The 144,179-nt window shown below is 48.6% G+C and overlaps 1 long non-coding RNA gene across 1 annotated transcript; it reads right to left on the reverse strand.

The window, feature by feature from the left end:
- Nucleotides 1–12,596: 12,596 nt before the first annotated feature.
- Nucleotides 12,597–82,718, reverse strand: LOC140425274 (uncharacterized). Its single transcript, XR_011947806.1, has 4 exons — nucleotides 82,599–82,718; nucleotides 80,966–81,132; nucleotides 27,303–27,395; nucleotides 12,597–12,824 (listed from the first exon to the last, which is right to left on the reverse strand). It is a non-coding gene; the product is annotated as an uncharacterized lncRNA (long non-coding RNA).
- Nucleotides 82,719–144,179: the final 61,461 nt, after the last annotated feature.

Consider the following 144,179-nt stretch of genomic DNA (forward strand, 5'->3'; position numbering starts at 1 on the left):
TGGACTATAACGGTAATGCCATCACGGCACTGGGCTCCTGCCATCTACTCGTCTCCAACCGGAGTACCCATGCACGGCTAAGGTTTGAAATTGTCAAGCCGGACAGGACATCCCTACTGGGCGCGCATGCCTGCAAAAAGCTAAACCTGGTGCAGTAGATTTATTCAACGACATCCTCCAACGTGGATCTTCAAGCTGGCATTGACAACATCCTCACTCAGTATCCAGATGTGTTTGACGGGATGGGCACTTTGCCATATCAGTACAAGATCCTACTGCGACCTGATGCCAAGCTAGTGGTCCATGCACCACGCTGGGTCCCGGCTCTGCTGAAGGAGCGCCTGAAGGAACAGCTCAAGGAGCTGCAGCAGCAGGGGATCATTTCCAGGGTAACCGAACCGACTGACTGGGTCAGCTCGATGGTGGTGGTTAAAAACCCCCCGGAAACCTGTGCATCTGCATTGATCCCAAGGATCTCAACCAGAATATAATACGTGAACACTACCCCATCCCGAAGCGGCTGGAACTCACCCGTGAGATCGCACATGCACGGTTTTTCACAAAGTTAGATGCGTCACATGGATTCTGACAAATCCAGCTGGATGAGTCCAGCAGAAGGCTCTGCACCTTCAACACACAGTTTGGCAGGTATTGCTATAACTGTATGCCGTTCGGCATCGTCTCGGCATCGGAGATATTTCATCGCATCATGGAGCAGATGATGGAGGGCATCGAAGGGGTTCGTGTGTACGTGGACGATGTCATCATATGGTCCACGACCCCTGAGGAGCATGTTTCCCATCTCCAGCAGGTATTCCGCCGTGTCCACGCCAATGGCCTGAAGCTGAACAGGGCCAAATGTTGCTTTGGCATGTCGACACTCAAGTTCCTAGGAGACCAGATCTCTCAGCAGGGCGGGTGCCCCGACACAGACAAGGTCAAGGCCATCGCAGCCATGAAGGTCCCTGAAGACAAGAAGGCGGTATTGAGCTTCCTGGGCATGGTCAATTTTCTGGGCACGTTCATCCCAAACATGGCCTCACACACCACGGTCCAAAGAAACCGAGTGAAGAAGTCCACTGCCTTCGAGTGGAAGGCAGCCCATCAGGCAGAGTGGTTGGAGCTGAAAGCCAAGCTCACCACTGCACCCGTATTGGCATTTTTCGACCCAGACAGGAAAATGAAAATCTCGACAGATGTGAGCTAGGATGGCATCGGTGCGGTCCTGCTACAAAGCGATGACACTTCATACTGGGCACCGGTTGCCATACGCATCAAGGGCAATGATGCCCACCGAACAAACGTATGCACAAATCGAGAAGGACTGCCTGGGCCTTCTCACTGGCATTCTCAAGTTTCACGACTATGTCTACGGCCTGCCGATATTCACAGTCGAGACGAATCACAGGCCCCTGGTCCACCTTATCCACAAGGACCTTAATGACGACGCCTCGGTTGCAACGTATCCTCCTCAAACTCAGAAGGTACGATTTTGACCTGGTCTACACGCCTGGCAAGGAGCTCATCATTGCTGATACACTGTCCCGCTCCATCTCCATCACCGTGCCTAGTGAACCACTGAACGTCATCCGGCAAATTGAGTCACAGGTTGAATCACAGGTGCAGCTGTGTGCTAGCACCCTCCCGGCATCTGATGAGAAGGTGATTCGTATCTGTGAGGAGACAGCCAAAGACCCCCTCTTGCAGCGTGTTATGCAACACCTAGCCAATGGCTGGCAAAAAGGGCAGTGCCCTCAATTTTTCAATGTAAAGACGACCTGACGGTGGTTGATGGTACCCTCCTCAAACTGGGCCGGATTGTAATTCCACACAGTCTCCAGAGCTTGGTGCTCCGTCAAATCCATGAGGGACACCTGGGTGTGGAAAAGTGCAGACGCAGAGCCAGGCAGGCTGTCTACTGGCCCGGGATCAGCCAGGACATCGCGAACATGGTCCTCAACTGTGCGACCTGTCAACGCTTCCAGCAAGCGCAGAGTAAGGAGACACTTCAGCAGCATGAAATCGAAATCTCTCCGTGGTCCAAGTTTGGCATCGACCTCTTTCGTGCAAATGGTTGTGATTACGTGTTAATCATTGATTACTTTTCCAATTACCCTTAAGTCGTGAAGCTCTCAGACCTCACATCTCGGACCATCATCAAGGCCTGTAAGGAGACGTTCTCCAGGCATGGTATCCCACTCACTGTCATGAGTGACAATGGCCCGTGCTTCAGCAGCCATGAATGGTCTCCGTTTGCCCAGTCGAATCAGTTCAAACACGTCACTTCCAGCCCACACTATCCGCAGTCAAACGGAAAAGTTGAGAAAGGGATGCACATAGTGAAGCAGCTCATCTGCAAGGCCGCGGATTCTGCGTCTGACATTCACCTCGCGCTGCTCGCGTACAGGGCGACCCCACTGTCCACTGGCATGTCGCCGGCTCAACTCCTGATGAACAGGGACCTACGAACGACACTTCCAGCCATACACGTGCCCAACTTGGATCACCTCCCGGCGCTGCAGAAGGTGCAGCAACCCCGCGACCAGCAAAAACAGGGCTATGGTGCTCATGCCACCAATTTGCCCATGTTATCCCCGTCAGACACTGTTCGGGTCAAGATCCCTGATGGAGGCTTGTCAGCTCCAGCTGTCATTGTTTGACAGGCTGCCCCCCGCTCGTATGTTGGATGTCTGGCTGATGGTTCTGTTGTGCGACGAAACAGACGGGCAGTGTGCAAAGTTGCCTGCCCGCAACCACATTCTTCTCCGTTTCCTTCTGTTGTTTTGCCATCTCCTGATACCTCGACTCACGAGGCCACCAGTCAGGCTTCAATCCCGCCCATCAAGGCGCTGTCGTCCCCACTACCACCTCTCCGGCGGTCGACCAGGATCAGACGCAATCCAAAGAGACTGGACTTCTGAACATTTGTTCTGTTTGCTATGTTCTGTATTCTCGCATTAGACAGCTGTTTTCAGATGTACATATGTTCACATCCACTGCATGTATATATGTTAATATTGACCTATTCTTGTAAATACGTTCACATATGTCATCCAAACATAAAAAAGGGGGAGATGTCATGATATGCAGACACACACATAATGATATACAGACAAGCAGCTCATGGACACAGAGAACAGGACATGACCAATAAGCAGGCAGGATACTCATGGGTGGGATCTGACTGTAAAAGACACAAGGCACTCACACTCCGCCTCTTTCCACTGATGAACATCTAGAGAGTCAGTCAAGGGTGTTGTTACAATCTCACACCTCCACCACGTGGCTAAGAGCTAGTCTGGTTCAGTCAGACAGTGTAACCACACTTAAGTTAGCAGAGAGTTGAACTCACAGAGAACTGTGCTATTAGTTCAATAAACCTGATTGAACTAACTTCAAGGTCTGGAGTATCTTTCTGATCTAAGCTGCATCCAGTTGCAGCCAATGTTAGACCAGTGTATCTAACACGATACTCCTGCTTCTATTTTCTGTGTATGTTTCTATGTAAAATGTGGAGGAGTTTGCACAGATGGGGCCCGTACGATGTTAGGCCAACACTGGGGTTATTAAGTGTGTAAGAGAAGTGGCTCCGCCTGCCACATCCATTCACTGCAGCATCCATAGGGCGACGTTAACTGCAATGAGAATGTCTGCTGATCTCATGGCCGTTTTGGAGGAAGCGGTTAAAGCAGTTAATTTTAACAAGACCATCCACTGAATTCGCAAAATTTGCAGCTCCCAGCGACGAGATGGGCAGTGATCACCATCAACTACGTCTGCACACCGAGGTCTGCTGGCTCTCCTGAGGAAAGGTGCTCACACGTCTTTGAGTTGCATGATGAAGTGAGAATGTTTTTGCTTCACTCAAAGTTTGAACTCTCACGCTTAAGTGATTTTCAGTGGCTTGCCAAATGGGCATATCTGGCAGATATTTTTAGTCGCTTAAATGAGCTCAATCTGAATCTTCGGGGAAAATCAGTAACAATTTTTCATGTACAGGACAAAACAGGAGTGATGATCAAGAAAATAGAGTTGTGGGCCAAACGACTTGAGGAGTCAAATTATGACTTGTTTGCGAATCTGTCAGATGCTTTGACCATAGCTGAATTTCTCTCAGAACTGTGGCAATATGGATATTGCATGGGAGATGAAGGGTTAACAAGTTCATGTGAATACATCTAACCACCAGATGGTGATCAAGAGCAGTCACGTAGATCATGTGACACCCTTGATTCTGGGAGTAGGTGGTTCGGCGGTATGGATGGTAGTCATGTGTTCTAGAGATCTGTAGATAGAATTGAGCAACCTTTGTACTTTAGTAAGACGTTCAAATCCAGCTAATTAGTAGTGTTAATAAATTAGCTTTGTTAATGAAATAGCTTGGTGTTCTTTGTTGAACACTACACATCAAAGGCAGAGAACATCACAAGGACTACCGACTGACCTTTGGCTTAAAGTTTCCTCGGAATACCCAGAATTGTCTCATAAGAACTAGGAGCAGGAGTAGGCCATCTGGCCCCTCGAGCCTGCTCCGACATTCAATGAGATCATGGCTGATCTTCTGTGGACTCAGCTCCACTTTCTGGCTCGAACACCATAACCCTTAATCCCTTTATTCTTCAAAAAACTATCTATCTTTATCTTAAAAACATTTAATGAAGGAGCCTCTACTGCTTCACTGGGCAAGGAATTCCATAGATTCACAATCCTTCAGCTCTGGGATTAACCTAGTGAATCTCCTCTGCACACCCTCCAGCGCCAGTATGTCCTTTCTCAGGTAAGGAGACCAAAACTGAACACAATATTCCAGGTGTGGCCTCACTAAAGCCTTATACAATTGCAGCATAACCTCCCTAGTCTTAAACTCTATCCCTCTAGCAATGAAGGACAAAACTCCATTTGCCTTCTCCATTTGCACCTGTCAACCAACTTTTAGCGACTCATGCACCAGCACACTCAGGCCTCTCTGCACAGCAGCATGTTTTAATATTTTATCATTTAAATAATAATCCCTTTTGCTGTTATTCCTACCAAAATGGATAACCTCACATTTGTCAACATTGTATTCCATCTGCCAGACCCTAGCCCATTCACTTAACCTATCCAAATCCCTCTGCAGACTTCCGGTATCCTCTGCACTTTTTGCTTTACCGCTCATCTTAGTGTCGTCTGCAAACTTGGACACATTGCACTTGGTCCCCAACTCCAAATCATCTACGTAAATTGTGAACAATTGTGGGCCCAACACTGATCCCTGAGGGACACCACTAGCTACTGATTGCCAAGCAGAGAAACACCCATTAATGCCCACCCTTTGCTTTCTATTAATTAACCAATCCTCTATCCATGCTACTACTTTCCCCTTAATGCCATGAATCTTTATCTTATACAGCAACCTTTTGTGTGGCACCTTGTCAAAAGCTTTCTGGAAATCCAGATATACCACATCCATTGGCTCCCCGTTATCTACCGCATTGGTAATGTCCTCAAAAAATTCCACTAAATTAGTTAGGCACAACCTGCCCTTTATGAACCCATGCTGCATCTGCACAATGGGACAATTTGCATCCAGATGCCTCGCTATTTTTTCCTTGATGATAGATTCCAGCATCTTCCCTACGACCGAAGTTAAGCTAACTGGCCTATAATTACCCGCTTTCTGCCTGCCTCCTTTTTTAAACAGTGGTGTCACGTTTGCTAATTTCCAATCCACCGGGATCACCCCAGAGTCTAGTGAATTTTGGTAAATTATCACTAGTGCATTTGCAATTTCCCTAGCCATCTCTTTTGGCACTCTGGGATGCATTCCATCGGGGCCAGGAGACTTGTCTACCTTTAGCCCCATTAGCTTGCCCATCACTACCTCCTTAGTGATAACAATCATCTCAAGGTCCTCACCTGTCATAGCCTCATTTCCATCAGTCACTGGCATGTTATTTGTGTCTTCCACTGTGAAGACCGACGCAAAAAACCTGTTCAGTTCCTCAACCATTTCCTCATCTCCCATTATTAAATCTCCCTTCTCATCCTCTAAAGGACCAATATTTACCTTAGCCACTGTTTTTTGTTTTATATATTTATAGAAACATATCAGAAGGCAGTAAAGTTTCTGATCCCTTTTCCTACATCCTGCCTTTGTGAAACCGGATTTTAAGGGCTTGTCGCATTGAAAACAATTTGGACAATTTCACAGAAGATAATTTGGACATTCTGAATTCTCCCTCTATACCCGAACAGGCGCCGGAATGTGGTGACTTGGGGCTTTTCACAGTAACTTCATTGCAATGTTAATGTAAGCCTACTTGTGATAATAAAAGATTGTATTAAAAAATATATATTGGAACAAACATACCTTTGAACCAGATCTCCAATTGAGACTGTCATCCCTGGAACCTGAAATTCAGCGTTTGAAGTGTGCAAAACAACATCAGTCTTCTCATTAAGGGGTAAACGCTATCTTTGTCTGCTGGTAGGTCTTTTTCAGGTAAATGTGCTGTTGCGAGTACAATGTATTTGTGAGTGTGCATCATAAACTAGCTGCGTTGTTAATACACCTCTTGATATATTATATAAGTTTGACTCCGTCAACCATACGCTACATAAAAATAATGTTTAAAACAGCTTGCATACGTGGTGGTCCCCACAAGCTTTTGATGACAATCAGTGGTCCCCATAAAGGAAAAGGTTGGGTACCACTGTCATGTCATCAATCGATGCAGAGAAAAGGGTGCTTACTGTGATTTCTCAGAAGCAGAGCTGACAGAGAGAATTGCTGAGATGGTGATTGCATCCACTCTAATGGAAGCATTTTGGTAAGATCTGCTGGACAGAACGAAAAGCTGCAGCATTGATGAATCATAAAATTTACAGTGCAGAAGGAGGCCATTCGGCCTATCAAGTCTGCACCGGCCCTTACAAAGAGCCCCCTATTCAAGCCCACGTATTTAACCTATCACCGTAACCCAGTAACCCCCATTTAACCTTTTTGGACACTAAGGGCAATTTAGCATGGCCAATCCACCTAACCCGCACATCTTTAGACATAGTCTTACCCACTCACAACTCTTAGAAACTAGAGAGAAGCTATTAAAAAATGGGAGGATGGCCAATGTGCACAACAGGAATGCAGGCTCAGAGTTGCGAAGCTTACAGCTGAGACAACAAAAGTTCAGATCCAAGATCTACAGATGGCACCAGCCGAAGTGACAAGGGTCTCTTTGGAACCAAGGTCCTATGAAGCAATCACACACAAAAGTGAGGCATAGCTGAGGGCAAATCAGAAAATACCAAACTCAAGCATTGTGCATTCCTATTGCCTCCAGAACAAGGTCTGGAGCACAACTAGGAACAACACCCAAGACTAACATTCCTTCAAACCTCTGTGAGAAAATAAGCAATCCTCCATACAATGTTACAATCACTCAGTCAGGGTGTACAAGAAGACCACCTTTACCCATCAGAAACTTAGAAGTATATGAAATTTTCAGATCACAAATCTGTAATGTGTAAATAAGCACACCCGTCCCGTGCATTGTAAATAGTTAGTTATTTGGAAGGGGGACAATTCTTGAAAAAAAACAAGGGCAGTGTGTGATATACATTTAAAGATATGAATATGCATCTGAATACAACACCAAAAGGGAATCTGTTTTAGCTATTCTTTCACAGGATGTAGGCATTGATGTCTAGGTCAACATTTGTAGCCCATTCTAATTGCCCTTGAGAAAGTGGTGATGAGCTGCCTTCCTGAACCTCTGTAGTTCATGTGCACGCACAACCCTGTTAGGAAGGATGTTGCAAGACTTTGAACCAGCAATGGTGCGATGTATATTGTGATTCAGTTTAGTCCCAATGACTGTGTGCAGTGCGCGGAGCAAGCTCAGCAGTGTTTCCAAGCTCTGCAACGGTGTAAGACTGCTATCACTGATCTCACCCTTAATAACGTGTTAATCAATCCTTTATGCATGGTTGGTGCCTTGATGTTTATAAAGCAAATCAGCTCAAGGACTTATTTTATAAGAACACCACACAGACCAGCTGGGTTGCACTTGGATACAGCCTGGACCAACGTCCTTGCGAGATGTGTTGTTAGTGCTAGCGCACAGGGTCACTGACTGTGTGGAGTCTGCACATTCTTCCCGTGTCTGCGTGGGTTACCTCCGCGTGCTCCGGTTTCCTTCCCACAAGTCCCGAAAGAGGTGCTTGTTAGGTGAATTAGACATTCTGAATTCTCCCTCAGTATAGGTTGGAATGAGTGCTGAATTTGAGTACATTTGAGTGCTACAGTGAGAGTTTGGTGACTGAGGGATATTAAGGGTTCATTTTTATCTAAAGTCGAGTCTTTCTTTTATTTAGCTAATTAACTTAAAAGTTGCTGTTTGGTTTCGAAGAAGGTGAATTTTCAATCAGCTTTAAACAAAGGTTCTACTTGTAGCTACATGCAGCTGGAGCTTGTTAATTTGTTAATTGGATTAAGCCAGTTTTCAGAGGCTAGAGTCACAGTATGAAGGTGAGCCAGCTACAGTGCAGACTTTGTTTGCACTGAGTGCTGAATTTGGGTGCATTTGAGTGCTATAGTGAGAGTTTGGTGACTGAGGGATATTAAGGGTTCATTTTTATCTAAAGTCGAGTCTTACTTTTGTTTAGTTAATTAACTTAGAAGTTTCTGTTTGGTTCCAAAGACGGTGAATTTTCAATCAGTTTTAAATAAAGGTTCTACTTGTAGCTACCTGCAGCTGGAGCTTGTTAATTAGTTAATTGGATTAGGCCAGTTTTCAGAGGCTAGAGTCACAGTATAAAGGTGAGCCAGCTACAGTGCAGACTTTGTTTGCACTGAGTGCTGAATTTGGGTGCATTTGAGTGCTATAGTGAGAGTTTGGTGACTGAGGGATAGTAAGGGTTCATTTTTATCTAAAGTCTAGTCTTACTTTTATTTAGTTAGTTAACTTAAAAGTTGCTGTTTGGTTTCAAAGAAGGTGAATTTTCAATCAGTTTTAAACAAAGGTTCTACTTGTAGCTACTTGCAGCTGGAACTTGTTAATTAGTTAATTGGATTAGGCCAGTTTTCAGAGGCTAGAGTCACAGTAAAAAGATGAGCCAGCTACAGTGCAGACTTTGTGTGCACTGAGTGCTGAATTTGGGTGCATTTGAGTGCTATAGTGAGAGTTTGGTAACTGAGGGAGTTAGGTGAGGAGGCAGAAAGGTGCTCCTCTCCTTTCATTTCATTTCCTACATTTCCTCAAAGAGCGTGAAGGGAGCCAGGAGTTTACAGAGAGTGCAGCTGACTGGGAGCAGAGTCTGAGGCCGGAGTTCCAGTTGGTCCACTATAGGCCAGCTATATTCTGTAAGGTAAGAGGGGATGTAGGCTAGGGAAGTTTCATGCTCCTCCTGTAGGATGTGGGTGGTGAGGGATACCACCGGGGTTCCCGCTGACTATACCTGCGGGAAGTGCTCCCAACTCCAGCTCATTAGAGACCGTGTTAGAGAACTGGAGCTGGAGCTGGATGAACTCCGGATCATCCGGGAGGCAGAGGGGGTAATAGACAAGAGTTACAAGGAGGTAGACACACCCAAGGTACAGGACAAGAGTAGCTGGGTTACAGTCAGGGGAAGGAAAACAAACAGGCAGACAGTGCAGGGATCCCTCGTGCCTGTTCCCCTTCAAAACAAGTATACTGTTTTGGATGCTGTTGGGGGGGATGACCTACCGTGGGAAGGCCCTAGCAGTCACGTCTTTGGCACTGAGTCTGGCTCTGTGGCTCTGAAGGGAAGGGGGAGAATAGAAAAGCAATAGTGATAGGAGACTCAATGGTTAGGGGAATAGATAGGAGATTCTGTGGTCGCGAACGAGACTCCCGGAAGGTATGTTGCCTCCCGGGTGCCAGGGCCAGGGATGTCTCGGATCGAGTCTACAGGATTCTTAAGGGGAAGGGGGAGCAACCAGAAGTTGTGGTGCACATAGGCACCAACGACATAGCTAAGAAAAGGGATGAGGATCTAAAAACTGATTTTAAGGAGTGAGGTTGGAAGCTAAAGAGCAGGACAAGCATAGTAGTGATCTCAGGATTGCTACCGGTGCCACGTGCAAGTGAGGCAAGGAACAGAGAGCGAGTACAGCTGAACACGTGGCTACAGGGCTAGTGCAGGAGGGAAGGCTTCAGATATGTGGATCATTGGGATATTTTCTGGGGAAGTTGGGACCTGTACATGAAGGCCGGATTGCACCTAAACTGGAGGGGCACCAATATCCTGGGTGGGAGGTTTGCTAGAGCTCTTCGGGAGGATTTAAACTAGTTTGGCAGGGGGATGGGAACCAGAGCTATGGATCTGAGGATAGAGTAGCTGTTGAACAGGCAAAAATAGTATGCAGCAAGTCTGTGAGGAAGGATAGACTATTGATAGGGCAAAGTTGCACTCAGTGGAATGGGTTAAAGTGTGTCTGTTTCAATGCAAGGAGTGTCAGGAATAAGGGAGATGAACTTAGAGAATGGATCAGTACTTGGAACTACGATGTTGTGGCCATTATGGAGACATGGATTTCACAGGGGCAGGAATGGTTGTTAGATGTTCCGGGGTTTAGATGTTTTCAGAAGAATACAGAGGGAGGTAAAAGAGGAGGGGGAGTGGCACTGTTAATTAGGGAGTGCACCGCAGCTGCAGAAAAAGAGGTAGTTGAGGAGGGTTTGTCTACTGAGTCACTATGGGTGGAAGTCAGAAACAAGAAAGGAGCATTCACTTTATTGGGAGTTTCCTATACACCCCCCAATAGCAGCAGAGAGATAGAGGAACAGATTGGGCGGCAGATCTTGGAAAAGTGCAGAAGTAACAGAGTTGTTGTCATGGGTGACTTCAACTTCCCTAATATTGACTGGAACCTCCTTAGTGCAAATGGTTTCGATGGAGCAGATTTTGTCAGGTGTGTACAGGAAGGATTCCTGACTCAATATGTAGATAGGCCGACTAGGGGGGAGGCCATATTGGACTTGGTGATCAGCAACGAACCAGACCAGGTGTCGGGATGCCTCGGTGGGAGAGCATTTTGGTGACAATGACCACAACTCCTTGACCTTTACCATAGTCATGGAGAGGGATAGGAACACACAGTATGGGAAAGTATTTAATTGGGGGAGGGGAAATTATACTGTTATTAGACAGGAGCTGAGGAGCATCGTTGCTAACTTTTGGTTGGTTCAATTGGCTCTGTTTTATAACCTTTGCTCTAGAGTCGCCAGGTAGCTTTATGATACTGCCACGAGATTCAAGTTCAAGTAATCATCAATAACTCAGTACACCAATTAGTAAGATTCAAATCAAAGCACATTTATTTACACACAGTCAAATCTACTCATGCATAAACTCTACTTTCTAAGCTATTTCTATAACTAACTATACTTAGCTTCGGACTGCCCCACCAGGTCAGGGGAACAAATGTCCTTTCGTTCGGGTTCTGAGTCTGCAGGATTCAAAGCTGGTATGGACTGGTAGCTAGGAGCGCCTATCTCGTAGCGAGCATTGACTTGAGACTTACGTTCTTTGGCGGCAGCTGGACAGGTCACTGTCAAGGCTTGGTTCGAGTTGCTGAGTGACCCTGTCAAGAAGGACAATTTGAACTTGGGGGCTTTACTTTATACTCCCCAGGGGCTTCCCGCCTTTCGGGCGGACCCCATACCTGGTTTCAAGTGATTGGACTTCGTTCCAATCGCTTGGTTCGATTTCTCCAATACTGGAGCGGTTTCCTGATCGATGGGCGGTCTTTAGGTGTCCGTTAACCTCTTTCGTGTTGGCTCCTGCTGGCGCCGAGGAGTCTGGCTTGGCCTTGTTTCCCTTAAATGTTTCGATTGTTCCCGGGGATTGCTCATTAGTAAGTAGATGGCTGCTACATTACTGTGCAGATGGTTGCTGGTATCGATGCTGTCTGGGCTTTTGCAGAGTTTAATACACAGTAAACTTGCACCTGCTAGTTTCTGCCTGCGTTGGCTGAATTTCCCTTCAGCCTTTGCTGTTCTCCATTTTACATCGGGAATTGGCCAACCCAGGTGGCTACACTCCCTCCTTGTGATCCTAACGCGAAGCGTGAAGGATCACATAACTGCGTTGTTCTTCATTCCCTGACCCGGCGTGCACTCTTCTATGGCCTCTACACTGACCATAACTATACAAGAAATTTTTAACTTACAATTCTGAGTGGCGCTATGTCAAACAGGGACATGCATTACAAAATAAGAAAAACGGTACCTCCAACTGTCCTTAATAATCTACACTCACTCAAACATTCAATCATACTAACTTCCTAAACAATACGCACAAAATCATAGCAGCATTATACACATTTTTCCTGGCTTGGCAGTCAAGCTCAGGATTGTACAATCACTCATGAAACATTTCTTTATTCACAAAAAGAAACGCAACAAATGTTCTTTATTATAGATCACGGGGGTCGGGGGTCTGGTCATAACCAAAAATAGGGGATCTTATCCTATATACCGGGGTGCGAGCATGGTAGGCTCTCCTTCGCCATTTCCTCAGACGCATAGTCTGCACGATACAGCAGAGTATCGCCAATACTAGTAGGGATTCTATCAAGTAGGACAGGGAGTAGCAGGTTATAAACCTGTCACACCAAGATGGTGTGGTGTCGTTTGTGACTGGGCTCTGGGTACTGTGGAGAAGTGAATCATTAACGGCTGGGGGGGGGTTGAGGTCAGGGGGTTCGCGTTTGCGCGCAACCAAATGTCCATTATGGTGATGAGCAACGCGGAGGATGTCCTCATAGTTCTTCTTCTTTCTCTTCAATTCTCTTCTCTTGTCCTGGAGCTTCTGGAGTTCTGTGGGATCAAGCATAGTGTCTGTTACTATCTTGGTTTAATATTTTGTATGATAGCCTGTCTGTCCTTTAGTGCCAATTACTCCCTTTATAATTGGTCACTATGTGTGACTCCCTCATTTTTTTTCCCCAAAAACCTAATTTCAGGACAAGACACACTTACAAATACTGAACCAGTGCGAGCCGTCTCGCAGACTGTGCGGTTTACCATCCAAATGTTTGAGGATGTAAATAGCACAGGGTTGGCAACCAAAGGGTCGCCTGAAACAAAACAAACTTTTTGAACGAAAATTGCCGAAATGAGGTGTGTATGGGCCCCGACGGGTAAGAATTGGATGGAATCCCCGCGTAGGACGGCGACTAATGCCGTGTGTGCTCTACCTGAGCGTAGCTGACCAGAGGGGGGTTCCCAGGCAGGGCGGGTCCCAGTGCCGTTTCTCCACTGCCTGAGCAACCGACAAGGACGAGCAAGAAATGTAGTCATCGTGGGGGGTTGCCATATTGGTTCTTCCTTCGAACCAGAAGGGCAGTTACAAACGGGGGTCTAGCAAGCTCTCAGAGGTTTCTGCTGATGCGCGTGCTGACAAGTTCTCAGAGGTTTCGGCCGAAAAATAAGGCGTGGGGTTGTGGGAAAAAATATTATTCCGGTCTTACATACAACATTTAACAATACACTATAAACAACATAAAACATGCTGCAGGTTCCACCAGAAAGGACACCATTTTCTCCCAAGCGGTTCCTTTTTAAAACATCATCTGGACACCTCAGTTATCGGTTGCGAACAGGGTCACAAAGGGGTTCTCGTTTTGCGAGTCAGACTCAAAGTCGTCATCTTCTCCCGGATGCCAAATTCTCGAGTGTATCAGGGCGGATAGGGCTGCATGGTGTGATTTGGGATCCCTCTCGTCATTCCGGACGAGTCTGTACGAATTGTCTCTGTGCCAATAGGTGGTGTCTAGTTCTGTGGGGACGGAGTCGGGGTCGTCATTGTAGGTCGGTGGTTGGTGGTGGGGTTTGTTTAGGAAAGTGATCATGAAGGGATCACCCGAATCGTGGTCAGATTCGCTGGGTGTGGGTCCTGTTGCATGGGGATAGTAGGGAGGCGTGCTGTGGCTATTGTCCGAGTCACAGTCGCTGTCTCTGCTGCTGCAGTCTGTGAGTGTTCCGGGGCGGAGTCTACAGTTCGGGGGTGGAGTCGGGGTTGAGTCCGTGGCTGGTTGGACGTGTTGGGGGAGGGTAGGGTTACATTGGCTGTGGGCGGGGCGTGGTCTGCTGCGTCGAGCATGACGTGATGTGTGTGGTTCGACTGTGTTCCATATGCCTTAAGCTGATTGATATGGAACCACGCAGCCTTTCCGTTGGGATACTTTATTTTGTAGACGGAAGGGCTGACTTTGTCCGCAATGGAGTAAGGACCCAAATACTTCAGTGACAGGAATGTGCTGGGGTTGTATACGGAGAGCATGACTTGCTGTCCTACACTGAACTCAGTCGCATGCACTGTCTTATCGAAACAGGCCTTGCTCTGTTTCTTTCTTGTGCCCAATTTCACTGCGGCTGCTAGCTGAGCCGTTTTTACATGTTCCACTAATTGTTTGACTGCGTTCTCGTGTGTGAGGGCCGCCACTTCGGGGCTGCTCAAATCTAATCCCAATAAAAATTCTATGCCTTTCATGGGGCGTCCGGTCATGAGGGTGTGTGGGGTGTAACCTGTGGAAGTTGAAACTGTATTTCTCAAAAACATCAGCGCAAAAGGGAGGACTGAATCCCAAGTGGTGTTGTTTTGCTGGACCATTTTTCTGAGGGTGGATTTTAGGGTCCGATTCATGCGCTCCACGATACCACTTGACTGGGGGTGGTATGCAATGTGGAATTTTTGGGTAATGCCAAATATCGTGAGGACTTTCTTCATGACACGTTCCATAAAATGGGAACCTTGGTCGGATTCAATGCTGCGGGGGAGTCCCCATCTCATAAAGATGTGGTGGGTTAAAATCTTGGCTGTGGTCTTTGCCGTGTTCGTTCTGGATGGGAATGCTTCCACCCATTTGGTAAACGTCTCTATCACCACGAGTACATATTTATAACCATTCCGGTAAGGGGGCAATGGTCCTATAAAATCAATCTGGAGGTTAGTCCAGGGGCCATTAACGGGTCGGGTGTGACTGAGTTGAGCTTTCTTGACATATCTGTCCGGATTGTTCTGGGCACAGATAAGGCAATTCTCAACGTAGTGGGTTACATCTTCTTTTAAACTCGGCCACCAACAGAGCTGCCTGAGGTGGGCTGTAGTGGGATCAATTCCCTGATGTCCATGACTGTCATGGAATAAACAAATCAGTTGATTCCTGTCCTGTTCAGGAACCACATAAAGGGTGTCTTTTAACACCACACCGTCATGTGTGGTCAGTGCATTTTAAAATCTCTCGTAAGGTGCCGTAAATTTTCCTTTCAAAATCTCCCTGAGATTGCTATCCTGCTTCTGGGCCTGCACTAAATCCTCGATATTAGTCTGCGAGATCTGAACTGCATTCACTGGTGCGCTTTCGGGCGGAGTCCAAAAATATCTGTGCCTGGAACCTACTTTTGCCAGTGCGTCGGCTTTTACATTTCCAGTGGAGGAGGAACGGTGGTGACTTCGAACTTTAACTATTCCAAAAGTCCTGTTCTGTGCTCTCTCTAAAATGTGATGGAGCAATGGGGCTGAAGGGAAGGGTTTTCCGTCTGCGGAAACAAATCGTCTTGCTTTCCACAGGGGTAGGAATTCCGTAAGGCTGTTGCAGACATAGAGGCTGTCTGAATATATGTCTGCTGGGCTGGCAAAGGAATCTGGGTGTTCCTCTAGGAATGCCATGGCCGCAAGTTCTGCTACCTGCGCGCCTAAGTGTCCTGGAAGTTTTATTGCTATTTCTTCTATTTCTCCCTGCGCGTCATCGACGTAAATTCCGCTCCCTGTTATGCGCTTCCCTTCTAATACTGTGGGAGATCCTTCCACATATATCCTAATGGGTTCGCACGTGTCTGTGTGCTGGGGGCTCTGGGTTGAACTGCCTATCTTTCTGGAGGGTGTTTTAACAATAAAGGGGCCTGTGTTGTGGTGTGGAGAGATAATTTCACATTCATGGGGGTTCCTGGGTACTGTAGGTTATCGGCTAAACAAGTGTGGGTCTTTGTCCTTTTAACAGTGATGTCCCGTCCCTGCAAAAGAAGGGTCCATCTGGCTGTTCTTATGTGACTAACTGTACCGTCCTTGAGTCGTCTGCCCAGTAAAAATTGGATGGGGGGTGTGTTCTGCGAGGATTGTGATGGGGTTTAGTCCGGTTATGTGAGAAAAATACTGAACTGCCCAAAAAACTGCGAGCAGGTGCTTCTCACAGGCTGAACATCCCTGCTCCACAGCATCTAAAACTCTGGAGGCGTAAGCCACGGGCCTTAACTGTTAGTGCCGTTCCTGGAGGAGCACAGCCGAAAGGGTGCGGTCTGTGCTTGCTACCTCTAAAGCGTGAGGGGAAAGCAGGTCTGGAACTTGCAGTGCGGGAGCTGCTATGAGTACTCTTTTCAATGAGTCCACAGCATCCGTATGCTGCGGAAGCCATTCCCAGGGGGCTCCTTTCTTTAGGAGGTCTGAGAGGGGTGCTGCCTTGCTGGCGAAACCGTCCATGTGGATTCGGCAATAGACAACCAGTCTAAAAATGACCGGAGAGCTGAAACGTTCTAGGGAAGGGGCAATTTAGCAATCGAGTCAATCCTTTTATGCTCGATCTTGCATTTACCATGTGTGATAATTGTACCCAAATATATCACCTTGTTTTCCAAAATCTGGGCTTTTTGGGGGTTGACTTTACAACCAATTGCTTGTAGGAGTTCCAGGAGTTCAGACAGAAGCTCGATGTGCTCTTCCTTGGTGTCTGTCTGCAGTAGTAGGTCGTCTACGTACTGGACCAGCCATTCGGGGCGAGAAAATTTGGCTAAACAATTTGCCAGCTGTCGGTGGAAAATGGAGGGGGAGTTGTGGAATCCTTGTGGAAGGAATGTCCACGTGTACTGTTGATTTTTAAACGTGAAGGCAAATTTGTACTGGCACGCCTTTGCCAATGGAATGGACCAGAATCCATTACTGGTATCCAAAACCGTCAAGTATCAGGAATTGAGTCTCTGCTTGAGCATGGTCTCGGGACTTGTGGCTACCGTGGAGGCTGCTGCGGGAGTGACTTTATTGAGTTCCCGGTAATCGATGGTCAGTCGCCATGATCCATCTGGCTTTCTCACTGGCCAAATCGGGGCATTATAAGTAGAGGCTACTGATCTAAGTACGCTATAAGCCGATCACTTTTGCGATTTCTCCCTCTGCCTCTTGGGGAAATCCGTATTGCTTTTGGGGTCTCGGGTCAGGTCCTGTGATTTGTACTGAATCAGTCATCCGGCCACAGTCGTGTTTGTGGGTCGCGAATGCTGTCCTCTTCTTTTTTAAAACTGCCCAAACTTGCTTGTCCGTGCTAATTGTGGTCGGGTCAAGCCAAAATTTGCCTACTGCGCTAATCTTGTTGGCGTATTCTCCTATGGTGAGCGTTGCAGGGGCTCTTGCGGATTTTGCCATTTTCCAGACGCATTGGTTGACTGGATCAAAGGATAGGTTGTGGGAATTCATAAAATCAGTTCCTAAAATGTGTTCTGCTGTGTGGGCAGGTCGACTAAAACTATGGGGTGCGTGGTGGTGATGTTGCCGATTTGAATGGGTACAGGGGCTGTGATGTGTCCCTGCTGTGAGTGGCCTGTAAAGCCGCTGAGGGTGATGGTGGCTGTAGTGGGCCACGTGTCTTTCTGGAACATGGTGGAGGAATTGATTGTGGTGCGGGACCCTCCTATGTCCCAGAGAAACTCGATGGGCTGTCCCCGTATCTTTGCTGCAACTACTGGTCGGCCGGGCCTATCCCAAAGGGTGTCGCAGACCCAACTGGGGGAGCCCGAACACCGTCAGTCCGTTCCGGTCAGGTCCATCTGATCTGAACGGGTGCTCACACTCTGTATGGGCTCTGTCCTATTCTTATTCAGAGTGCCCGTCTGCTGGGCTCTCTGTGGCTTTCGTGGGGCATTGCATTCTCTTGCAAAGTGTCCAACTGTCCACAGTTGTAACACTCCTGTGACTTTTGTGGGGGGCTGTTCTTGCCTTCATTTACCCATGCGGGGTTCTGGTGTGCCTTAACTGCGTGTATGTCTGCTTCTGCCTGCTGTTCGTCGGGATTTTTAATCGTGGGTTTGTTTTGAACAGATTGCTCCCAGGTGCGGGACAATCTTTTTACATTTCTCATTTTGAGCCTCCTCTGAGGGATCATAATTGGCACAAGCTTTTTGTTCTGTTTCTGTGGCATGGGAGATAAGGGCAAAAAACCATGTTGTCTGGGGACAAATGGGCGCGATCTAAGTCTCCGAAAACTGCTGCGAAATGGATCCACATGCGTCCAGCAAACGCTGTGGGGTGTTCGGTTTTCTTTTGTCTGCATTTATTGAGGCCATCCACGGGGTTACCCCAGTTATACCCGATCGCGTCTAGGACCGCGGTATGCATTTCTGCAAGGGTGCCTCCTCCTACATTCTGTGGGTCGGGAAGGGCTGCTACAACCGAAGGGTCGACACTCAAAACTGTGAGCTTTACATGCTCTTGCTCATCCAGGCCGTACATGGTAGTCTGATGTTTTACTCTGGCAAAGAAGTGGTGGGGGTCTGAGGTGGGGAGGAACGGTTTGATTTTATCGCATGCGTCCCGTAATTGAGTCACTGTTAAGGGGGTGGTGTACAGAAATTCCGTGTCGTCCGATGTGGCTGTGCGGTGGGTGGTGACTGGGTTCATTGGAGCCTGAACTATCTGCTCTCTGGGGGGTTGGGGTGCTTTTCTCTTCTGGGTCTTTCCCTGCGCTCATGTTCCCTGAACATACCTCTGCGCTGTCTCACTCAATTCTTCCCAATCAGGGCCGTCTTCCCCATCTAGCTGTGATCCAAAGGTTTCCTGGAATCCTATTTGAACTGAAAGCAGAGATTGCAGCTCTGCAATCTGCTTCCGGCACTTTGCGTGGTCTAATGAGCTTTGTCTTTGCTCCGTGGTGGCAGCATGGAGTGCTCTTAACGCTGCCTTCAGGTCACTACACTGCCTCTGCAATACCTCTACCTGCTTCTCGGTTTCCCCTCGTACCAGGACTGCACGTTGCGTGTCCTGATAGGCCTTTTCGTACTGGGATTGGAAGCTGCTTAAGTGCGCCAGAAAAGACTGGTGTTCCCACTTGGCATCATCCACCCCTCCGTCTTTTACTGCCAACTTCCTCCTTAACTCTACGTTCTCTCTTTCTACCTCGCTGACATCGACCTTGCTCATTCGATGTATGCCTTCTATCTCTTTCCGGAGCGTCCTAACGACCTCCTCTGTGCCTCGCAATTGTGCCAAACAGGACATGATTGCCATCGGCTTGCGAGCTTTTCCTAAGCTCTTCTTGTGAATCTCGCTTAGGTTCTCCCACCAAGTATGTCTTCTACTCCTGGACCTGTTTCCTCATTGTTACAGAATTCACTCCAAAGGGGCCATCCTTTCCCTTTGAGGTACTTTCTGATTTCCTCTTCCCAAACGGGACACTGTCCTACTCTACTGCTGCTGGTCGCTGAGACCACAAATTCTTCGGGGTTCATGAGGCGTTGCATTGCCTGCATTGCCATCTTTCCTATTTGAATGCTTTCTTAAATTTGGAACGAGGGGGACTAAGGCGCTGCTGTAATTACGGGTACGGCTTTCGCTATTTTCCGAAATACAAATTCCCGACAGTTTTGTCGCAACAAAAAAAATCTATCAGTGTTATCTTATCGCCCTGTTAGTTACGCATGCATTAACACACTTCCGAATTATGAGGATTGATCAGAACTACTTGAACACTTGTGGTTTTCTGTTCCCAATTGGATCTCTAATTCAAATGTTGGGTTCTCCTGGAGTGGTTAAGCCACTTCTAGATCGGGTGCCTTTAGGAAGTCGCCAGTAATATGTTGCTAACTTTTGGTTGGTTCAATTGGCTCTGTTTTGTAACTTTTGCTCTAGAGTCGCCAGGTATCTTTATGATACCGCCACGAGGTTCAAGTTCAAGTAATGATCAATAACTCAGTACACCAATTAGTAAGATTCAAATCAAAGCACATTTATTATACACAGTCAAATTTACTCATGCATAAAATCTACTTTCTATGCTATTTCTATAACTAACAGGCCTATACTTAGCTTCGGACTGCCCCACCAGGTCAGGGGAACAAATGGCCTATCGTTCGGGTTCTGAGTCTGCAGGATTCAAAGCTGGTATGGACTGGTAGCTAGGAGCGCCTATCTCGTAGCGAGCGTTGACTTGAGACTTACGTTCTTTGGCGGCAGCTGGACAGGTCACTGTCAAGGGTTGGTTCGCGTTGCTGAGTGACCCGGTCAAGAAGGACGATTTGAATTTGGGGGCTTTACATTATACTCCCCAGGGGCTTCCCGCCTTTCGGGGCGGACCCCGTACCTGGTTTCAAGTGATTGGACTTCGTTCCAATCGCTTGGTTCGATTTCTCCAATACTGGAGCGGTTTCCTGATCGATGGGCGGTCTTTAGGTGTCCGTTAACCTCTTTCGTGTTGGCTCCTGCTGGCGCCGAGGAGTCTGGCTTGGCCTTGTTTACCTTAAATGTTTTGATTGTTCCCGGGGATCACTCATTAGTAAGTAGATGGCTGCTACATTATTGTGCAGATGGTTGCTGGTATCGATGCTGTCTGGGCTTTTGCAGAGTTTAATACACAGTAAACTTGCACCTGCTAGTTTCTGCCTGCGTTGGCTGAATTTCCCTTCAGCCTTTGCTGTTCTCCATTTTACATCGGGAATTGGCCAACCCAGGTGGCTATAGCATAAAGTGGGAACAATTGTTCTTGGGGAAATCCACAGCAGTAATGTGGGGATTGTTTAAGGAGCACTTGCCGCGAGTGCTGAATAGTTTTGTCCCACAGAGACAAGGAAGGAATGGTAAGGTGAAGGAGCCTTGGATGACAAGAGAAGTGGAGCTTCTAGTCAAGAGGAAGGAGGAAGCTTATGTAAGGTTGAGGCAGCAAGGATCTGACTCGGCTCTAGAGGGTTACAAGGTAGCCAGGAAAGAACTCAAAAATGGACTGAGGAGAGCTAGAAGGGGGCATGAAAAAGCCCTGATGGGAAGGAATAGGGAAAACCACAAGGCGTTCTACATTTATGTGAGAAATAAGAGGATGATCAGAGTGAGAGTAGGGCCGATCAGGGATAGTGGAGGGAACTTGTGCCTAGAGTCTGAAGAGATGGGGGAGGCCCTAAATGAATACTTTGCTTCAGTATTCACTAGAGAGAGGGACCTTGTTGCCCATGAGAACAGTGTGAACCAGGTTAATAGACTCAAACAGGTTGATATTAAGAAGGAGGATGTGCTGGAAACTTTGAAAAGCATCAGGATAGATAAGTCCCCTGGGCCTGACAGGATGTACCCAAGGTTACTGCAGTAAGTGAGGGAGAAGATTGCTGCGCCGTTGGCGATGATCTTTGCGTCCTCACTCTCCACTGGAGTAGTACCGGATGATTGGAGGGAGGCAAATGTTGTTCCCCTATTCAAGAAAGGGAATAGGGAAATCCCTGGGAATTACAGATCCATCAGTCTTACGTCTGTGGTGCGCAAAATATTGGAAAGGATTCTGAGAGATAGGATTTCTGATTATTTAGAAAAACATAGTTTGATTGGGGTAGTCAACATGGCATTGTGAGGGGCAGATCATGCCTCACAAGCCTCATTTAATTCTTTGAGGATGTGATGAGACACATTGATGAAGGTTGGGCAGTGGATGTGGTGTATATGAATTTCAGTAAGGCATTTGATAAGGTTCCCCGTGATAGGCTCATTCAGAAAGTTAGGGGCATGGGATACAGGGAAATCTGGCTGTCTGGATACCGAATTGGCTGGCCGAAAGAAGACAGCGAGTGGTAGTGAATGGAAAGTATTCCGCCTGGAGATCGGTGACCAGTGGTGTCCCGCAAGGATCTGTTCTGGGACCTCTGCTCTTTGTGGTTTTTATAAATGACTTGGATGAGGAAGTGGAAGGTGGGTTAGTACGTTTGCCGATGACACAAGGGTTGGTGGAGTTGTAGATAGTGTTGAGGGTTGTTGCAGGTTACAACAGGACATTGACAGGATGCAGAGCTGGGCTGAGAAGTGGCAGATGGAGTTCAACCTTGATAAATGTGAAGTGATTCATTTTGGAAGGTTGAATTTGAATGCTGAATACAGGGTTAAAGGCAGGATTCTTGGAAGTGAGGAGGAACAGAGGGATCTTGGGGTCCACGTACATAGATCCCTCAAAGTTGACACCCAGGTTGATAGGGTTGTTAAGAAGGCGTATGGTGTGTTGGCTTTCATTAACAGGGGGATTGAGTTTAAGAGCCGCAAGGTTTGTTGCAGCTTTATAAAACTCCAGTTAGACCACACTTGGAGTATTGTGTCCAGTTCTGGTCGCCTCATTATAGGAAGTATGTGGCTGCTTTGGAGATTTAACAGGATGCTGCCTGGACTGGAGGGCATGTCTTATGATGAAAGGTTAAGGGAGCTAGGGATTTTCTCACTGGAACGAAGAAGGCAGAGAGGAGACTTGATAGAGGTGTACAAGGTGATGAGAGGCATGGATAGAGTGGATAGCCAGAGACTTTTCCCCAGGGTGGAAATGGCTGCCACGAGGGGAAATAATTTTAAGGTGATTGGCGGAAGGTATAGGGGAGATGTCAGAGGTAGATTCTTTACACAGAGAGTGGTGGGTGTGTAGAATGCACTGCCAGCAGAGGTGGTGGAGTCAGAGTCATTAGGGACATTTAAGCGACTCTTAGAAAGCACATGGACAACAGTAAATTGAAGGGGTGTAGGTTAGGTTGATCTTAGATTAAGATAAATGGTCGGCACAACATCGTGGGCTGAAGGGCCTATACTGGGCTGTACTGTTCTATGTTCTATACCCGGACAGGTGATGGACTGTGGCGACTAGGGGATTTTCACAGTAACTTCATTGCAGTGGTAATGTAAGCCTACTTGTGACAATAAAGATTATTATTGGAGAAGGTTTAAACTGACTTGCCAAATATGGGAACCAGGATGTGGTATTTGAGAGGAAAGTCAAGGTGCATAGATAATTGAGAGAGGCAAATAGTACTAGATAGGAAATAGGTAATGCATCAGGTGGGGTTAGAGTAAATGGGAATGTTATTAACTCTAAATTAGGATTACTATGCAGGTACGTGAATACGTGGAGTGTGAGGAAGAGGTTTGGTGAGGGTGTTGATGCGGATAGCCACATGGAAAAATAATTGTTTGGGAAATAATGGATACCTGGCTCAAAGAAGAGCAGGATTGGGTATTAAATATTCTTGGATACACGATGATCAGTAAAATAGGGTAGGAAAGAAAGGTGGTGGAGTAGCAGTATTGATTACGGAGGACAGTACAGTGCTGAAGATACAAAATATCCCAGAGGGGTTAAGAACAGAATCTATTTGGCTAGAACTAGGAAACAGTTGAGGTACAGTACTGGATGTATTTTATCTTCTTTTTAGGCAGCCTCGTGGGATCAAGGATGACTTGCTTCTGCTTCAGTTCGATGGTTTCTAAGATGGCTGATCTCCAAGGTCTGTGGCAGATGTGGGGCAGATAATAGTTGAAGGGTTGGGTAGCTGGGTTTTTTGAGGGCTTGCTCGCACCCTCCAATGCCTCGACCTTGCCTCTGCATATTTCCAGCGAAGTCTCTCGATGTATTTGCTGCCTTCCTGAGTTAGTTGCCTCCATTTTTGTTGGTCGCAAGCCAGGATCTCCCCAAGAGTCGCCGGGTGTGTTCGGTGATGCTTTGAGGGTATCCACCTGGGAGTCTCCTGCCACAGCTGAATTCTAAGAAGAGCAGTTGCTTTGGGAATCAGGGATGAAATTCTTTGTTTGACTATATTCTGCCACGGGAGCTGAATTGCACCTGATTTGTTCTCTTCTGGGGGGCTTTCTGACAGGGTCAATTTTCTGGGGGGTTTGTGGGGGGGTCTCTTTATTTAGAGGGGTCTCTGGGGGGGGGTCCCTTTATTTAGGAGGTCTTTGTGGTGGAGGGTGGTGGGGGTGGGGGGGGGGTTGCTGGAGGGGATAGGCAGGCAGGCATCATGGGTGGGAGGATGGCATTTGGATGGACCTTGGGGGGCAACTCCCTTATAGAGTTACCCCATTTTCCCACTTTGAGGTCCACCACACCAGGACCATGCTTGGCAATAGCAGTAGTAATTCTCACCCAAATGATTTCCAGCCCAGAGGACCGGAGAATCAAGCGGGCCCGGAGAATAGGGTGCCCGGCCCGCTAAATGGATGTGAATGGTTCTTAATGATCCATTTGCATCCTTCCTCTGGTACAGGGCGTGAACCTCAAACCGGAAGACAGTGGGGAGGGGGTGCCAGTCCCGTTTTCTTCACCACCATGGGATTCTCCCCTCACCGGGAATTCTGCTACCGGCGGCATGAGGCTGAGAATTTCACCCCAGGTGTCAGGCAATAAGAACTACACAAGCTGCCAGTGGAGCTGGTTTGAGTGAATGGTGTCTTAATACTGGGCATGTTGATTTGGGAGAGGTCGCTGCTGTTAGACAACCTTTCTTGCTATTACATTTGGAGGATCTAGAGAAGGCACCGCTGTTGGCACTTCTCCAATGCTTTGAGGTGCCTGTTATGGGTTGTCCAAGTCTTCAAAGTATATAGAAATGTGTGGATCATTGCTGCCTGGTAAACCATGACATTGGTCTCGAGTTTGAGATCCTGGCCCTCAAAATACTCTTTTCCTCAGTCATCCAAAGACTGAAGTGGCAGACTGGAGGCAATGATGGATCTTGTTATTTTTTTTCTGCCTTCATTGAGAGAAGGCTCTCGAAATATGGAAAATGGTCCACATTTTCCAGGAGCTGCCCATTGATCTTGATCAATGGAGATGTTTTGTTGTGGGAGGTGTTTGGAAGGGAACCTTATTCTGCAGGGTGCTAATTTTCCCATATGCTTCAGAGAAAAAGTTGGCAGTGACCTGGGGCCCAGTTTCTTTTTTCAGGACCTATTCCTTTTTCAGGACTTGTTCCAGCACCTATTTGCAGCCAATAGAGCAAGGGGGGTGGGCACACTGGAGCCAACAAAGCAATAGGGAACAAGTAGAGAGGGCAGGGGAGTGGGGGGGGGGGGCAGGGAGAGAAGAGGGGGGAGTTTGGAAACGGCCAGAACAGGGCCGAGAGCAAGGCCACAAAGAACAAAATCCCAAGGAGACATCGAAAACAGATGGGTGGGGGTGGGGGAGTGGGGGGGGGGGGGGGGGGGGTGCAGGAGAGAAGTGCGGAGCAAATCAATAGGGGGGGGAAAGGGGAGCAGAAAGCCGCACATATGTAAATTGATGACAATCACCTTGTGTAAAATGTGCGATCCAATGAAGTATCTTAAAATAACAAAAAAGGGGGTGAAAGGGGGCAGGGGCTATGGATGGGGGAGGGGGGCGGTTTGAGGGGCCGATCCTAATGGAGAACTCTTGTAAATTGTATCCGATCCACACACCTTTGTTTATTATACAGTGTATTAAATGAAAATCTTCAATAAAAACATTTTCAAAAAATAAAGTTGGTCTGACTCCACCACTGGACCAGTGCTGTAAGTGCGACGGGAACATTGTTATTGTATTTTCACAGCTCGTTATTACTTCTAGAAATGTCCCAGAGCACGTCACATCTATTGAATTGACAAAGTGCCACTCCCACATTTGCCTCGTGCTTCGTCTTCAGTAGGGAATCTGTGACATTCCAGCATAGCACAACATGCTGTGTGATGCTCCACCAGCTGCAATGCGACACTTATGCCAGCACTACTGATAAATCCGGTAATTGCTGCTCTCCAAGAACTGATACTCATACGTTTTATGAAGGAACCAATTACCTTTTCTTCTTAAAGATGCAGATTACAAATTTGGACTCATTTCAGATTCAACCCCAGAGCTGGAGTATCATCTCATTCTGTGCAGTGAGTTTTTGCTGACTGAGGAGACTGATGCTTGCTCAAAAGGAGCATCTGCAGAATGAGCAGTGAATAGTGAATTACAGATATATCCCCTTGATTTTTCACGTAAGTACTTATTACATAGCCTGACATTTTAGTTACAGCATTGATATAGGCATTTGGCCCCAAAGGTCCCTGCTGCGCTGTATGCTCCACACGTGCCTTGTCCAACCTCTCTTCATCTAACCCCCATCAACATATCCTTCTATTCCTTTCTCCATCATGTTTTTATCTCATTTCTGCTTAAACACATCTACTTTCTTTCACCACAATTGCTCCTAATGGTAATGAGTTCCCATCATAGATTCCCCTGAGTAAGAAAGTTTCTCCTGAATTCCCTGTTTGAATTATTAATGACTATCTTATACTTATATGAAAATAGAAACATTTTATCTGTGTCTACTCTATCAAATTCTTCCATAGCCTTAACGACATTGTTCAGGTCACGCCTCCGTCTTCTCTTTTCTCCTGAAAAAGGCCCCAGCTTGTTCAATCTTTCCTGATAAGTAAGCTTCTCAGTTCTGGTATAAAAGATGTGCTGTTAGGTGAATTGGATATTCTAAATTCTCCCTCTGTGTACCAGAACAGGTGCAGGACTGTGGCGAATTGGGGCTTTTCACAGTAACTTCATTGCAGTGCTAATGTGAGCCTACTTGTGACAATAAAGATTATTATTATAATTCACCTGTGTCTCGATATTTGTTTTATAATACAGAGAACAGGCTGGATTTTCCTTCTTGAGACGCCGGAACACGAATCGTGATTGGGTGGAGAATTGGGCGTCATGTGCAAAGTGAGGTTTGCACCTGACGCTGATTCCGGACTCATGCTCCGGTCCTTTCCTGGCGGTGACAATGAGGTTTGTGCGTCATGCCAGTGGGGCATGCAAAACTGGCATTTGCATGTATTTAAATGTGATTAATAGGTTGGACACAGTATGCTTTAATATTCCACAATGCACCGCCCCTCTTGTGATGATATGCATAAGCTATCATGTATGTAATGATGTACATGTCCTCCGACCAGCAGCTTTCATTATAAATCTACCATGTGACTCTGTACCTCGAGGGATTGGGAGTAGTCGAGTTAGTGGGCAGTCATACTTGCAGTAGCTCTAGGATAATATGTTAGTATTAGTAGTTTGTAATATATTTCTTGTAGTTAACTTTACCACTCATTTGTTTTGTAATAAATTACTTTAACTAGCCAAGAACTAGATGTTCTATTATGCATCATTCCTACCGGCCATAGCACAAGAACATGACATGGTACCAGGACTGAAAATCTGCTAAGAAAACATTCTTTGAAGATCCGAACAATTAAACATAACTCCGAAGAAAAAAGTACAAAAAGAAAGAAATCTTTCCACTAACCTCGTGAACTATTGGCAACTAGTACTCAATGCACTGTAAGACTTCGAAGTTCAGGATGGAAGGTCTGAAGGCACCTCACCAGCTTCGAGTCACCTGTAACAAAGATGAGAATTGGCGTGTGTTCAAACAGTAATTCAAACTCTATGTTGCAGCCTGTCGAGACGCATATCGCGTTGCTGCTCACTGTAGCAAGTCCCCAAGCAATAGAAATATTTAACATGTTTATTGGCATCGCTCTCCAAAAAAAAAAGAGACGTTTGAGCGCTACGTATTTTGCACGTGCACCCAGAAAGCTGGCAAATTGTTTGATAGTTTTCTAACCGATTTGCGATTGAAGGCGCAGTGTAATTTTGCTACCTACAGTTGTCAATGATCAGCGATCAGATTGCGTTTGGGATTTCTAATGACAAGGTACACGAGAGGTTGTTAAGAGAAAATGAGCTGCAGCTTGATGATGCTATCAAAATTTGTCATGCTAGTGAGCTAGCTACATAGCAGATTAGCACTTTCAATCTCAAACATTTTGGCGCGAAGATAGAAGAGGCAGCCAACACATTTGTGTAGTGATGCACTCGAGTAAAAAACGTGGTCCCAGCACAGGGAGCCATTTTAAGCGGATCCTCCATTTCATGCCAGCAATGCGGCAATCGACATTTGCCACAACAATGTCCAGCGTTTGGAAAGAAATGCTCCAAATGTCAAAGCAAAAATTACTTTGCTAAGTGATGCTTTTCCAGTAAAAAAGCGCAACAAATAAAATCAATCAACATGGTTGATGAAGTATGCCTCGGAGACACGTTCTACATCGACATGATTTCTAGTGAGGACAAGGATAGTCAAGTTATACAGAAAAACAATACTTTCATGACAATTTGCAGCAATAGTGAAGTAAATGCAAATATTCAAAAAGACAAATGGACGGTTCTGTTAATGATTAATGACACACTAATTAACTTCAAATCCGACACGGGAGCGATGGCCAACCTTAGCAGTTTGTCAGATTTAAAAGAGCTGAGAATTAAACCGCAAGTATTAAATAAAGCAGTACTACTGAAAGACATGGGCCGGGATTCGCCGACCCTGTGTTGGCCCGGCCCTTCAGCACCAGCTGGAACAGCGGGGACGACTCCGGCGGCAGCCTAGCCCCCTAGGAAAGTGAAAGTTTCTCACTTTGGGGGGCCGTTGATGCCGGAGTCATTGGCCCCGGTTTTCCTGCTGGAGTGAGGACATCGCCCCATTTTCAGAGAATCCCGCCCAAGATGTGGAGGTGCTGCCATTGGACTGGGGTGGGCACAGTAAGAAGTCTTACAACGCCAGGTCAAAGTCCAACAGGTTTGTTTGGAATCACTAGCTTTCAGAGTACTGCTCCTTCATTAGGTATGTCGCCTCTCACCTGATGAAGGAGCGACGCTCCAAAAGCTAGTGATTCCAAACAAACCTGTTGGACTTTAACCTGGTGTTGTAAGACTTCACACTACTGAAAGATTAGGGAAATGAAATTACGCCACTAGGAGGATGTGAGCCCTATGTAAATGTGAAAAACAGAGTTCACACAGTAACATTTTCCATTGTAGAGGCGGAATGCAAATCTCTCCTAGGAGTGGAAGCGTGTGAGGCACTTGAGCTAGTGAAGCGGGTTTATATTGCAGACAGCACTGCAACCAGACAACATTCATTAGTAGATTCAGGAATTTCCTGAGATATCTTGAGGCTTTCGTACTTTACCTTACACGTATAAAATCGAGTTAAAGAAGAACGCGACGCCAGTAATACACGCACCAAGACATGTACCAACTCCATTGAAAGGCAAATTGAAGGCTGAGTGGAGCTAGAAAGGATGACTGCTTTAGGCATAATTATGCATAGAAGAACCTACAGACTGGGTAAACTCTCTGGATTGTGTCAAAATAAAGGAAGAAACGACCAAAGACAGTCTTGCAAAAGGTGATAACATATCTCCACGAGGGATGGCCTAAAGGTTCCTGCTCCAGCTATTGTAATGTAATTGCAGAGTTAAGTGATGCAAATGGGTTTTTACTTCGATAACAAAGGATTGTAATTCCACAATCATTAAGGTTGGTGATTCTGAGCAAAATCCATGAAGGGTACTTTGGAAGAGAAAAATGCAAGAGAAAAGCCGAGGACACAATCTATTGGCCGGGCATCAGCCAAGATATTGAAGCAATGGTAAAAAAAAACTGCGCACAGTACAGGAAGCTAAAAACTGAACATGGTGTATAGGAAGCTTCAGTTCAAACTACCAAAAGAGCCAGTTACTCAAAGATTAGAGGGAAACCTTAGAAGGTCACAAATTCAACCACTACTCAGAAGATCAACAAGGTAAAGACGTAAACCTGAGAGACGGAATTTGTGATGGACTGTAAATAGTTAAATATTCTAAAGAATTATGCATATCATATTGTATTGTAAAACAAAATCATGAATGTAAATAATTACATTTCCAAAGGAAAGGGTATGTGATGTTGTGCATAAGCTATCATGTATATAATGATATAAATGATCTCCAACCAGCAGGTGGCAGTGTAAATCTGCCATGTGACTCTGTACCTCGAGGAATTGGGAGTTAGTCGTGTTAGTGGATAGTCATACTTGCAGTAGTTCTAGAGTAATTTGTTCGTATTAGTAATTTGTAATATATTTCTTACAGTTACCTTTACCACGCATTTGTTTTATAATAAATTACTTAACCTAGTCAACAACTAGATGTTCTATTGTGCATCATTCCTTTACTGACCATGGGTGGGATTCTCCACTACCCGGCGGGCAGGGGGTCCCGGCGTGATGGAGTGGTGGGAACCACTCCGGCGTCGGGCCGCCGCAAAGGTATGGAAGTTCCCGCACCTTTAGGGGCCAAGCTCTCACCTTGAGGGGCTAGGCCCGCGCCGGAGTGGTTGGCGCTCCGCTGGTTGAAGGGGCCGAAGGGACCTCGCCGGTCGGCGGAAGTTCGCGCATGCGCGGGAGCGTCAGCAGCTGCTGACGCCATCCCCGCGCATGCGCAGGGGAGGGGGTCTCTTCCGCCTCCGCCATGGTGAAGACTGGGTGGCTGCCCGGGTCGGGGTGTAGCGTGGAGCGACTTGGTGCCAAATCCATGGACTTAGAGTGTCCCGCTCAGGATCGGAGTGACATGGCTTGTCCCGCCATTGCTGCAGTCTGTCTTTTAAATGCGCCCTTTTGGTGCTACTTACAGACTCCTGGCTGCTCACACTGCTGAGTGCTGCCTGTGTGCTTAAAATGCTCAGAAGATCTCTGGTCATCTGGGAGACCGCCCAGACCACCCCTCTGGACACCCTCATTCCCCAGCTGTATCATCAAGGGCCAAGCTCAATCAGGAGCCCACCAGGTGTTGGCACTCCTCAGAAGCGCTGCCCCATTGCAGAGGAAGCTGGGGTTCAGCAGCGCTCCCCCCAACCAGAGGTCACCTTCACCAGAGCTTTTGGAGCCCTCCCACAGCAGAAGCCTCACAAGTGATCCCCACCTCTCCGGATCACCTGCTGTCTCCTCCTGGTGAGGCTGTTGCGCTGACTGCCTCTGCCATCACTCCCCAGGCAATGTTCAGGAGGGCAGACTTGAGCCTGCAGCCCTCGCTGGGGAAGAGGGTGCCCCTCCGCTCCTCACTGGCAACAAGCTGTGGGTCCACCTCGGACTCCCGATCTCGGGAGGCAGGTCTTCTGTGAGCCATCTCTGTGGCTGCAGTGAGTGTGCGGTAACACTAATGAGGGGCAGCAACATTTAAACTGATCATGCTGAGCAAACCCCAGACAGCACACAGCAATGCCACCTCACAGACCAGCTCCATGATTCAGGAATACTGACCTGGCCAGACTGATGGACACATTGGAGTCCAGACGGGATACCCTGTTCCCCCGAGGTTCTTGGAGGTCGGCCACAGGGCAGTCAGCGCCACCTGGGATGCAGTGGCAGCAGTCGTCAGCACAGGGAGTGTGACAAGGAGGACCTCCACCAAGTGCCACAAGAAGCTGAATGTCTTCCACCAGGCTGCACGGGTGAGTTGCCATCGATCCCTGGCACCAGTCCCACCTGTTACTCTCAGAGGCCTCCACCCCCAAACGTCCCTGCACCTGACACCGCAAGGCCCCCCCAGCACAGCACTGCAAATGGCGCAGCACACCCTGGCATTCACCAGCTGTAGACATTGGGGAGCTGCCAGGGCTGGCAGAACCAAATGATGCAGGGACATCCGGACCTCAAGCCAACTGCACTCCATTTCGATATGACCCCAAAGGCCCTATGGGCACCGATTGGGAGGAGGGAGTGCTGGAGGTCAACCCAGAGCCTCCCTATGGAGTGACGACAGCAGTCACCAACTCTCCCAAGTCCACCCTCTCTGACAACGGGGTCAGCTTGTGGAACAGGGTGGCAGGGCGAGGCATATGCAACCCCAAGGTGTACGGGGCCTTCCGACTTCAGGCTCTCCAGATGCATCAAAGGCCATGGGACGCGGTAAGCTGTGCATCCTAGGGATACACCTAGACTTAGCACAGAGAGCTAAGAGATAGAGGATCCCTGAGAGGGCACTGGAGGGGTGGTGTGGGGGTGGGAGGGGGGTGTCGGCACCATTAGTAGGATGGGGACAGTTAGGGTCACGATTGTACAACATTAAAACACATTGCACCCAAGATATAGAATCATAGAATTTACAGTGCAGAAGGAGGCCATTCGGCCCATTGAGTCTGCACCGGCTCTTGGAAAGAACACCCTACCCAAGGTCCACACCTCCACCCTATCCCCATAACCCAGTAACCCCACCCAACACTAAGTGCAATTTTGGACACTAAGGGCAATTTATCGTGGCCAATCCACCTAACCTGCACATCTTTGGACTGTGGGAGGAAACCGGAGCACCCGGAGGAAACCCACGCAGACACAGGGAGGATGTGCAGACTCCGCACAGACAGTGGCACAAGCCGGAATTGAACCTGGGACCCTGGAGCTGTGAAGCAATTGTGCTATCCACAATGCTACTGTGCTGCCCGTGAAGCCTCCGTCATGTTATTCCGCATTGTGGGCCAGCCTGCACCTCCACCGCCAGTTGCCCTCCGCTTTCCCCAGTGCCCTGGTCTCCCAGTTACTAGACCTGCCACACTCCGCCCAAGGCATACTATGTGCAGGCACTCAGCAGACAGACACGAGTCATTGATTGAGAAGCACCAGAGCTCAGCTCACAGTGGGTTATCATCACCCTCCTGCTTTGTATACTTACCCGCTGACAGTGCAGACACAGGCCTATCACCCTGGAGTGATGTTACATGGACCCGGGGAGGGTGGAACAGGGCGATTAGGGGGGAGGGGGAGGAAAGGAAGGGGCCCGGTAATGGATGGGGAATAATCGGGGAGGGGGGGGCGGAGAGAGAGGGGTGGATAGTGTGAGGCAGACCGGGTGGGAGAGGGGGCATGGTGTGGCAGGACAGTGGGTGGGATGGGAAGAAAGGGAGAGATGACGGATAAAGCTTCATCCTACGAGAAGTGGGCAAGGATGAAGGCCTCCCTGGTCCACCGGGCATTCCGGACCCTTGCCGTCGCCTGAGGCGCGAGTTGCCTATGGTGGATTGGGGAATGTTACTGAAAGGGTGTACAGGCAATGTATAGGCAGTGTATAGACAATGTATAGGCAGTGTATAAGCAATGGCAACATTCAAAGAGTGCATGTGTGGACTGCAACAATTGCTCATTCCTGTCTGGCACAGAAATTAAATGGGAAAGGTGGCCAAACCATGGTTTGAAGGTAAATTAGAGATAGTAGTAGGTCCAAGGTAGATGCATACAAATTGGCCAGGAAAACAGTCAGCCGGAATTCTCCAGCCATTGCGATTCACTTTTCCCGCCAGCAGCGCACCCACAATCCAAAGATATGCAGGATAGGTGGATCGGCCACACTAAATTGCCCCCTAATTGGAAAAAAAAATAATTGGGTACCCTAAATTTATAATAAACAAAAGAGAATATCAATGTGAGATTATTAGATTCTCTCTTGTTGGAGATGGTTATTGCCTGATCTTTGTATTATAAACGTTGCTTGCCGCTTATCAGTCCAAGCATGGTTGTTGCCCAAGCTTGCTGCATGTGTATACAGACTGCTTCCATACCTGAAGAGTCATGAATGGTGCTGAACATTGTCCAATCATTAACAAATATCCGCATTCCTCACATTAAAATGAAAGGAAGGTAGAGTAGATTGTGTTGCCTCCCGGGTGCCAAGGTCCATGACGACTCTGATCGTGTTTTCAGGATCCTTAAGGGGGAGGAGGAGCAGCCACAAGTCGTGGTACACATCGGTACCAACGACATAGGTAGGAAAAGAGGCGGGGATGTAAAACAGGATATCAGGGAGCTAGGGTGGACAGGACAAACCGTGTTGTCATCTCTGGTTTTCTGCCAGTGCCACTTGCGAGCGAGGTGAGGAACAGGGAGAGAGTGTAGTTTAACACGTGGCTACAGGGATGGTGTAGGAGGGAAGGTTTCAGTTACTTGGATAATTGGAGCACATTCTGGGGAAGGTGGGACCTGTGCAAACAGGATGGGTTACACCTGAACCAGAGGGGCACCAATATCCTGGGAGGGAAATTTGCTACAGCTCTTCGGGGTTTAAACTAATTTGGCAGGGGGATGGGAAACTGATTTGTCGTCCAGGAGATAGCTTTGCTGGAGTTCACGAAGTTGAGGGCAGTGCAGTACTGAAGAAGGTACCAAGGTCACAAGAGTGGACCTGCAGGCATGAAGGTGGTTTGAAGTATGTCTACTTCAATGCGAGGAGCATCAGGAATAAGGTTGGTGAGCTTGAAGCATGGATTGGTACCTGGGACTACGATGTTGTGGCCATTGCGGAGACGTGGAAAGAACAGCGGCAGGAATGGTTGTTGGAGGTTTCGGGGTTTAGATGTTTCAGTAAGATTAGGGAAGGTGGTAAAAGAGGTGGAGGAGTAGCATTGTTAATCAAGGATAGTATAATGGCGACTTCCGGGTGCGGCGATGACCAGCTAAGTCGCACGTTTCAGCAGCTCCCGGTGGAACGGACTTTTGGGCTCTTAAAAGGATCCCCAACGGCAATTTAAACAGCCAAAAACACTGTGCGGTAAACTAGAAGGGAATCCCCCCCAGACACGCATGGATAAAGGAGAGGATAGCAGCCGGATTGCGGAGGATCCTCTGGAGCAGCGGCAAGGAAGGCAAGCTCAAAGCAAGATGGCGTCGGAAGGTGGCCGTTTGTTATGGGGCCCAGACCAACAAGAGTTCCTGCGGCGCTGTGTGGAAGAGCTGAAAAAGGAATTGAAGAAGGAGTTGTTGGCCCCGATATTACAGGCGATTGAAGGGCTAAAGGAGGAGCAGAAGACTCAAGAGCAGGAGCTTCGGGTCGTGAAGGCAAAGGATGCTGAAAACGAAGATGAAATACAGGGCCTGGTGGTGAAGACAGAGACGCACGAGGCGCAGCACAAAAGGTGTGTGGAAAGGCTGGAAGTACTGGAGAATAATTCGAGGAGGAAGAATTTAAGGGTTCTGGGTCTTCCCGAAGGCGTAGAAGGGGCGGACGTCGGGACATATGTGAGCACGATGCTTCACTCGCTAATGGGATCGGAGGCCCCGGCGGGCCCTTTGGAGGTGGAGGGAGCTTATCGAGTTATGGCGCGAAGACCAAGGGCAGGAGAAATACCTCGAGCCATAGTGGTGAGGTTTCACCGCTATAATGACAGAGAGATGGTCCTAAGATGGGCGAAGAAAACTCGGAGCTGCAGGTGGGAGAACGCGGTGATCCGCGTATACCAGGATTGGAGTGCAGAGGTGGCGAGAAGGAGGGCAAGTTTTAATCGATTAAGGCGGTGCTTCACAAAAAGAAGATCCAGTTTGGAATGTTACAACCGGCGAGATTGTGGGTCACACACCAAGGGAAGCACCACTACTTTGAGACGGCAGAAGAGGCGTGGACTTTCATTGTGGACGAGAAGCTGGAATAGTCTGGCGAGAGAAAGAACTTTTGGGACAAAGTGGTGGGGTGATTATGTGGGGCGAGGAAAAGGGGGGGGGGGATGATTTTTCAGTTTGTTAATCTTGCGATCCTGTAACTTTTCTCTCTTCCCCATGGTGGGGGGTGGGGGGGGGGGAGTATGAGGAACTGTGGGCGCCGGTCATTAGGGGCGGGGCCGAGTGGGAAACGCGGGCTTTGTTCCCACGCTATGGTAATTATGGCGGGTACAGGGACGCAGGAAGGAGGGGGCCTCGCACAGTGGGGGCCGAGGACAAGGGGGGAAGCCGAGGTCAGCCAGAGTTCGCTGACTTCTGGGAGCAACATGGGGGTGCAATTACGCTAGGAAGGGATCTAGCGGAGGGGGGAGGGGGGGTTAACTGGGTTGCTGCTGCTAAGGGGAAGGGGAGCTGTTATGGGATGGGGTGGTCGTGGCGGGAGGGCGCCGTCGGGGGGATACACGGGTACGTGGGAACCGGGTGAGGAGTTGGGTTAAAAAAGGGGATGGCTAGTCGACAAAGGGGGGGGGTAAAGAGCCCCCCAACCCGGCTGATCACGTGGAACGTGAGAGGGCTGAACGGGCCGATTAAAAGGGCACGGGTACTCGCACACCTAAAGAAATTAAAGGCAGATGTGCTTATGTTGCAGGAGACGCATCTGAAACTGATAGACCAGGTCAGACTACGTAAAGGATGGGTGGGGCAGGTGTTTCATTCGAGTTTGGATGTGAAGAACAGGGGGATGGCTATCTTGGTGGGGAAACGGGTACTGTTTGTGGCAAAGACCATAGTGGCGGATAGTGGGGGTAGATATGTGATGGTGAGTGGCAGATTGCAAGGGGAGGCGGTGGTTCTGGTGAATGTATATGCCCCGAACTGGGATGATGCAAATTTTATGAGGCGTATGTTGGGACGTATCCCGGACCTGGAGGCGGGAAAGTTGGTAATGGGGGGAGATTTCAATACGGTGCTTGATCCAGGGCTGGACCGATCGAGGTCCAGGGCCGGGAGGAGGCCGGCAGCGGCCAGGGTGCTCAAGGACTTCATGGAGCAGATGGGAGGGGTAGACCCCTGGAGATTTAGTAGGCCTAGGAGTAAGGAGTTCTCATTTTTCTCCCATGTCCACAAAGTATATTCACGGATAGATTTTTTTGTCTTGGGAAGGGCACTGATTCCGAAGGTGACAGGGACGGAATATACGGCCATAGCTATTTCGGACCACGCTCCACTTTGGGTAGACCTGGAGGTAGGAGAGGAAAAAGAACAGCCCCCACTCTGGAGAATGGATATGGGCTTATTGGCGGATGAGGGGGTATGTTTAAGGGTGAGGGGGTGCATCGAAAGGTACTTGGAGCTTAATGACAATGGAGAGGTTCAGGTGGGAGTGGTCTGGGAGGCGCTGAAGGCAGTGGTTAGAGGGGAACTGATATCCATAAGGGCACATAAAGGGAAACAAGAGGGTAAAGAAAGAGAGCGATTGCTGAAAGAACTTTTGAGGGTGGACAGGCAATATGCGGAGGCACCGGAGGAGGGACTGTACAGGGAAAGACAAAGGCTACATGTGGAGTTTGACCTGCTGACCACGGGTAAGGCGGAGGCACAGTGGAGGAGGGCACAGGGTGTACAGTATGAGTATGGAGAGAAGGCGAGTCGGCTACTGGCCCACCAATTGAGGAAGAGGGGAGCAGCGAGGGAGATAGGTGGGGTGAGAGATGAGGAGGGAGAGATGGAACGGGGAGCGGAGAGAGTGAACGGGGTGTTCAAGGCATTTTATGAGAGGTTATATAAGGCTCAGCCCCCGGAAGGGAAGGAGGGAATGATGTGTTTCTTGGATCAGCTGGAATTCCCTAAGGTGGAGGAGCAGGAGAGGGTGGGATTGGGAGCACAGATTGAGATGGAGGAGGTGGTAAAAGGGATTGGGAGCATGCAGGCGGGGAAGGCCCCGGGACCGGACAGATTCCCGGTGGGATTTTATGGGAAGTATATGGACTTACTGGCCCCGCTTCTGACGAGAACCTTTAATGAGGCTAGGGAAAGGGGGCAGCTGCCCCCGACTATGTCGGAGGCAACGATATCGCTCCTTTTGAAGAAGGAAAAAGACCCGCTGCAGTGTGGGTCCTACAGGCCCATTTCCCTTTTAAATGTAGATGCTAAGCTCTTGGCCAAGGTGATGGCGACGAGGATAGAGGACTGTGTCCCCGGGGTGGTCCACGAGGATCAAACTGGGTTCGTTAAGGGGAGACAGCTGAACACAAACATACGGAGGTTGCTAGGGGTAATGATGATGCCCCCACCAGGGGGGGAGGCGGAGATAGTGCTGGCGATGGACGCCGAGAAAGCATTCGACAGAGTGGAGTGGGATTATCTGTGGGAGGTGCTGAGGAGATTTGGTTTTGGAGAAGGGTATATCGGATGGGTACAGCTGCTGTATAGGGCCCCGGTGGCGAGCGTGGTCACGAACAGACAGAGGTCTGATTACTTCCGTCTTCAGAGAGGGACGAGGCAGGGGTGTCCCCTGTCTCCGTTACTGTTTGCATTGGCGATAGAGCCCCTGGCCACAGCACTGAGGGGCTCCAGGAAGTGGAGGGGAGTGCTCAGGGGAGGAGAGGAACACCGGGTGTCCCTGTATGCAGATGATTTATTGCTGTATGTTGCGGACCCAGTGAAGGGGATGCCTGAGATAATGCAGACACTCAGGGAGTTTGGGGAATTTTCGGGGTACAAATTGAATATGGGTAAGAGTGAGCTGTTTGTGGTGCATCCGGGGGAGCAGAGCAGGGAATAGATGACTTACCGCTGAGGAAGGTGACAAGAGATTTCCGGTACTTAGGGATTCAGATAGCCAGGAGTTGGGGGACCTTACTCCGGCTTAATCTAACAAGATTGGTGGAACAGATGGAAGAGGATTTTAAGAGATGGGACATGGTGCCCCTGTCACTGGTGGGTAGGGTGCAGGCGGTTAAAATGGTAGTCCTCCCGAGATTCCTCTTTGTGTTTCAGTGCCTTCCGGTGATGGTCACGAAGGCTTTTTTCAAGAGAATTGAGAAAAGTGTCATGAGTTTTGTGTGGGCCGGGCAGACTCCGAGAGTGAGGAGGGGGTTCTTGCAGTGTAGCAGGGATAGGGGGGGGGGCTGGCACTACCGAGCCTAAGTGAATACTACTGGGCCGCCAATATCTCAATGGTGTGTAAGTGGATGGGAGAAGGGGAGGGAGCGGCGTGGAAGAGATTGGAGATGGCGCCCTGCAAGGGAACCTGCCTACAAGCAATGGTGACGGCGCCGTTGCCGTTCTCCCCGAAGAAATACACCACAAGTCCAGTGGTGGTGGCAACATTAAAAATTTTGGGGCAGTGGAGACGACATAGGGGAAGGACGGGAGCCTCGGTGCGGTCCCCGATAAGAAATAACCATAGGTTTGTCCCGGGGAGAATGGATGGGGGATTTGGAGCATGGCAAAGAGCTGGGGTTGTGCATCTGAGAGATCTGTTCGTAGACGGGACGTTTGCGAGTCTGGTAGCGCTGACGGAAAAATATGGGTTGCCCCAAGGGAATGCATTCAGGTATATGCAACTGAGAGCTTTCGCGAGGCAACAGGTGAGGGAATTCCCGCAGCTCCCGACGCAGGAGGTCCAGGATAGAGTGATCTCGGGGACATGGGTGGGGGATGGTAGGGTGTCGGATATATACAGGGAAATAAGGGACGAGGGGGAGATCATGGTGGATGAGTTGAAGGGGAAATGGGAAGAAGAGCTGGGGGAAGAGATTGAGGAGGGGATGTGGGCTGATGCCCTACGTAGGGTAAACTCGTCATCCTCGTGCGCCAGGATAAGCCTGATACAATTCAAGGTTTTACACAGGGCGCATATGACCGGAGCACGGCTCAGTAAATTTTTCGGGGTAGAGGATAGGGGTGGGAGGTGCTCGAGAAGCCCAGCAAACCATACACACATGTTTTGGTCATGTCCGGCACTACAGGGGTTCTGGGTGGGGGCGGCAAAGGTGCTTTCGAAGGTGGTGGGGGTCCGGGTCGAGCCAAGCTGGGGGTTGGCTATATTCGGGGTTGCAGAAGAGCCGGGAGTGCAGGAGGCGAAAGAGGCTGATGTCTTGGCCTTTGCGTCCCTAGTAGCCCGGCGAAGGATATTGCTTATGTGGAAGGAAGCCAAACCCCCGGGCGTGGAGACCTGGATAAATGACATGGCAGGGTTTATAAAACTAGAACGGATAAAGTTTGCACTAAGGGGTTCGGCTCAAGGGTTCACCAGGCGGTGGCAACCGTTCATTGACTACCTCGCAGAACGATAAAGGAAATGGGAAGGTAACAGTAGCAACCCAGGGGGGGGGGGGGGGGGGGGGGGCCTGGGTGGGTCCACAGGGGTGTTTTTGTATAAATATTTGTACTAGGCTATGTATATTGGACTGTTTGATTTTATTTTGGAGAGTTATTATTTTTGATAGGGCAGTTGCCATTTAGTTTATATATTGTTTATTTATTTGGTAAACAAGGCCACTGTTATTTATACTGTTTTACTGTTGTAAAAAGGAAAACCTTTGTATTGTTTTGTTTGGCCAAAAAATCTGAATAAAATATATATTTTTAAAAAAGGATAGTATAATGGCTGCAGAAAGGCAGTTTGAGGAGGATCTGCCTACCGAGGTAGTGTGGGCTGAAGTTAGAAATAGAAAATGAGCGATCACTTTGTTAGGAGTTTTCTATAGGTCCCCAAACAGTATCAGAGATGTGGAGGAAAAGATTGCAATGCAGATTTTGGACAGGTGCAGTAGTCACAGTGTAGTTGGCATGGGTGACTTTAACTTTCCAAATATTGATTGGAACCACTATAATTCGAATAGTTTGGATGGGGCTGTTTTTATCCAGTGTGTGCAGGAGGATTTCCTCACACAATATGTGGATAGACCGAAAAGAGGCGGTTGGATTTTGTACTAGGTAATGAACCGGGCCAAGTGTTAGATTTGGTTGTGGGAGAGCACTTTGGAGATAGTGGCCACAATTCGGTGACTTTCACTATAGCAATGGAGAGGGTAGGAACATACAGCAGGGCAAGGTTTATAACTGGGGGAAGGGTAATTACGATGCGATTAGGCAAGAATTGGGGAGCATAAGATGGAAACAGGAACTGTCAGGGATAGGCACAATTGAGATGTGGAGCTTGTTCAAGGAGCAAATACTGCGTGTCCTTGATATGTATGTCCCTGTCAGGCAGGGAGGAAATGGTCGAGTGAGGGAACCATGGTTTACAAAAGAGGTTGAATCTCTTGTCAAGAGGAAGAAGGGGGCTTCTGTAAGGATGAGAAAACAAGGTGTTCAGTTAGGGCACTTGAGGGGTACAAGATAGCTAGGAAGGAGCTCAAGAAAGGGCTTAGGAGAACTTGGAGGGGGCATGAGAAGTCCTTGGCGGGTAGGATCAAGGAAAACCCCAAGGCTTTTTACACTTATGTGAGGAATAAAAGAATGACCAAGGGGAAGTTAGCGCCGTTCAAGGACAGAAGTGGGAACGTGTGCATGGAGTCTGAAGATAGAGGAGAGGCCCTAAATGAATACTTTTCTTCAGTGTTCACAAAGGCGAGGGGCCATGTTGTTGAGGAGGATAGTGCAATACAGGTTGGTAGGCTGGAGGAGGCAGGTATTCGGAAGGAAGGTGTGTTAGAAATTTTGAGAAGCCTGAGGATAGATAAGTCCCCTGGGCCTGATGGGATATATCCTAGGATTCTCTGCGAAGCGAGATATGAGTTTGCCGAGCCTTTGGCTTTGATCTTTATGTCTTCACTCTCTACAGGAATAGTGCCAAAAGACTGGAGAGTGGCAAATGTTGTCCCCTTGTTCAAGAAAGGGAATAGGTATAACCCTGGGAATTATAGCCGGTTAGTCTCACTTCGGTCATCGGTAAATTATTGGAAAGGTTCCTGAGGGATAGGATTTATGATCATTTGGAAAGATACAGCTTAATCCAGGATAGTCAGCACGGGTTTGTGAGGGGTAGGTCTTGCCTCACAAGTTTGATTGTATTCTTTGAGGAGGTAACTAAGTACATAGATGAAGGTAGAGCAGTTGATGTTGTATACAAGGATTTTAGTGAGGTGTTTGATAAGGTGCCCCATGGTCGCTCATGCAGAAAATAAGGAGGCATGGCATAGAGGGAAATTTGGCCGATTGGATCAGTAACTGGCTATCACATAGAAGACAGAGGGTGGTGGTAGATGGTACATTTTCATCCTGGAGCCCAGTCACCAGCGGTGTACCACAGGGATCAGTGCTGGGTCCTCTGTAAATTGTGATTTTTATCAATGACTCGGATGATGGAGTTGAAGGTTGGGTTAGTAAATTTGCTGATGACACCAAGGTTGGTGGAGTAGTGGATAATGTGGAGGGCTGTTGTAGGCTGCAAAGAGACATTGGTAGGATGCAGAGCTGGGCTGAAAAGTGGCAGACGAAGTTTAACCTTGATAGTGTGAGGTGATTCATTTGGTAGGACAAATTTGAATGCGGATTACATGGTTAACGGTAGGGTTCTGAAGAATGTGGAGGAGCAGACAGATCTCGGAGTTCATGTCCATAGATCTCTGAAAGTTGCCACCCAAGTGGCTAGAGCCGTGAAGAAAGCCAATAGTGTGTTAGCATTTATTAACAGGGGGATTGAGTTTAAGAGCCGTGAGGTTATGCTGCAACTGTACAAGACCTTGGTTAGACCACATTTGGAGTATTGTGTGCAGTTCTGGTCACCTCATTATAGGAAGGATGTGGAAGCATTGGAAAGGGTGCAAAGGAGATTTACCAGGATGCTGCCTGGATTGGTGGGTGGGTCTTATGAGGAAAGGTTGAGGGAGCTAGGGCTTTTCTCATTGGAGTGAAGGAGGATGAGAGGTGACTTAATTGAGGTGTATAAGATGATGAGAGGGACAGATAGAGTGGATGTTCAGCGACTTTTTTCTTGGGTGGATGTAGCTATTACAAGGGGGCATAACTATAAGGTTCATGGTGGAAGATATAGGAGGGATGTCAGAGGTAGGTTCTTTACTCAGAGAGTGGTTGGGGCGTGGAACGCACTCCCAGCTATGGTAGTGGAGTCGGACACTTTAGGAACTTTCAAGCGGTTATTGGATAGGCATATGGAGTGCACTAGAATGATTGGGAGTAGGTTGATTTGATCTTAGTTTCACACTAGTTCGGTACAACATCGTGGGCCGAATGGCCTGTACTGTGCTGTACAGTTCTATGTTCTATGTAGATAAAAGTAGCCGATGATGGTTGGGCCTCGAACACTACCATGAGGAACTCCTGTCGCAATGTCTTGCAGTTGAGATGATTGGTCCCTATCACCCACAACCATTTTCCTTTGTGCTAGTGGAGAGATTTTCCCCTGATTCCCATCAACTTCAATTTTACTTGGACTGCTTGATGCCACACTTGGTCAAATGCTGCCCTGATGTCAAGGGCAGTCACTCTCATCTCACATCTGAACTCAGCTCTTTGTCCATGTTTGGACCAAGGCTATAATGTGGTCTGGAGCTGAATGGCCCTGTGGAACCCAAGTTGAGCATCACTGAATAAGTAATTGTTGTATAAAATAGCACTGTTTACAACATCTTCCATCACTTTGCTGATGAATGAGAGTAGACTGATTGGCCAAATTGGAATTTCTCTTGCTTTTTATGGACAGAACATACATGGGAAATGTTCCTCATTGTCAGGTAGATGCCAGTGTTGTAGCTGTACTGGAACAGCTGGACTAGGGGCGCGGCTAGTTCTGGAGCACAGCCTAAAGTACAACAGCAAGGATGTTGTTGGGGCACATGTCCTTTGATGTATCCAGTGACTAGTGGAGTACCGCAGGGATCAGTGCAGTGACCCCAGCCATTCACAATGTAAATGGTTTAGATGAGGGAACAAATGTAATATCTCCAAATTTGCAGGTGACAAAAGCTGGGTGGGAGGGTGAGCTGTGAGGATATCATGTGGAATGAATCGAATTGGCCGAAAACTGGTATCTATAATAGTGAGGACTTCAGGAGGAGGCCAAACTGGATCATCAGCGTGGCAATTGTGAGTGAAGATGTTTTCAAATGCTTCAACTTCATCTTTTGCACTGACATGCTTCCACCCACATCACTGAGGATGGGAATGAATTTTGCTTTTATTGCTTCCTCTTTCAATTAGTTGTTTAGTTGTCCACCACCATTCGTGTCTGGATGTGGCAGGACTGCAGATCTTTGATATGCTCCTTTGGTTGTGGGATTGCTTAGCTGTGTCTATCACATGCTGTTTGGAGATTTAACATGCATTTAGTGCTGTGCTGTTGCTTCATCAGGTTGGCACCTCATTTTTAGGTATGTCTGGAGCTGCTTCTGGCATGCTCTCCTTCACTCTCCATTGAACCAATGTTGGTCCCCTGACTTGATGATAATGGTAGAGTGATGGATGTGCTGGGCCATGAGGTTACAGGTTGCGGTTGAATAAAATTCTCTAGTAGCCAATATTCCACAGTGCCTCATGGGTGGTAAGTTTTGAGCTGCTAGATCTGTTCTAGGTCTATCCCATTTGACACAACATGATGAAAGGTGAACAGTGAAGATGGTATTTTGACTCCACAAGGGTTGGTGACTTCAGCACAGAAATAAAATAAAATCCAGCACCATGCTTTTCCAGTACCCACTAAACTATCAAGATATTGCACAATGTACCTGCAGAATCAAATGCATATCTACTCCTTGAAAACCGAGCTGGCTGTTGTATTAATAAGAGTAAACCTTAGGCAGACATGATGAATGGCTGATCTAAAGAAAGTTCATCATATTGCGAATGTGCTAGGTGCAGATTTTTGTATTAAGTCAAAATCAAAATGCTTGCATCATGCTTCAGAGAAGATTTTATACTGAAAACAGCTGAACTGTGAGAAATAAGTCAATTTGATGTGTCCCATAGTGTATTATGTCACCACATTTGGCAATATTACCATCTACATGATGCTGTCAAGTTAAGTAAGTACACATTAGTTGAAAACCAAATATTAATTGAACTTTTCTCCCCCAGGTCAATGTCATGTAAACAAATAAAGTGATGGTTAACAAATGAATTGGATTATTAATGCTGAGTGTATCTGTTTCTCTTTCAGTGTCCCTATGGTGGTTAATGCACTCACTTCCTGCCACTGCTGCTGTTGGCCTGAGTCCCAGTGAACACTCTAGCCAACAAAGACAAATATGCACTTTGTCTTTCTAACCCATGCAAAATGCCTCCTGCCATCTGAGCCAGAGAGTAATGGAAGTGTCTGAGGAGTCGGATGAGACCATTTGTCAGTCACTTAGTCACTGGCCTTTTGGACAATAGAATCTACATATACAATTGTAAATAGTAACCAAAAATAAATTCATTACTTTTATTTAGCTCTGCCCACAGTTGTCTCTGGAAGTCCCCATTTTTTACTCAACTAATCTTAAAACTTCATATTATTCTATCAATTATCAACTTCTCACGGTTTGTCTTCAATTTCTTACCGCTGTTTGCATTAGATTCTTCCCTGTTTTATCTTTCTAAATTCTTATATCCTGATAATTTCAATACTTTAATTACCTTCATCACTTTGAGTGTTGGCAGAGATAATGATAGAAACGGGCAGCGATAATGGGAGCTGAGTATTAAAAAAAAAATACTCATTCCAACACTATGCTGTGCAAAGCATTGTTGAAATGCTTCACAAATTCTACTGAAATGGCTCCCCCAACTGTTTTAAGCAGAGAGGGGTGAACCATTTTCAATTGGTGAATAGCTCAGTTAAAATAACAATGAGAAGAATTCCCCGTTAAGTGCTCATACGTTAGTATCCCAAGACATCATTTCAGGACCTATGATAAAAATGTGCAGCTTGGGCCTGTACTTTGAACGTCATGTTCTGATATGCAGCATGAAAAATTTAAAGATTATTATTATGGCAAACATGAGGGACTGAAGAGGACAAAAGGAAGCATAAATGTAAGTCGGCTTTGATTTAACTTATTGCAATCTAGCCTTTATGTTTTGTCAAGGATTTTTAATTTCTATTAGTTATTCCCCAAACAACATCACTTCAACCTGCCCAGTTTTGATCTTAATTTTTCTAAACTGAGTTGCAGGTAGATCTGAGTGTAGGTTCAGATTTTATTTACATTTTTATCATCCTATCAATTGAAATTTTACTTCGTGCAGTTCCATCTTACCCAACTTCACTCTGTCTTGGAGTAGATTTGCTATCTAGTTTGAGTTTCATTTTCCCAAAAAGGTACTATATTTGATTTAATTTCAATCCGGCCTGCACTGAAGTTGATTTGTTATTTAATTTTACTCCAGTGCAGCCCTGAAGATTTTTTTTAAAATTTAACTGTTTTTTTTGCTCCAAGTTATTATAGGTTATCTCAAATTATTACTTACTACTGGCTTGGAGATTTGATTTACTCTTGATGCTAAAATGATATGGTACGAGAATTCAATAATTGTGACTGGAGTTTAAATATGCGCCATTAAAGTGAACACTATCCATACCAATAGCTCAGCACCGGAATCTTAATCTAAGATTTAAACTCAAGTACCCTGAAGCAATTTTCTATAACTTGGAAATATTTGAAACTACAACATTTAAAACGATTGCTACAGCATCTGCCTTTATTTCCTCATTGAGGAATCAAATTGCATGATGGGGAGAGTATTTGACACTTTTACACATAGGAAGATGCCAACTACAAATTCAATTTATCAAACAAAATAATGCAAACATCCGTTCCCAGCTAAGCCAGTGATTTTAGCTGAGGTCCTCGATAATGCAGCGTATTAATTAAATGAAATGATGCAAAGCAATGATGTGAAAATGCACAAGCAATATCACGACAGAGAAAACACTCCTTGCTGTAGAGCAAAGCTCAGGTAATTACTACAGGCTCAAATTTTCTCAGAAGATTCAAGGTGCTTTTGCTATAAATACTGATAAATGCATTGATGCGGTACACAAATAGCCATTTATAAGTTACTATGGGCATTCATGATTTTAAGTTAGGGAATGTATTTAATTTGGTGGGGTAGAAGGATTGTTATGACAAACAGCATACACTGTTAAAGGGCTATTGAGCTTTCTCAGTGTGTTATCCATATTGTAATAATATGTTCAGAGCGATCTGCAATGTGGTCATATAAACAGATTGGATGTCATAATGTGCTTGTACTGTTATTTTATTCTGGGCACTTCTACTATGTTGACATGGGTTGGGTGGCAAAATAAATGTGAATAATTAAATGTTCAAAAAGCTCACAGGTGTAAAAATACAATTTTAAAAATATGCTGATTAATGTTGTTACAAGATTGCTATGTTTTGGGACTGTGTTTTTAATTTAGGGTAAAATGGAGGAATGAAGGATATCATGCTGTGAAGGAGCCCAGATATAATAAGGAGCTAAAAGATTAATGGTGTGCAATTATGGATTTGAAAAAATAAGAAAAAATCTGCCTGCCAAGGGTGGAAGAGGTTCACAAATGTACCTGGACATAATTGTGTGCTCAAAGACACCAACATTCTGCAGCATATTTCCCTTGGGGCCCTAACACAAGGCAGTTTCTGAAAAACAGGCTCCTGAAAAATCATGGACCTATCACCTCAGTAAGGCACTGATAATGCAGATTTTGTAAATAATCATTATGAGTTACCTCAATCCCACAATGGATAATGTTTTTTTCTACGAATGTCCCTAAATCACCTGTCAACTGAATCGGGGAAACTGACTTCTAATCTTAAAACAGTATTGCGTGATTGGAAAGTTCACCATCATTTGCAATTCTCAGCATTCTGTTAACTCTAAGGATGTTGACCAGCTTCCTGCTGGCTCAGCGTTTTCTTTTTTTAAATACATTTAGAATACCCAATTCTTTTTTGTTTCCAATTAAGGGGCAATTTAGCGTGGCCATTCCACCTACCCTACACTTCATTTTGAGTTGTGGGTGTCAGACCCACGCAGACAAGGGGAGAATGTGAAAACTCCACACGACAGTGACCCGGGGCCGGGATCGAACCGGGTCCTCAACGCCATGAGGCAGCAGTGCTGACCATTGCGCCATATGCTGCCCCTAGCTTCACCCTTTTCTAAGGAATTAAATCACTAAAAATTGAGAGCTACAGATCTTTATTTGAGAAATAGAAGGGGACATCTCATAGAATAGAAATCGGCAACCTACTTGTCAAGAGGCAACACCTCCATACATAAAAAAGATTAGCTGTACAGCTTTGAAACAGTACAAATATTGGAACCACATGGTGAATCTGAATCATTGGATTCATTCCAGCATTTCTCATGGTAAAGGTATTGCCACTATGGTGCAGTGATGATAGCTCCCCCCTTAATTGGAATAAAGGTATCTCGCTAAACTCTGTAGTTTTCTACTCGGACATGTAAGATAAGTGCTCATTTTAAATGTTGATGAAGAAGGTAAATATTTTTCTCTAACATTATCTAGATTTAAAGCTTGAATTCTCTACAAGAAACAAAATGATACTTTATTTTCCTAGAAATATTAACATTATGATTGACTTTCTCATCAATTGTGAATGCTTGTTCAGTTCTTTAATAAACTTTTATATAACTGAGAAAATATATTGTTTCATATATCTTCTGGATCTAAAGCTGAGAGCCCATATCCATACACTCTTCAATGGCGAGGTACATTATTGAGGAGAGATGCATGGACCCTTATAATACCTAGGTTGTTATAATCAGATTAAAACTTGTTAAAAGCGTTATCTAGAAGACGGTACTATTCACTGCCGGTTAATTTCCTTTGTGGAGAGCTAGATCCTTCAATCCCATTCAGCTGTCTGTGATATTTGTCTTTTCCAACCTTAAGTGAGAGTAATCATCTGAGGAATATACCTGACCCAAGATAGTCCCTAAAAGGATTATAATCCACTTCAGTTGGTGCCCAATGTGGGGCTCCAGTTGGTACACTATATCTTTCAGATTATTAAGCATTGAAGCTGTGTTTTACTGACAGTGATAATATAGAGGCAACAAATCCCTGATCAGGCTTTGTAGAACTTAAATCAGAACCCCCTCAATTTAGGGTTTAGAAATTCCTTATAAAGTTCAGTTTAAATCCGAACCCAGGTTAAGTCCTGACAAAATAGCAAACCCTGTCAGAATTGGCTGAGTCTTTCTATTAGCAAACTGAAACAATTGCTTTGTAAGAGTACATAATCCTACCCAATGCCTCCTCAAGATCAGGTCATTATCTTTGAGACAAAAGGCTTTGATACGGTGGAACCATTAGAGCCAATGGCACTATTGGGGCTAATACCCAGAATATATATTTTTTTAATTTAGAGTACCCAATTCATTTTTTCCAATTAAGGGGCAATTTTGTGTGGCTAATCCACCTATCCTGCACATTTTTGGGTTGTGGGGGCGAAACCCACGCAAACACAGGGAGAATGTACAAACTCCCCACAGACAGTGACCCAAAGCCGGGATCGAACCTGGGTCCTCAGCTGTGTGAGACCCACTGCGCCACCGTGCTGCCCTTACCCAGAATATTCACTGGGAAAATCAAACTAATACTCCACATCCATGAAATTCCTTAATGATAAGGCACACATTGGCTAGCCTAATGAACACCGCCCAGCAAGATGGAGGGAATAATGGCTGAATCACAGCATCATAATATGCATCCATGCACATCATGAGGTAAAAACAGGCAGTGACAGACACCCAGGTTAGCCAATCAACATACAGGACAGAACACAACCAATCACCAGACAGAACACCAGAGGGGGGCTTCCAACTATAAAACACATGAGGCATCAGCACTCCGCCTCTTTCCACTGGTGACAACTGTAGTGACAGTCAGGGTGTATATATCAGTCAGCACTTACTACACGTGGATCAGAGCTAGCCTGGTCTAGTAAGCTAGAGTTAGTACACTTAGAGTACTAGAGTGTCAACCCACAGCCAGCTGTGTGCATTGTTACAGAAGTTCAATAAATCGTATTGAACCAACGCCTACGTTTGGTGTATGCTTTACAGTTCATCTGCACCCTGTTGCAGTCCGTGTTACCCCAGGGTGAATAACACGACATGATACCAGGAGTCTACTTCTTCTAAGTAATTTACCTTGAATAATTCAGTGACGACCAGCAAGTGCCTTCCAGCGGCATGGAGAAGATCCAGGCGCCTCCACAACTCCGAATCTTCGGAAATCTTGGCGCCAACTGGCGGGTCTTCAAGCAGAAATTCAGTCTATACATTGAGGCCTCGGTCCTCGAGGATGCGTCCGATGCCAGAAAAATCGCGCTGCTCCTATTGACTGCTGGGGACCAGGCCATCCAAATCTTCAATTCGCTCATTTTTGCCGACGGCGAGGACAAGACCAAGTTCCAGACCGTGTTAGCCAAATTCAACAGTCACTGCGGACGAATGGCATGCTGTCGTACAAGTCAACCAATGCAGCATCCGGTTCAAGCTGGACACTGGTGCTTCAGCCAATCTCATATCTCAAGCAGATCTTGCTCGCATCCAAAGGCAGCCAAAAATTCTTCCGACGGCCTGCCAGCTGCTTGATTATAATGGCAATGCCATTATTGCGTTAGGGTCTTGACACCTGCATGTTTCCAACAAGGCCATCAAAGCCACACTGCGATTCAAAATCGTCAAGCCTGACAAGGCTTCCCTGCTTGGTGCCCATGCATGCAAGCTACTCAATCTCGTGCAGCGCGTACATGCCATGTCCTCTGCCAATATGAATCTTCAGGCTGACATTGCGAAACCCTGTCACAATACCCAGATGTGTTCAGTGGGATGGGCACGCTGCCGTACCGCTACAAAATCTTACTCAGGCCTGGTGCCACACCTGTGATCCATGCACCACGCCAGGTGCCGGCTCCTCTGAAGGACCGTTTAAAGGCGCAGCTGCAGGAGCTCCAAGACCAGGGTATAATCTCTAAAGTGACGGAACCGACTGACTGGGTCAGCTCGATGGTCTGTGTGAAGAAGCCCTCTGGAGAACTGTGCATATGTATAGGGGTGGCATGGTAGCACGGTGGTTAGCACTATTGCTTCACGGGGTGCCATTAGGCTCAGTGGTTAGCACTGGGACTGCGGCGCTGAGGACCCGGGTTCGAACACCGGCCCTGGGTCACTGTCCTTGTGGAGTTTGCGCATTCATAGATTATCATAGAATTTACAGTGCAGAAGGAGGCCATTCGGCCCATCAAGTCTGCATCGGCTCTTGGAAAGAGCACCCTACCCAAGGTCAACACCTCCACCCCATCCCCATAACCCAGTAGCCCCACCCAACACTAAGGGCAATTTTGGACACTAAGGGCAATTTATCATGGCCAATCCACCTTACCTGCACATCTTTGGACTGGGAGGAAACCGGAGCACCCGGAGGAAACCCACGCACACACGGGGAGGATGAGTAGACTCCACACAGACAGTGACCCGAGCCGGAATTGAACCTGGGACCCTGGAGCTGTGAAGCAATTGTGCTATCCACAATGCTACTGTGCTGCCGTTCTCCCCATGTCTGCGTGGGTTTCACCCCCACAACCCAAAGATGTGCAGGTTAGGTGGATTGGCCACGCTAAATTGCCCCTTAATTGGAAAAAAAATAATTGGGTACTTAGAATTTTAAAAAAATGCACTGTTGCTTCACAGCGTCAGGTTCCCAGGTTCGATTCCCGGCTTGGGTCACTGTCTGTGCGAATTCTGCACGTTCTCCCCGTGTCTGCATGGGCTTCCTCCATGTGCTCCGGTTTCCTCCCATAAGTCCCGAAAGATGTGCTTGTTAGATGAATTGGACGTTCTGAATTCTACCTCAGTGTACCCGAACAAGCGCCGGAATGTGGCGACGAGGGGATTTTCACAGTAACTTCATTGCAGTGTTAATGTAAGCCTACTTGTGACAATAAAGGTTATTAATATTATTAGTATCCTTTTTATTCCATCAGGTATAATTTTGCCCACATCTCTGCTGTGCGACATTTTATCAAATACTTTTTGGACATCCATGTACACTGCATCAACAGCATTACCCTTATCAACCTGTACTGTTACCTAATCAGAAAATTCCAGCAAGTTAGTTAAACATGCTTTGCCCTTAACAAATCTGTGCTGTGTTTCCTTAATTAACCTGCATTTGCCCAAGTGACTATTAATTTTGCTCCAAAATTTCCCACCACGGAGGTTAAACTGACTGGCCTATAGTTGCTGGGCTTATCTTAGCACCCTTTTTTAAACAACGATGTAACGTTTGCAATTCTCCAGTCCTCTGGTACACACCCGAGTCTTAGAAAGATTGGAAAATTATGATCAGTACCTCTGCAATATTCCATCACTTCCCTCAGTATCCTTGAATGCATCCCAACAGGTCCCGGTTATCAACCTTAAGTACAGACCTCCTTTTTATGTGGAGTAACTTGTTCCTTGGTAAAGACAGATGTAAAGCATTAATTTAGTACCTCTGCCATGCCTCTGCCTGCATGCATATACCCCCTTCCTGATCCCTAACTGGTCCCTCCTCCTTTTACCACTTTTTTTCTATTTATGTGCAGGACGAACATGTCCTGAATTAATATTTCACTGAAATGTTCAGCAGTTTGATATGGGTGCATGAACTACTTGTTGATCCTCCCATCAACACCATGTCAGTGCAGAAAATGGCTGGAGTTCCAGCAACATGATACTCCTACCTATTCTCTAATACAGACTATCTAATTTACGCCACAGCAAAGGGCAGCTGCTGTAGATAATTCAATGGTTCAATATTTGCGATGAAGAGATGTCAAAACTGATGTGAACATATTCTCCTCAAATATATTTGTGGGTTAAACATTTTGGAGTAGGGTTTCTGCTTTTGGTCCAATTGGAAAGCTGGGCTTAAATTGTGGTGTTTTCCCAAATTGATTTTACAGTTCTCATTTCTGCTCAAACTCATTTGCACATTCATACACTTGAAATCTTACATGATTGTACACAATCGGGCAGTATAATAGTACATAATTGTTTCCTTTGCAGTAAAAAGCTTCACTAATGTGATTAAGAATGAATTGACAACAGAACCTCCAAGGTTATAATCTCTGGATTACTACCGAAAGCACATGCAAATTACCTTAGGGTACATAAAATTAGAGCGATGAATACACGGCTCACAGACTTGTGCAAAAGAAGTGGGCTTTGGTTCGTGGGGCACTGGCATAGTACTGGGGAAAGTGGGGACTGTACTGTTGGGACGGCCTACATCTGAACTGGGCTGGGACCAGTGTCCTTGCAAACCGTGTAACTGGGGAAGTAGATGGGGGGGGGGGGGATGCATCTGGAGAGGGGATACGCAGACTTACAAAACAAAAGGATATGGCAGCATTACAAGACAGCTATTTAGGTAATGATACCCAGAGTGTGACAGGAAGGGACAGAGTGTACAAACATTAAAAATACAGCAAATCGGGTCAAATGGGGGAAAACAATAAAAATCTACATTTATGGCTCTTTACTTAAATTCACATAGTATTCAGCTCATTGAATTAACAGCACAAATTGAGGTTAATGGGTATGATCTTTTAGCCATTACAGAGATGTGGTTACAAGAAGATCAAAGCTGGGAACTAAATATTCAAGGGTATGTTACCTTTTGTAAAAACAGACAGGACTTTGGGCTGAATTCTCCGATCGGTGACGCCAAAATTGCGTTTGGTCGGAGAATCCACGTTTACTCCAGAATTGGGAGCGGCGACGTTTTTGCGATGCTCTGCCCCCAAAAACAGCAAATGAACAGCCTCAGGGCATCTCCTGAGGCCCTGCCCTGATGCTCTGCCCCCAATGGGCCGAGTCCCTGATGGCATCGCTCGCATGTGCTCACACCATTCGGGGACCTCGCTGCGAACTGTGTTCCAGCACCACCACAATCGGCGGGGGGAGGGGGGGGGGGGGGGGGAGCTGTTCCGCTGGCAGGGGGGGCTTCGGCGGGGGCTGGTGGGACTGGTGGGAGGTGGTCCGGGGGTGGGGTGGTAGTCGGTATTATGGGTATTACGGTACCCAGGTCGTTGCTGTAAGACCATTGGTCTGGGAGGTACCTGAGACAGCAATATCATTGGTGAAGCCTGTTTGCTGGTTCTGCCCAGTAAGGCGGAGTATAAGAGCCTGTGTCTCCCTAGCAGCTGCATTCTGTACCTGCGCTACTGGGGGAAACATTTAGTCCAATAAAGCCTTCAATTGTCTTCCAATCCCGCTTCTGGAGTTATTGATCGAGCATCAATTTATTGGACTAGATTTTAAAGAATGGAGCTCCGAATCAAGCCGGTGTGTCTGCAACTCAGCCCCCATGCGGCAAACTCAGCGGCAACCTTCAAACACTGGCTGGCGTGCTTCAAAGGGTACCTCAGGACGGCCACGACTGAACCTACGGAGGGCCAGAAACTGCAAGTTCTCCACTCGAGAGTGAGCCCAAAGATCCACACCCTCATCGATGGATGCGGATGATTTAGAGGCTGCAATGACCCTGCTGAAAGGACACTATATTCAGCCAGTACACGAGGTCTACGCCCGACATCTGCTATCGACGAGGCGACAAATCCCCGGGGAATCGCTGGAGGAATTCTACCGTGCGCTCCTGGTGTTAGGTAGGAACTGTGACTGCCCACAAGTTTCACCCAGCAACCACACAGAACCTTTGATCCGGGACGCATTCATTGCAGGTATGCTGTCCTCCCAAATCCGCCAGCGGCTGCTAGAAAAAGAGACACTAGGCCTCAAAGAAGCACGGACCCTTGCTAGCTCCCTGGATGTGGCCTCCCGAAACGCCCGCGTTTACGTACCCGACCGTGGAATCCCCCGCAGCCGACTCCGTTGCTTCCCCCCACAAGCTTGTGCTGCGCGACTACCAGGCAACCCCGGAGGGCCCCACTGCTATTTTTGTGGGCAAGCCAAGCACCCCCGGCAGCGCTGCCCGGCCCGCTCCTCAACCTGCAAAGGGTGCGGCAAAAAGGGCCATTTCATGGCGATATGCCAGGCAAGATAAACAACGATAAGATCTTACGGTGGAGGATCGAGCTCTCTACCTACAACTATGAGATCTTGTATCGTCCCGGGAAGCTAAACAAGCCTCCTGATGCCCTATCCACGGCACATGTGCCAACGCACAAGTGGACCGAATCCAGGCCCTCCACGAGGACCTCTGCCACCCGGGGATCACTCGATTCTTCCATTTCATTAAGACCCGCAAACTGCCCTACTCCATCGAGGAGGTCAGGACTGCCACCAGGAACTGCCAAATCTGCGCGGAGTGCAAGCCGCACTTCTACAGGCCAGAGAAAGCGCACCTGATAAAGGCTTCCCGTCCCTATGAACGCCTCAGTATGGACTTCAAAGGGCCTCTCCTCTCCACCGACCGCAACACGTACTTCCTGAACGTGATTGACGAGTTCCCATTCGCCATCCCCTGCCCCGACATGACCGCAGCCACCATCATAAAAGCCCTCCACAGTATCTTTACACTGTTCGGTTTCCCCGCCTACATACACAGCGATAGGGGGGGTTCTCCTTTATGAGCGACGAACTGCGTCAATTCCTGCTCAGCAAGGGCATTGTCTCGAGCAGGACGACCAGTTACAACCCCCGGGGAAACGGACAGATAGAGAGGGAGAACGGAACGGTCTGGAAGACCGTCCTACTGGCCCTACGGTCCAGGAATCTCCCAGTCTCCCGCTGGCAGGAGTTCCTCCCAGATGCTCTCCACTCCATCCGATCACTGCTATGTACCATGACCAACCAGACACGTCACGAACGTCTCCTTGTCTTCCCTAAGAAGTCCTCCTCCGGGACCTCACTCCCAACCTGGCTGGCAGCTCCCGGACCCATCCTGCTCCGCAAACACGTGCGGGCGCACAAGTCGGACAAATTGGTCGAGAGTGTCGACCCTCAATATGCCTACGTGGCGTACAACGATGGCCGACAGGATACGGTCTCCCTACGGGACCTGGCGCCCGCTGGGTCCCCACCCACACCTCCATTACCGACCCCATCCTCCCTCCCACCGGCGCACCCCACAGCCACCCCCTTCCCAGGTGGATCGGTTCTCCTACTAGTCCCACCTAGGGGTGATGAAGCTGCCGAAGAAGCCGAAGCCACGCTCCCGGAGCCACGGATCCCTGAGCCGGCGCCTGCATCACCGCCAAAACTGCGCCGATCACAGAGGACCAGGGCCCCCGACCGACTAATTGCTTCATTTTGAATGTGAATAAATACTGTAAATCGTTGCGACATGTAATGAGGCAAAACACTGTACTAATGTATACCGGGTACCACCATAACCTCAATCTCTTCCACTGTATAATGCGAGACCACCACTCCCGCCGGACTCTTTTTTTTAACAGGGGGTGAATGTGGTAGTCGGTATTAGGGGTATTACGGTGCCCAGGTCGATGCTGCAAGACCATTGGTGTGGGAGGGACCTGAGACAGCAATATCATTGGTGAAGCCTGCCTGCTGGTTCCGCCCAGTAAGGCGGAGTATAAGAGCCTGTGTCTCCCTAGCAGCTGCATTCTGTACCTGCGCTGCTGGGGGAAACGTCTAAATTATTGGAAACATCCAATAAAGCCTTCAATTGTCTTCCAATCTCGCTTCTGGAGTTATTGATCGAGCATCAGGTGGTGAGGCTGGTTACAGGGGGGACAGTTTTTGGTAGACCGGGTCCATGCGCGGCCGGCACCATGTTGCACAGTGCGGCCGCTGCAGGCCCCCGCCGTGTGCCTGCGCGGCCATGGACCCGGCCATTCTCCAGCCGTATCGACAGGTAAAGCCAGGAGCTTTACGCTGCGTGGCTGCTAGTCCCCCACCAGGCGGAGGATCGGTGCGGGGGCAGCGCCGACTTTCTGGTCGTATGACGGACATAGCCACAGGATCGGAGAATCCAGCCCTTTCCATTCATCTCCCCTCATGCTGCAGTGATTTTGAAGTAGTCAGCAGTGAAATTAATAGAAATCACTTAACTCACTTAACTCCTGATGTCGCGGGACACAAACCTCGATCCTGACATCAGCAGGGACCGGAGCATCAGAAACGGCGTCGGGCGCAAATCCCATTTTTTCTCCGACACTGCATTGGGAACTCCGCTACTGGTGGTGAGGCGGAGAATCCAGCCCAATATCTCTAATTATCTACTCCCCAGAAATCATAACAAAACCCAATAGCCTCTCCTTTTAAACATAAACATGGTTTGAAACAACAATGATTTTACTTTCACATTTTAATTGCACCCTTTTACAGCCACCATGTTTGTCTTCCTTTAGCCATGATGTGGAGATGCCGGCGTTGGACTGGGGTGGGCACAGTAAGAAGTCTTACAACACCAGGTTAAAGTCCAACAGGTTTGTTTGGAATCACTAGATTTCGGTGCACTGCTCTTTCATTCACCTGAGGAAGGAGCTGTGCTCCGAAAGCTAGTGATTCGAAACAAACCTGTTGGACTTTATCCTGGTGTTGTAAGACTTCTTACTGTCTTCCTTTAAACCAAGATTTTTAAAACACATATTCACACCCTAATAAATATACCAATTTAAGGTTCGTGTTTAGCACAGTGGGCTAAACAGCTGGCTTGTAATGCAAAACAATACTAGCAGCGTGGGTTCAATTCCTGTACCAGCCTCCCCGAACAGGCGCCGGAATATGGCGATTAGGGGCTTTTCACAGTAACTTCATTGAAGCCTACTTGTGAAAATAAGCAATTATTATTATTAATTTCCGAAATTGCCTTCGGCGATCGGCTGGCGAATCCAACTTTACAACAGAATCGGGGGTGACGCCGCTTTTGCGATGCTCCGCCCCCTCCAAAGCGAGTACGCCACGTATCGACGGCCTCAGGACATTGCCTGAGGCCTGACCCCGATGTCCCCACCCCAACCGGCCGCGTTCCTGACGGTGTGGGTCTCATCAGTCGGGAACCCAGCGTTGCAGCTGTAGGCTCAGTCCAGCACCGCCACAGTCGGGGGAGGGCCAATCTGCGGGCAGGGGGGACATTATTCAGGCCTGGGGGCACTGTGGGGGGGTGGTCCGGGGTGCGCGAGCCGGCCAAAGGGGGGGCATTATTTCGCGGACCGGGTCCGCGGGCTGCGTTCGCCAAGGAGCATGCGCGGCCAGGGACCCGGCAATTCTCCGGGGCGTATTGGCAGATAGAGCCGGGTGCTCTACGCTCCCGGCATGCTCGCCCCCAGCAAAATGGGGAATCGATGGCTGTTTCGCGGCAGTTTTTCGTTCCCATGCCGACGTGGGGACACAGCCCCAGAGTCAGAGAATCCAGCCCCAGGATTTGCGCCGATGACAGTTCCGTGCAATGCTCCTGTCCCGCACTGGCAGTGTTTGTGAGGTTCGTGCCCCGCCCCTCCGGGCCCGAGCAAGTCATTTATTTGCATGGATTTGAATGTCATTAGCGCGTTGGACACCGCATGCTCCACCCATCTCAGGCGGGTGTCATTCGGGTGAGAATTGGTTCAAGTATTGACAAGCGAGGCCTGGGTGCCATGGCTGTTGAGGGGGAGTGTGAAGGTAAGAAAAATCTCTAAACCTTTTGGGCTTGCTGGGAGGTGGCTGCCTGGACCTCAGGGAGTAGCAGGGAATGACTTGATGTGAAGTCCGAGCACTGGGGAATTTTCCCTCGTGATTATAACCTTTGATGGCAATTGTAGTGAGGCAACTCATGTGCTGGATTTAAATTTGACATTCCATAAAGTGTGATGCAGATCAGTTTGTTTCAATCCACCACGAGGTGCCTCACTACACTTGCCATCACAGGTTATATGTATAATGTACATGTCATGTCAAATATTCTATGGTGCATCCCACCAAGGAGTTTTACATGGTTTCCAATCCTTTTTTGTACAGTCAGTCCTCACTTAATGTTGTAACTGTGTTCCTAAAATTTGTGACTTGAAGTGAAATGACTTTAAGCAAACCACAATGTTCATAAGCATCTAGGAGATTCACTTCTTCTTTTTCTTAAGAGAAAGCACTTAACTTCTTTTGATGTGGTGAGGACCTGTCAATCATATATAGATGTTTATAAACACTGTACTAAGTTTCACAACAGGGTACTTGAGATGTATTCAAATGTAAAGGGAAATTAAAATAAACAATCCAGATACCTAGCTGCCTGGAACCTACTCGCCTGTGAGTTGCAGCCTACTAACATTTATTTCTGTTCGTAAGTGCATAGAAGCCTCGGGTCAAAGGGTCAGAGGGGGTTTAAAGCCTTGTGATGTGTTTGGCTTTCTAAGAAGTAACAGCTGCTGCTGTCAACACTTCTGTCTGAGGCAGCAAGTGTAAGGAGCTGGTAGCTGAAAAAGCAGTGATTTTCACTGTTTCTGTCTGGACTGCTCTTTAGCTTCTAGGCAAGGATGACTGATGGTGGGGCATCTCTGATATGGGGGTCTGTGATGGAGGGTCTCCCATAAGAGAGTGTCTGACAAGGTGGTCTATGATATGGGGGTCTCTGATATGTGGGTTTCTGATATGGAGGTCTCTGATTGGGTGGTTTCTGATGAGGGGATCTATGAGGTGGGATTCTATGACCCCCCGCCGGGTCGGAGAATCGCCGGAGGGCGGCGTGAATCCTGCCCCGCCGCTCCTACGCTGGCTGCCGAATTCTCCGGCGCCGGGTTTTTGGTAGGGGCGGGCTTCACGTCGCGCCAGTCAGGGGCCATTGGCAGTGCCCCCCCCCGGCGATTCTCCAGGCCCCGATGGGCCGAGCGTCCGCCCGTTTTCAGCCTGTCCCGCCGGCGTGAAATACCGGCGGGTCCTGGCTCTGAGGGTGGTTAGCGGGGTCCTCGGGGGGGCGCGGGGGGATCCTGCCCCGGGGGGGTCCCCATGGTGGCCTGGCCCATGATCGGGGCCCACCGATCTGCGGGTGGGCCTGTGCCATGGGGAAGCTTTTTCCCTCCATGCCGGCCATGGCGGAGCTTTACAGAGGCCGGCGCTGAGAAGAAACCCCCTGCGAACGCGCAGGGATGACACCAGCAGTTCTGCGCATGCACCAGAACACGCTGGCGCTCCCGCGCATGCACCAACTCGCGCTGGCCGGCTGAGGCCCTTCAGCGCCGGTTGGCGTGGCGCCAACCACTCCAGCGCCGGCCTAGCCCCCGGATGTGCGGAGGATTCCGCAACTTCCGGGCAGCCCGACGCCGGAGTGGTTCACGCCACTCTTTGGCGTCGGTACGGCCCGCCCGCCGGTTGGGGGAGAATCTCGGCCATGTTGTGGCGGTCTATGATATGGGTCTCTGGTGCGGTGTCTCCGAGATGGGAGTCATTGATATGTAGGCCTCTGATGTGGGGGTCTACAATATGGGGATCTCTGATATATGGGTCTCAAATATGGGGGTCTCTGGTGGGGGGGGTCTCTGATATGGGGGTCTATGATGTGGGGGTCTATGATACGGGGGTGTCTGACAAGGCGGTCTATGATATGGCGGTCTCTGATATGTGGGTCTCTGATATGGGCATCTCTCATATGGGGCCTCTGATATGGGGGTCTCTGATGAGGGGGTCTATGATGTGGGGTCTATGATATGGGGGTCTCTGGTAGGGTGCCTCCTACATGGGGGTCATTGATAATGGGGTCTCTTATGGGAGGATCTGATGTGGGGCTGGTGGGTGGGGTGGGCAGGATTTGTGTTGTGGGGCGGGAGGGTTATATGGAATTTGGAGGCACCAACATTAAACACTTACCCCCTGGACCTACCCCTATGGGGCTGTTTAGCAAAGGGCTAAATCGCTGGCTTTGAAAGCAGACCAAGGCAGGCCAGCAGCATGGTTCAATTCCCGTACCAGCCTCCCTGAACAGGCGCCGGAATGTGGCGACCAGGGGCTTTTCACAGTAACTTCATTTGAAGCCTACTTGTGACAATAAGCAATTTCATTTCAGGGCCCATCGCTCAGGGCCACACTTGAAAATACTTGTACCAATCCACACCCATGTGAATCCTGACAGAGAGGCCTGGAGCATCACAGGGGCATGGAATACTGGGCTTCCAGACTGTTAATTGGAAGCAAAAGGGTTCAAATGACCATTTGCATCCTCCTGCCAACCCAGGGCATGTAGCTCTCTGCCACCGCTGGCAAGGGACGGGAGCTTCGGAACGGGGTTGGCGCAGTTTTTTGCCTTGCGGTTGATTATTGGCTGGATCAGAACCCCATTATCAGTGGCAGCCGATGTAGAATCCGCCCCATCGTAACTTTCTATTTCCTGTACCTCCTGCTCAATACTGATCCTACTTCATCGAACTTATCACACATCCTGCTTCATGATCCAACTGGTCAGACCCTTCTTCTTGCCAACCTACCAACTTGCAGGCCCTCCTGCTCACTGACCCTCCGACTTACATCTGCTCCTGCTCTCTGACCCTCCGACTTGCGGGCTCTCCCACTCCCTGACATATGGTGGCCCAGAACAGGAATCAGGTAGTAAAGCACATGAAATTAGGTGAGGGAGTTGCTGCCAACTGCAGTTACATTGTAAGAAATGACGACAACTGGTAACCCCCATAAAGTAGCCCCTGACCCCATTAGTGTTTCCAGATTTGGTGGCTAGTAGGCAGCATGCAATTTACTTTAAACTTGCCATGTTGCCAAAGTGAATTGCTTGAATAGTGAATGATCTGAACTGAAGATGTGAGGTCTGCTGTGCAGCATTGGGCAATAGGATCAAATGCTGCAATCAACTTACATTTCAATTATACAGCCACAGGTTTGATGGAAGTTAACTTTATGTCCAGCATTTCCTTTCTGAAAAGGAGGAAAGTGATGTTTGGAAATAAAGCCAATTTGCACTAGACTCATGCTTTGCCAAGAACCACACAGACACCAAGATTATGTCTGGTATATATTAAACCTTTATTACGCTACTAGACAAACTGACTGCAGGGCTGCAGGCATTGAGACTTGAGTCAGTGAGGAGTGGGAGTAGATATCAACCACAGCACATTCAGTCTCCATCTGACCAAAGAGAATATAATTAAAATGTGTATCTTGGGTATATAATACACCACACAGACTTCACAAAATGGACTCAGCAGGACTTCCCACATGTGGAGGAGCTGTAGGCAGGAAGGTACTCAATTAGAATATTTTTGGATACCATCCAATGTGAAACCTTTCTGGAGAATGATACTGACTAACATCCACCAGATCCTTCTAATGTCCAGGATTCAGGAAGCTGTTCTATTGGATTTAAGTGAACTTTCGATGTAAGTATAAGAAAACTTCTATTTGTGGATCTTTTACCCAATGTCATGGGAAAGAGATTGGCAGGTAGCTTGCCACTGTAAAATGGAAAATGTATAACTCTTCAGTTCCGTTGAATCAGCTGTGGCAAGGGCTTAATTAAAATGGGATACCTCGGTACTTTAGTAAGTACATAATTTCTGCATGACTAATACACTCATTCTGATATATTCTTAACAGCTGCCTAACAGGACGGGTGATGTGAAATTTTACTTGTGCCTGCCATTTTATACAGATTAATACACCACTTTCCTCAAAACTTTTAATTTGAATACATGTGGGCAGGCATTTGAGCAGCATGATGGTCTGAGTTTCAAGTACAGCTGAGGCACTCAATGTGCTTCACTCACTTCATCAGGCTGTCTACATGTTCAATTTTCATTTCTGGCAGGAGTGCATTGGTTTGGGAGTTGGGGGAAGGACAGAAAGCTGGACATACCAGCACCTGTAATTAAGTTGACCAACATTGATTCAAATTGTGTCGGAACCCACTGTTATGCTGCAGTCAATGCATTAAGGTAAGTGCAAAGTTGTGCTTATTGCACATCTCAGGGAGTGTAAATTGGGATGCCATTAGACATCTTTACGAAGTTATGGAACTCAGTGCGAGATAAATTTGTGTAATAGTTGACAGGAATCAACTGACCGTTGCAAAAATTCATAGTATTGACAAAATGCTCTATAGTACCAATGAACAATGATAATTACAGAGAAGATTGGCTGAGTAAAATTATATACCCGACATTCAGGTTCAACCAGGTCAAGAATTTAAGGTCAAATAATTTAGACACGAGAAAGTCTCCAATGTGGTCAAGGTGGAGGGTTAAGCTGCAAGCCTAGTTTAGCCCATGTTTAGCACAATGCGGCATCCTGATAAAGGAGTTGATCTCCCTAGGGATGGCCCAAAGGATTGTTACGGGTCTGATTGTCGATTGAATTGTCTACCAGCACTCAGTAAAGTGGTTGCACAAAATTTGATGAGTAGCACTTCACTTAACAACCTCTCCTAACAGCGACAGGCTAAACAGGAGTGAACAAGTCGTAGCTGGTAATTTTGGGCAGTACTTAAAGCCATTTGCCTGGCTCTCAATTTTCACTTGCTGATTGAGATAGACTTACCGTATGACGTCTGATGAAGACTCTGGCTTTTGAGACATATTGGGAAACTTTCTGGGGCACTTTATCAAGACCCTACTTAACACTCTATCAACATTTTCCCTCGATAGATTTCACAAGGAGTTGTTGTGCGATTCTATCTTATTGAACACCTGATAAGAGTCATCTGCAGAAAGGGGGTGCTTAGCTATAGGCAGCTTGTTAGGGATTCCCCTTACTCTGCAGGAGGTATTGGTGAAGGCAAGAAGACCTGGCAAAGCAGCATCAGCTCCTACTGGAGAGTAGGACAGGAGAGAGAGGAGGCTCTTTGGCAGGTTGACCCACCCACTCAGGGTCTTCAGAAATCAGTACTCATACTTCCAAGTGACACAAGATCCCAGAGCATGAGGAAACCACATTTTACCAGGATCTGTGGCCTGCTGGAACAAAGGATGTCCTAGCATAGCCACTCTTGCATTTGTGAAAGTCATGGTCACTGTAGTACGTAATCCTTATGCTATTGGAGCCTTTCAGGATGCCATAGGGGACATCAGTCCTCTGTGCACTTCTACACAGATCGCTGCAGCTCTGACGAATGAGTATATGTAATTTTCTATTGCCCGAGAAGACCTGAGACAGAAAGCTCTAGGATTGCCTGATTTCCCAGGGTCCAGGCAGCCACTGACTACATTCTCGTGTCTAAATGCAAACCCCTCAGTTAAACTTGGGCAATGTTCAAGAACAGGAAGGGATTCCATTCCTTCAATGTTCAGCTTGTGTGTGACCATCGACAGTGCATCCTGTGGGTGAATGCATGCCATTCGTTGAACTGCCACAGTGTGTTTATAATGAGACAGTCATCTGTCCCACAGTGCAATGCGCTTGGCTGGTTACTCGATGACAAGAAATAATCTCTGAGAGCACGATTCACATCTGGGGGCTTCTCACACTCATCACCAGCTGAACACTCATACAATGAAATTCTCTTTGCATCGGGAATATCATTGTACGGATCAGTGGGGTCAGGTCCTCAAGCGGAGGTTTAGGTGCCTTCTTCGATCAGGAGGGAGTCTGTAGTGCCCTGCCAAGAAGCTCTCCAGATTCGTCCTGACTTCCGACATACCCCATTACCTGGCAATTGTGAGAGACCAGCCTTGTTTGTCTGCGAGGGTTTCCTCCGGGTGCCCCGGTTTCCACCCATAAGCCCCAAATAACATGTTGTTGGGTAATTTGGACATTCTGAATTCTCCCTCAGTGTACCCAAACAGGTGCCAGAATGTGGTGACTAGGGGCTTTTCACAGTAACTTCATTGCAGTGTTAATGTAAGCCTGCTTGTGACGATAAAGATTATTATTATTATTATTATTAATAACCAACAGCATTTACATCAGAGGATCAAGCTCAGGAGCTCAGGATCCACGCATGGAAGGAGGAAATTAACAGGGAAGATGAAGAGGGGGACCAAGGGAAGCACCAGAGTGTTCCATGTAGACAGGCTGCATGCGGGAGGGACATTTGCCACCATTTAATTGAAAAGTGTTTTTGAGAGACATCCTCTGTCATCAGACCTTGGAGAATCGTACACCCATTTTGTACCTTCCACGACTTATGGTGCATCAGGCAGTCCTTCATTCGTGCTCAATCCTTTCAACCATGAAGATTACAAAAAGAGGCCACCCATTCCACCATGGCAAATTTGCTGCCAGAAAGAAAAAGGAACAACACCCCCAATATTAGGACATTTTATGTGGAACCAGGAGCATTGGGAGTTATTAGCCTTACTGTATTATACTGTAGGTTACAGATCGTTTCTACTCAACCCCCATTCGGAATTGTCCTCTCAGTGCTGTGTCAACCTGCTGGCCACTCAGCTGGCTGATGTCCACCCCTTCACAACCAAACTGCCAGCCCATCAGCAACATCCAAATGTGATCCAAACCTAAAGATAGTCTGTGAAAATCTTAAATGCTGCTACTGGCTGCACTCTATTTGAGGTAGCATCATATGTTGCAAATAAGTTTATTTGTCAGATTTTCTCCATAAGTAGATTTTTACAACACATTTGAAAGCTATTCAATCCATTAGGATTTTACTGATTCTCTGAAACTATCCCTATCCCTTTCCCCTTTTCCTATGTAGTTTTAAATTGTTCCTATTTAAATATTTTATTTCAAACAACCATTATGGACTTTACTTCGACCATTATTCCTGGCAGAGCATTTCATGTCCTAGTAACCCACTGAATAAAAAAATCTGAACTTCTCTTTTTGTTCCTTTGGTGATGATGTCAAGTTTATGCCCTTGAGTTACTCAGTCACTGACTAATGGAAATAATTTTTCCTTATTTACTTTATCAAGATCCTTCATAAATCCATCTCTATCAGATTTCTTTGTAGTCTTTTCTCGTGAAAAACGCTTCAATTTAACTTGTCTTTTCTCATCAGTGGTGTCTGAAGTGGGGCACAACTAAACAGGCTTAAACCAGACAGTGTGTGACTTAAGCAAGGGGGCCTTGCTGTGGAGATCCATCATCAACCTTACCAGTTGTATATAGAATTTGCAGTGGCTTTTCTATCTTCATTAAGTGGAAGTTGCTTTCCTTTGACGTTTAAGAGTCATGGGAGGGGCGATTTTTCACTCCTGTTTTTGGGGGTGGAAACAGTGGAGGGGGGGGGAGGGAGAATCGAGCAGGCTCGAAAACTTATATCGGGTGCTCTTTCCAAGAGCCGGTGCAGACTCGATGGGCCAAATGGCCTCCTTTTGCACTGTAGGGATTCTATGATTCTATTTCAAAATGGTGTTTATGACAAGGGGATTACCCGATCCATTGTCCCCACCTTCCACCAATGATGTAACGCAAATCCCGACTTTAAAAGTCGGGATCCCCATTTGCATCCATTTAAACATATGTATCAGGACATTATGGCTGATTGTCCCCCCCCACTAAATTGTCTATTTGCACCGATGTGAGTCATGACATGTCCCCCATGACATGCACTTCGCAAGCAGGACCCGCCAGAGTGGTACACTGGAGTTCAACCCCCAGGCGGAAGTGGGCCATGCCTGGGCACAACCAGGAGCAATTCCAGGGGACAGTGCGGTGGAGGTTGGGAGGCGGGGGCGTTGTTCCTTGCACGAGGAGCCGGGGGGTTTCAGTGGGGGGGGTGAGTGGGTGGAGGGAGGTTCCGTGTTGGGGGGATGAGAATTCTGTCTTGGGGAGAGGAGGGTTTTCCTTTGTGGGGGGATGGGAGTTTGGTGGTGGTTGGGAGTGGGGTGGGGGGCATTTTGTGGTGGGCGACGGGAAGTTCCATGGTTGTTGGGACGGGGGGGCAGTTCTGTGGTGGGCAAGGGGTAGGAGTTCCATTTTTACTTTTTTTAAATCAGCGTCCCCTTTGAATACGGCACCCCAATCTTTTAATAATTGTGCCCGCCCCGTCCCGCCAGCATGACATTGTGGAACCCGTCCCGTCCCTTCACCTTTTTCTGACAAAGTGTTTAAAAATATGACGTAAAACGCCGGCAGCGCAGCCGGCAGTCAAACCTCCAAATTTCCTGTCCGAGGTGACACTTTGCCAAAAAATGGCAAATTTCCACCCAAATCATTTGTGACACAAAAGGAGGCCATTCGGCAAATTGAGTCCATGGTAGCTCACCACATTCAATTCAGTCAGTCTCACCTTCCTACACCTGCCTTGCAAGTTTACTTCCTTCAAGTGCCCATCCAATTTCATTTTGAAATCATTGCTGTTTCACCACCCTCATGGGCAGTGAGTTCCAGGTCACTACCACTTGAAGTCAGTGTCATTTAGTCCTCATACAATCAGCTAATGGGAAGAGTTTTTCCTTGTTTACCTTGTTATGGGCCAGGGTGTGGAGAACCCCAAAGTGTATCATGGAATTCATCTGACCCACAACTTTTAATAGATTGTGGTATGGGGAGCACACGGCCCACTCTACAGGTGTGGTACAGCAGAAATGGAAAAGTATTTTTTAAAGCCAAACAATGTTTATTCTATTAACTCAAGTTAACCTTTTTAAAACATACAGTGAACATCTTAGCAAACATCAATTCAAATACAATCCCCAAAGAATACAACACTAAGTCACCCTTAATAAATTCCCAAACAACATTCAGAAGACAAAAGACCCTCTTGACACAAAGATCAGGTTTAAATTCACTATTGAGAACAGTTACCACGTTGAAATCAGCAAATGAACATTCATAAGCTTGCAGAGATTCACACATATCCTGCTGTGATTTGAGCTTCTCCAAAACTAAAATGAAACCAAACCCAGCCTGCAGCTAAAAGCCTAAAGAGAAAGTAAAAAGCTGACAGACAGCCCAGCTCCACCCACTCTCTGACATCACTGCGGTAATAAACACCCATTTCTTAAAGGTACTCTCGCTGCAGATATTTATACACACATCCATTTATAAGCACCCATTTCTTAAAGGTACTCTCACATGACAAACTTTTTTAAGCCTGTCATAGTCTTGTAAACTTTATCAAATGTCCACTCAATCTCCATTGCTCCAAAGAGAACAACTCATCCTTTTGAATCACTGAACTGTAAACTAAGCCCCTCATCCTGGATTGCATCCAGAATTGGACAACTAAAACTTGTAGGAAAATTCTAACTGGAATATCACTAGGGTGATGTCCAGTCACGGCATGTCATATTCCTAGCTTTCAATATACAAACTTAATTCAATGTGGACTTTTTGAAATTGACATTTCCATTAAAAACTAGGCAATGTGCTGCAAAGCTGGCCACTGAAGGTCAGATGACCTGCCCTTTGTATTTAACGGAGTCTGTAACAGAGTCCAAAGGGCATCCCTGACAGAAAAGGCACTAACTACACGTATCCTGAGACCATTAAAGGGCATTTCTGAATTGCATGCGTCTTTTTTTTAGAACGTGATTGTCTTAACTCACTCTGGGGAATGCCTTCAAACAATAAACCAGCAATTCTCCTCCTGATTGTAGGACACTGTGCTGCAGCTTCTAGTGCATCTGTCCTGCTGTTGGGACAGCATATACCCAGGGATGGTGATGATGGTCTCAAGAACATTGGGTTGGATTGTCATGGCGTCAGGGAGACTCTGTGAAGGAGTGAAAATGGTAGCCAGAACCTGATCGCATTCAAGTATTCTGATTTTCAGTAGAACCTTTTTAAGGGTGCGAGTTAGTTTGGGCCATGAGCCTGCAGCCAATATTCTCAACCTGGATGGCTCCATTCTTGGGATGGGTATGTCCTAGTCTTCGTCAATTTTCAGTGTTGGCCCAGCTTTTCAAGGGGTTGTGGTTCGCAACACATGAGAGATGAAAGATAAGTTCACAAGGTCCTCCTAATGCCCTCCATGCCAAGGTATGCCAGCCATCATCTATGGCCCCTCATGCCAAACCATGGCACTTTGATGCTGATTACCCATTAGACTGTTGAAACAGCTTAGCCTCAGGGAAAGGATTGCTTCACCGACAGTCCTGACTCTCTGTTTCCTTCTATCAATTGCACAATGTTTATTTCTAAAAAATAAAGAACTTCCAAGTGCTTGCTGTTTCAGCTATAGATACCTCAAAGGGTCTCCATGATTAGCACATTTCTTGGTCCGTAGTAAAATGATTTTTTTCTTAGAAAGTAGAAAGTTATCATTGACTAACTTTTTTCAAATTATTTTCTTTGCACATCCTATTGTGACTAGGGTCCAATGATCTATACAATGTCTACAGGGTGAAAAGGCATGGAAGCGCCATGGCTTCGCATGGGAGGCTTGAAGGTCCATGGGGGAGGTTGCAGGTATTCCATGGCCAGGGAATTGGGAGCATTCATAGAACAGATGGGGCAGTGGACTCATGGCGAAATAGGTGCTTCCAGAAAGTGAGTGGAATACTCTGCGATAGTCATCTCCCACCACGTTCCACATTACATGAATGTGAGGTTGGAGAAGGGTCATATCCAACGCCCCGCATGGAGGTTTGATGCAAATCTCTTGGCTGACGAGGTCTTCTGCCAGAAAACATCACAGGCCATTGGCGAGCACATCACCAAGAACCAGAACGGGGAAGTCTCACTTTCAACATTTTGTGAGGCACTGAAGCTGGTGATTAGGGAAGAGATTATAGCCCACAAGGCACGTAGAGTCAGGGATGAGAGGGTGGCTAGACAACAACTGATTGATGTAAAAATACCTGGAGGTCGACAGAAGATATTCTGAGGCTCCAACCATAGAGCTTCTGACGGAGAGGAAAAGGCTACAAATGGACTTTAATCTGCTATCCATCAGGAAGGCAGTGCACCAATTCCAGCAGGCAAGGGGGACCTTTTATGAACATTGGGACAAGGCTGGCCACCTGCTGGCTCACCAGCTCAGAAAGCAGGCAGCCACGAGGGAGATAGCATAGGTGAAAGATAGCAGAGGCAGACTGGTAGCTGAAACAAAAAAGGTCCACCAAGCCTTTGAGGCCTTCTACCGGGGACAATACAAGACCCCGATGGGCACTCGGAGATGAAACAGTTTCTCAATGGACTGGACATGCCAGTCGTGGGGATGATAGGCAGGGGGAGCTGGGACTGGGAGAGGTCATGGAGAGCATCAGTTCCATGCAGGCGGGGAAGGCGCCGGGACCCGATGGGTTCCTGGTGGTCCTCTAGAAAAAATCGCACAAGCCCTGGCCCCTCACCTCTGGGAGATGTTCGCAGATTTGCTAGCAAAGGTCACCCTGCCTGCTAACAGAAGCCACAAACGCGCTGATACCCAAGAAAGACAAAAACCCGACGGAATGCGGATCATACAGACCCATTTCGCTGCTCAACGTAGATGCGAAGGTACTTGTGAAAATCCTGGCCAAGGGACTGGAGAACTCGGTAGCAGAAGTAGTTGCAGATGACTAGACGGGCTTTGACAAGAGTAGACAGGGGCTTTCTCGGGCTACAAACTCAACCTGGGCAAGAGCGAGACATTCCCGGTGAACCCGAACAGGGGAGGGACAGAATTGGAGGGACTTCCATTCAAACTAGCCCAAAGCAAATTCCGCTACCTGGGGATTCAGATAGCCCATGATTGGACATGGATTCACAAATGGAATCTGACCAGTCTGGTGGAGGAATTAAAAAGGACCAACAGAGATCGGATGCACTCTCGCTTTCCCTAGCAGGGAGGATGCAGCCGGGTGGGCGGCACGGTGGCACAGTAGTTAGCACTGCTGCCTCACAGCTCCAGGGTTCCAGGTTCAATTCCAGCCTTGAGTGACTGTGCGGAGTCTGTACGTTCTGCCCGTATCTGCGTGGGTTTCCTCCGGGTGCTCCTGTTTCCTCCCACAGTCCAAAGATGTGCTGGTCAGGTGGAATGGCCAGGCTAAATTGCCCCTTAGTGTCCAAAAGGTTAAGTCAGGTTACTGGGTTACGGGGACAGGGTGGAGGCCTGGGCTTGGGGGAGGGTGCTATTTCCAAGGGCCGTTGCAGACTCGATGGGCCAAATGGTCTTCTTCTGCACTTTAAATTCTATGATTCTATGATCAAGATGAACGTACTGCCAACCTTCCTCTTCCTGTTTATCTTTTGCCTTTTTCCAAGGAACAGGCAAAATTATCATGGTGTTTGTATGTGGGGTGGGGGGGAATGAATCCACAAGACTACACCCCAGAGGAGAAGAAACATGGGAGGCAAGGCCCTTCCAAACTTGCAATATTACCACTGAGCAGCCACAGCCGAGAGGGTGAGAGGATGGGTAAGGGAACCGAGCACAGAATGGGTGATACTGGAGAAGTCCTCCTGTAAGGGAACGACCTCTGAGCCCTCGCTACAACACCTCTCCCATCCCCCCCCCCCCTCCCCCCCCCTTCCTGGAAAAATACACATCCAGCCCAGTGGTGGTAGCCATGCTAAAAACATGGAACCAGATGAGACAACACTTCGGCTTAACCGAGATGTCCGTGATGGCTCCCATCTGCGATAACCACAAATTCCCGCCAGCCATGCTGGACGCCGCTTTTAAGAAGTGGAGACAGGATGGGAGGATGCTAACTGTCAAGGACTTTTACATGGGGGACAGACTCGCAACCATAGGCGAGCTGACAGAAAGACCGGAGCTACCGAACCAACAAAGAGCTCCAACACTTACAAATCAAAAGCTTTCTCCGCAAGGAGACCACGAGGTACCGAGGGCACGAGAGACACGTTGCTGGAGGAACTGCTGGACGTGGACAGTATTGAGAAGGCAACTGTGGGGACATGTACGAAGGACTTTTAAACAGGGCGATGTGGTGAACGTATTGCTGCTGCAATTCACCACTGTATTGTACTGTATTGTGTTGATGCCCCTGTGGGCTCCGCCCCCTCGGGGGAGGTATATAAACCTGCAGCCTGTAGGCGGCACTCAGTACAGAGCAGTTGCAGGCAGGCACAGATCTAGCTGATTCAAACCACTGTTCACTTCTACTAATCGTCTCGTGTGAATTGATGGTCACATCAGGCGAGAACAACACTAGATGGAGCAAATGGGAGGACGAACTTGGGACGGAAGTAGGGTGAGGATTCCAGAGAATCCTGCTCGGTGGCGATCAGCAGCTCCACCCTCAGCTGCAGACTGACTGGCAGACCTGGCAGAATTTCTCCATCTGGAGAAGATCAAATACACCATCCGAGGTTCGGACAATGGCTTCCACAAAGCATGGGGGCAATCATAAATTCAATTAATTTAAATTCCATCAGCTACTGTGATGGGATTTGAACCCTTGGCCTCAACCTGGGCCTGCTAGATTATAGATCCGGTGACATTACCACTCAGCCACTGAAGCAGTAGTTGTCGTTTACCCTGTCTGGAACACAAGTTGCTGGTTATAGTCTATAGTCCAGGAACAATTCCAGGTCTGTGGCCATTGTTTTCAAGTTCCTAAAGTTGGATGGAGCATAATGTTATATGTTTTATATTTACATCAGAGGCTGCTGGATACTGTTACCGTGTGTTATGTTAAAACCCCAACTTTTTAAGGATCCAGCTATTTGATTAGTTTGCTTTCTGTAGTCTCCTGGTGAAGTGAGTTAGATTATGGCCAGGATTTGCCGGTCGTTGTGATTCACTTTCCCTGCCGGCATGCCCATGGGGTTCCTGGCGGCGTTGGTTGATTCCAATGAGAAATCCCATTGACAAGTGGGGGGAAGATAGAATCGCGCCGCGAGCCTATGGCGCGCTGCTAAGAAAAACATGGGATGGGATTCTCCGTCCAGCGTCTCCAGAATCGTGGAACGCCTTCATCCTGGCACGCCCGACTGTTCCCCACACATTCGAAGCGCACACCATGTGAGGGGTTGGATCTTGGGCGACAAGGGTTGTCCGCTGCAATCGTGGCTGATGACACCTATCTGGAAGCCAAAACCAATGCGGAGACCCGCCACAATGACGCCTATGCCGCGACCAGGGCCGTGATCGAGTGGTGCATCGGCATCCTGAAGATGTGGTTCAGGTGCCTGGACCGCTTTGGAGGTACCCTCAAATTTGGCACTAGGAGAGGCTCCCACATCGTGGTGGCCTGCTGTGTTCTCCACAACATTGTCAACAGAAGGGCAATGTGCTGGATGAGGGAACGAATGCCAGGCCTCGTCCAACGAGGACGATGCGGAGGAAGGCCAAGATGGGCAGGGCATGTAGCCCGGGCAACCACAGGAGGCAGCATAACACAGGGACGCCACTCACAGGGTGCTGTAATCGCCTCCAGGTTCACTGACTAGGGGGCCTGACGCACAGACATCCTGTCTACCCTCCCTGCAGCACCTTTCCCCCCCCTCCGCACCAGCACCCCCCTCCATGATCCCTACCTGTCTCACTGCAGGGTGTGGGCACTGGGTTGGCAGTATCGGCGGGTCTGGTCCATGGGATGGAAGGTGATGATGATCCGCTCTGTGATGTGCTCCACAACGTCTGACTGGTTCCCATGGTGGCACTTTCCCTGTCCACCTGGATGATCTCTGCAGGCGAGCTGGCCATTCCATCACACGGTCCCACGAACCCTTGGGGTGGTGGACGTAGGGACGGGGTCTGGGGTCGGTGGGGTGGGGGGTGGGTGGAGAGGGAGGGTACCGGGGCGATGTGCAGTGGCTGACCTGGGGGCCCTGGCCCATGCTCATCTCCAACGGTCACCCAACCCACCCCCCCCCCCCCCACCCCCCCAATGCCCCCTCTGCAGCCCATCCAGTTCGTCCTTCACACCCTTCTGACAGAGCACCGAGGCAGATTGGAACGTTTGGGAGCAGGTGTTTATTGTGAACAAGTGAACATGTTTCTGTAGGTTTGTGCCCTAGCCCCTTTCATTGTCCTATGTGCTACATCCGTGCCTAACCTTCTGGCCTTGCAGGCCCTAACACTCTGTTTCGGTGGTTCCCCAGGTGGTACATCAGGGGTGGAGACGGCCTGCTGCGATTCCCACCCTGTGACCTGGGTCCTCCTTGGCGGCCGTCCTCTGGAGCGACTGGACCTGGAAGGACCTGTCAGTCCATCATGTGCCCTAGGTGCCTAGGTGCCACCGTGTTCTGCCCGCTGCCCATCGGATGCACCAGGGACAGGAGGGAGGGTGGGGGGGAGGGTGCGTGTCCAAGGTGATGCGGTGTTCTGGCACCTCCCCTGCGGGAGTCACCGGCACGGATCCCATCACCTCCTCCTCCCGCGGAGTGCTAGATGTCCCCGGGCTACTCCTTGGGACGGGGGTTGCGGCTGGAACGAGCTCCGTGATCTCCCCCAGCACCTGGCGCTGCCTGTCCTGGAGGCCCGCCCTCGACTCGACCAGGGTCTCAATGCTCATGACTATGGAGCACAGGGACTGGGCCACTTCCCTCTGCGACTGCGCGAGGGTCCTCTGTGACTGGCTCAGGTCAGCCAACGCCCGGGTAATGCTATCAACACCTGCAACCATGACCTGTTGTCACTGGGTCAAGCTCTTGAGCGCCGTTGCAATGTCCAGGTGGCTCTGGTGTATGGCTGCCTGTGACATGGCTGCCCTGTCATGTGTCTTGGCCACCGCACCGAATGTTCCAGGCCTTGGACATCTTGACCCATGGCTGTGATCCTCATCCCCAAGGCATCCACCACGATGCCACTCATTCAATATTGACCTGGGTAGCACGCAGGGTCAACACCACCTCCTGCCCCTGCCGGTGGTTGGACTCCTCCAACTGCACCTGCAGGGGCTGGATAGTTGCTGCCACCCCCTCATGTCGTCCCTGTCACTGTGTCTGCATATCGAACATCGATGGAACTGTCCCTTCCAGAAACCCAGGTGAGTGCAATGAGTCAACCACTCCACATATTGACATTTTTAAAGTTTGCATTAAATAAAGTGTAATTACAAAGGTCTTAACCATGGCACATATCAAAAATATCATATTTTCACTGTTAAGTTCACATTTTAATTGATTTCTCATGGTGAACTATACATTATTTTTCAATTTTCTCCCTTCCGTCCTGAAAACATTGGGTAGATTTTCCCAGCATTGTCAAGTGCAATAGGCATGCATTCTTCCCTGACAGGTTTCCCTCCCTTCACTACATCTATGTATACAGAGCAGTTGATGTCACCATGTTCCTGTATTGCAGGGAGAACTAGACTGTGTATCAGCGACACATGAGAAAAATTCCATCAGCTCTCCCGCCACATCATTCAGATCCAATGGGAGGACCATAAAACAATCCTTCATGAAGCCAGGTCCACAAACACTCAGGCAAAACTCTAGCAAAATCAATTTTGCTGGACTGAACACCTGACCTGAATGGCAGAAAACCAACCAGCTCCTGTTCTCTCCATTCTCAAATAGCCAACGTTCTTGGGGAGGACAAATTTATACCCTGTGGCTCTCCATGAGGTATGGTGGCATTGACCTTAGCGACTTGGAGGGGCTTTCCACCAATTGTTCAGAATGGTGATAATATGTGCATCAAGCTGTGTCACACAATGAGTCCCAACACCTCAATATTGAGGCAGAGCTGGGGCAGCACGTGGCGCAGTGGTTAGCACTGGGACTGCGGCACTGAGGACCCAGGTTCAAATCCTAGCCCTGGGTCACTGTCCGTGTGGAGTTTGCACATTCTCCCCGTGTCTGGGTGGGTTTCACCCCCACAACCCAAAGATGTTCAGGTTAGGTGGATTGACCGCGCTAAATTGTTCCTTGATTGGAAACAAAATAATTGGGTGCTCCAAATTTTTTTTTTAAATAATGAGACAGAGTAGCAGCAGAGACAGAAAGGAAGCATGGCCAGGATTCTCCGAACCCACGCCAGGTCAGAGAATCGGCGGGGGGGGGGGGGTCACAAGAGTCACGCCACGCTGCTCCGACGCCGGGTTGCCGATTCTCCGGTCGCCGCAGTGCCGGTCGGGGGCCGTTGAAAATTCTCCCCGCTCGACGGGCCGAGTGCCCGCCGAGTTCCGCCGAGTCCCGTCGGCGTGGTTAATATATGATCCTACCCGGCGGGACCGCGCCGTTCTGGCTGCATGGGCTGTCCTGGTGGGGGCGAGGGGGGGGGTGAGACGACTCCGGGGGATGCCTCCATGGTGGCCAGGCCCGTGATCGGGGTCTACTCATTCCGGGGGGGAGGCCTATGTTCCTCTGTGCCGGGCACCTGCAGGGCTCCGCCATGTTGCCCGGGGGCCGGCACGGAGACGGCCGTGGCACGCCGCATCGGCCATGTAGGGCCGGCTTTTGGCGCTGGAGCAGCGCACAACACTCCGGTGCCATTTTAGCCCCCGAGGAAGGGGAGAATGACTGGGCCTGGAGGCCTGTTGACGCCGGCATCGCTCGCGCCAGTTTTGACACCGGCGCCAACACTTGGCCGGGATTTCGGAGAATCCCGGGCCATATCTTGCACTCCAAACCCTACTACCTCGTGAGACATCCTGCTCTCTGTGCCAAAGATCTGTGGGTCGAGAATCAACACGTTCAGTCATGTGGAGACCGATGGTAGAAACCCACGGGACTGAATAGACTTTCAATCAAGGGACAGCCAATGACATCCATGCAATGTAATGTGTCCAGGAAGACTAATATAAAAGTTACATCCATCAATTCATGGATAGGGGATGGAATTCTCCCAAGTTCGCCCAACAGGTTCTATAGTCGGCTTGTGGGGGATGGGTGAAGACTATAATGGAGACCCAACAATCGGTTTTACGCTGGCGTGGATTTACGGCAGGATCTTCTGCCGGTGAGTCAGAAAACCCACCAGAGACCGGCGTTTGCGCCAGATTCTCTGTGATGCTGGCGGGAAAACACACCGGTGTGAAACACGCCCATTACAATGTGGCGTGCAGACTTCAGGACACTCCTGAACAATGCCTGGGTTGCCTCCAGAGTTCAGACTGGGGCCCGCTGGCAATCCTGGACCTCAGAACAGCACAGCCGTGGGTCAAGGTTGCATCTGCAGGTGGACCTTCCAGATTATGTGTCCTGGAGTGGTTCCTTCTCCCAGCCTCAGAATGCTCCTGGAGATCCAGCTTCCTTTTCAGGAGGTTCATCTTCTTTCTTCAATAATGGGTCAGTGATGTTGGGGCCTTTTTAATATGGTACCCAGATACAACGGCGGACTATGTGCCATCCAGGCCTGTCCGGCCTCTGAATATGGCATGAAACACACGGGTGCATGGATCCTGAAGACTTGCCATGTTTTCCCGCCAGCCTCTGTAGCAGAAAACACTCCACACTCCCACCTCTGCGATGCCAATTAGGGCGCGATTCTAAGTCAGGTAGTGAGAGAGAACTGCGCGTGCTCCCTGGTGCTCAGCCCAGAGAGGCCGCAAAGCTATTCATTGTTAATTGGTCCACTTAACAAGGCCCCATAGGCTTCTCGCTGCAAATGAAGGCTCGGCATCTGATTCACCGACACCATGGTCGCCAGCCCCCCGCTAACAAGGTTGAACAGCTCTTGCACAACCAACCCCAGCCAGCTTGCAACAATGGCACCCTGGAAACCGGCCCCAAGATTCAGGCATGCAGATCTGGCTAGGCTTCTAGACACAATGGAGACCAGGAGGGATGTCCTATTCCTCCGAGGGTCCTGGAGGGTCAGCCATAGGGCAGCCGGTGCTCTTTGGGACGAGCTGGCGGCGGCTGTGAGTTCCGGGGGTTTGGCCAGGAGGACTGGCCTCCATTGCTGTTAAAAGGTCAAAGTCTACACTGGGCGGCATGTGTGAGTTGACACCAATGTCGTCTCCCCCCCCCCCCCCCCCCACCCACCACCACCACTGAGACCTTTCCGTCCCCACGCGAGCATCCATCTACACCCCTCTCCTTTCAAACCCCACCAACCCTTCCTTCCTACACCCCTCCCACCACTGTGTAACCGTGCGTGTGGCTAATGTTGCCCTCAGGAACAGCTCTCCCACAACCGTCAGGAGAGGGCCCAGGTTGGCAGTGGGGTGCCGGACATATGACTCCTCACTCCTTCGAGGAGCGGGCCCTGGAGGTGACTGGGGTGGCCGAGGACAGAGTGGTCACCAACATGGAGGCTGGCGGATGCCACAGAGGTGAGGAACCACCGGGCTCCATCCGGACGAACTGTCAAAACTTAGTTGTTATTGCCTTACTGACTGACCCATCCCTCCCACTGACCACATGTCCATTCTCCCGCAGGTCCTCCAGCCGATGGCGATGGCCCATCCCAATGGCAGGCTCTCCAGCCTCCCAGGAGACCATGTCAGAGGGGAGCTCCGTGGAAGACACGAGCGAGACATCACAACTTTCCACCCTCCACCAATGCAGACACACATACCTCAGTGGGCAACGTTAGCGGTCAGGCTTCTGGGGCACAATCTGGTGAGCACCACAAAGCTGCTGATGCACATCAGGGTGCGGGCAGGATCACCCAGGCGAGGCAGCAGTTGGAGATCAGCTGGATCCCAGCATCCAGCCTGATGCTGAGCCTGTGGTAGCGGTATTCCTGGAGCTGATGGAGACATTAGGGGCGGCCGGGACATTCAGAGGGAGATGGGGGTGACACTCCAGCATATCCATGGCTGATTGGAAGAGTCCAAGAGGCTATGGATGCAGGAGGTGTCACCGACAAATGCGTGGCACTGAGGTCAACACTGCTAGGGTGGCGACCGCAGTGGAGAGCCTGGTGCACATCGGCACCATTAGTGAAGGTGTCCAAGGCATCGTCCAGTCGGTGATGGCCACGGCTGAGGGTCTCGACAGAATGTCCGCCTCGCTGGGGGATGTGACCCAGTTCCAGGCTGACCTTGATGAGGTTCTGCGGGACATGTCCCGCTCTCAAATGGGAATGGCCAAGACGCTGCGATGTTTTTCCCAGTCGCAGGTGGGCAGTGCCGAGGTGATGCAGAGCATGCCCCAGTCACTGAGGAGCATTGCCAAGGGTTTCGACACGATGGTGCCGACCATGGGGAAGTGTCAGGCCTGGCAGAGCCAGATGACGCAGGGGCAACCAGGGCTCGAACCAGCTGCCCCTCCATCTCAAGGTGAACCCCAGGCCCTATGGGCCCCGAGCAGGAGGAAGGGGCGCTGAGGGTCAACCCAGACCCATCCCATGGAGTGGCGACGGTGGCCACCAGCTTCCCCAAGTTCACCCTCTTATGCGACCATGTTTCGTAGCCAACACCCGGATCAGGGCGGCACAGCCGTGTATGTGCCGCCAACAAGTGAGCCGGGGCCCTCTGGCCTCAGGGATCCAGAGGACACCCGCCAGGGGCATCGAAGGCCAGGGGACGAGGTAAGCAGCTGGCTGCCTCCACCTTTGATGTGCATTCTGGGGAAACACCTAGAGGTACAGTAGAGCTAGGAGGGCAAAGCACATCGAGGATCACTGAGGGCACCGGAGGAGGGATGAGGGGGTGTTGGGGGGAGGTAGGGGGTTAAGGGGTGTGAGGGGGAGAGGCAGCATCATAGGGAGAGTGGGGAATTGTTACACACGATAAAGACCCTTGTGTACAGCGATTGTGATGCCTCTGTCACTTTCTTTCGCAATGCGTGCTGACCTCCGGACACTTTGCCCATCTCTCCAGGCACCCCCCCCCCTTTCCCATGGCACTCACCCATCCTTTGGCGTTGGACATGTCCCCGGAGCTGTGTCCTATCCCCTGGGTGTTCGGATGTTGGCTGCTGCGTGTGTGGTGCTGCCTCCTGCAGCGTTCAAGCACAGTGTCCAAGCATCGCGGTCTAATTGGGATGCTAGATAATGACTCCCACCTGCTACATGGCCCGCCCACCCTCGGGGCTCCACTTGGGTTGTGTGAAGTGCTCACTTAACCACGATTGCCAATTCCCTATTAGCAATAGCATTCAGCCACAGGGCCACAGGCCTCAGCAGTGGGTGGGGTTTTGGGTGGTCGGTGAGACACATGGTTAGGGACAAGAGTTGCTTCCGGAATGGGCACACACGATCCAGGGGTTGACATGGTGGTGCTGTGCATGGTTGCCCCCAAGCACCCCATGGCGGTCCACCCCTGCGGACGGTCCCCCACCCCCAGCCGAGGGACCCCCACCTCCCACTGAGCATTGGGGTGGCAAGCCCAGTGCCCCCGACTTCTTTGCCTGTGAGCAAAGATGGCTGCTCACTTCCTCGGCTCTCAACAGAAGCCCTTCGGCCAGGTTCACGTTTTTCAAAAGGAGTTCTAATCGGCACCAGCGTGACCACTTGCTGGGGAGGCCGCTGAATGGTGGGAGGCCGTTGGATATGAGGTGGCTCCCGTTAATTGTATGGAAATAGGGCTTAAGTGGTGATAATTGGTTTATCGCCACAGTGCAGCGAGATCCCGATTTTGCCTAGGGGAGCGGTCCGGTTGCATCGCAAACTGTTTGGAGCCTGCCCCGGTTCTTGTTTTCGGCCTCTTTCGCTATTCACCGGCCTTGTTTCGCTCGAGCGAGAGCGCAAGGAGGCTGGAGAATCACAGCCTTCGTATCAAAATGGGAGAATTCCACCTATCTTTTCCCAGATACCAACAGCTCTCCAGCATTTGCCAGAGTAGCCATTTTGCTCCAGAAGTCTAGACAGAGAGTGTTTAGTAAACTTATTGGTCACAGAGTGAATCACAGCTGATTTGAATCTTGCACTTGGGTCATTGGTCAGGAGTGGATACTTTCACTCCATAAGCCAGCTGTACTGAAGCCGATTGTAATGTCATTCCCTGGCAACAATTAGATAGTGCATGATGAAGATTTTACCAGCGATCTGGCAGCCTATACGAATTAACGTGCACTGGATAATGTTTATATCTAATAGTTCATCTGGAGAACTGAACCAAAAGCTGACTTTGCAACTCTGGAATTATACCAACGGCAACATATATTAGCATTCTTAATGTAATGAAATGTCCCAAAGTACTTCACAGGAGCATTATAAAGTATGACACCAAGCCATATGAGATATTAAGCTCAGATTAGCAAAAAACGTGGTCAACGGTGTAGATTTTAAGGATCTTAAAGGGAGAAAGCGAGGTAAAGAGGCAGAGAGGGTTGGGAAGGAATTCCAGGGCTTGGGGCTGAGGCAACTAATGGCATAGCCCAAATGGTGCAGCGATTATAATTTGGAACGTACAGGAGGCCAGAATTAGAGGAGCATCGATATCCTGGAGCGTTGTGAGGACGAAGGAAATGATAGAGATTGGGAGGGCAAGGCCATGGAGGGATTTGAAAGCAAGTATGAGAAACCAACCCAAGTGTGCATGTGATGTACAGTCAGGAAAACATGGAGATCAGGGAAAATCATTTTTGTATTATATATTTTCATGTTAACTTTTAAAACATTGCATCTTTGATGTAATGTCATCAGAATTGCTATTCCGCGTGTGCACAGTTCTAGACCTATCGAGTGACTCACTCGTTTTGGTTTGAAAGTGGAACCTATTTACTGAATTTTAGTAGAACTTGCTTTCGTCAGCCTCATGCATTTTCTCTCTTTTTCAGACATACATCCCAACCTTTCAAGTACTTTCGAGTTGAAACTATGAAGTGCGGTTGAAAGAAGGAAAACATGCATTTATATAACAACTTTAACATAGAAAACCATGTCAGGAAACTTCACAGATGCGTCAGAAAATGCAGATACCAAGCCAAAGAATCAAAGATTAGCGGGGCATTGAGGGCAGATTTTAAGAAGGGTTCAAAGGAGGACAGAACCAGAAGGATAAGTATTGGGTGTATGTTTCAAACATTGCTTCTGGTGGAGAAGTTCGCCACGAGAAGTTTCTGAAAGAAATTTGGTTGCACACTCAGCATGATTTTCTGACCACTAATTTAAATCCTTGGAAAGTCATGCATAACTTGAGAAGAAATCCCAAAATGTACCCCTGATAAATGAGATTCACTGATGGAAAGTTGGTCACTTATCCTGATAGTGTGCTCTGAGTGACACATGTTCTGTTAGATGTTCATTTAGTGACAGTGTTGGAGTCTGTGACCTGTAGGATAATTCCTGGTGGCGAAGGCTTCAATGGGGAAATGACAAAAGGAATCTAGGATCCAAATGAAATAAAAATAAAATTAATTTAAAATACAATTTCTCTTGGTTCAGCTTGCAGCTGGTACCATTTTCCTGTAGTATCTGTATCATTAGTGTGAATGGCATTGGTCCTGACTTCAGGGAAGTTATTGACTCGGAAGACAGAAAGTATCTCATTAAGAAACAATTGATCAAAAGTCAAATTATGTGGTATCATATGAAGGATCCAGATTACTATTTCTTATGTGGAACAGTATCCGAGACAAAGCATATAGCAGAGTTGTAAGAAGCTCACGGTGTCATAATAATGACACCGTGAGCTTCACAAATGCATGCAAACATTTACTGCAAGTTATTGCAACAATGATCAACGCTTTGTGAGATCTCCTTAATTACCTTAAATACAGCCACAGGAAATGGCACACAGCTGTGAGGGAGCCTTGTCCCAGAGAAATCCTCACATTTTATCAGCATTTGTCATTTCAGGTTAAGCTTTCAGGATCCTTAGTCAAACTGTCCAGTGGGAGCAATAAACTGGCAATTAGGTATGACAAAGGATTAAACCAGAAACAATTAGTTATTAGCATAGTAAAAGAATAAAGACAAGTCCCCTCAAACCCCTCAGAAAACCATTGCTCATTGAACGTGCTGCCTGACCTAAACGGGAAAAATCCAAATATTTGCTGAAGATTTTGTCTGCCTTGCTGCCAAGACATTGTAATGTTTTATATCATGTATCACTAAAATTTACTGCCTCTAATTTCTGCAGTAATTTGATTGCTTCGATCGCTTGGTGAGACACAGCCATTATTATTTGCCTTTATTACTCATCCTTTAATTCTTCACTGTCTTCAGAGGGAATTGTTTCACATATAAAAAATCTCCTATAAGTGCCATTTAACCAGTCCCAAGATTTTTCAAATAGGTCTTTGTCCTATCAATTTCTGTGGCTTGTTGGGCATTAAATCTTCCTTCATTTAAAAGGAGTGAACTTTTAAACTTCATATTCATCTTCATTGTCATAACTGAAGCATACATTCATGGCATTCCCGATCTATATGCCAAATAGAAGGTAAATTTGCTTTTGTTTGCTCTTTCTTTCTTTCAATTAAATAATCAGAATTTATAAACATGGAAATAATTCAATTCTTAAAGAAACACATTTATTTATTGGAGGAAGGCAATAATTTTTCAAGTGCATTGCAATATTGTTCTCTTCCTGTCTATTAACCTCATATTTCTCTCTTGCATTCCTCTTCATTTCTTTTCGAATTTTCCCAGCTTTTCCCCTTGCATGGTTTACCAAATCCCTAATTTTATCCCTGCCCTTCTCCATCTGTTTTTTTCCTTTTCCCTGCAATTCATCTCTGCCTCTTTCTTCATTCTTTACACTTTCTGTATTCCATCTTTCAACTATTGCTCTTCTTTGCTTTGCCTCCCCCCACCACATCTATGAAATAATTCATTGCAGTTCCTTACCATCACTTGCAGATGTTTACATTATAGAATCCTTGAGTCATCGGTGACCAGGGTCACCCAAGACAGGAAACAACGAAGACAGCACTGCAATTTAACAAAAATATTAATTTGAACTCTTCCGACAAGCGTGGCTCTTGATGATAAAGTCACACATCAAGCTTGAACAGAATTCACTGTTCTCTTCTTTCGCAATTGGGCCTCTCAATATCTTGTCATACACAGGCCCTTCAATCACTTGAATGTAATAAGGCTATAATCATCATTGACACTATAATGATTAAAATGAATAAAACCCATTAAGAAAAGTCATGTTGAGTTATTAAAAGTTTCGCTCTGTGTGATATGTAATCTTTCATACCATTTTTACGATGAAACCTGTGACCATTAATTCACTAAAGATCATTAATTTACTGCTCAGTAGATGCTACTCTTCCCTTTATCCTAACAGCTTACCATTGATTTTAGATATTATATCTGTGGAGTGATGTACCTCGAAGAAAGATCTGAATGCCACTGTAAATTTGGCCCTGACACAGTGATCAAAGTTTTGCGGTCTGGCCTGAGGGGGCTGGGAAAAGTTCTTTTTGAACCTCTTGGTTTTTCCTGCTGTGGTAAAGCTTGAGGTAATTGTGCTTATACATGTTATCAGGACTCATGAATCCTTGTAAAAAGGTCATGTGCACTGTAGGGAAAAACCATAAAATTTCCATTAACTGGAGCCTAGCTAAAAGGCTTATTGGCATCTATTAGTAACAAATTACAAACAAAACAGACCATGTCATAAACTCTCCATCACTGAGTAAATTTAGCTTTTGTAATCACTTCTCAGCCCCACATTAGAGCTGCATAGAAGACAAGTCTATGAGGGGAAATGCTAATTCTGTTCCATACAGTATTTGGTTTCAGTGCGGCATCATCGAAACCTCATTTGGTTTCGAGAACTGTGGTATTAGTGAAATGTTGCAACTTGCGTGCCACTGCTAGAGACTGATGAGAAAGCAACACCTTTGCAACACAGCAGGCCAGCGCAGAGTAAAGTGAGCAGCATCCCGCCCACAGTTCTCTAAGTGCAGGTTTTTCCAGAGTTTTCTGAATAGGCAAACAGCAATAAAGCAATCCGTATGGAACAATGAACACATCTAGTGTCACACAAAAGGAGTTTTAGCTGCAGTGAGTATTTTCTCATCATAAAATTTGACTCATTATCTTTACTAGTCATCAAACCCTTCTCTGGCCTCAGTTACAGTAGGAAACTGAAGCCGGGTTCCGGCGCCAAAGTTAAGCCATAAGAGGAAGAGTCACAATGAGCAATTGTTGGCTTTGAAACTGTTTATTCTAACAAGAAAAAAGGCTTATTTTATTGACTTTCTGGTTACCATTTATGAACATGCAACATTGCAACTGGAAATTCCAATTGACTCTTTACAAATACGGTGTTTAAAATTGGATAGTCTTTGAAAATGTAATCCTTAAACAATTGGAATCCATTTGTTTATAGCTTGTGACATCACATATCACGTATCCAATTTCTCATGACTGAAATTTTGTTTAATGTCCAGTTAATTATTGAAACACAATAGTGTACATAAATATTTTTTTAATGTATACAATACTGCTGTGATTTATTCTCCTGCTGCCATGAGAGAAGACCATGTTGCTTGTTTTCCAGTAAAACTCCTAAACTTGCATTGCCATTCTATGACATGTTTCTGTTTTGTGATCTGAATCTGCACCTTCAGCCATCGCACCAGTGTAATATTAGAAAGTATGAAAGTGGTAGCACGGAAGTTATGAACTCAAATGGCAACATCTGTGGGAAAGCGTGGACCAGTAGACAGACCAGTTCTTCAAGGGATCTCTGGCAGCTGCTACCAAAATATTATTTAAGTATATATTTTATATTTGCATGAACATGCAGCCAGGCGGAACAATGTCAGCTGCCGGCAAACACTCGTGCCTTCCTCTCCCAATTTCCCCACTCCTTCCTGATTTATCTATTGCCTTGTAGCAGCATCCCAGCCCATTGTCAGCTTGGCTTGCTCCCCCCACCCCACTCCCACCCCTTGTGACTGGTGAGCCAGCTCTGAAATTTGCCTCTATAAATAGCTAGTAATATACACACGACAAAAGGGCCAATTTTGTGTGCTTTTGCCACCAGCCACCAATTTCTAGGCTCAAGTGATCATGGATCTTTGCAACAAATATCATGGAGCTGAAGTAGCTGATAGAAACAGTGATTTACTTACTGCCATCAGCACCACCTCACAATGCTTGTCTGAAAAAAAATGTGAAAAAATGATTTGGCAGCAAATTCTTTGAAGCCAGGTTGCCTAACATTTGACATTATATGTGACATCTTGGAATTTGAATTGCACTTTTTAATCAAGGGATCTCTGGAGGCTTTGAAACCTTTTATCAAACTTTACATGTCCATTTTGTTGGGGGTTGGACCAGAAGGTTTGCTGACTGCCCCCTCAGGCAGCTCATTTTCTCAGAGGGGACTTAAAACATGCAGCAGACAACTCATTAGCATATGCAAAGGGAGTCATGCTGATGTTACAGAGCTGTCATGAATGCTTGAAAATCACCTGAAACCAATTTGGCAATTAACGTTTTTTCATCGAACCCCTAAAGTGCGGAGGGAGGCCATTCAGCCTGTTGAGTCTGCACTGAAACTCCGAAATAGCACCCCACCCAGGCTCACTCCTCTGCCCTATCCCTATAATTCCATAACACCACCCTAACTTTTGGACACCAGGGGGCAATTTAGCATGGCCAATCGACCTAAACTGTACGGGCGGGATCCTCCGTCCCGTCGCGCCCGTTTCCTGGTGCTGCGCGCTGCTGCCAGCAGCAAGATTCTCCGTCCCGGCAGCCGGGCAATGAGGTTTCCCATTGTGGGTACCTCCACACCATTGGGAAATCCGCGGGTGTGTGTGCGCTGCTGGCGAAACGGAGGATCCCGCCGACGGAGAATCCAGCCCCACACCTTGGGAGGAAACCGGAGCGCCCGGAGGAAACCCACCCAGACACAGGGAGAACGTGCAAACACCACACGTCTGCCTCTGCGTACAACAATGAGTAAGATCCACCACTTCCTGTAACAATAGATGTGTTTCAATCTTAAGTTTAAACCTCTCAAGTTGCCATTATTTGGTTTGAGATGTCACGGAAAGCTTAAGACTGAATTAGCTTGTGGTTCACAGTGAAGCAACAATTTACTAACTGAAAGTAATTCACCTGTTCTAGCTGTTGTCTAAAATTGGAATGAAAGTAATTAATTTTGTATAATGTCTATAATCACAATAACTCAAGTATCCTGTAAAAGTGGAAATGAATGGAGGATTTTAAATAATGGAGGGGGAGAATTAAGAAAGTACAACAAGTAAACCATAGATTAATTCTTAATAACCATGATCAAGACTGAATTAGAAGCTTCTTTGTTGTAAGCACAGTTAAAATAGACCAATTATTTAAATGTATCCACTGTACTACACTTCGAACTAATTTTGCTCTGGACTGGTTTATTCACATTTCAAACCATGTTGAAACTGCAGTACCATTTGAAGAATAGGCTTACATTATAACTTGGAATCCATAGAATCCCTCCAGTGCAGAAGGAGACCAATTTGCCCATCGAGTCTGCACCGACCTCTGAAATAACCCCTTACCTAGGCCCACTTACCCACCCTACCCCCGAAACCCCACATAACCTGCACATCTTTGGATACTAAGGGGCAATTTAGCATGGCCAATCCACCGAAACTACACATCTTTGGACATTGGGAAGAAACTGGAGCACCCGGAGGAAATCCATGCAGACGCAGGAGAATGTGCAAACTCCTCACAGTCACCTAAGGCCGGAATTGAACCCAAGTGTCTGGCGCTGTGAGGTAACAGTGCTAACCACTGCGCCACCCAGCTATTTTTTGTATTGACACATGTGTTGCAATTTCATACAGAAACTTAATAGGAATATTTTCTCCAGTAATATAATCCATAATGTAGTTTCATGTATGGGGTATATGTCATCTAGCATTGTTGCAGGTAATGCCCTTAATACTACAACTCAGACTTATGAACTATCGCCAAAAGTATTTCTAAACAATAAACCAGAATTTGTGAATTAAACCAGAATACACTTAACTAAGTTTGGCTTTTAATAAATGTCTTTCAAAAGGATACAAACACACTAGCTAAACATTTTCTGTTTTATCGATAACAGAAATGAAAACAAAAACTGTGTTGAGTTACTCAGTGTTTCACATGCACAACACGTTCCTTTGAATGTGAGTTTTATAAACTTCTGTGAGATATGTCTGACTTGAGTATTATCTCACTGCTGAGAAAATCAGTTTGAGGTGCACTATCCCACACCCCACTGGGATGATCAAAGTCAACAGAAAATTGCAGCTCCTTCCTGGTACAGATCTGAGCCAATACATTAGCACTCTCATGCTTTAGCCTTGTTCCTTTCACCAGATCTCTCAAAAGGGGAAGTGATTCAGCAGTCTGTTAATGTAAATCTCAAGGCATCATAACTTGTGCAAGCCACTTGACAGTTGTTCTTAATTACAAATGATTCCTGAGACGAATTTAGCTAAAAGGGAATTCAAAAGGACAGATGAGATAATAGTTAAATGGGTCCAAATTTTTACTTCAAATTTTAATGGCAAGCTTTATATTTGCATAATGCTTTTCTCACAATGTGGAGAATGAGGATTTTAGTGACAAAGGCTATTATTTTCATAGAATTTACAGGGCAGAAGGAGGCCATTCGGCCCATCGAGTCTGCACCGGCTCTTGGAAAGAGCACCCTACCCAAGGTCCACACCTCCACCCTATCCCCATAACCCAGTAACCCCACCCAACACTAAGGGCAATTTTGGACACTATGGGCAATTTAACATGGCCAATCCACCTAACCCGCACATCTTTGGACTGTGGGAGGAAACCGGAGCACCCGGAGGAAACCCACGCACACACGGGGAGCATTACTGAAGCATTACCTCATGTGTACATCATCCGTGTTGATTTGAGGTTTTAATTTATAATAACCTTTTGGGTTACACATGTTTTATTACAAGAAAGTCTACACAGTGGAGATCGTAAAAAAAAGGGGAGACATTTGCAAATTTTAGGCAAAGAAAGTCATCAATGAATTGTAGAACGCTGAATCCGTATGAACATAATTACAGGTAGAGAAAAGAAATTGCTGAGCTTTCTGCCCTCTAATGGTAAAACAAATGATCCAAGCCTACTGGAAGTGAATCATCATCTGCATATCATCTTCTGCCTGACAAAATCCAAAACAACAGCAAAAAAAAAAGTATTCGCCTATCTGTTATATAGCATAAGCTGAGGTTTTGGGGCATATTCACAATCTCCCTCAGTCTGTGCAAAGGCCTTCCATAAATTCTTATTAGCAGAGAAAAAATAATAAGTAGCAGCTACAGCTTTACATGCTATATTTATTATGGACACAAAGCCGTTCTCAAAGGTGCAAAGCTAACATTAATCACACTTTCTGGAACAGCAAGCTTTGAGACTATGGATATTTTATTGCAGAATTATATACCTAGTTAAAGTGGCCATTAGGTGTTCTTTTACAATTGTTTATTGTGTATTCTCTGAACTATCGTCTGCGTGATTTCCTACTTATTAAGATTACTTTCTTTTGTTACAGAGTCCTCACACAAGGCCTTAATATAAGGAGCCAATATATGTATGTATAGAAACACTGTGCGTAAGATCATGGCTCTAGTTAAATTAAAGGTTACCAATAAATCATGCGACTGAACAACATGATGGAGAATAAATCTCAGGTGAATATTCTTATTAAGGACTTGTGCTATTCATACTTGTGTAATCAACTTGCCATTAATACGGGCAAGATTGAGTGTGGAGTTGGCAACGTTGCTTCCGTCAGCAGTGTGTCAAATTATGATATGGAAGAGCATTTCTATTTATTTTGCTAATAATGACCGACATCACTTCCCTGTGAAGCATGAGCAGAAAACACAATCAACGTGTGGTGAAGGACATCAAGGAATGATCAGTAAAAGGTTCATATGGGGCCCCATGCAGTATTAATAAACCAATAACATTGGGCATAAATTCTGCAGGAGATCCCTGTTGTACCTCAGCTCAATGTAACATGTCTCCTGAAAGAGACCCTGCAACCCAAAAAGCCTCAGCAGTGACTTTCAGAGCGACTAGTTTTGTACAGTGGATGGTGAACTATGTCAATAGGGTCTTGTTGGACAAACAGCAAATCTTAACTGCAATTTCCCTGCTGAGTTTCAGACTCTAGTTAATCGCCGAGCAGAAGCTTATAGCCAAGTTCCGCACACATGAGTGCGGCCTCAACCGGGACCTGGGATTCATGGCGCATTACATTCATCCCCCACCATCTGTCCTGGCTTGACACAATTCACACCTCTTTAACCTGGGGTTACGCCATCTCTGGATCTGTAAAGATTTAATCACCTGCTAATGCTCGCATTCCAAGCATTGTCTGGCATCTTTGAATCTGTCTGTATATATGTTTCTGGAACATACCTCTTCATTCACCTGAGGAAGGAGCAGCGCTCCGAAAGCTAGTGACATCGAAACAAACCTGTTGGACTTTAACCTGGTGTTGTAAGACTTCTTACTGAGTTTCAGACTGGTCACTTGGGGGTCATTTGACTTTGGTTGATAGTGCAAAACAGGTGATATTGATTCAACTGCAATGTACAATTTCCATTTACACTAAGCAGGAAGTGGGAGAATCTATTGTGAATGCTCCCACTGATAGATCAGAAGCCTTAGGTTCCAATCTCTAAGATACTGTCTTGCTTAGCTTGAACATGCTGAAGTATCAGATGCAGAAAGCCATTGCTGGGTAGAGATCTTCTCTTACACAGATCGCAGGGCAAGCTGAGACAATTTCCAGCAGTGGGGGTATGTACAGCTGCAGGTAGCCTGGAAGCTTCTCTCTCTGCTTACTGCCACATTTTGACCAGATACCTCTTATTCAAATGACTACATTCGTGCAAGGCCAGGTAGTCACTGTCGCAGCAGAAAAACTGCTACTTCAGAAGGAAGCTGACAGCTACCTTGATCTCAGAAACTTCCACTGCGCTGGTCAACAATCCCAGCACTGGCACGTCCGGTGGCGGCTATGAAGGAGTAAGTCGCACATTTGGTGGCTCCTGCTCACGTCTGACATTTGGACCTTTCCGCCCGGTTTTCTACCGGACTTGAACTGTAAAACTGAAGACAGAGGCAATTGTGTACTGAATTCCCACATCGGTGCATGGAGAGAAGGACTAGAAGTGCTCGTAAAGGCAGAAACAGAAAGACAGAGAAGGCTTGGGCTGAAGCTGCAGCGGGAGACAGCATGGCGGAGGGCCGGACCTCTGGTTTGTCGACCCAGCGGTCAACGAAGCAGCCGATGCAAGTTATTCAGGAAGGCTTCGCTAATCAGAAACGTGACTGCTTGGACCCGATAAAAGAGTCGATTGAGCGGCTGGAGCTTAGATTGGGCGCCCAAGATCGGGCGATCCAGAAGGTGGAGAAGGCGCTGGCTGAGCAGGAGGAACATCAAACTGCGGTGGAGTTGGAGGTGGGGATGCTGAGAGACCAGCAAAAGAAGCTCCTGGAGAAGGTGGAGGACCTGGAGAATAGGTCCCGCCGACAGAACTTAAGAATCGTTGGGCCCCTGGAGGGGTCCGAAGGATCGGACGCTGGGGCATACATCGCAGATATGTTTGAGAAGCTGCTGGGGGATGGGGCATTCTCCCGACCCTTGTAGGTGGACAGGGCTCACAGAGCACTCGTGAGGAAGCCACGAACGGGAGACCCCCCGAGAGCCATGGTGGTGAGATTCCACAGGTACTTGGATAAGGAGCGCATGTGGGCCAAGCAGACACGGAGCTGTAAGTGGGACAATAGTATCCTGTGGGTCTACCAAGACCTGAGTGTGGAGGTGGCCAGGGGAAGAGCAGCCTTCAACCAGATTAGATCGACCGTTTTCAGGAAAAAGGTGAAGTTTGGACTGTTGTATCCGGCCCGTCTCTGGGTCACGTACAAGGAACAGCATTTTTATTTTGAGTTGCCTGAGGACGCGCTGGACTTCATGAAAAGGAAAGGACTGGTGGTGGACTGAGAACTTTTGAACTTTGCTGCAACGTTCATGGTTTTTTTTTCATTTTGTTTCTCTGTTCTTTAAAAAAAAAATTCTCGTTTTTCGTTTTGTGGAAGCTGTTTGTAATGCCTTCTGTATTGATTTGGGACCAGTGGCAGAGATGAGTGAGTTAAGGGGCGGGATTCGCCGACCCCCCGCCGGGTCAGAGAATCTCCGGAGGCTGGCGTGAATCCCGCACCCGCCGGTTGCCAAATTCTCCGGCACCGGAGATTCGGCCGGGGCGGGAATCGTGCTGCGCTTATCGCCCCCCCCCCCCCCCTCGGCAATTCTCCGGCCCGCAATGGTCCGAAGTCTCGCTGCTGGAATGCCTGTCCCGCCGGCGAGAATTAAACAACCTCTCTTACCGGCGGGACTAGGCGGCGCGGGCGGGCTGCGGGGTGCTGGGGGGGTGGGGGCGCGGGGCGATATGGCCCTGGGGGGTGCCCCCACGGTGGCCTGGCCCGTGATCGGGGCCCACCGATCTGCGGGCGGGCCTGTGCCGTGGGGGAAATCTTTTCCCTCCGCCTCGGCCACAGCCTTCACCATGGCCGATGCGCAAGGGACCCCCCCCTGCGCATGCGCGGGGATGACATCAGCAGCCGTTGACGCTCCCGCGCGTGCGCGGACGTCCTTTCGGCCTCGGCTGGCATGGCGCCAAAGGCCTTTCCCGCCGGCGGTGGAGCGGAAATCACTCCGGTGCGCGCCTAGCCCCTCACGGTGAGGGCTTGGCCCCTAAAGGTGCGGAGAAATCCGCACCATTGGGGCGGCCCAACGCCGGAGTGATTCCTGCCACTCCATCCCGCCGGGATCCCCCGCCCCGCTGGGTACTGGAGAATCCCGGCCATGGTTTTCACTTGCACTGATGGGGGATGGAGGTGTGCTTGTTTAGATTTTGGTGTTTTTCTGTCGGGCAATGGTGTGGGGATTGTTTAATGTTGGAGTATGTTTGTATGAGCGGGGGGAGGGTGGGGAGGGAACAGTAGATGGGAGACTATCCGGCACCAGGGATGGGGGCCACCAAGCTAGCTGGGCGGGCTAGCTCACAGACGTGCAGTGGGGGGTGTGCATATGTTCAGTTTATCAAAGGGGTTGGGTTACAGAGTGTTGTTACCAGGTGGGGGAAATGTTCTGCTGACGAGGGAGGGACTTGGGCCAAGGGACAGAGAGAAGGTTGGGGGCGGGGGCTACCGGGGGGCAGGCCGGTGGAGGTGCGGAGCATGGGCTGGAGGCGGGCCCAAAAAAGGGGATGGCTGACCGGCGAAGGGGGGGGGCAATGAGCCCCCCAACTAGGCTGATCACCTGGAATGTTCGAGGATTAAATGGGCCGGTCAAGAGGGCACGTGTGTTCGCGCATCTTAGGCGACTGAAGGTGGACGTGGTAATGTTGCAGGAGACGCACCTTAGAGTAACTGACCAGATTAGATTGAGGAAAGGCTGGGTCAGTCAGATCTTTCACTCGGGACTGGATTCAAAGACTAGAGGGGTCGTGATCCTGGTCAATAAGTGGGTGGTGTTTGAGGCGGGTAGAATAGTTTCGGATGCGGGATGTCGGTACATTATGGTCAGTGGGAAACTGGAGGGGGTGCAGGTGGTATTAGTAAATGTGTATGTGCCAAATTGGGATGATGTGGAGTTTATAAAGAGGACGCTAGGGAAGATACCGGACCTGGACTCGCACAGGTTGGTCATGGGAGGGGACTTCAACACAGTTATTGACCCTGGCTTGGACCGGTCAAGCTCGAAAACGGGCAGGGTGCCAGCAGTGGCAAAGGAACGAAAAAGGGTTCATGGAGCAGATGGGGTGGGGGAGGGGGTGGATCCATGGAGATTTGGGCAGCTGAGGATGAAGGAGTTCTCCTTCTACTCATGACAATATTGAATTCTTTACCCGTCAGTCTGGCCTCAATAAAACTTGAGATGGATTTGCAGGTATAGTATTATTTATTTTAACCAACTTGCAAGGCTGACTCGCTTCACAGAGACTCAGAACACAGAAGCTGTCTCCTGGACACCTCGAAAACGAATGAGGTCAGAGACAAAGAGATCTCTGCAAATACATTCAAATGGCATCAAGTTTCACATTCACGATTCCCATAGGTCATCCTATACCCCTCCTGACCTGGCCATACATCCTGATTGGCTCACTTCGCATTCCTTCGCATTCCTTAACCCTGGGCCTCTTGTTACCCAGCATCCTTTTCCCCATCTTCCTTGCCATGCTTTCTGAATTCCTTTGTGCTTTGTCCTTTGTGAACTCACTAGAATTAAACTGGCCCACATCTACATTACTGTAACTAATATTTGAACTAACTATTTTATATCACATTCGTCATTCCCTCCTTTTATCATTTCATGATAACCTATCTATTCAATCCGTAGCTACGGCCCCTCATCTAAGAAGATTCATCGCTGCATTTCCAATTCCTGTTGCAGTACCCCATCATCCGCTGCACCCTCGTGGATCCTAACAGCCAAGATTCTAGGGGCGCCTATCTGTTCCAGTGCACCCTGCATTCTATTACACATTTAAGGATGGCCAGGCCCACAAAGATGCAGCCGAGTGCCACTGCTAAATACATGGCCATATTTATCAGCCAGTCCTTCCAACCTCCGAAACCCCAGTTACCCCAAGAGCCAGGGTCCTGCATTCCATCCAGGTGATCCCATATGCGATCCATAAATTTAGTGATGTTAGCGGTTAGGTCTTGAACTCCCATGATACACTTGCCCTGCACTATGGCGCATACCCCACCCTCACGGGCCAGAAGATAGTCAAGAGCATACCGGTTCTGCATTGCAAACAACCGCAGCTGAGATAATTCCTTGGTTATTGCCCCGAGGGCTCCCAAGGTTTCGTTTACCAGGATGGTAAGGCCACAAATAAAATAATTCCTATCGCTGACCGTCAAGGAACCCCCCACACCTCCCAGTGTCAAGGCGCTCAGAATTCCCCATCTGGCTGCGTGGCCCTGGTTGGGTGCAAGAACCTGAGGTTTTTTCCAGTTCTCGCAGAGTTCGGCTGAGACTGCCCGGTGTGCCAACTGATTATGCAGCATCCACGCCGAGGGGCAGGGGACTGTGGTAGGGACTAGAGTCCCGATAGCAATTTGGCGGGGAAATGGGGGTGACAAAACATTGGTCGCTGTGCCATTAAAAAAAAAGTAGTATCCTTGCTCCGTGTACAGGCTAGCATCACAATCAGTATATCGGTTGCGTAGGGATCCCCCAGTAGCCCAGTTTATCCAGCTTTGGAACGCCTATTCGGGCCTCCCAGCAATGCGGAAAGCCCTAGACCCAACAGTGATGTGAGAGACATTCGCCCCGCCACAAAGGAGCTGGAGGCCGGCGTTCAATGGAACGCAGGTGGTGTTGTAACAAACGCATTGGCCAGACGCCTGGGTGATATGACACCTCCTGTCCGTACAGGTGGGGAACAGACATGTTATATTTGTTTCCACCTCTACCAGCAAACAGCCATACCCGTCACTGCTGAAACAATTCTCGTACGACCGGGAGTCCCTATTGGGAGCGAAGTGGCTAGGTATGTATGCCCTCCACCGTTGCAGCCTATCATACTGTGAGTGGGAATTATCCCGAGGAAGGGGAAGGCAAATAGCCGGTGGTACTGAACCCGGGTCTTAAGGAAGAGTGACTTGCTCGAGCGGTGGCTCGGAACGCTGACAATGAACCACCGTTTGGGGAGTGCCCCAAAGCGGTGAAACAGAAAATAACCTAGACACCGCTGCGGGGTTCGGGTAGCAGACAACCTGTCCCTGGCCATACACGCGATGGTAGATCTGGTAGAAGAGATTCATACTACCCAGGTTTTCCTCTTCTGGATCCTAAATGAATTAAGTGTATCTCCTGATAACCTACGTTCTAGTTGTACTCCCCTCCTCACACGCCCCGTCCTCTCTCTAGTCTCCCTCTCTCTCTCACAACCTCTTCCTCCCCGCCCCTGATGGTCTGATTTTACCTTTATGGCACCAATCTTAACACACCCAAAATCAAATTTACATGTACTCCAAAAACAAGGCAATGTCCATGTAATGTTCCCTTCCCATCGCCGAGACCGGTGCAATTGCTTCATGAGTCCTGCATTGTCCGTTAACCTGATGACCTTCCATGAGTCGATACCATGTCCTCGTATATGTAGGCAGCGAAGAACATCACCTCTGCATAAACAAAATGTCCTTGTAGTTTGGTTGGGGTTACAAATGTAGATGATATTTCCCTTTTCCATGTCCGTCGCCAATGTCACTCCAAGCGAGGCGAGGCCGAAGATCATACAGGCCACCCCATCATGCTTCACACCTGTAAAACAGCACTGGGGAAGGGAGGCAGGTTAGTGACCGACCTTTTTACAGTGGTGGAGGTGGACCCAAGCACTCCGCCCCTCCACTTTAACTGCAGTGAGTGTGGTAAGGAGAACTTGGAAGGGCCCCTCCCATCGTGGCTCCGACCCTTTCCGCATCCAATTTTTGACCATGACATATCTACCAGGCTGCACTGAAAGTGAGCTAGGTAATGGGGCCGGTGGCGGGTGAGCCGCGCGGACCTGGCCATGGAGCTCCTTGAGGACCTTAGTGAGGGCTAGAACATAGGTGGTCATTTCTTCAGTCATATGGTGAAACTGAACCAGTCTGGGAACATGCAGGCTCCAGGGAGTTCTAAGGGGCCTGCCATAAAGGATCTCAGCAGGAGAGAGCCGGGCCGGTCCCGCAGGTGTAACCCGCAGCTGGAAGAGGGCAACGGGGAGCAACTTAAGCCATGTCAGTCCCGTGTCTGCTCTTAATTTAGCCAATTTAGTTTTGAGAGTCTGATTGTGTCTCTCAACCAACCCGGCCGCCTGCGGTCTGTAAGCACAGTGTAACTGCTGGCGTATGCCCAACTAGGAGCAGAACTCTTTGTTAATCTGTTCAATAAAATGATGCCCGTTATCAGAACTTAACTGAGCTGGTATACCGCACCGGGGCATGATTTCCCGCATCAGGGGATTCATTCTCCGACCCCCCGCTGGCGTGAATCCCGCCCCCGCCGGTTGCCGAAGTCTCCGGCACCGGATATTCGGCGGGGGCGGGAATCGCGGCGCGCCGGTTGGCGGGCCCCCCCCACTCGATTCTCCGGCCCGGATGGGCCGAAGTCCTGCCGATAAATTGCCTGTCCCGCTGGCGTGGATTAAACCACCTTTTGAACGGCGGGACAAGGCGGCGTGGGCGGGCTCCGGGGTCCTGGGGGGTGGCGCGGGGCGATCTGGCCCCGGGGGGGTGCCCCAACGTTGAGCTGGCCCGCGATCAGGGCCCAGCGATCCGCGGGCGGGCCTGTGCCGTGGGGGCACTCTTTCCCTTCCGCCTCTGCCACGGTCTCCACCATGGCGGAGGCGGAAGAGACTCCCTCCACTGCGCATGCATGGGAAACTGTCAGCGGCCGCTGATGCTCCCGCGCATGAGCCGCCCGGGGATGTCATTTCCGCGGCAGCTGGCGGGGCAACAACGGCCGTTTCCGCCAGCTGGCGGGGTGGAAATTCCTCCGGCGCCGGCCTAGCCCCTCAATGTTGGGGCTCGGCCCCCAAAGATGCATTCCGCACCTTTGGGGCGGCGCGATGCCTGTCTGGTTGGCGCCGTTTTGGGCGCCAGTCGGCGGACATCATGCCGTTTCGGGGGAATTTCGCCCCAGAACTTTAACCACAGTAGCAGCTTTCTTCTCGATAGTCGGATACGCCTCGACCCATCTGCTGAACACATCCATAATGACCAAAACATATTTATAACATTGACAAGGCAATGTCCATGTAATGTTCCCTTCCCATCGCCGGGACCGGTGCAATTGCTTCATGAGTCCTGCATTGTCCGTTAACCTGATAACCTTCCATGAGTCGATACCATGTCCTCGTATATGGGGGCAGCGAAGAACATCACACCTGTCTAACTCAACGTAATCCATTTGGAGCATCTCAAAGGGATTAAACTGGCCCACATCTACATTACTGTAACTAATATTTGAACTAACTATTTTATATCACATTTGTCACTCACACGTGCACAAAGTGTACTCCCGGATCGATTTCTTAATTTCGAGCAGGGCTTTACTGGCAGGGGTGGTGGACACGGGGTACTCGGCGATCACAATCTCAGACCATGCTCCACACTGGGTTGACCTGCAGGTTCGTAAAGACAGTAACCAGCGCCCGCACTGGAGGTTAGATGTGGGACATTTGGCAGATGAAGGGATGTGCAAGCGGCTGAGGAAATGTATTCAGAACTACCTGCAGGTCAACGACACGGGGGAAATTTCAGCAGTGATGATCTGGGAAGCACTGAAGGTGGTGGTCAGAGGGGACCTGATCTCGATCCGGGCCCATAGGGAGAAGGTGGACAGGGCAGAGATGGACCGACTGGTTAAGGAGATACTACAGATCGATAGGAGTTATGCGGAGACCCCAGAGGCAGGGCTTTTAAGGGAACGGCGGAGGCTACAGGTGGAGTTCGGCTTGTTAACCACAGGGAGGGCGGTGGAGCAGCTGAGAAAGTCGAGGGGGGCGATCTATTAGTATGGAGAGAAGGCCAGCAGAATGCTTGCACAGCAGCTTAGAAAGAGGGAGGCAGCCAGGGAGATAGGGAAAGTAAATGACGGAGATGGGAACATGGTTGGAGATTCAGCAGGGGTGAATGAAGCGTTTAGGGATTTCTACAGTGGACTGTGTAGGTCGGAACCCCCTACGGGGCCGGAGGGGATGAGGCACTTCTTGGGGGGGCTGAATTACCCAAAGGTAGACGGGGAGCTGGTAGAAGGGCTGGGGGCCCGGATCGGGTTGGAAGAGATAGTGGAGGGTCTGAAGGACATGCAGGTGGGTAAAGACCCGGGGCCCGACGGGTACCCAGTGGAGTTTTATAAAATGTTCTCTGGGATATTGGGGCCGGTGTTGATGAGGATGTTCAATGAGGCAAGGGAAAGAGGGGTGCTGCCCCCGACGATGTCACAGGCCCTGATTTCGCTGATTCTGAAGCGGGACAACATCCCAGAGCTGTATGGGTCCTATAGGCTGATATCCATGTAGAATGTGGATGCCAAACTGCTGGCCAAAATGTTGTCCTCCAGGATTGAGGATTGTGTTCCAGACGTTATTGGGGAGGACCAGACGGGGTTTGTTAAGGGTTGGCAGTTGGTGGCCAATGTAAGAAGGTTGTTAAATGTGATCATGATAAAGAGTTTACAGAATTTACAGTGCAGAAGGAGGCCATTCAGCCCATCGAGTCTGCGCCGGCTCTTCGAAAGAGCACCCTACCCAAGCCCACACCTCCACCCTAACTCCGTAACCCAGTAACCCCACACAACACTAAGGGCAATTTTGGACACTAAGGGCAATTTAGCATGGTCAATCCACCTAACCTGCACATCTTTGGACTGTGGGAAGAAACCGGAGCACCCGGAGGAAACCCACGCACACACGGGGAGAACGTGCAGACTCCACACAGACAGGGCCCAAGCCAGGAATTGAACCTGGGACCCTGGAGCTGTGATGCAATTATGCTAACCACTATGCTACCGATGCCCCCGGAAGATAGGGAGGTGGAGGTAGTGATCGCAATGGATGCAGAAAAGGCTTTTGATCGGGTAGAATGGGACTATCTGTGGGAGATACTGGGACGGTTTCGATTTGGGCGGGGCTTTATTGACTGGGTCAGGTTGCTGTATCAGGCTCCTGTGGCAAATGTACGGGGACGAGACAGGGGTGCCCCCTCTCCCCACTGTTATTCGCGCTAGCTATAGAGCCGTTGGCAATTGCTCTGAGAGCCTCAAGGGGCTGGTCCGGCGCGCGGGGCGGGGGGGGGGGGGGGCGGTTGGGGCGGGGGGGAGGGCAGGGGTGGAGCACGGAGTTTTGCTCTATGCAGGTGGCCTGCTTCTGTATGAATCGGACCCATTAGAAGGGATGGAGGAAATCATGAGGATTCTAGGGGAATTTGGCCGGTTTTCGGGCTATAAGCTAAATATGGGGAAAAGTGAGATGTTTGCGGTCCAGTCGAGGGGACAGGAGAGGCGATTGGGGGAGCTGCCGTTTAGATTAGTAGGGGGAAGCTTTAGTAACTATTACTGGGCGGCAAATATAGCCATGATCAGGAAGTGGGTGGTGGGGGAGGGGTCGGCATGGGAGTGTATGTAGGCGGCTTCATGCAAGGGCACCAGATTGGGGGCGTTGGTAACTGCGTCTCTGCCGTTCCCGACGGCACGGTACTCCGCCAGCCCTGTGGTGGTGGCGGCAGCCCTGAGAATCTGGGGGCAATGGAGGAGACATGTGGGAGCAGAGGTCTGGTCACCAATCTGTAATAATCACCGGTTTGCCCTGGGAAGTGTGGATGGGGGGGGGGTTCCGGATATGGCGGAGAGCAGGGATTGAGAGAATGGGGGATATGTTTATAAAGGGGAGCTTTCCAAGTATGAGGGCACTGGAGGAGACGTTTCGGCTGGCGAGGGGAAACAAATTCAGGTATCTGCAGGTGCGGGACTTCCTACGTAAACAGGTGTCAACCTTCCCGCTCCTACTGCTAAGGGGGATTCAGGACAGGGTAGTTTCCAGAGGGTGGGTAGGAGAAGGGAGCGTCTCTGACATTTACAAGAAACTTATGGGGTCAGCGGAGACGCAGACTGAGGAGCTGAAGAGCAAGTGGGAGGATGAGCTGGGAGGATAGATAGAGGATGGTCTATGGGCGGACGCGTTGAATAGAGTCAATGCGTCCGCAACATGTGCCAGGCCCAGCCTGATACAATTTAAGGTTGTTCACCGGGCTCACAAAGAACACATAAATAAACATCTTACAACCACATCACAAATTCCCCCAATATACAAACCCCCCATTAAGCAATAGTAAACACAGTAGAAAACACAAAGTACACCCCCCCCCCCCCCCCCGAGTTCGATAGGTTTTTAATTGGTTGAAGGGTTCTGGAGAATAGACAGAATAGTGGAGTTGAGGCCAGGATTGGATCAGCCATGATACCAAGGCTCGGGAGACTAAATTGCCTACTCCCGCTCCTAGGTCATGTGTTCCAGGGAGGGGATGTTCTGGCTGATTTTGCAACCCTGCTCTTGGTCTGTAACATTGTAGTTCGACCCTTAATTGAGGCCGTTAAGTGGCCAATGAGTGGCCAGGTTAATACCTCATTCCGCCTCCTCCACTACAATATGAAGACAGAAGGAAGGTTATCAACCTGGCAGATTTCATTTCAGGGGTAAATGGCAGGCAAAAAAGGATGTACCTCCACTGGGGAATCCCCTGTGCCCCAAGGTGCTATCCCCCCATTGCACCTCTAAACCTTTCCCCCACCCACCCCCCCTCATGAGGGTCACAAGAAATGCCTGCCCAAAATGCCCAGACTTATCAGTTCCTCGAGGAACTACTTTTAGGGCAGGCCTTCCTGCCCCTGAGAGGCAAACATGCCATTCTTACCTCATTAAGGCTGCACCCAGTATATTATTGTTTCAGGGCAGCCAGATTTAAAGTTGCCACCTTTTCAACCGGGATGGGTGAAGAATACGTGCCCCCGCCTCCCACACCCCACCCCAGTAAAATTCACCCCTTGAGCTTTCAGGTAAGTAAAGGAAAATCCCAGCAACCAAACACTTGCTTCGACCCTGGGGTTATATGACGTCACTTAGATAGACCAACATTCCTACACTTGATAGTTACTGTCACTCGATCCCATTGCGTTATATGAAGAAGAGCCCGGAAGCTTGTCGTGTTCTGGCCCAACACTTAGTCCTCAAAAACATTATTAAAAAATAGATTAACAAGTCATTTATTTCATTGCTGTCTGTGAGATCTTAGGTGGGGTTCTCCCCTACCTGGCGGGATGGAGTGGTCGGAGAATCCCGCCCCTTGGTCGGAGAATAGTCGGGGGGTGGCGTAAATCCCGCCCTTGACGGCCGCCGAATTCTCCGGCACCGGAGATTCGGCGGGAGCGGGAATCGCGCTGCGCCCATCGGCGGGCCCCCCCCACCACGGCGATTCTCCGGCCCCCGATGGACCAAAGTCTTGCTGCTGTAATGCCGGTCCCGCCAGCGTGAATTAAACCACCTCCCTTACCGGCGGGACCAGGTGGCGCGAGCAGGCTCCGGGGTCCTGGGGGGTCGCGGGGCGATCTGGCCACGGGGGGTGCCCCCACGGTGGCCTGGCCCGCGATTGGGGCCCACCGATCCGCAGGCGGGCCTGTGCCGTGGAGGCACTCTTTCCCCTCCGTGTCGGCCATAGCCTCCGCGATGGCCGACGCGGAGGTGACCCCCCCCCTCCCCCTGCACATTCGCGGGGATGACATCAGCAGCCGCTGACGGTCCCTTCGGCCCTGGCTGACGTGGCGCCAAAGTTCTTCACACCAGCCGGCGGGACGGCACCCAAACCACTCCGGCACGGGCCTAGCCCCCAAAGGTGAGTGGTTGGCCCCTAAAGGCGCGGAGAAATCCGCACCTTTGGGGCGGCCCGACGCCGGAGTGGTTCACGCCACTTCATCCCGCCGGGACCCCCCGCCCTGCTGGGTAGGGGAGAATCCCGCCCCTGATCTTTATATAGCACCTTTAATGTAATAACACATACCAAGGTGCTTCACATGAGCATTTGAAAACAAAATATGACACTGAGCCACCTATGGAGATATCAAGTGTCCAAAATTTGGTCGAAGATGGAGGTTTTTAAGGAGTAAGTGAGGTAGAGAGGCAGAGACCCAATATCAGAGCTTGGAACCAATGACCACCCATGGTGGTGCAATTAAAACTGAGGATGCTCAAAGAATTAGGTGAGTGCAGACACCTCAGAGAATTGTGTGGGCTGTAGGGGATTGGAGAAATGGGGAGGGGCAAGACCATGATGGAACCTGCAAACAAGGATGAGAATTTTAAAATCGAGGTGTTAATCCACCAGGAGCCAATGTCGTTAGGGGGCAAAGGTGAGCAGGACTTGTGCAAGTCAAGGCACGGGCAGCAGAATTTTGGATGAGCTCAAGTTTACAGAGAGTCGAATATGGGAGACCAGCATTGGAATAGTCACATTGAAAGACGATGAACCATGAATGCAACACCAAGGTTGTGAACAAGGTGCAAGTGAAGGAGCCGTTAGCTAGGGAACACAGTTTGAAGCAGAGGCTGAAAAGAATGGTTTCATTCTTCCCAATATTTAATTGGAGGGCATTTCTGCTCATTCAGTACTGAATCTCAGCTAAGCAGGTTGATAATTTAGCAACAGTGAAGGAGTCAAGAGAAATGGTAGTAAGTAGAAATGGGTGTCATCAGTGTACATGTGGAAACTAAAACTGTGTTTTCACATGATAGGGAGGGGCAATATTCTGATGAGATATTGGAGGGGATCAAGGTTAAATCCTTGGGAGATACCCGAGATAACGGTGTAAGAGCAGGAAGAAAAGCCATTTCCAGTGATTCTGTGGCTACAATTAGAAAGATAATAATGGAACCAGTTCACAAGAATCCCATCCAGCTGGATGAAAGTGGAAGAGGATGGTGTGGTCAACCATGTCAAAGCCTGGAGACAGGTCCAGAAGGATGATGAGGGAAAGCTTATCTTTGTCATAGTCACATAGGATGTCATTGGCTAGGAGGTGATTAGGGAGGTTCTGAGGACATAAATGGCACTACATAAATTCAAGTTATTTCATTTGTAGGATGTCTACTTCGTGGGGGTGGTTACTGACTAAATGAGCGTCAATGGAGGGGAACCCCTTGTGGTTCATGAAAGCTATGGAAGTGTTTGAATGACCCATATGGGTAAGTGAGTGCTGTTAACATGTTTGCCCTAGAATTTGGGGAATCCTGTGTTGTGGAAGAAATGTAAGAGCCTCTCAATCTGCAGGAAAAGTGGTTAAACTATTTACCATGGTAGTCATTGCATTAATGTTCTGACTGAGAGATCTATGTACTGTGGATTGACAAATAACCCAAGCTTCCCTGACAACATTTGAAAAGGGTAGCAGGTATAAAATATTCAATATCAATCACAGTGACTGCTGGTGATGTTTGCAGTTCTGACACCGTGGGCGATTTAACGGAAAACATTTCAAATTGTTTTTTTGGTCACGATGGGAAGGGTGTTTTTCGACGGCCGCGTTGGCGAGATTGCAGCCCATATTTAACAGCATTTCGTGCTGAAAATGAGCCCCACAAGCGTCTCACCATTGCTGGCTGCCTCGCTGTCTCATCCGGCAGACTCATGCCTCAGCATCCTGCTGCTAACAAGGGGGAGCTGCTTTTAAATGCTTCCTCACAACTCACTTCCAATCAATACCCAAGCATCGCAGCGTGCAGACCTGCACCTCACTTTGGCGATGCTGACCTGGACAGGCTTCTCGGTGCTGCGAATGAGAGACAGAGTATCCTGTACCCCCGAGGGGGGTTGGAGGGCCAGCAGCAGGGTCACCAGTACCGCCTTGGAAGCAGTGGCAGCAACTGTCAATGCGGACAGCATGACCATGAGGACCGGTGTCCAATGTCGGAAGAAGGCCAACGACCCCCACCGAGCTGCAAGGGTAAGTTACCACTTCTCTCCTGGCATCAGTTCTGCTGCCGCCCCTCAAATCCCCAACCACCCTCCGACAACTCACAGGCTGACACCTTGCACCCTCCTCTCATCCGATCTTCATGCTTGTTCCTCAGCACCCCCTGGCACCCACCAGTGCAACCACTTCATGTCCAGTTGCGGTACCCACACATGCCATTTGCTATCGACCCCCATGTCACCCATCAAGGCCTCTCTTTGTCCCCGCAGGAGACGAGAACTATAATAAGCGGGAATGGGTCAAGACGGGGGATGGAATACCAGAGTTCGAGTCCTCACCCCCGATGAGAATTGGGCCCTGGAAATCGCTGGGCTGTCCAAGCAGAGAGCAATCATGCACTACAGAGGTGTGGATCCACTGCCCATCACCCAGATCACCAGAGAGGCATGATCCAAAGTCTGTGGCCGCTGGAAGTGTTTGGTAGGACAGACAGGCAGCAGCTGTAGTTGCCCCTGTTATGGGCCTCCACAATATTTAAAGATGGCTTGAAGCTCTCGTGGACAAAAAGCCCCATCACTCCTCCCCCCGCCCCCCCAAGTCCAGGACGACCCCCAATCTGGAATGCTTCAGCCCCTGACCAAGTCCAAACACCCTGAGGTGTCCCCGACATCCACCCCCCCCCCCCCACCCCACCCGCGAGCACCAGGGCAGCAGCTCTGGTGCCCTTAAGGTGCATGCCTGAAAATTGAAATGGCCACTCCTCAGTTCCCCTCAGCAGCAGCTTCATGGTTTTAAAAAAAGGAGTACTAAACGACGCTCGCGTGCATTCTCGCCGGGAAGCCGAGGCTGCTGCCTTCGACTTCAATCTCGCTAATGAGATTGAGATTAATGCATATTGGGGTTAATGATATGCTCACCATATTTAGGCGAGATCCAGAACTTGCTGTCAGGAGCGGGCCGCTTAGATAGCAAACTGATTCGCAACTGGGGTGCTTCTCAATTTTGGCCTTACCCTCTCCTTAACTGGCACACCCAGATCCATACAGGGTGCAACATGGCGGTTAAATTGCGCTCATATATCTGGTGAAGCAAAGTTTGTCAAAGGAGGTGTTCTCTCAATGTTCCCAGCAAGGTGCTCCTGAACTTGTAGATATTTTTTAAAACATTTTTTAGAATGCCCAATTCATTTTTTCCAATTAAGGGGCAATTTAGCGTGGCCAATCCACCTACCCTGCACATCTTTTTGGGTTGTGGGGGCGAAACCCACGCAAACACGGGGAGAATGTGCAAACTCCACACAGACAGTGACCCAGAGCCAGGATCGAACCTGGGACTTTAGCGCCGTGAGGCAACAGGGCTAACCCACTGCGCCACTGTGCTGCCCTCTGAACTTGTAGATGGCCGCGGTTCTCCGCTTTCTGGCGGGGCAGGCCGTACTGGCGCTGAGGAGTGACGTGAACCACTCCAGCGTCGGGCCGCCCGGAAGATGCGGAATCCCCCGCACCTTCAGGGGCTAGGCCAGCGGTGGCGGGGTTGGCATGACGCCAATCGGAGTCGAAGGGCCTCCACTGGCCAGCGCGAGTTGGCACATGCGCGGCAGCGCCAGCGTGTTCTGCCGTGATCACAGTGCATGCTCAGGGGGTTCTTTTCCGCGCTGGCCCTGGCAGACCGTTGCAGCGGCCAGCGCGGAGGGAAAGAGTGCCCCCACAGCACAGGCCTGCCCGCAGGTCGGTGGGCTCCGATCGCGGGCCAGGCCACCGAGGGGCCCCCTCCCGTGGCCAGATTCCCCTGCGCCCCCCCAAGGACTCCGCAGGCCGCCCACAGAGCCAGGTCCCGACGGTAAGGACCTTGTTTGATTTACACCGGCGGGTCTGGCCGAAAACGGGCGGCCACTCAGCCCATCGCGGAGCGGAGAATCGCCGGGGGGGGGGAGGGCCTCTGCCAACGGCCCCCGACCAGCGCGACACGATTTCCACCCCCGCCGACAAACTGGCGCCGGGGTTCACGCCGCCGCCCGGCGATTCTCCGGCCCGGCGGGGGGGGGTCGGGGAATTCCACCCATTAACTGCATGGCTCAGACCAGGTCATAACAGACAGCATTTAGCACAACCAAATCTGACTTGAACCCCTTTTCCTATTCCCTTCTTCTGCATCCAAATAACGCATAAAGAAAGGAATCCCCTGCTTTCAATATGGTAATCCAAAATGTTACTACAAAATCCCAGGCGTGGAAGGATGAAGCTGAAAATTAAACCCAACATTTGAAACACAGCTTGCAGAAACTGCCTGACAAGGTTCATTTCAGAAAGTATACATGGAACAAATGCAGCTGGCTTGTCTTTAACTGACCTAACCCTCATTAGGCAGATCATACAGGCAAACCGATGCACAGAACATTCCCACTAGAAAGTAGGGGAAATTGGCTTCTGTGGTATGCTGATGGTAACATGAATTCTAATAATACAGTGAAGCCCTGCACATTGACATATTGCTGTGCAAATTGAAGGGGATCCAGTGACATGGAGCTCCACCAAATTATCCAGCCTTCAGTGGGCTATGCACTGTAGCACCTACAGAAAAAAAAATTGTCCTGAAGTATAATGCTAAGGAAAATAGAATCATTGCAATCGCGTCGCGCCTGATGCGGATCCAGCGTAACGGGTGAATCCCGCGAGAACTACAAACCGTACTCTGCGCTGGGAGCTGTGACGATCGCAAGTCACCCGACTCGCTCCGCCCGGCACAATCTCGATAAGGAGAAACTCCCTAAGGCCAAAAGAAACAGCAAAGTGCTGTTGAAAAGCAGAGTTGTTCTCGGCGCTGAAGCCACCGAGAAACTCCCTGCCAAATGTGCCCAAAGTAACACTTTAACTTTATACCGCTGAATCGCACCCGATAGTTGTGTTATTGATGATGAAGTTACCTGTAAAAACAAATAACTGAAACAAAAGCCTGAATTGTATTGCTTCCTTTGACTCTTTTCCCATGTAAATCAGCAGGAACATCTGGATCTGAAGCATAAGAATGTAGTGAAATATAAGAGACCGGGCGGCACAGTGACACAGTGGTTAGTGCTGCTGTCTCACGGCACCAGGGACCTGGGTTCAATTGCCACCTTGGGTTACTGTGTGGACTTTGCACATTCTCCCCCCATCTGTGTGTGTATCCTCCGGGTGCTCCGGTTTCCAATAACAGTCCAAAGATGTACAGGTTAGGTGGATTGGCCATGCTAAATTGCCCTGTAGTGTCCAAAGAAAGATAGGATAGGTGGGGTTATGGGGATAGGCTGGGGGAGCAGGCCTAGATTGGGTGCTCTTTTGGAGGGTCGGTGCAGCCTGGATGGGCTGAATGGCCTCCTCTGCACAAGGGATTCTATATCAACACTTACTATGTTCATAATTATTGGTGGTGAAATTCCTTGGGTCATGGCATTGACCTCGAGGTGTTAATCCACCAGGAGCCAATGTCGTTAGGGGGCAAAGGTGAGCAGGACTTGTGCAAGTCAAGGCACGGGCAGCAGAATTTTGGATGAGCTCAAGTTTACAGAGAGTCGAATATGGGAGACCAGCATTGGAATAGTCACATTGAAAGACGATGAACCATGAATGCAACACCAAGGTTGTGAACAAGGTGCAAGTGAAGGCGCCGTTAGCTAGGGAACACAGTTTGAAGCAGATGATTTTAACTCCTGAACGTTATTTACATTTCTCTCACTGACCCCTAACCAAAGCTGGGGGAGATATTCCTGAGGTTGTTTGAAAATCATATGGATGCAGAAATGGTTTCAACCAAGGTATAGTGTACAAAAATGCGGTCCCGGGCATTAGAGGCCCATGAAGGGTATGGGTGAGATGGGTTGTGAAAGGCGGCCCTAGGCTCTCTTGCTGAGCCGGAACGGACACTCCTGCTTTATCTGGGCCATCAGGAACCACTCATTAAAAAAAATAAATGATACTTATATGGGCACCTTCTGATCTGGTGCTGTTTCACATCATGTACAAATTAATTTATTTGCTTTGTGTAATGTGTTTGCTTAGATTGAGAAATGTACACATTACGTGGCATGAGCACCATCTTCAATTTCCTAAACACAAATACTTCTTCATACAACTCTGAATTTTAGTTTGTGCTCGTAGATGATAATTGCTGATGGGAGAATGTTGCTTGAAGTGTAGATTAGCTGCCACCTAACAGAATTAAAATTCCATACAGGTCTCAAAGCAGTGAAACTTAAACTGATCAAAGAATACATGTGAATACAGAAACCCAAAGTTCAGAGTGACAGTTTTAGACCCTTGGCATTTAAATTCACAGCTTGAAAATAAAGTTGTAAATTTAAATAAAATGTTAAAAATACCAGGGCATTCATGCTGACAGCTTGTGCCTTCTTACAATAGGTTAGCTTTTGCTTCTAAATCTTTCTTCAGTTTCACCTTATGTTTGTTTGAATGGTATTTTTATTTTTGCTTAAGACCTGCAGTTTATAGGTCTCTGAGTGGTACCATGACCTCACAGAACCAGACTGCATCAGTCCTTCCTTCTAAGGAGCCTTTATTTTATTGCCCTTATCAAGAGTCCACATCTACAGAGAACTTTGTGATTCCCTTTGATTTTACGGGTTGTACAACTTGCTTCAGTCTTTAAAAGAAGCTCCTAACAACAAATGAGTTATTTTACCCACTTCATTGCCAACTTTCATTTCCTTGCATTGCAAAGCAGTTGCACAAAGTGGAAACAAGCTTTTAACTGTTGCAAGAATTCTCATGGCAGCAAACGGCTCTGTGTTTTTGTTTCTGTTGCACAGTTTTGTGAGGATCTTTAAGACACAAAACCCTAATAACATGTATTTGATGTTCCTGAAGCCCTTTGATTTCTAAATTTATTGAAAATTTACATTGCAGAACTAGTTTTGATGGTTCCATTAAGTAATTTATGTATTGCAACAAGTATCATCTGTTGTTTCACTATATGAGAACACATTGTTTTCCACACTGTTTCCAATTAAACGTATCTGCTTCTGGTGATAAGCTGCAGATGCCTCTTGTTGCTAAAATACACAGTGTTGAACTGAGGATGACTCTGAGGTACCACTTTTCTTTGATGAATAGAAGATCTGTTTTATTTGATACAACCCATATCCAATTTCCATAGTTTTTGCCTCTGGTCAAAACTGATAGTGCTTGGTTACTTTTGTATCAGTCAAATTCTACACAGCTCTGTCATGGCAGGAATTATGGTCAGCCTCAAAATATAAATACTAAAATTCTAAGTGCCCTAATTACACAAAGGCATCAGCAATATTTTCAATAGACACTCTCAGGCTGGCCATTTCCAGTTTTTGAAAACTTTAGGAAAGATGAGAATATTGTTGATCTTCACATGGTGAAATGATCTGCTTTCATTAATTATATATGGCCTTCATTTAAGATCATAGCCTACATATTATTGTCTTGCCTATAAGCATATGAAAACGTAAGATGTTCAAAGGATATTCTTCTGTCTGCAATTGGAGGTGATGATAAAAACAACCACGTTTATATGGTAGCTTTAACAAAGTATCTTTATAGGAGTGCTAGCAGTCAGAATTTCACTACGAGCCACATAAAGGGCACGATCTACCCAAGTGGGAACAGAGTCTCATAGCACAAGCGATTAGCAGGGCGTTTCCTGGTACTCAGACTACTGAGAAACACCACTCTATTGAATGGCTATTCGGGTAGGTCGGGGGCCACAGCGGGGAACGTGCACTTTGTCCCATTTTCTGCACAGAGGAGCTCCGCTCCATGCTAAATTGCTCCTTAGTGTCCAGGAAGGTGCAGGTTAGGTTATGAGGATAGGAGAGAGGGTGCAATGGTAGAATGTTCATTTAAGGGGTCACTGCAGTCTAGATGGGCCAAATGGCCTCCTTCTGCTCTGTAATAATGAAAATCATTGATGTGTTCAAGGCCAAGTCCAAGGCCAGAACTGGAAAAGCACCGAGATGTAGGGGTGTGATTCTCCAATAATAGGGTTATTTCCCCACGCCGGCAAGAAAACGGGCATGAATCACTCTGGACTTTTTTCTAGAAAGTCCGGGGTGATTCTCCATTTTTAAGGGGGCTTGCAGGGCCCCGGAGATCTCCATGCAGCTCTGGCTGCTGATACGAGGCCCTGCACTTCCGGCCGCGGGTCTGCACAACATGGCGGACCCACACAGCAGGCCGGCGGTGAAGAAGTAGGCCCCCCCCCCCAGATCACGCGCGGCCGCCAATCAGTGGCCCTCGATCGCGGGCCTGGCTGTCGTAGAGGACCCGCCCCTGGTGACGGATCCCCCTGCCCCCCACCAGGATTGCCACCGCAGGCGCGACTCCGAGCTTACGCCGGGTGGAAGCATACGTGAACCACGCTGGCGGGAACTCGGCCGGTCGTCCGTGGAGAATCGCCGTGGGGGCCTCTTTCAACGGCCCCCGACCGACCGCACGCGACTGGCAGTGATTCTCCGGTCGTTGGAGAATCGCGGGAAGGCGTTGCGGGTCCGACGCTCCATTCTCCGCCCCCACGCCGGGTGCAATTGAGGTGCGGAGGCTCGGAGAATCCCGGCCAGGATGTTTATAAAGGAAGAGATTACAGAGAGGGGTGAGGAATTTGAAAACAAGGATCAGGGGCGTCATTCTCCGACCCCCCAGCGGGTCGGAGAATGGCCGTTGGCCGCCGTGAATCCCGCCCCCGCCGGTTGCCGAAATCTCCGGTACCGGATATTCGGCGGAGGCGGGAATCGGGCCGTGCCGGTTGGCGGGCCCGCCCGCTGGATTCTCCGGCCCGGATGGGCCGAAGTCCCGCCGATAAATTGCCTGTCCCGCCGGCGTGGATTAAACCACCTTTTGAACGGCGGGACAAGGCGGCGTGGGCGGGCTCCGGGGTCCTGGGGGGGGGGGGGGGCATGGGGCGATCTGGCCCCAGGGGGTGCCCCCACGGTGGCCTCGCCCGCGATCGGGGCCCACCGTGGGGGCACTCTTTCCCTTCCGCCTCCGCCACGGTCTCCACCATGGCGGAGGCGGAAGAGACTCCCTCCACTGCGCATGCGCGGGAAACTTTCAGCGGCCGCTGACGCTCCCGCGCATGCGCCGCCCCGACATGTAATTTCCGCGCCAGCTGGCGGGGCAACAAAGGCCGTTTTCGCCAGCTGGCAGGGTGGAAATTCCTCCGCCGTCGGCCTAGCCCCTCAATGTTGGGGCTCGGCCCCCAAAGATGCGGAGCATTCCGCACCTTTGGGGCGGCGCGATGCCCGTCTGATTGGCGCCGTTTTGGGCGCCAGCCGGCGGACATCGCGCCGTTTGGATAGAATTTCGCCCCAGAATTTAAAACCTGGGGCTCAGTGTAGGTCCTTGTACACAGGGCTGAAAGGTAAACAGGACTTAGTGAACATTAGGAAATGGACAGCAGGGACTTCAGTGAGATGAGGTTTATGGACGGTTGTAGGTCACCATTGGAATAGTCAAGTCTGGAGATAAAATAATTTGGTAAATTATACTAAAACAACAGAAGGAAAACAGCAACAACAATGTACATTTATAAATTGCCTTTAACATAATAAGAGAGCCCAAGGTGCTTTACAGATGCCCAACCAACGTCAGCTGCTTCATCAATGACCTTCCTTCCAACATAGGCCGGGATTCTACCCCAACTGGTGGCCGGGCTGTACCGGCGCCAAAGAGTGGCGTGAACCACTCCGGCCGCCCGGACGGGGTGCGGAACCCTCCGCACTTCCGGGGGCTAGGCCGGCGCTGGAGTAGTTGGCGCCACGCAAACCAGTGCTGAAGGGCCTCCACCGGCCGGCCGGCGTGAGTTGGCACATGTGCAGGAGCGCCAGCATGCGCAGAACTGCTGGCGTGATCCCTGCGCATGCGCAGTGGGTTTCTTCTCCGCGCCGGCTATGGCTGGGCTTTACAGAGCCGGCACGGAGGGAAAGAGTGCCCCCACGGCACAGGCCCGCCCGCAGATCGGTGGGCCCCGATTGCGGGCCAGGCCACCATCTTAAATCATTACCATCTTAAATCTCCCACTAATCTTGGGGATTACCATTGACCAGAATCTTAACTGGACTAGCCATATACACACTGTGGATATCAAGAGCAGGTCAGAAACTAGCAGCGAGTAACTCACCTCCTGACTCCGCAAAGCCTGTTCACCATCTACACTGCACAAGTCAGGGTGTGATGGAATACTCTCTATTTGTCGGGATGAATACAGCTCCAACAAAACTCAAGAAGCTTGAAACCATCCAGGCCAAAGCATCCCACTTGATTGGCACCCCATCCAGTGGGTGGTGAAGATCAAAGAGAAATGGGAAGCGGAGTTGGCAGGGGAGATAAATTATGGAGTATGGAGTGAGGCACTGCGTAGGGTAAACAGGACCTCCTCTTGTGCAAGGATGAGCCTGATACAGTTTAAGGTGGTGCACAGGGTGCATATGACTCAGGCGAGAATGAGTGGGCTCTTTCAGGGGGTAGCAGATGAGTGTGAGAGGTGTGGGCGGGGGACAGCGAATCACGTGCACATGTTTTGGGGTTGCGAAAAATTGGTAGGATTCTGGGCGGGTGTGTTCGTGGTCTTAGCCAGAATAGTGGAGGAGGAGATGGATCCAGACCCTTTGGTGGTGATATTTGGGGTTTCAGAGAAGCCGGAGCTCATGGAGAGGGGGGAGGACGATGTCTTGGCCTTCGCTCTGATTGCACCGTGACGAATTTTGCTGGAGTGGCGGTCGGCATTGCCAACGGGGGTAGCAGCATGGTTGGGTGACCTGTATGACTTCCTGTGATGAGAGAAGATAAAGTATGAGTTAAGGGGCTCATCAGGGGGGTTTGAGGAGAGGTGGGGGATGTTTGTGACCATGTTTGAGAGGCTGTTCGTCGCGGGCGGTGGTGAAAAAGGGGAAAAATCTGTACAGACTGTATAGTTGATTGTGGGGAAGTATGTTTTCCAAATGTTTATTCGATGTAACCTGTTTTGATACATGTTTGTAATAAAATACATTTGAAAAAAAGAAAAGATGATTGGTATCCCTTCCACAAACATTCACTCCTTCCACCGCCGATGCACAGTAGCAGCAGTGTGTACCATCTTCAAGATGCACTGCAGAAACTCACCAAGGTTCCTTAGGCAGCACCTTCTAAACCCATGAAATGAATGAAATGAAATGAAAATCGCTTATTGTTACAAGTAGGCTTCAATGAAGTTACTGTGAAAAGCCCCTAGTCGCTACATTCCAGCACCTGTTCAGGGAGGCTGGTACGGGAATTAACCATGCCGATGGCCTGCCTTGGTCTGCTTTCAAAGCCAGCGATTTAGCCCTGTGCTAACCAGCGACAGCGACCACTACCATCTGGAAGGACAAGGGCACCAGATACCTGCCAATGCCACCAACTGTAAGTTCCCCTCCAAGTCATTCATCATCCTGACTTGGGAATATATTGTTGTTCCTTCACTGCCACTCCCACTCCCTCCCTAACAGCACAGTGAGCGTACCTACACCACATGGACTGCAGCGGTTCAAGAAGGCAGATCACCATCACCTTCTCAAAGGTACTTTGGGATGGGTAACAAATGCTGGCCTAGCCAGGGAAGCCCACATCCTGCCAACAGGAATTTTTAAAAAATGACACAAAGGCACATAATGAAGTATTATTACAGATGACCAAACGCTTGGTCAGAGAGATAGGTTAAAGGACGTATGAAAGGAGGAAAGGGAGGTAGGAAGGTGGAGAGTTTAGGTCCTCGGCAGCTGAAGGCATGGCGACCAATGGTGGAGTGATTAAAATCAAAGATGCTGAAGAGGCCAAAATGAGAGGAACACGGGTATCCAGAGAGTTGTGAAATTGGAGGAGATTACAAACACACTGCTGCTCATGCGGAAGATAAACACAAATATGATAGGTTGAGTAGAACAGCCTGTTTTAATGTTCTTATTTTTGAAAAATGTAATTCCATGTATGCCCTGGGGGAGCTGTTGAGAATTCTGACAGGCGATGGCGTTGCATTGCATTTTAAATGATGGCAGAATCTAGTGAAGTTCCGGGGAGAAGGAAACAAGACAGGTGGGGGTACTTAATTGTGCAAGAGGTGAAATGTCAGCTTCCTGATGGTTGGAAACTGGGAAAGATGTTGGCGATGGATTAAAGGTTCCCAATGGCAAACAGTGGAAATATATTTTTAATGCATACAACAGTGTTTTTCAAACCTTTTTGTCCACGACCCATTTTTCCAACAGGCCATCCTTCAGGACCACACCGGCCGACCTTCAGCACCCATGGCGGCCAACCTTCGCAACCCATGCCGGCCGATCTTCGCATTTTCTCTTACCTTTAATGTGAAAGGTAAGCCTGGGCTTATGTTCTATAGTCTAGAGTAATGAAGAATGAGAAATGACCTCATTGAAACAGATATTATTCGCTCAGGACTTTACAGAGCAGATACAGAATGTAAGTTTTCCTCAGATGGGTGGTTTACACTGTAAACCTTACAGCCAGGGGATATAGTCTGCAAATTACAACACAATGATTTTAGACCTAGAAGAGGAGGAATTACTTAACTCAAAGTATTGTGAATCTTTTTAGTCTCTGAAATTCACTATCAAACAGAGTTCTGCAGGTTCAACCTTTGAGCATATTCAAGACAGATGCAGGAGGACTGAATTGAATTTTTAAAAAGGTGGTGGCGTTTCTCTCCGGGCATGCACACTGATGAGTGGGCACGCATGCGCAATGGGCCCGCATTTTGAAAGCCGGTCGTGGCTGTCATTTTTAAAGCCATTTGCAGCCGGCTTTTTAAAAGTGCATCGTTGTCAGATTAAATTGCACCGTTGTAATTAAGTTGCCAACAAACAAGAAACACTTGCCTTCAGATAGACAACTATTTAAAGCTGGCTCGCAGCAGGCGAGCTAATCTTCCTGGTGGCTTTTGTAGAGGGAACTTTATTGGACTAAGGGAGAGGAGGCTGAGCTGTTGTACTGAGCTCAGGTGGAGGCTGTCCATGGAGGTCAGGCCATGGCTTACCAAGTGAAGTTGGGTCCTCGTGACCTTAAGAACGATCATGAGAGACAGGGAGGGAGCTGGACTACATAGGGAAAGTCAATTTCTACTGAAGAGAGGAGGGAGATCAAGAGTGATTGGGGGTAGGTAAATGGTGAGTTGTGAGAGTTGAGAGTAACAAAGGAAAAGTTATGGGAGGATTGTGGAAGATGGTTAGCAGGTCAAGGGTGATGGGGAGCATGTCCAGGTTGTCAGGTGCAGCTTGATGGTAATGGGGGTGCAGCTTGATTATTATGGGGGGGGAGGGGGGCAGCACTAGTTCTACAGATAGTCAGTCAAGGATGATGGTGGGTGGCTCGAGGTTGATGTGGGGATGGCCAAAGGTGACTGAGGGAGGGAGAAGTGTGATGCCTTGCAACTTAAGAGATCCAAATGTCGCAGATGGGGAGGGGTGGCTTGACCATGTTTTAAATCCTTTTCTCAGATAGGCCGAATGATGCTGCTAGTTGGCAGGGAATGGTTACCTGTCAAGGTGCCTTTTAAATATGGCGCTCAGATCTTTGACCATTGTGAGGTAACGGCAGAGTTGGTGACTTCCTTCCTGCTCCCGCTGTACAACTAGCTGGGCCCCTCAACTGTGCATAGCTAATTAGTAGGCTGTCGAATGATTGTGTGTGGTCAGCCATCTTGCTTCCAAATGAAAGTCCTGCCCGCTTCCTATCCTGCTGTCGGGACAGTCACCACTACAACAAGAATTGGTTCGTTGTCTTTGCAGAGAAGAAATGGAAACAGTACCTTGTCCCACATCTGCCAGAATTCCAGGATTGAGCTCACAAAGATTTATCCTTGCCATATGAGGAGAGACTAAGTCAGTTAGGATTATATTCATTAGAGTTTAGAAGAATGAGAGGGGATCTCATCGAAACTTATAAAATTCTAACAGGATTAGGCTAGATTCAGAAAAAATGTTCCCGATGTTGGGGGAGTCCACAACTAGGGGTCATAGTTTGAGGATAAGGGGGGGGGCCATTATAGACCCGGGCCATTATAAACCCGCGGATATTTGGGGACAGGGCAGGGTGGGGCCCTGGCACTCCCTGGCAACTGGGAATCTTGGCACTGCCATCCTGGCACCCTGCCAGTGCCATCCAGGCACCCTGCCAGTGCGGTCGTGTGGCACTGCCAGGATGCCCAGGTGCCAGGTTGGCACAACCTGGCGTCGGGCCGGAGGTGCCCTTGCCAGGTAGCGATGGGGTGAGGAGGGATTCCTGGGGGCCTCCCCAAGGTTGGGGGGGTCAAGAGAGCGGAGAGTGGGGTCTCAATGGGGGAGAGGGAAGATCTGGGCTGCTGGATGAAATGGTGCTCCAATCTCCGAAGCTCTCCTGCACAAAATCTCTCTACGTACGGCCTCATCATTAGTTTTGCGCTTGGGGAGTTTCTCATGATAAATCCCATAGCAAATTTTTGTTCTGCGGTGGGGAACTAAACTCTCCTGCAAGACCGGCTCCTCAGAGATTGGGCGCCATTTTTAAAGGATGCCCAGATCCCAAAGTGTAGTTCAGGGTCTCCCATACCCCCACCCATGGACACCTCAACCTCCTCACAGACATGGGCAACACCCCCAACCCTCGACCTCCCCCCATCACTAAAGGTCCGTGTGAGCCCCCACCGCTCAGGCATGAGAGTGACCCTGCCCTAAACCATTCATCCTCGTAGGCATCGGGGCATGGTTCCCCCCATACACAAGTAAGCATCCCCACTATGGGGTTGGTGAGGGGCCCCAACTTAAGGACCCCTTTTTCAGCCCCCCTGCCCTTTTCAGGCCCCCCCCTTCATCCACCCACCCATCATAATCCCCCTCCACCCCCCACCCTTCATGCCCCCCTTCAACACCACCTTTCACGAGCATGGCCCCACTCAAGCCCCATGCCTTGGCAGTGCCCCTGTTACCCTGGAAGTTTGCCCTGGCACCTCGGTACCCGCGCAGATCCTGTTTTTGGCCTGTCTTGCTATGCACCCAACGTATGGGGATGGCATGGGGCCATGCGGTGGAAAAATCGCACCCAATGTCTTCAATCCAGCCACAGATTCTTCAACTCTTCTCTGTTGATTCCAGTCCCTTCCTGGTCACTGCCCATGTGGGATTAGATTATTGGCATCCTGAGCATCCTCCTTGACTCTGAACTCAGTCTCTCACCCCATTTTCTTTCCATCACAATAAGCTGTCTACTTTTATCTCTGAAACATCCCATGCATCTGCCTTTACCTCGGTGCATCTGCTGCTGACAGTCTCATCCTTGCCTTTGTCAACCCTAGTTTTAATTGTTCTAATGCTCTCCTGTTTGACCGTCCATCCTCCACCCTTTGCAAATCTCAGCTGCTTCAAAACTATGCTGCCCACATTCTATCATGTGCAATGGCCTGCTCAATGTGCAATGGCCTGCTCAATGTGCAATGGCCTGCTCAATGTGCAAAGGCCTGCTCAATGTGCAATAGCCTGCTCAATGTACAATGGCCTGCTCAATGTGCAATGGCCTGCTCAATGTGCAATAGCCTGTTCAATGTGCAATGGCCTGCTCAATGTGCAAAGGCCTGCTCAATGTGCAATGGCCTGCTCAATGTGCAGTGGCCTGCTGAATGTGCAATGGCCTGCTCAATGTGCAATGGCCTGCTCAATCAACATCCTTGTCATGCTGACCTACACATTCTCCCAATGTTCCAAGGTCTCAAATTTAAAATTCTTATTCTTGTACTTGCATCCCTATCAGGCCTTGATGCTACCCCTGTCATCTCTTTCAGTCCTACTATCTCTTGTCCGGACCCTGCACCCTATTGATTCTGGCCTCTTGTACACACCCATTGTCTTGGCCCAACCACTGGTGGCCATGCCTTTAGCCACTTTTGCCTGCGATTTGTGGTGTATAACATATTCAGAAAAAAATAAAGTGGGAGGAAAGGAATGGGAGAACCTTTACTTATTAGGGATGAACATAATGGCAGCAGAAGAAAGGGACGCAACTATTGGCAACAAAAATAGAATACATATTGCTGGAGATAAAAGGTAACAGACATTCAATTATACTAATAGGTGTAGTCTACAAACCATCTTATAGTGGAAGGAAGGAAGAGATATGCAGATAAATTAGGGAATTTAGTATAAATCTTGGAATAGTAATCATTAGGGACTTCAGCTGCTCTGATATTAATTAGACAGAAGAGGAAAATAAAGGGGATAAAGAAAGAGTTCCTCCAATATGTACAGGGCTTTCTAAACCAATATGTAAACAAAAACAAAAATGGAAGATTTGCTGTTGGACCTAGTGATGCGTAATGGTCCAGTGCAGATACGATAAGTAAAAATAGGGGAACATCTGGGAAATAGTGATCATATAAAATACACTTTCAGATGATGACAGAGAAGGACATAAGGATGAGAAAAGCTAGTTTAATAGATTGGAGTATTGCTGATTTTGAAAGGCTGAGTAGAAATTTGAAAAATAAAATAGGTAATATTGGTAAACAACTGTGTAGAACAAAAATGGGAAACATTTAAAAAATGTTCGACAGAGTGCAAGAAAATATATATTCTGCTAAAAGGAAACAACAGATTGAAAATAATGAGTCTCAATGGATGAATAAAAATCGAAGGCAACAAAACTGAGGGATAGGAGAACGGCCTACATTTCCTCGGATGGCAAGAGGGGACATAGCTTTAAATTGAGGGGAGATAGATATAAGACAGATGTCAGAGGTAGGTTCTTTACTCAGAGAGTAGTAAGGGCGTGGAATGCCCTGCCTGCAACAGTAGTGGACTCGCCAACACTAAGGACATTCAAATGGTCATTGGATAGACATATGGACGATAAGGGAATAGTGTAGATGGGCTTTAGAGTGGTTTCACAGGTCGGCGCAACATCGAGGGCCGAAGGGCCTGTACTGCGCTGTAATGTTCTATATTCTAACAATTCATAAGGCAAAGAGGAACTATGAAATTAAATGATCATGAACATAAAACAAAATAATCAAATACTTTACAGACACACCAATAAAGAAAGCAAGGCTGTGATGGGAATATGACCATTCAGGGATAGACAAGCTAATACCTCAATTAATAATATAGAGATGACAGAAATATGAAATAATTATTTGATTCAGTATTTACTCAGGAGATATAATCATTGAATGATGAGATAAGCAATTACATAAGTGAATTAAAAAATGTTAAAAGGGGTTGTATTGGATAAACTAATCAAACTCAGAGAGGACAAATTTGCTGGTCTTGATGCATTGCATCTACATATTTTAAAATAATCTAGGGAAGAGGTAGCAGAGGCATTACTACACATGTTTAATTATTCATTATAAAAAAGGTGGAGTGCCTGAGGGCTCACATAGAGCTGATGCAATTCCTATAGTTCAGAAGGGGGAAATAAAAGGGAATTATAGACCAGTTAGCTAAACATTGGCGATAGGAAAAATAATGAAATTGCTATAAAGGAGATAATAAAAGAGCATCCAAAAACCAAAAATATAATAATGAATAGTCAGTATGAATTTGAAAAGCAAAATCTTGCTTGACAAATCAAAAACTTAATCTCAATGAATATTTTGAGGAGGTAACTGAGAGAGTTGATAATGGTGATATAGTAGATGTAAGTTATCTGGACTTTTCAAGAGGCTTCGATAAGGTACCATAATAGATAAATGAATAAGGTCACAGAATGTGGAGTGAGGAGGCATATGTAAAATGGATTGCTGGCTGGTCACACGTAGAGTACTATGCACAGTTCTGATTGCCATATTATAAAGAGGATATCGATCCATTGGAAAGGGTGCAGAGAAGATTTACACAGTTGATACCAGAAATACGTGGGTATACAAGTCAGGAAAGGATTGACAGGCTTGGTGTTCTTTCTTGAGAAAGGAAGGCTGAGGGGTGACCTAATGGAGGTCTTTAAAATTATGAAAGATTTTGACCATGATATCAACATGTTGCACCAGTTGGTCCTTGATTCATGTGATACACTTCACATGATATCAAGTAACGGGTGAAGGCACTGGATCCACCCTGACAACATCCCATTAGTACTACTGGCAGCTTGTGCTCCAGAATAAACCACATCACTAGCCAAGCTGTTCCAAAACAGCTACAGAGCTGGTATCTACCCGACATGTAACAAAATGTCCTGGCATGTCCACAAAAAAATGGGTAAATCCAACCCGACCAATTACCGCCCCCTCTGTCTACTCCCAATCACCAGCAAAGTGATGGAAGGTGTCATCAACAGTGCTATCAAGTGGCACATACAGCAATAATGTGCCCACCAATGTTCAGTTTGAGTTCCTTGAAGGCAACTCACCACCACCTTCTCAAGGGCAACTAAGGATGGGCAATAAATGCTGGCCTAGCTAGAATGTCCACATCCCGGAAGTTGAATTTTAAAATACATGGCCTTGGTTCAAACATGGGAAAAAGAGCCGAATTTAAGAGACTTACTTCCCCTGACATTAAGAAAGCAAAATTGTGGTCAACTGGAATCAGTATTAAAATTTTCCATTGCTTGGAGTCATCCCTAGCATAAAGAAAAATGATTATCGTTGTTGAATGCCCATCATCTTCGTTTCAGGACATTGCTGTAGGAGTTCCTCAGGGTAGTGTTCTAGGTGCATGAGGCTTCAACTGCCTCATCGATCACCTTCCCTCCATCATAGGGCCAGAAGTGCGGATACTTGTTGATGGTTGCATAATGTTCAGCACCATTTCTGATTGCTCAGACCCTGAAATGGCTTTCTCCAGATGTAGCATGGCCTGGACAATATTCAGGCTTGGGTTGGTAAGTGGCAAGTAACATTCACTCCACATAAGTGCCAAGCAATAACCATCACTAACAAGGGAGAAACTACCCATCTCCCCATGAATTTCAATGGCCTTCCTATTGCTGAATGCCCCACTATCAAAGTCCTGGGGATTACCATTAACTGGAAACGGAATTGGATCAGTCTTATAAATAATGTGGCTACAGTGCAGGCCAGAGACTGGGAAGTCTGTGATGGGTAACTCATCTCCTGACTCCCCAAAGCCTGTCCACCATGTACAAGGCACAAGTTAGAAGTATGATGGAAAACTCTCCACTTGCTTGAATGAGTGCAGCTCCAACACTCAGGCAGCTTGATGCCATCCAAGCCAAAGTAGGTTGCTTGAGTGCACCTCATCCACATTCATTCCCTTCACCATGAATGCACAGTGACAACACTATGGGGCGATTCTCCGATATTGAGGCCAAGTGTTCGCGCCGTCGTGAACGCCGTTGCGTTTCACGATGGCGCAAACAGGGCCTGGACACGACCTTTTCTGGCCCCCATAGGGGGCCAGCACGGTGCTGGAGAGGTTCACGCTGCTCCTTGCGCCGCGCCAACCCGCACATGCGCAGTTGGGGCAGCCCAATCCTGCGCATGAGCAGTTGGGCCACGCCATCCTGCGCATGCGCGGGAAACGTCTTACGCATGCCGGCCCCTCACCAACATGGAGCTGGTGTTCTGGGGCCGTGCGCGGAAGGAGGTAGGCGCGGGGGGGAAAGGCCGGCCCGCCGATCGGTGGGCCCCGATCGCGGGCCAGACCCCATCGGAGGTCACCCCGGTGAAGGAGCCCCGCTCCCTCCCCCACAGTCGCCCCCCCCCCCCCCAGCGTTCCCGCAGAGTTCCCGCCGGCAGCGACCAGGGGTGGACGGCGCCGGCGGGAACCCGTCGTGTCGTAGCGGCCGTTCGGCCCATCCGGTCCGGAGAATCGCCGCTCACCGGTTCTCCGATCGGCCCGGTGTGAATCGCGCGCCGCTGGTTTCCGGGGGTTGGGAAAATCGCGTGCGGGGGTCGGGGCGGCGTGGCACAATTCGCGCGGCGCCCCGGCGATTCTCCCACCCGGCGTGGGGGGGGTGGGGGAGAATAGCGCCCTATATACAATGCATATGCAGTGGAATTCGCTGTCAGTTGGATCCTCCGGTCTGCTGGCAGGGCACCCAAATATTGCTCAAACACTATTTTTGAGAGAGCTATGAGCTTCTCAATTAATTTATCTTATTAATTTATTCCTTGAAAACCATAAAATAATGTGAGAATTTGTATTTTAATGTGCTTTCAATCAACTGCATTGCTGTTCATACATGTGACAAACGGTAACCCCGTGGTTAGTACTGCTGCAACACAGCGCTAGGGACCCGGCTTCAATTCCAGCCTCGGTTGACTGTATGGAGTCTGCATGTTCTCCCCGTGTCTGCGTGGGTTTCCTCCGGGTGTTCCGGTTTCCTCCCACAGTCCAAAGATGTGCAGGTTAGGTGGATTGGCCATGATCAAATTGCCCCTTAGTGAGCAGGTTTGGTGGGGTGTTAGGGTTACGGAGATTGGACGGGGGGGGGGGGGGTCAGGTAGGATGCCCCTTCAGAGTCAGTGCAGACTCAATGGGCCGCATGGCCTCTTTCTGCATTGCAGGGGTTTGATGATTCTATGTAATACAAAACGTGCAGCTCTCTAAACCATCACTTTTTCTAATTCTTCTGCTACTTCCTTACCCCTTTGTGGGGTATCCAAAACTACAGCATCATCCATTGCAGAACGGTTATAAGCAGACTTTTACTATTCACAAATGTTTTTCGCTGGAAAATTTTATCAATAACATTTAGCGCAGAAGTGCTGAGATAATTTTAAAAAGTTATTTAAAATGTGCGATATTCACTTTGTTATCGAGATTGGGATGACTCACCAAAGAATCAGAAAACAGGGCGAGTCAATCTGTGCTGGACACATCTCGACAACCTCAGAACAATTTGACCTTTTTGAATTAGGATTATGGCACAGAAAATCACTGACAGAAGAGAGCTGCCAATGATTTATTCAGAGTACTTCAACCCAATGCCTTGTGTTATAAACTGAGTGATGTTCATCTGATTTATCAATGACAATTTCCCTCAATATTACCTTAAAGCCACGGATAAAAAAATTATCATTTGTTCTAATTATATGATCCACAGCTTTTTGAACACGGAGATACTTTTCATACTTGTGGTGAAGCCACTGAGCAGAGCAGAGGCAACATGACCTCAGCTAAATAAGAGTGAGCAGCAAGCAATGTAGGAGTTCAAGTTATATTCAGATAATTGTCACTGCAGTTTCCCTGGTCGACGTAGATGTACCTTATGTATTTATTAAGAAAAATAAAATTTACTGTAGCTGATGTGAGTTTAATGACAATATAAGTATATGTATAGTATAAACTCAGCGGGCGGGATTCTCCGTCAGTCAATGCCGAAATTGGGAAACGCGATTGGTGGAAAATCGGTTCCGACGCCAAAATCGTGGCGGATGCAGATTTCACGCCAAATCGCAATTCTCCGTCGCCTTGACAGTGGCATCAATGCGTTCCAGAATGCACGTATAGTTCGCGGGCATATAATTAGCGGGCCCGACCCGGTATTCTCCGGCGCTTCCGCTATTCTCCGCCTAGTATTGACACCAACGCAGAGTCTGTGGACTTTCACAACAGCAAAATTGGTGACACACCTGGACCGATTCTGCTACCGTTAAGGAGCTAGCACCATGTGGAACACAATCGATTCGAATGATAAACGGTTCGGGATTCGCCGGTTTCGCGATTGACACTCAGGAGGCTGACAAGCTGCAGCCGCATATACACATTTCACTCCCCACACACACGCCATCCCAGCCAACAAGATGGCAGCGCGGAGTGCTGCTCCAGGTTTCTCCAACACTGAGCTTGATTCCCTCCTGGACGTGGTGGAGGAGAGACAGATCACCCTGTACCCCGGCCTGGGAAGGAGACTGCCATCCACCGCCATTCACTGTGCCTGGGCGCAGGTGGCAGTGGCGGTTAGCGCCCTCGGTAACACCGTCCGGATCGGCCAGCAGCGCCGAAAGAAACTGCACAACCTCCTCAGGGCGGCCAGGGTGAGTAGGCAGCACTCTGCTCCTGGCACCAACCCCCATCCCACACACCCGCAACCGTACCCACCACCCAACCCGGAGGGCTGCCAAACCCCCACCCTGCACCATATGCCGGCACCCATACCAGCCGCCATGGCCGGGTGGCCTGGTCACTGAGGTCACCAGCTACCCACCCCCTGGACTGCATGAGTCGGAACATCTAACACTGTCGTCTTCTGTTTCTCCCCCCTCTCCCACCCTCCAGGTGAAGGCCATGCACAACCGCCGGGAGCGGGAGAAGGGAGACCGCTGAACCTGTGGCCCCTCACCATGGCAGAGCAGAGACCCTGGGCGTGGTCAGTGGCCGGAGGAAAGGGAGGTCGCCAAGGTGGAGTTCGGCCGAGGGCGAGGAACTAAGACCCCCCCTTAGTTGTGATTCCCGATAACACGTGTCAACGCCCCCCCCTACACCACCCTGACCCCGACACCACCCTCACCTTACACCACCCTCACCCTACATCATCCTCACCCTACACCACCCTCACCCTACACCACCCTCACCCTACACCACCCTCACCCTACACCACCCTCACCCTACACCACCCTCACCCTACATCATCCTCACCCTACACCATCCTCACCCTACACCACCCTCACCCTACACCACCCTCACCCTACACCACCCTCACCGTACATCATCCTCACCCTACACCACCCTCACCCTACACCACCCTCACCGTACATCATCCTCACCCTACACCACCCTCATCCTACACCACCCTCACCCGACATCATCCTCACCCTACACCACCCTCACCCTACACCACCCTCACCCTACACCACCCACACCACCCTCTCTCCCACACCACTCTCACCCCACGCCAACCTCACCCTACACCACCCCCACACCATCAGCTCCCACCCCTCCCCCACGCCCACCCCAACTACCCCCCGGCCCACGGTCTAATCATGCATCTTGTCTTGTGCCCCTCGCTCCCAGCCAGTGCCATTGCTGGAGCCCAACCCCCAGGCCTCAGCTCAGACACCAGCCTCCGCCCGAGACTCAGGACACCCCGGAGCTTGGGTCGAAGGATGACACCGACTTTCCATCACAGCTGTCTCCAACACCATTCACCGTCCCAGAGACACCCACCTCGGTTGGGCATGTTAGTGAAGAGGCTCCTGGGACATTATCAGGTGAGCACCATGCATCTGATCCAGGTGGAGGGAGCGGACGGTCAACGGGCAGGCCGACCCCAGGGACTAGCTGCCGTCCAGACAGGTCTTGGGCTTCAGGAATGGGCAGTCCCAACATTGTGGAGATGCAGTCGCAGAGCCAGAGAGCACAAGAGTGGTTGTCAGCGAGCATCCAGCACTTGCAGGTGCGGATGGAGGAGTCCAATCACATACAGGGGCGGGAGGTGGTGCCAACAATACGTGCCACCCTGGTCAACACCGCACAGGTGGTGTCTGCGGTGGAGGCATTGGGGGCGAGGGTTGTGGCTATGGGTCAGCATGTCCAAGGCCTGGGGTAGCTGTGCAGGCGCTGACCGAGGCCCAGGACAGGGTTGCCACCTCACATGTGCCAGAGCCACCTGGACATTGCAGTGGCGCTCCTGACATGGGCCAGCCACAGCGAGCCATGGCTGGGAACGTCGGCTGCATTGCCCAGGCTGATGTGGTGCAGACGCAGAGGGAGGTGGCGCAGTCCCAGATGGAGATGGCGCAGTCACTGGCTGATGTGACATAAACCCAGAAGGTGGTGGTCCAGCTAATGAGTGATGTGGCGCAGTCGCAGACGGAGATGGTCCACTCCCTGAGCACCATGGACACGAGCATGCAGACCCTGAGACGAGACGAGAGCGGGACTCCAGGACTGGCAGCGCCAGGTGGCAGAGGAGCCTCAGGGGATAGCTCGGAGGCCATTGGGCAACCTGAGGGAGGAGGAAGTGATGGGTCCCGTGTCGGTGACTTCCGCAGGGGAGGTGCCGAAACACTGCAGCACCTCGGACTCCCCCCCCCTTTCCCGGTGCATCTAGTGGAGAGCGGGCAGAATGGGGCGGCACTGAGCCAAGCGGGACACCCAAGCACTGGCCATGCCCACTCAGGCCCGGTCACCCCAGAAGACATGTGCCAACTCTTGCCGTGGGGCAGGAGTCACAGCAGGCCGCCTCCACTCCTGTTGTACCATCTGGGGAACCAACGAGGCGTAACTTTGGGGCCCGTAAGGCCAGAAAGTTAAACACTAGTTAAGTTGGCACAGGTGCAGGGCACCACTTAGTTATAGGGGCTAGGGCACAAATCTGTAAATATTTGTTCACATTAAACACCTGTTACCACTGTTACAACCTGCCTCAGTGCTCTGTCTGATGGGTGTGAAGGGTGGGCTCGTCTGAGCTGCTGGGATGAGGGGCTGTAATGGGTGGACCTTGTGGGTGGCCTGGGCTCCGGATAGGCGATATCAGCCACGACCTCAGCGGCAAACTCCTGTTGTCAGGGAGCCAACCCTTCAGCCGGTAGGAGTATCTCGAACCCCTCCAGGGCTGCGATGACGAGGAAGAAGGCCACCATTGCTGGTTGAATTTCAATATCCATTGTCCACAGTGGGTGAAAGGCTGACCTGTTAGCATGATGCGTACTCCCTTGCCCAACCAGGCCCAACGGGCTACATGGTGGACCCCATTGGCACTGCGGGCCCTTACCCCGCATGATCCCTCCCCACATTCCCACGCCCCTGGCCCCGTCGGTGGCCGGCACCCATGCCTTTGGCCCTGGCACAAGTCCCTGATGCCAGTGGTACCATCGGTTGGTACTGCCCCCACCAGGGGTATGCATCGCGGCCGCCTTAGGGGCTACTGTGAGTGTCGCCCTGGGTGGGCCGCCGGTGGGTGGTGGCCGGGTGGGTGGGGGAGAGTGGCGCTGGGTGAGATGTGGGGATGAAAGGGTGGGGGCACCCATAAGGCCGGTGTCATTCTGCAGAGCCAGGGGCCAAGGTGGGTGGTCAGTGGGTGTGCAGCAAGGTGGCCATGGTAATGGCAGTCCATGCCTGGACACCACCACAGTCCCATGGGGGGACACCCTGGCCACTGGGCCTGTTCCCCTGTCACCCCCCTCTCCCAGCCCTGGTAGTGCCCCCCCCCCCCCTCCCCTGTCCCAGCCAGCCCGACCAGTGTCCAGCCCGGCAGCCCGCAGTCGCCCCTTTCTGTGTCCTACCTCCTCTCTTTCTCCCTCAGCAGCCATCACGGTGGTTTCATGATTTTTAAAAGCACAATTGAATCCCACTCAGGAAATTGCAAAGACTCAATACCCTCTGAGAGAAACAAATTCTTTTTGTCTCTTTCTTAGATGAGCAACCCCTCATTTTTAAACAGTGAGCCCTCATTCTCGATTTTCCCACTAGAATAAACATCCACTCCACATCCCCCCTGTCAAGACCCTCAGAAGTTTCTATATTTCAACCAACTTGCCTCTTACTTTTCTTGATTCCAGTGGATACAAGCCGAGCTTGGCCAACATTTCCTCATAAGACAACATGCCCACCCCTGGTATTAGTCCAGTCAATCTTCTCTGAACTGTTTCTAATGCCTTTACATCCTTCCTTAAATAAGGAGACCAATACTGTACAGTATACTCCGGATGTAGTTTCACCAGTGTCCTGTACAACTCAAGCATAACCTCCCTACTTTTATATTCAATTTGTCTCGCAATAAACAATAATATTCTATTAGCTTTCCTAATTACTTGCTGTAACTGCACACTAACCTTTTGTGATTTACGCACTCGAACACTGAGTTCCCTTGAATCTCTGAGCTCTGTAACCTCTCACCATTTCGATAATATGCTTATTTTTTATTCTTGATGCCAAAATGGACAATTTTACATTTCCCACTCCATTTGCCAGGTCTTTGCCCACTCACGTAACCATCAATGTCCCCATCACTGGGGAAAGCGAAGGATGGAGGGGTTTGCCTCCTCGTCAACTCCTACTGGTGCTCGGACATGGTGACCCTGGTGAACTACTGCTCCCTGGACCTGGAATACCTGATTGTGAAGTGCCGCCCGTATTACCTTCCACGGGAGTTCACTTCTTCTATTATCATGGTGGAATACATCCCACCCCAGGTGGAAGTGAAGAAGAAGCTTGATGAATTGAACACCGCTATAAATACCAGTGAAACAGAATATCCCGAGGCCTTGTTCATCGTGGCCGGGGACTTCAACCAGGCTGACCACAAGAGCAAACTACCAAAATTCCACCAACACATCTCCTGTCCCACCAGGGGCCCCAACATCCTCGACTACCCCTCCACAAACATCAAGGGCATCTACCGATCCATCCCCCGACTGCACTTCAGAAAATCGGACCATAAGATGGTGCTCCTTCTCCTGGCATGCAAGGAGGACTTTAAGCAGGAGCATCCGGTTAAGAAGGCCATGCAATGCTGGTCCGAGGCAACACATGAGCTCCTACAGGACTGCTTGGAGTCAGTGGACTGGTTCATTTTCAAGAAGTCAGCGGCCAACCTGAACCGCTATGCCACCACCGTCCCAGACCTCATCAGCAAGTGTGTAGAAGATTGCGTGCCAAAGAAAGTAGTTTGTACGTTCCCCAGCCGGAAACCATGGTTTAACCGGGAGATTCATTCCCTACTGAAGGCCAGATCTGAGGCGTTCAAGGCAGACGACCCTGACATATGCAACAAACCCAGGTACAACCTCCGCAAAGCCATCAAGGATGCCAAGGAACAATATCAGACTAAGCTAGAGTCACAGGTTAATGACACGAGTTGTGGCAAGGTTTAAGCAACATAACGGGCTACAAAGCAAAGCCGAGTAGAATCTCCGACAGCAGGGCACCCCTCCCCAATGAACTCAATACATTCTATGCTCGGTTCGAGCAGGAAACCATTAAACCATTGTTAACCGCCCCAGCAGCCTCGGACACACACATAACTACTGTCACAGCTTCCAAAGTGAAATTGGCCTTCTTGAAAGTGAACCCTCAGAAAGTGAGGGACCTGACGGAGTCCTTCGACATGCATTCAGATCCTCCGTGGATCAACTGGCGGGTGTGTTTGAGGACAGTTTCAACCTCTCCCTACTCCTTTCTGAAGTTCCCCACCTGCTTCAAGAAGGCCACTATCATACTGGTACCAAAGAAGAACCAGGCAATGCACCTCAATGATTACTGTCCGGTGGCCTTGACATCTATCATTACAAAGTGCTTCGAGAGGTTGGTCATGGGATACATCAACTCCATACTCCCAGAATTCCTTGATCCACATACCATCACAACCGCCATCTCCCTGGCCCTACACTCATTCCTAGTGCATCTCGACAACAAGGACTCCTACATCAGATTTCTATTTACTGACTACAGCTCCGCCTTCAACACCATAATCCCAGCCAAGTTCATATCCAAACTCCAAAACCTAGGACTTGGCTCCTCACTCTGCAACTGGATCCTCGACTTCCTGAAACAGAGACCACAATCAGCAAGGATAAACAACAACACCTCCTCCACGATAGTCCTCAATGCCAGGGCCCCGCAAGGCTGCACACTTAGCCCCCTACTATACTCCCTATACACACACAACTGTGTGGCAACATTTGGCTCCAACTCCATCTCCAAGTTTGCTGATGACACGGCCGTAGTGGGTCGGATCTCGAACAACAATGAGTCAGAGTACAGGAGGGAGATAGAGAACCTAGCTTTGTGGTGTAACGACAATAATCTCTCCCTCAACATCAGCAAAACTGAAGAGCTGGTCATTGACTTCAGGAAGCGAAGTGTCGTCCACATCTCTGTCTGCATCAACGGGGCCGAGGTGGAGATGGTTGACAGCTTCAAATTCTTAGGTGTGCACATCACCAACAATCTGTCGTGGTCTACCCACATTGAACCTACGATCAAGAAAGCACAACAGTGCCTATACTTCCTCAGGAAATGAAGGAAATTCATCATGTCCACAATGACTCTTACCACTTTCTATAGATACACCATAGAAAGCATCCTAGCTGGCTGCATCACAGCCATGTATGGCATCTGCTTGGCCCAAGACCGTAAGAAACTACAGAGAGTCGTGAACACCGCCCAGTCCATCACATGAACCCGCCTCCCATCCATTGACTCTGTCTACACTTCCCGCTGCCTTGGGAAAGCAGGCAGCATAATGAAAGACCACTCCAATCCGGGTTATTCTCTCTTCCAACTTCTTCCAAGGGGCAGAAGATACAAAAGTCTGAGAACACGCACTAATGGATTCAGAAACAGCTTCTTCTCCACGGTTACTAGATTCTTGAATGACCCACTTATGACTGAACTGAGCTCTTCACACATCTTCTCTACACTCCGGATGCTCACCCGATGCCTCTGCCTATTGATGTACATTGTGTATTTATGCATGTCCTATGTTTTATCATGTATGGAACAACCTGTCTGGACTCTACACAGAATAATACTTTTCACTGTACCTCCGTACATGTGACAATAAATCAAATTCAACTCAATTCAATTGTAGCCGCCTTGTATCCTGTTATCAACTTACTCTCCTACCAATCTTTGTATCTTCAACAAATTTAGCAATTGTACCTTTGGTCAGGCAGCACGGTGGCGCAGTGGGTTAGCACTGCGGCCTCACAACGCCGAGCCCCCAGGTTCGATCCCGGCTCTGGGTCACTGTCCATGTGGAGTTTGAACATTCTCCCCGTGTTTGTGTGGGTTTCTCCCCCACAACTCAAAAATGTGCAAGCTAGGTGGATTGGCCATGCTAAATTGCCCCTTAATTGGAAAAAATTAATTGGGTAATCTAAATTTTAATTTTTTTTTATACCTTTGGTCCCTCCATCCAAGTAATTTATATAAGTTGCAAAAAATTGAGGCCTCAGCACTGATCACTTTGGCACACTGCTCATTCCATCCCACCAACCAGAAAAAGACTAATTTATGGCTACCCTCTGTTTCCTGTTAGTGAGCCAATCTTTTAGCCATGCCAATATATTACCGCCTACATCATGAGCTTCATTTTAAAATTGACAATAATGATAAGATCAATATAAATTTAACTCATGAACATATTTTGCGATAATTGGGATAAAAGTTAACTGTGCATGGTGACTGGTTCTAAACTTCAGTTTCTTTGATAATTTCTTAAAGTGCAAAATAAAACATCACCAATGCAGACTCAGATCATGATTGTTGTTGCTGATAGCTAACGTATCTGCTCCAATTTAAAGCTTGTGCTGCCAGTGTGATATTTAATGTATAATCCCTTTGAATGTACTTATTTACTTATAATCAGGACTCTTTTAACAGAAGAAGCAGAATGTAACAGTATCTGATGTCCTTTTATGTCTAATCTTGGAAAAAATATGCTTAACATAAAAGAATTATAAAATTATTCGAGATGGTGAATATTGATGTTTCACATAGCCACCTTTAAAGGTGTGATAAACTGGGAACCGAAGAATATTTGCCGCCTTCAATGAAAATCTGGGGCGAAATTCTCCCGAAACGGCGTGATGTCTGCCGACTGGCGCCCATCAGACGGGCATCGTGCCACCCCAAAGGTGCGGAATGCTCTGCATCTTTGGGGGCCGAGCCCCAACATTGAGGGGCTAGGCCGACGCCGGACGAATTTCCGCCCCGCCAGCTGGCGGAAACGGCCTTTGTTGCCCCGCCAGCTGGCGCGGAAATGACATCCCCGGGCGGCGCATGCGCGGGAGCGTCAGCGGCCGCTGACAGATTCCCACGCATGCGCAGTGGAGGGAGTCTCTTCCGCCTCCGCCATGGTGGAGACCGTGGCGGAGGCGGAAAGGAAAGAGTGCCCCTACGGCACAGGCCCGCCCGCGGATCGGTGGGCCCCGATCGCGGGCCAGGCCACCCTGGGGCACCCCCCGGGGCCAGATCGCCCCGCGCAACCCCACAGGATCCCAGAGCCCACCCACACTGCCTTGTCCCACCGTTCAAAAGGTGGTTTAATCCACGCCGGCGGGACAGGCAATTTATCGGCGGGACTTCGGCCCATCCGGGCCGGAGAATCGAGCGGGGGGGCCCGCCAACCGGCGCGCCGCGATTCCCGCCCCCGCCAAATATCCGGTACCGGAGACTTCGGCAACCGGCGGGGGCGGGATACACGGCAGCCCCCGGCAATTCTCCAACCCGGCGGGGGGTCGGAGAATGACGCCCCTGATTTACATCCAACAGGAAAATATAAACAAAAGGTCAATGGATTGAAACATTTGCAGGGAAAAGGCAGGAGAGTGGGACTAGCTGGGTTGCTCTTGCAGAGAACCGATATGGCCTTCTGTTACGGCCATCTTCCTGTTCTGTAATCCTTTTACAATTCTGTGAATCTAGAAGTGCAAAATTAGACAATCTCAATTTCAAAAAAACTGACACTTGTGAAAAACATGAAAAGAAATATCCCACTATTGCCGTACTTTCTCTCGGTACATACAGATGGTTATATTGGGCAGCACGGTAGCGCAGTGGTTAGCACAGTTGCTTCACTGCTCCAGGGTCTCAGGTTCAATTCCCGGCTTGGGTCACTGTCTGTGCGGAGTCTGCACGTTCTTCCCGTGTGTGCGTGGGTTTCCTCCGGGTGCTCCGGTTTCCTCCCACAGTCCAAAGATGTGCAGGTTAGGTGTATTGGCCAATGATAAATTGCCCTTAGAGTCCAAAACAAAATGTTAGGTGGGGCACAGGGTTAGGGTGGAGGTGTGGGCTTAGGTAGGGTGCTCTTTACAAGGGCCGGTGCAGACTCGAAGGGCCGGATGGCCTCCTTCTTCACTGCAAGTTCTACTGTAGCCATCTGGGATGGCCACTTCCAACTAGGTACAGAGAAACTCGCAAAGCCTGGTGGGTAAAATGGACAAGTCAAGACTCAGGCAGGCTCAGAGCCTGAATGCATATTTGTAAGCAAGAAGTCCAGACGTTATCGAAACTCCGTCCAATTAGCATTTTAATGGGGCCGATTAGCATTTGATGGCCCATCTTCACCAAAACAAAGGACTGGTACTCAAGCAACCGGGACAGTCCCAGACATTTTGAGCCACTCCCTGTTCAAGGGAAACGCAAACAATGGAGTCAGTGACCGCTTGGGACACGCCCAGCCATCCAGATCCCCGCCCACTTATTGGTTAAGGAATCGAACGGAGTGATCAGGGATCACCCAATTAGTAAGGCCCAAATCGAAGGACCGCCCAAAAGAGCGCGAAAACTCCTTGAGTATAAGAAGAATAGTGTGCCATATGTTCGCTCTCTCTTGGCCCTGGTACCCCGGTCACGGCCATCGCCAAGTGCAGCAACACCAGAAGCGAGTCCAAGTTCCACGCCCGCTACCAGGCGGATGAGCCCAGCTGAGCAGCAGTTACGCCTTCGAACCCGAGAGATCCAGAATCGAACAGCGGCCACTGTTTTCTGACCTAAGCCGGGTGCCTGAAGTTAAGTACAGGTTGTCTTAGTCGATAGGTGTAGTTAACTAGTAGTGTTTATGTTGCATGACTAATTGTGTAAATAAAGTACCCTTGACCTTGAACTAACTAACTGGTGTTTGGCTCTTTGGATCGATAGCCGGTTGCAACTTGTGGTGGTATCATTTGATACCTGGCGACTCTAAGTATTCGGACATAGATAACAGAAAGAAGGGAAATTTATTGATTGCCATAATTGGAACAGAGCCACAGAAAAGACAAAGTAGAAAAGAACGGCAACAGTTATTGGCGACATCGGTGGGATTCGACCCAGAAGTGACTGTGTCACTCCGAGAGAACCCACAAAAGCATTTGAATTAGATTCCAAATTGGCAAAGTAAAAGAAACCACAAGCGAAACCAGTATCGATCAAACCTCCAAGATTCGGAAGTGTGTAATTTGCATGCGTACTAACAAAGAGATATAAAGTAAGCTCGATAGATTTTGTTGCGTGAAACTTTCGGGAGTTGCGTAAACCGGAAAATAGCTTGAGCCGTAGCCATGTTTGCACCACCGCTTTATTCCCCCTTGTTCCAAATTTACGGGAGTCAGAAGTATTTGTAGGGATGGCCATGAAGGCAATGGAACGCCTTATGCATACACAAGAGCCCGAGGTCGCAGCGACCAAGATTTCAGAACAGTGTCCCGTGTGGTAAGAAGAGATCAGGAGATACCTAAGGGGAAAGGATGGCGCCCTGTGGTCCGAGTTTTGCACGAATGAAGAGACAGGTCCTGGCAGCATAGGACAGACTTGGTGGGACAGCCTGACCAAGATCCATAAGAAGAGTTTGATAAGGTTCGTAAGCCGATGGCAATCGTGTCCTGTCTGGCACAATTGCGAGACACAGAGGAGGTCGTGTGGACGCTCAACCAGCAGCTTGAGGAGAAGGAGAAATGTAGAGAGGGAGATATCAGTGAAAGCGAGAGATGTGCAGCTCCGGGAGCAGTTAGCGGCGAAGGACAAGGAAATGGATGATGGCAAGTGGGCACATCAATCCTGTCTTGCCCACCTTAGCAGCTTCCAACTCCAGTACAATAAGGCTTACCAGGACACACAACGTGCTGTAATTGTAAGAAAAGAGGCAGAGAATCAGGTACAACAGTTAAAGAAACAATGCGATAATCTAAACGCAGCCCTCCGAGCACTCCACAGTTCCACCACGGAACAGAGGCAGAGTTCGGTGGATCATGCCAAATGCAGGCAGCAAATTGCAAGGTTGCAATCCCTGCTATCAGTTCAAAATGGGTTTAGAGACACCTTTGACCCATAGCTAGTCCAGGAAGACGGCCCCGATTGGCAGGAACTCAGTGAAACGGTCCAACGGTACGTAAGCGAGACCGAGAATCCAGATAGAGCCCCATGTGCCCCGAAAAGAAAAGCACCCGCACCACCAACTGCACAGGCAGCACCCAACCCAATGAACCCCATTATCACACAGCGCAGGGTTACCACAGAAGACCAACCCAATTTCAAACAAAGAACAAAGAAAAGTACAGCACAGGAACAGGCCCTTCGGCCCTCCAAGCCCGTGCCGACCATGCTGCCGACTAAACTACAATCTTCTACACTCCCTGGGTCCGTATCCCTCTATTCCCATCCTATTCATGTATTTGTCAAGATGCCCCTTAAATGTCACTGTTAAATGCCACCTCCTCCGGCAGCGAGTTCCAGGCACCCACTACCCTCTGTGTAAAAAACTTGCCTCGTACATCTACTCTAAACCTTGCCCCTCACACCTTTAACCTATGCCCCCTAGTAATTGACCCCTCTACCCTGGGGAAAAGCCTCTGACTATCCACTCTGTCTATGCCCCTCATAATTTTGTAGACCTCTATCAGGTCACCCCTCAACCTCCGTCGCTCCAGGAAAAACAAACCGAGTTTATTCAACCACTCCTCATAGCTAATGCCCTCCATACCAGGCAACATTCTGGTAAATCTCTTCTGCACCCTCTCTAAAACCTCCACATCCTTCTGGTAGTGTGGCGACCAGAATTGAACACTATACTCCATGTGTGGCCTAACTAAGGTTCTATACAGCTGCAACATGACTTGCCAATTCTTATACTCAATGCCCCGGCCAATGAAGGCAAGCATGCCGTATGCCTTCTTGACTACCTTCTCCACCTGTGTTGCCCCTTTCAGAGACCTGTGGACCTGTGCACCTAGATCTCTCTGACTTTCAATACTCATGAGGGTTCTACCATTCACTGTATATTCCCTACCTGCATTCGACCTTCCAAAATGCATAACCTCACATTTGTCCGGATTAAACTCCATCTGCCATCTCTCTGCCCAAGTCTCCAAACAATCTAAATCCTGCTGTATCCTCTGACAGTCCTCATCGCTATCCGCAATTCCGCCAACCTTTCTGTTGTCTGCAAACTTACGAATCAGACCAATTACATTTTCTGCCAAATCATTTATATATACCACAAACAGCAAAGGTCCCAGCACTGATCCCTGCGGAACACCACTAGTCACAATTAGAAAAGCATCCTTCCATTGCTACTCTCTGCCTTCTATGACCTAGCCAGTTCTGTATCCACCTTGCCAGCTGACCCCTGCTCCTGGGTGATTTCACCTTTTGTACTAGTCTACCATAAGAACATAAGAACATAAGAACTAGGAGCAGGAGTAGGCCATCTGGCCCCTCGAGCCTGCTCCACCATTCAATAAGATCATGGCTGATCTTTTGTGGACTCAGCTCCACTTTCCGGCCCGAACACCATAACCCTTAATCCCTTTATTCTTCAAAAAACTATCTACCTTTATCTCAAAAACATTTAATGAAGGAGCCTCTACTGCTTCACTGGGCAAGGAATTCCATAGATTCACAACCCTTTGGGTGAAGAAGTTCCTCCTGAACTCAGTCCTAAATCTACTTCCCCTGATTTTGAGGCTATGCCCCCTAGTTCTGCTTTCACCTGCCAGTGGAAACAACCTGCCCGCATCTATCCTATCTATTATCTATTCCCTTCATAAACTTATATGTTTCTATAAGATCCCCCCTCATCCTTCTAAATTCCAACGAGTACAGTCCCAGTCTACTCAACCTCTCCTTGTAATCCAACCCCTTCAGCTCTGGGATTAACCTAGTGAATCTCCTCTGCACACCCTCCAGTGCCAGTACGTCCTTTCTCAAGGAAGGAGACCAAAACTGAACACAATATTCCAGGTGTGGCCTCACTAACACCTTATACAATTGCAGCAGAACCTCCCTTGTCTTAAACTCCATCCCTCTAGCAATGAAGGACACAATTCCATTTGCCTTCTTAATCACCTGTTGCACCTGTAAACCAACTTTTTGCGACTCATGCACTAGCACACCCGGGTCTCTCTGCACAGCAGCATGTTTTAATATTTTGTCATTTAAATAATAATCCCTTTTGCTGTTATTCCTACCAAAATGGATAACCTCACATTTGTCAACATTATATTCCATCTGCCAGACTCTAGCCCATTCACTTAGCCTATCTAAATCCCTCTGCAGACTTCCAGTATCCTCTGCACTTTTTGCTTTACCACTTATCTTAGTGTCGTCTGCAAACTTGGACACATTGCCCTTGGTCCCCAACTCCAAACCATCTATGTAACTTGTGAACAGTTGTGGGCCCAACACTGATCCCTGAGGGACCCCACTAGCTACTGATTGCCAACTTAAGAAACACCCATTAATCCCCACTCTTTGCTTTCTATTAATTAACCAATCCTCTATCCATGCTACTACTTTACCCTTAATTCCATGCATCTTTATCTTATGCAGCAACAATTTCCATCCAGATGCCTCGCTATTTCTTCCTTGATGATAGATTCCAGCATCTTCCCTACTACCGAAGTTAAGCTCACTGGCCTATAATTACCTGCTTTCTGCCTACCTCCTTTTTTAAACAGTGGTGTCACGTTTGCTAATTTCCAATCCGCCGGGACCACCCCAGAGTCTCGTGAATTTTGGTAAATTATCACTAGTGCATTTGCAATTTCCCTAGCCATCTCTTTTAGCACTCTGGAATGCATTCCATCAGGGCCAGGAGACTTGTCTACCTTTAGCCCCATTAGCTTGCCCATCAATACCTCCTTGGTGATAACAATCCTCTCAAGGTCCTCACCTGTCATAGCCTCATTTCCATCAGTCACTGGCATGTTATTTGTGTCTTCCACTGTGAAGACCGACCCAAAAAACCTGTTCGGTTCCTCAGCCATTTCCTCATCTCCCATTATTAAATCTCCCTTCTCATCCTCTAAAGGACCAATATTTACCTTAGCCTCTCTTTTTTGTTTTATGTATTTGTAGAAACTTTTACTATCTGTTTTTATATTCTGAGCAAGTTTACTCTCATTATCTATCTTACTCTTCTTTATAGCTTTTTTAGTAGCTTTCTGTTGCCCCCTAAAGATTTCCCAGTCCTCTAGTCTCCCACTGATCTTTGCTACTTTGTATGTTTTTTCCTTCAATTTGATACTCTCCCTTATTTCCTTAGATATCCACGGTCGATTTTCCCTCTTTTTACCGTCCTTCCTTTTTGTTGGTATAAACCTTTGCTGAGCACTGTGAAAAATCACTTGGAAGGTTCTCCACTGTTCCTCAACTGTTTCACGAAAAGTCTTTGCTCCCAGTCTACCTTAGCTAGTTCTTCTCTCATCCCATTGTAATCTCCTTTGTTTAAGCACAAAACACTAGTGCTTGATTTTACCTTCTCACCCTCCATCTGTATTTTAAATTCCACCATATTGTGATCGCTCCTTCCAAGAGGATCCCTAACTATGAGATCCTGAATCAATCCTGTCTCATTACACAGGACCAGATCTAGGACCGCTTGTTCCCTCGTAGGTTCCATTACATACTGTTCTAGGAAACTATTGCGGATACATTCTATAAACTCCTCCTCAAGGCTGCCTTGACCGACCTGGTTAAACAAATCAACATGTAGATTAAAATCCCCCATGATAACTGCTGTACCATTTCTACATGCATCTGTTATTTCTTTGTTTATTGCCTGCCCCACCATAATGTTACTATTTGGTGGCCTATAGATTACTCCAATCAGTGACTTTTTCGCCTTACTATTCCTGATTTCCACCCAAATGGATTCAACCTTATCCTCCATAGCACCGACGTCATCCCTTACTGTTGCCCGGATGTCATCCTTAAATAACAGAGCTACACCACCTCCCTTACCATCCACTCTGTCCTTCCGAAAAGTTTGATACCCTCGGATATTTAACTCCCAGTCGTGACCATCCTTTAACCATGTTTCAGTAATGGCCACTAAATCATAGTCATTCACGATGATTTGCGCCATCAACTCATTTACCTTATTCCGAATACTACGAGCATTCAGGTAAAGTACACTTATGTTGGCTTTTTTACCTCTGTTCTGAATCTTAACACCTTGATCAGTAACCTCTCCTAAGTTATATTTCCTGTTAACCTTTCTCCTAATTTTCCTTGTTGTTGAACCCATATCTTCCTGTAACAACCTGCCGCGTCGCTTACCATTAATGTTTTCACTTCCTGTTTTATTTCTTTTAGTATTCCTGGTCCTATTCACTGAGCTCCCCTCAGTCACTGTACCTTGTACTGTCGCCCTTTTTGATTTTTGACTATGGCTTCTCTGCCTTACACTTTCCCCCTTACTGCCTTTTATTTCTGTCCCTGTTTTACTACCTTCCAACTTCCTGCATCGGTTCCCATCCCCCTGCCACGTTAGTTTCAACTCTCCCCAACAGCTCTAGCAAACCCCCCCCCCCTCCCCAGGACATCGGTTCCAATCCTGCCCAGGTGCAGACCGTCCGGTTTGTACTGGTCCCACCTCCCCCAGAACCGGTTCCAATGTCCCAGGAATTTGAATCCCTCCCTCTTGCACCATCTCTCGAGCCACGCATTCATCCTCTCTATCCTGACATGCCTACTCTGACTAGCTCGTGGCACTGGTAGCAATCCTGAGATTACTACCTTTGAGGTCCTACTTTTTAGTTTAACTCCTTGCTCCCTAAATTCAGCTTGTAGGACCTTGTCCCATTTTTTACCTATATCGTTGGTGCCTATGTGCTCCACGACAGCTGGCTGTTCACCCTCCCCCACCCAGAATGTCCTGCAGCCGCTCCGAGACATCCTTGACCCTAGCACCAGGGACGCAACATACCATCCTGAAGTCTCGATTGCGTCCGCAGAACCTCCTGTCTATTCCCCTTACAATTGAGTCCCCTGTCACTATAGCCTGCCATTCTTCTTCCTGCCCAGCTGCGCAGCAGAGCCAGCCACGGTGCCATGAACCTGGCTGCTGCTGCCTTCCCCTGGTGAGCCATCTCCCTCAACGGTATCCAAAGCGGTATATCTGTTTTGCAGGGAGATGACCGCAGAGGACACCTGCACTGCCTTCCTACTCTTGCTCTGTCTTTTGGTCACCCATTTTCTATCTCCCTCAGTACCTTTCACCTGCGGTGTGACCAACTCGCTAAACGTGCTATCCACGACGTCCTCGGCATCGCGGATGCTCCAAAGTGAGTCCATCTGCAGCTCCAGAGCCGTCAAGCGGTCTAACAGGAGCTGCAACTGGACACACTTCTTGCACGTGAAGGAGCCAGGGACAGTGGACGTGTCCCTGAGCTCCCACATCGCACACGAGGAGCATGACACGGGACCTTGCCAAAAGCCTTACTGAAGTCCATATAGACAACATCCATTGCTCTACCTGCATCAATCATCTTTGTGACCTCTTCAAAAAACTCTATCAAGTTAGTGAGACACGACCTCCCCTTCACAAAACCATGCTGCCTCTCACTAATATGTCCATTTGCTTCCAAATGGGAGTAGATCCTGTCTCGAAGAATTCTCTCCAGTAATTTCCCTACCATTGACGTAAGGCTCACCGGCCTGTAGTTCCATGGATTATCCTTGATACCCTTCTTAAACAGAGGAACAACATTGGCTATTCTCCAGTCCTCTGGGACATCACCTGAAGACAGTGAGGATCCAAAGATTTCTGTCAAGGCCTCAGCAATTTCCTCTCTAGCCTCCTTCAGGATTCTGGGGTAGATCCCATCAGGCCCTGGGGACTTACCTACCTTAATATTTTTCAAGACACCCAACACCTCGTCTTTTTGGACCTCAATGTGACCCCGGCTATCTACACACCCTTCTCCAGACTCAACATCCACCAATTCCTTCTCTTTGGGGAATACTGATGCAAAGTATTCATTTAGTACCTCGCCCATTTTCTGGCTCCACACATAGATTCCCTTGCCTGTCCTTTAGTGGGCCAACCCTTTCCCTGGCTACCCTGTTGCTTTTTTTGTACGTGTAAAAAGTCTTGGGATTTTCCTTAACCCTATTTGCCAATTACTTTTTGTGACCCCTTCTAGCCCTCCTGACTCCTTGCTTAAGTTCCTTCCTACTTTCCTTATATTCCACACATGCCTCGTCTGTTCCCAGCCTTTTAGCCCTGACAAATGCCTCCTTTTTCTTTTTGACGAGGCCTACAATATCTCTCGTTATCCAAGGTTCCCGAAAATTGCTGTATTTATCCTTCTTCCTCACAGGAACATGCCGGTCCTGAATTCTTTAAATTTTGTGTACACCACCCCATTATCGATCACCCACGGCAGATGCCCACGAGACGATAGATACGTTCCACCTCACATTGGACCCACATCACTTTTTCGAGTTAGTGAAACAACAAACCCTCATGTATTGTTTAGACGAGCCGGAACAGGTTAAGCTCATAGTTATGTGCTTAGACTCCTCAGTTAGTTCAGCCCTTCCCGACCCACAGAATGTAGGAGGAGGTAGCCTCCAAGAAATGAAAACGGCCATTTTAGACGCCAAAGGATATAACAGAGGAGATCCAGTAGACGGACTCAACCGGTGCAGGCAGAAAAAGGGAGAGCATCCAACAGCGTTTCCTGGACGACTTTGGATTCATTTTACTGCAGTCTTTGGTGAGTTAGCCCGCGCCCATTTATCATTTATGGCCAAATGGACCCAGACGCTAGTATCCCATGCCACAGAGGCAGGACAGAAGGCATGTGCCAGTTACAACCCCTCAGACCCAGCACACAATGAAGTGTGGGTTCTGAAACGATTGTCCAGAGCTTGGGAACAGTCTGTACAGAAAAAGACAGAGCATGAGAGAGTAGACGCCACAATGAATCCAGTAAGGGCACACCAAGATCCCGCATGGGTAAATGAAGGCAGAGGTACAGCGCAGCACCCCAAGACACAAGAATGTTACAATTGCGGACACGAAGGACATTATGCCCGAGAATGCAATGCCCCCCCCGAAGCAGCAAAGGAATCAGCACCCAAACGCGCCCCCCCAGAAACAATACCCGACCCATTCACAGCGTTCGCGCCCAACCAGATAATTCGCCATGAGTGGCACCGATTGACGGTGTTCGGGCACCCAACTTGGGTCTGCAATACCCTTTGGGATAAGCCCGGAAGACCGGTAGTTGCGGGCACAGTCCGGGGACACCCGGTAGAGTTCCTTTGGGACACGTTAAACTCCTCCATCAAGTACCAGAAAGAGATATGGCCCACTACGGATACCATTACCCTTAGTGACTTTACAGGTCACCTCCAGCATGGGACACATCACAGCCCCTGTGGATGTACAGCTCGGTACTATTAGGACAAAACATTCGGTTGTTTTAGTAGACTTGCCCCAGGCAGCAGAACACATCCTAGGCATCGATTTCATGAGTGCACACAACCTTTCATTCGACCCAGTCAACCGATGCATATGGAAAATGGCTAGAGCAACGCGAGCCCCTGCCACGCTCACAGTAGGAGATTATGCCCATGGAATCAGCTCAGTAGGAGCGTACTGGTTTGATCCACAAACCATTACCACAGACAAAGCAGTTAGAGAGGTCTTGAAAAGACATAAAGCAGCATTTGCTCAGCACAAGCACAACTGCGGCAAAATCCTAGGTGTAGTAAACATTACAGGTCCCGATCCCAAGCTCCATGAACAGTACGGATTCCCCCAGCAAGCCGAGGGAGAGATAACCAAGGTAATTCAAAGTTTATTGAATCAAGGCGTGATTCGACCTGTTGCATTGACAAATAATGCCCCGATTTGGCCAGGAAGAAAACCCGATGTATCATGGCGACTGACCATCGACTGCAGAGAATTGAAAAAAGTGACTCCCCTAGTAGTCCCCACCGTGGCCATGAGTCCCAAGACCATGTTGAGACAGGGACTCCAGTCGAAATTTTTTACAGTATTAGATATCAGTAATGGCTTTTGGTCCATACCACTGGACAAAGCATGCCAGTATAAATTTGCGTTTACCTTCCAGGGACAGCAGTACACGTGGACATGCCTTCCACAAGGCTACCACAACTCCTCCTCCATTTTTCACAGACAATTGGCAAACGGATTATCTAAATTTTCCTGCCCTGAATGCCTTGTTCAGTATGTGGACGACTTGCTCCTACAGAGGGACACCAAGGAAGAGCACATCTCACTTCTTTCTCAATTATTACAATTCCTTGCAACGATTGGATGCAAAATTAACCCCAAGAAAGCCCAAATCCTTCAGGAAATATTTAGGTACGGTTATCACGCATGGGAAGCATGAGTTAGAACTCACATGCATTGATTCCATTGTAAATTTGCCCTTGCCCCAAAATGTTACAGCACTCTGGTCATTTTTTAGACTGGTTGGATATTGTCGGAACCATATAGACGGATTTGCCACAAAAGCAGCCCCACTTGCCGAGCTACTGAAGAAACAGGCCCCATGGAAATGGCTTCCACAGCACATGGACGCCATAGATGCATTGAAATGCGCCCTGAGCACAGCCCCCGCTTTGCAAGCCCCAGATCCACACTCCCCATACGCGATAGAGGTAGCGACCACCGACCGCACCCTTTCGGCCGTACTCCTGCAGCAAAGGCACGATCATCTAGGCCCCGTAGCCTATGCCTCACGAGTCTTAGATCCGGTGGAACAAGGATTTTCAACCTGCGAAAGGCACCTATTAGCAGTTTTCTGGGCGGTACAGTACTTCTCGTACATAGCCGGACTCAACCCAGTAACCATTTTGACCGAGCACACCCCTACACAGCTTTTATTGGATGGCAGACTAAAAGACGGCACAGTCAGCCAAATTCGAGCAACGCGATGGACCCTACTCCTATAGGGACGTGACATCACTGTAAAACGGACAAAAACGCACACGTTTCTGGCCGATAATTTGCATTATTCAGGGACCCCACATGAGTGCGAGATCATAGCCCCAACGCACAGCATAGGCCCCTTTGTTCCCAAGTCGGTACCAAGAAAGACAGGTATTGGACCCCAGCCCACAGACAAAGCACTGAGAATTTATGTAGACGGATCCTCCACAGTCCTTGAGGGAAAAAGGATCAAAGGCTGTGGTATTTATGTAGAGAACGGGCAGGGACGCGCTTTAGAAGAGCTAGCTTTAAAGTTTCCTGGACACTTGCGTTCGCAGGCAGCCGAGTTAGCAGCCATTGCTTACATTGTCCAGCACCCCGATTTATTCCCGACCCCTGCAGACATATATTCGGACAGTTTGTACGTCTGCAACAGCCTAACAGAATTCCTACCCCTGTGGGAATCGAGAGGATTTATTTCCACTGACGGAAAACTTCTACCCTCAGCCCCACTGCTCAAACATATCCTTCAGACAGCGAAAGGCAGGAAATATGGCATTGTCAAAGTAAGAAGTCACCATCGTTCCTCCAAACCCCAGCAGGCTCACGACATGGCCACTTTTGGCAACCCCCCGAAAGTGCCCCAGCACACGCAGTTCAGGTCTCACAGACCAACATCCAAGACCTAGCCCAGGCACAAAAGGAAGACGAAGCATTGAAGATTTTAAAAGGAAACTTCCCAGCCCCCTATGAAAAGATTAGGAATTCTTTGACGGTCCATGAGGGAATCGTTTGAAAAGATGGATTTTATGTAGTCCACACCCAGGACAGGAATGAGATATATTGTAAGTTCCATGATGGACATGGACACCAAGGGATTTAATCCACCCTTACCCACCTCAGACCCCTCTGCTGGTGGCCTGATTTAAAAACCGACGTGTCCCATTACGTCAAAAACTGTTTAATTTGTGCTCAAAACAATCCAGATAGGTACGCGAAAAAAGCCCAGCTACGACACATCCGCCCTGTAAATAGCCCGTGGACAAACCTTCAATTGGATTATATCGGTCCCCTCCCCCCCTGCAGAAATGGTTACAAGCATGTGTTAGTGGTGATAGACACATTTACGAAATGGGTCAAGGTGTTCCCCTCGAGAACAAACACAGCCAAGTCCACGGCGAAGAACTTAACAGAGCAAATTTTTACGAGATGGGGACTCCCCCGTAGTATTGAGTCGGACCAAGGTTCCCACTTTACGGGAAGGGTCATGAAAAATGTGGTGCCGATATTTGGGATTAAGCAAAAGTTCCACATTGCCTATCACCCGCAGTCCAGCGGCATTGTGGAGCGCATGAATCGGACACTAAAGGCCAC

Source organism: Scyliorhinus torazame, chromosome 6, assembly GCF_047496885.1.
Source record: "Scyliorhinus torazame isolate Kashiwa2021f chromosome 6, sScyTor2.1, whole genome shotgun sequence".
In the NCBI taxonomy this organism is placed as follows: domain Eukaryota; kingdom Metazoa; phylum Chordata; class Chondrichthyes; order Carcharhiniformes; family Scyliorhinidae; genus Scyliorhinus; species Scyliorhinus torazame.